The following is a 144,179-nucleotide window of genomic DNA, read 5'->3' on the forward strand; positions in this document are numbered from 1 at the left end:
GAGCCCATTGGGTGCTTGTCACCTGGGCTCGGGTGTCAGAGGGAGTATATAAGGTGGGCACCATCTTAGGACAGGGTCTTTTGGGTCTGCTCTGTGCAGAGAGGAGCTCAGCCAGAGAGGGCTGACAGGGAGCTGTGGCTCCGTCTGGGCCCAGCTCCAGAGCCAGGCCTGAAGCAGAGAGAGAGAAGGAAAAAAGGAGGAAGAGAGACGCAAGGAAAGGCCCAGAGACGAAAGCATAGAGGGAACCCTGAGATCCCACGAGAGAACGGAAACGGGTGAAGGGTTGGCAGAGCAGGGTACCGGATCCCAAACTGGTGGAGGCCAATTATCCTTAGCCAGGAACCGGAGGTCGTGGACAAGTTTTGGCGCGACCCCTCGCCATATCCACCAGGAAGGCATACCACGTATAGGGTCAGGGAAGCCGGGAAAGGTTTCACCACCAGAAGGCCCGAGGGAGCTGGACAAAGGTGGATCCCTGGTGGGGACGGCCAGTAGGAAGGAAGAGAGGGGAGCTCAGGACCACGCTCTGGAACTGCCCGGGAGTTGGCCGAGTCTCGCACCTGGTGGACGCAGCACGGCTCGGGTGGTCCTAACTGTGCACAAGGGACCTGATAAAGAACTGTGAGTAAAGCTGTGAAAACTGCAATTGCAAGTCTCAGTGATTCCTTGTCGCACCGGTACCAGCAGTGCTGGGACATACACACCATCTCTCCCAACATCATTCTCATCCTCTGCCCTGAGGCCATACCCCTCCCGTTGGGGGTTATACCATCCACGCTGCACATCCGTACCACCGGCCTCAGCGGACTGCCCTGCAGCGGCGGCTTCATAGCCGCATTCAACGGGTGGCGTAGTCGGACACTAATACCATCATACCAATAACTGCCACTTAGTTTGACACCCTGGGCACGGACCGGGTCACCGCCACGAGGACTACTACCCCTATCGGATCCGGCTCCGGGTATTCCCCGCGTGCGCAACGCTGCACAACATGGCCCAGGGGGCGCGTCAACTTTGGCGTAGTCGGCAGGATTACGTGCCCGCAACCACCGGGTACTGCGTGCCTGAAGAAAAGTTCACATTTACCGCAAAAAGGAGTCTCCCGCCAATTCCAGAGGGTTCCCGCCATCGGACGCCATCTGGGGTCGTTTCCCGCCGTTTGCCCGCCATCTGCAGTCTTTGCCCACCATCTGCGAAGTTTCCCGCCATCGGGAGACGATTCCCGCCATCTGAGACGATTTCCCGCCCTGGCAGAGCGGACGCCATTATGGGCGTGCCAGAGGGTGGCAAGAGACCACCTCCCATCGTGGGCGCGGTCCCAGAAGGGCGCCAAAAGCGGAGACCGCCCCCACCAGCCGAGATTACCACCATGGAAATGTCCATCAAAGTGGGGGGTCTGCCCCTGAAACTGACTGTCACCAAGTTGCCCCGGGACCACTCCCAAGGGGGGCGGGTAGAGAACAAAACGGAGAAGATGGGTGCAGCCTGGAGGAGTCTGGACAGATCGCACCCGGGGATGGAGGAAGAGACAAGCAGTACCGACCCCGTGGTCCGTGGCCTGCTGCAGGCCGCCACCCCAGAAGGCCTGGTGGAGATCCTGGCACAGCTCCCCCGAGATCGGGAGCGTGCACAGACCGCGCTGGAGGCCTTGGCCCGGAAGATGGCCCGAGTACAGCAGGAAGCACTGGCCGAATGGGGGAGGGAGATGGCCCAGCAGGCTGGAACCCGCCAGCAGAGGACGACACCCGCAACGTGGAGCATGTCTGCCCCTGAGGATGGTGCAGGAGGGACGAAGGCCGGAGACGACGCCGCGGAGGGAGCCGCAGGGATGGAAGCAGGTAATGGGGACGTCACCACCCTGAGCCCAGTAGCCGAAAGCCTGCCCCAGCTCCCCGTCGCAGAGCCCGAAGTCCCACTCACCGCGCCCGTTGCCGCACCGCCACTGCTCCCAACTAGGCCTCAAGCGGCCGGAGCCGCGGTCACGCCCCCTTCCGCGCCATGCCCCTTGACCCTGAGCGCGGCAAAACAGGAGGTGCCCCCGGCCTGGTCGCAAGGCCGAGTACCTCCGGGTGCCGCGGTCTCCACAGCACTCTCCTCCCGGAAGGTGCCATACTTGGGCCCAGATAGGATGCCTCCGGCCTGGACGCAAGGCCGAGCACCCCCGGGCGCCGCTGCCCCTACAGCGCCCTCTACCTCCACCGTGCCACCCCTGGGTGAAGATCTGTTTGCACAGCATACTAGCCCGGATGGGCTGCCCTTCGTTTGGCCACCGGAGTACATCAATCCCCGACTCCGGAGGGAACGGCCCCTGTGTGAGCCTCTAATCCCGGCTCCGGCGCCCGCCAAAATTGTCCCGCTCCCGTTGGAGGAAGCCCAGTTTGCATGGGACCCCACCGGTGAGAACCTAATGGGGTTTACCCAGGAGACCCGGGCGGACGCAGCCCGGCGTGAGGAGTGCTGCCGTCAGCAGCTAGAGGTCTTCGGGAGAGAACGACAAGAGAGGCGGATCCGCGAAGAACAGCTGCAGGTCCGGAGCGCGGAGCAGAAACGCCGAGCCCGACGAAACCCCCGTGCGGCCCACGGTCCCCGCGCCACCGGGACCGTAATAAAGTTCCAGCTGGAGCATGGCTGGGGCTTTATCCGGGATCACCGAACCCCCGGCGACGTCTTTGTCACCCGCAGGGATGTCGAGAGCCACCTGCCGGAGGGACATCGCGGACGTGACCTCTACCCGGGTGATGAGGTCACCTTCACCCGGCATCAGTGTGCCAAAGGACCGTACGCTCTTCATGTACACCGGCTGACTGAGGAGGAGATACAATATGAGGAAAGCCAAGAGGACCCGGACGGGTCTGAAGACTACCCTCAGGAGGAGACAAGGAGAGGATACCGCTACTGAAGGAAGTAGCATAAACAAAGTACTGTATATAGTTACCCGTCAGGGAATGAGAACTGTTGCTGAAGTTGTTGCTGAGTGAAGTGTGGTCCCCGTTGGGACTAGTGTGGAACTGTTTAAAGGAACTGTTTCCTGTGTGCCCCTATCCATTACCAGGCTGAGGACTGTGAGCAGCCATTTCCTTATTTCCCACTGGCCGAGGACTGAGAGCGGCCATATCCTGTAAATAGTTGCGCTTCTTAAAGCGCCCCCTACTGGTTTTATAGAGGAACTGCTTTTCTACTTTAGAACTAGAGACTGTTGCACTTTACCTGGTCACAAGTTGCACGGTGGCCAGAGATCAAGAACGTGTTGATCAAGAATGTTTTATATGAAAAAGTTTTTATGATGCTAAGAGAGTTAATGGTATTTTCTGATAATGTTTTCGTAATGTTTTATACCCGTAAAGTTAAAAGAGAAAAGTACCTCCCATAAAGGGATGAGTTGTAGTTAATGTCTTATATGTGAGTGCACTTTCAAATTTTTGTATGCTTAATTGTTTTGCTCTGTTTCAGCCCGAGGACGTGCTGTGATTTACCAGGGGGGAATGTAGCACCCCGAGGACTCGGCTGCTACAGGGGTATTGCACCTCAGACCAGAGGTGTGGTATTCCACTCCCGGGTAAGGATGGAGTGTGGAACTGGGCTCAGATAGCTGCATGCACCACACTCACCCCATTTCCGGGGGACAGATCAACGGTACTCCCACCAGATAGATGTGCAGGTACGACAGCTTCTGTCCCTGGCTGGAGTGGGGAGGGGGGAGGAACATCCTAGTGGTGTAGGAGCAGATAGGGGAGGGACTCTGGGCATAGGTAGGAGCCCATTGGGTGCTTGTCACCTGGGCTCGGGTGTCAGAGGGAGTATATAAGGTGGGCACCATCTTAGGACAGGGTCTTTTGGGTCTGCTCTGTGCAGAGAGGAGCTCAGCCAGAGAGGGCTGACAGGGAGCTGTGGCTCCGTCTGGGCCCAGCTCCAGAGCCAGGCCTGAAGCAGAGAGAGAGAAGGAAAAAAGGAGGAAGAAGAGAGACGCAAGGAAAGGCCCAGAGACGAAAGCATAGAGGGAACCCTGAGATCCCACGAGAGAACGGAAACGGGTGAAGGGTTGGCAGAGCAGGGTACCGGATCCCAAACTGGTGGAGGCCAATTATCCTTAGCCAGGAACCGGAGGTCGTGGACAAGTTTTGGCGCGACCCCTCGCCATATCCACCAGGAAGGCATACCACGTATAGGGTCAGGGAAGCCGGGAAAGGTTTCACCATCAGAAGGCCCGAGGGAGCTGGACAAAGGTGGATCCCTGGTGGGGACGGCCAGTAGGAAGGAAGAGAGGGGAGCTCAGGACCACGCTCTGGAACTGCCCGGGAGTTGGCCGAGTCTCGCACCTGGTGGACGCAGCACGGCTCGGGTGGTCCTAACTGTGCACAAGGGACCTGATAAAGAACTGTGAGTAAAGCTGTGAAAACTGCAATTGCAAGTCTCAGTGATTCCTTGTCGCACCGGTACCAGCAGTGCTGGGACATACACTCCATCTCTCCCAACATCATTCTCATCCTCTGCCCTGAGGCCATACCCCTCCCGTTGGGGGTTATACCATCCACGCTGCACATCCGTACCACCGGCCTCAGCGGACTGCCCTGCAGCGGCGGCTTCATAGCCGCATTCAACGGGTGGCGTAGTCGGACACTAATACCATCATACCAATAACTGCCACTTAGTTTGACACCCTGGGCACGGACTGGGTCACCGCCACGAGGACTACTACCCCTATCGGATCCGGCTCCGGGTATTCCCCGCGTGCGCAACGCTACACAACATGGCCCAGGGGGCGCGTCAAGAGCCACTGGAAAACCCGGGTTGGAGGGAGGAGGCTGCCCCTCTGCCTCCTGTGACCTCCTCCAAGAAATGAAGGCCCTGCCGGGTTTTACTTAATCTGCCTTAGCCAGGTAGTCTGACCAGGTCATTGCTCACCTTCATTCCTGCATTGCAGCTGCAGCTGTGTGTGTGACTGCAATGCACTCCAATGGATTTTAATAGGTCTCTGTACACATTCTGGGGGATATATAACGTCCCTCGTATACGATCCCGGTCACTGCCTCACACTTTGTACTTTATTTATTTCTTCATCCATACGTGAAAAACACTGATGACACACTAATTATAAAAATGGACACACTGATGACACGCTAATGGTAAAAACAGACACACCAATACACAACACTGATGACACCGGTACCATTTTTTCATGTGCGTGTTTTATCACGTACATGTGAATGAGGCCTGAGAATGTGTGAGTTGCTAGCAGCAGTGGAAGCACCACCACCGGCACCAAAAAATTAGGCAGTAGTACTACCAAATGTTGGCCACATTTGGTCTCCTTTGACTCTAGCATGCGTACTAATGGGGAAGTAGTAGCAATATTTGGCATATCACTGGTCTCAGTCACAGCAGGAGGATGTTTTTCTAACAGTGATACAATCAGTTTGAGTCAGTGTTCTATAAAGAACGATCTTCCTGATCGCAAATGACTAAGAGGGATAATTTTCAGACCATTTTTTAACTTTAGAAAACATGAAAAGTCTGTCAGTGTTCTGTTCAATTACATGCAGAAGTGTTCAAAATAATAGTAGTCCAATATGACTAACCAGATTAGTCATTGTTTTTGGTATAAATTAAATTACCACATGTCAAACAATTTACCAGTTGGTGCAGTAGATTCTAAGAAAACCAACAGACTCAGCATTCATGATCTGCATGTTTTTCAGTCTGTGTATTTGAATAATTAATTGAAAGGGAGTGCGTTCAAAATAATAGCAGTGTGGAGTTCAATTAGTGAGGTCAATCATTCTGTGAAGAAACAGGTGTGAATCAGGAGGCCCTTATTTAAGGGTGAAGCCAGTGTTACGCACACGCCCGGACTGACTGGCGTGAGCATGATTAGTGATCCCACTGGACCATGAACATAGGAGTGCCTGGAGGGGCGTAACTAAGATTCAACTCTGTCCGACCAAGGTCACGCGGCGGCTCAGTCGACTCCATGAACCAGGGAGGAACCGAACAGAGGGACCAGGTGCTACTCCAGGTCAGACCCCGGTCACAGCTGTTGACCCACACCGGGGAATGCAGGAACAGGCAGGTTAGGCTGGCATACAGACAGGAGGGTACTGGCAGGCACGACTGGTATGCAGACAGGTGGGTATTGGCAGGCACAGCTGGTATGCAGACAGGTGGGCACTGGCAGGCACGGCTAGCATGCAGACAGGTGGGCACTGGCAGGCACGGCTGGCATGCAGACAGGCGGGCACTGGCAGGTAGGAACGCAGGCAGGATAGGGACCAGTACAGACCGGGACACAAGAACGGAGCCGCAGGTGTGGTAGACAAGCAGAGCAGAGCAAAACCCGCAGGTGCGGTAGACAAGCAGAGCAGAGCTAAACCCGCAGATGCGGTAGACAAGCAGAGCAGAGCAAAACCCGCAGGTGCGGTAGACAAGCAGAGCAGAGCAAAACCCGTAGATGCGGTAGACAAGCAGAGCAGAGCAAAACCCGCAGTTACGGTAGACAAGCAGAGCAGAGCAAAACCCGCAGGTGCAGTAGACAAGCAGAGCAGAGCAAAACTCGCAGATACGGTAGACAAGCAGAGCAGAGCAAAACCCGCAGATGCGGTAGACAAGTAGAGCAGAGCAAAACCCGCAGATGCGGTAGACAAGCAGAGCAGAGCAAAACCCGCAGGTGCGGTAGACAAGCAGAGCAGAGCAGCACCCACAGATGCGGTAGACAAGCAGAGCAGAGCAAAACTCGCAGATGCGGTAGACAAGCAGAGCAGAGCAAAACCCGCAGATGCGGTAGACAAGCAGAGCAGAGCAAAACCCGCAGATGCGGTAGACAAGCAGAGCAGAGCAAAACCCGCAGATGCGGTAGACAAGCAGAGCAGAGCAAAACCCGCAGATGCGGTAGACAAGCAGAGCAGAGCAAAACCCGCAGGTGCGGTAGACAAGCAGAGCAGAGCAGCACCCACAGATGCGGTAGACAAGCAGAGCAGAGCAAAACTCGCAGATGCGGTAGACAAGCAGAGCAGAGCAAAACCCGCAGATGCGGTAGACAAGCAGAGCAGAGCAAAACCCGCAGATGCGGTAGACAAGCAGAGCAGAGCAAAACCCGCCGGTGCAGTAGACAAGCAGAGCAGAGCAAAGCCCGCAGGTGCGGTAAACAAGCAGAGCAAAGCAAAACCCGCAGGTGCGGTAGACAAGCAGAGCAGAGCAAAACCCGCAGGTGCGGTAAACAAGCAGAGCAGAGCAAAACCCGCAGATGCGGTGAACAAGCAGGGCGGAGCAGAGCGAAACCGCCGGTGCAGTGGATAAGCAGAGCAGAGCGAAACCGCAGGCACGGTGGACAAGCAGAGCAGAGCAAAACCGCAGGTGCGGTGAACAAGCAGAGCAGAGCAAAACCGCAGGTGCGGTGATCAAGCAGAGCAAAACTGCTGGTGCGGTGAACAAGCAGAGCAGAGCGAAACCACAGGTGTGGTGAACAAGCAGAGCAGAGCGAAACCGCAGGTGCGGTGAACAAGCAGAGCAGAGCGAAACCGCAGGTGCGGTGAACAAGCAGAACCAGATACACACAAGGTACTTACAATGAAGTAGAGAGTGTACACAAAACTCACAAACAGAAGTTCAGAGACAACGAGTTGGAGTTAGGTTCAGGTTCAGACACTGCAGGAAAAGGGAAGGCTCGCACATAGAAAGAAACAGATAACGGGCTAGGAAACAGTTCAGACAGGAACTGAACCAGGAATAAGTTACAGGAACGAGCCTGGGAACTCAGCCCCCAGGGTGGTGGAGACAGACTAGAAGTCACAGATACAGGTAACAGGCCTGGGTATACAGCCCCCAGGGGCGGAAACAGACAAGATACAGGACAGAACCTGGCAACTCAGTTGCACAGAACACACTGAAGGAAAGTATTGCTCAGGCACCCCCTACTGGGTGGAGGGGGTTTAAATATCCAGTGACTCACAGCAATAGGCTGGGGAGGCATTAGGAGAGTGCACACAGTAACTATAAGAATCAGGCAGTAGCTGCGCCGCCGCCCTAAACAATCAGGCAAGAGACACAGCAGGTACTGAAGCAAAGTGTGAAGCCTGGATTGATAGGTAAGATGGCGGTGTTGCATGGTGGGAGGTGGTAAGCCATGCCAGCACGCCGCCAGGGATGTTACAGTACCCCCCCTTTACGCCCCCTCTTCTTCAAGCCTGCAAGGATTTTCTGCAGAGAATTTGGAGGCCGATCCTTCTCTTCAAGAAGATTACCTCTTCTGTCCACTAGAGGGAACGAAACTGGTCTCACCATCTTAGTGACTAGGATGCTTCCTCCCATCGAGCCATCCTCAGCAACAGATGAAGTGAGTGAAGTACCAGGAACAAGACACAGGAAAGTCTCTCTCCATTTGTTAATATCGGATAGCACCCCAAAAAATTCACGAGACAACTGGAGATCCTCCACCGGGTTGGAGGGGTACAGAGACTCGGGGGTAAGCACCGCCTTGACGTACACTTTGCCAAGCTTACTGGATGAAGTGGGTGAAGTACCAGGTGCAGGGTGCAGAAAAGTCTCTCTCCATTTGTTATCAGATAGCACCCCAGAGGATTCAGGAGGCAACAGGAGGTCCTCCTCCTGGTTGGAGGGGTGCAGAGACTCGGGGGTAAGCACCGCCTAGACGTACACTTTGCCAAGCTTACTGGATGAAGTGGGCGAAGTACCAGGTACAGGGTGCAGAAAAGTCTCTCTCCATTTGTTATCAGATAGCACCCCGGAGGATTCAGGAGGCAACTGGAGGTCCTCCGTCTGGTTGGAGGGGTGCCACCGCCTTGATGGACTTATTGCCAGATTTGTTTGAGATGGAGGATCCTTGCTTAGGGACCAACTTCAGTCTGGTTTCTGAGATGACACGTCTGCGAGGCGGGGCGGTGCCTAAAGCCAGATCATTGGTACAATCGTCGAGACTGTGTGGGGACAATGCCTCCGCTTCCCTTCCTTCGGAGACTTCAGCGCACAGCGAGTCAGTGACTAGCAGATCTGGTGAAGAAGAAGAAGAAGACACTGCTGACTGTCCTGAAGATATGGGGACTAAACACCCCTTGCACCTCAGCAGTCCCCCAGGAAACACCATGCAGGATCTCCAGACCTGAGTGGGCACTAGATCTCTCGGCTCTGGACGACCTGTGGGTAAACCAACAGCACCTGGAATGTGAACTTCTTCATGTGTAATGCTCCAATCTGGAGCTTAATTTGTACAGACATATTTTGACTGTTTCTGAGTAGGGCTCATCCTTCCGCTGACAATGCCCAAACCAGATTCTGGAGTTGTCGGACGGGAATCAGACACCGACTCTTCAAGGCTTTATGCCCGAAACTTCTGGTTAATGCGAGGCCTTCACTTGCCACGGAGACAGTCACGGTCATCTGTGGAGAGGAAACACTAACGCCAAGGGCAGCCTCTCCTACAGGCCTAATGTCTTGGGATTCTCCAACCTTCGCTGGACAAAGACCGTCAGGGTGTCCCAAAAACTGCAGCGGGACCGCAATCCAATTTTGTGACTGAGTTCCGGCCTCTGCTTTGCCTGACGAACATGGTCATCTTTCTTGGATTCTGTGCGGGTAGCTGCCTCTATAGGCTGGGGAACAGAAGGTCTTTGGGAGGACAGAACCTGACGTGACGGTTTACCTCTATGCCTTGCACGTCTGGACTGCCTCTTGAGGTTGGGAAGAGAAGTATTCTGTGGAGCATTGTCATCCTGTGTGGATTCTGTGTGGGCAGCAGCCTCTTCTGGCTGGGGAACTGATGGGCTACCTACACGCATCACGCATCGGGACTGCTCCAGGATATTGGGCTGGGAACCTTTAGCAGAAGCATCAGGGTTAGGGTCATCGAAGACCATTAGAAAGGCCACCAGGAAGGCCTGCTGGTCAGAGGCGATAGGATCCCATACTTCCCATAGGGGGGTGATCCAATTCAAGGCATCACCTGCTAAGTAGGACATCATGAATGCTACTTTAACCCGATCAGTGGGAAAATAGTGAGCACAGAATTTGAAATGCAGCATACATTGCTCCACAAACGCATGGCTTTGTTTCGGATCCCCATAGTACCGTGGTGGATCCGCAGGAACGAGTGCTGACAGCTCCATTTGGGCTGGTGCGTAAATCGCCTGGACCTCAGCTTGAGAAAAAAATTTTTCCTTGGTGCACGTATTCACCAGACAAGAATTCAAATTTCTCCGAGAGCGAAGGGCCGTGGGGCTCAACAGGGAGCATGGCCTGAGCAAACTGGTACGCACACGCCCGGACTGACTGGCGTGAGCATGATTAGTGATCCCACTGGACCATTAACCGAGGAGTGCCTGGAGGGGCATAACTATGTATCAACTCGGTCTGACCAAGGTCATACAGAGGCTCAGTCGACTCCATGAACCAGGGAGGAACCGAGCAGAGGGACCAGGTGCTACTCCAGGTCAGACCCCGGTCACAGCTGTTGACCCACACCAGGGAATGCAGGAACAGGCAGGTTAGGCTGGCATACAGACAGGTGGGTACTGACAAGCCCGGCTGGTATGCAGACAGGTGGGTATTGGCAGGCACGGCTGGTATGCAGACAGGTGGGCACTGGCAGGCACGGCTAGCATGCAGACAGGTGGGCACTGGCAGGCACTGCTGGCATGCAAACAGGTGGGCACTGGCAGGTAGGAACGCAGGCAGGATAGGGACCAGTACAGACTGGGACACAGGAACGGAGCCGCAGGTGCAGTAGACAAGCAGAGCAGAGCAAAACCCGCAGATGCGGTAGACAAGCAGAGCAGAGCAAAACCCGCAGATGCGGTAGACAAGCAGAGCAGAGCAAAACCCGCAGATGCGGTAGACAAGCAGAGCAGAGCAAAACCCGCAAATGAGGTAGTGTAAAGGACATATTAATATTCATGCTATCCAAGTGTAAAGGACATATTGATACTCATGCTAGAGCAACTCCATTTTGTCTGCTTGCTTTAAAATCTTGTTATTATCACTCCTTGCATAACATACATTCTTTCCTTCTTTTCTCATGCAACTTTATCACACTAACCTTTTCTCACAAGAACATTCTGTCAGACACCCTGCTCCTGTTATCTAACTAGCCTAGGCCAGGAATGACCCTGTAAATTTCCACCATGCACCGAACTAATGATAATATGACCATATGTGTATTTCCGTAATAATTGTACTAACTTTGGTTCAAGCCTGCAGTATGGCTGTAAGTGATTGGACAATAATAAACTCAAAACAATATAAAATGCTAAGCAAAATAAACGGGATCAGAGATTCTTTGAATCCTCCCATACAGAGCATTGCCTCCATTTGGTTTTCTGTGGATTGCGCAATCAACATAATAATTTGACACTCACTTGGTCAACCGTGAAGGGCCATTGCCCTCCCTTAACAGCTGGTGCCGTGACTCGGATCCCTAACCAGGGACGCCCCACCACCTCTGGACTCCCACAAAGAGAGACTTGCCTTCAGCCTCCCCCACTGGAATTGGGACTGATCATCCCCCACAAAAAGCCACGGTAAGTGCACAAGTTCTTTCTAGTGTTATTGACCATTTGGCGTGGTTTCCACGTGGTGTGTGGTTGTTTGCAGTATCTCCGGACATCTTGGTTGGACATAGTCAAAGGTGAGACTATAAGGGGTGTAGTCCCATTAGGGGTCTGATATTATTTACTTTCAAAGCAGTATCACCTCGGATTGACAAGTGAATATTGTGTGAATCTTTCTCAACTTCTGACAAAGATCCTTAGGAGACTAAACAATGTTAGGTTCAGTCGCGGCGGGTGATCGAAGATTGGGTAGGACACGCACACAGATATACATATATCTAGTGTCCGGAGAACTGCGGACGAGAGTTCTCCTCCTTTCATCTGGCCGTTCGAGACTCCCTCGACGGGAGGGGGTGAAATAAAGTCAGTGGAACAGCTGGGAGGTCCGGCCGGACTCGTGCTGTGCACAAATTAAGGATCTTTTGTCAGTTGTAGTGATTAATCAATGTTTCCGTGGAGCAGAAAGAATTAGTCTCCCCTGTAAGAGAGAGAGACAGGAGGTGAGAGAGAGAGAGAGAAGGGAAGAGAGAGAGAGAGAGACAGGAGGGAAGAGAGAGAGACAGGAGGGAAGAGAGAGAGACAGGAGGTGAGAGAGACAGGAGGGAAGAGAGAGAGACAGGAGGGAAGAGAGAGAATCATAGAATCATAGAATGGTAGAGTTGGAAGGGACCTCCTGGGTCATCTGGTCCAACCCCCTGCTCAAAGCAGGATTCACTAAATCATCTCAGACAGATGTCTGTCCAGCCTCTGTTTGAAGACGTCCATTGAAGGGGAACTCACCACCTCTCGTGGCAGCCTGTTCCACTCATTAATCACCCTAACTGTCAAAAAGTTTTTTCTAATATCTAATCTGTGTCTCCTCCCATTTAGTTTCATCCCATTGCTTCTAGTCTTTCCTTGTGCAAATGAGAATAAAGATGATCCTTCTACAATGTGACAGCCCTTGACATATTTGTAGACAGCTATTAAGTCTCCTCTCAGTCTTCTTTTTTGCAAGCTAAACATTCCCAAATCCTGCAACCGTTCCTCATAGGACATGGTTTGCAGACCAGTCCCCATTCTGGTCGCTCTTCTCTGAACTTGCTCCAGTTTGTCTATGTCTTTTTTAAAATGTGGTGCCCAAAACTGTACACAGTATTCCAGATGAGGTCTGACCAAAGAGGAGTAAAGACTGATAATGACTTCACGTGATCTAGACTGTATGCTTCTGTTAATACATCCCAGAATTGTATTTGCCTTTTTTGCTGCTGCATCACACTGTTGACTCATGTTCAGTCTATGATCTATTAGTATACCTAAGTCTTTTTCACATGTACTGTTGCTTAGCTCTATTCCTCCCATTCTGTATATGCTTTTTTCATTTTTATTGCCCAGATGTAGTACTTTGCATTTTTCCCTGTTAAAAACCATTCTGTTGGTTGCTGCCCACTGCTCCAGTTTATTTAGGTCTTTTTGAATCCTCTCTCTCTCTTCTCTAGTATTAGCTATCCCTCCTAGCTTTGTGTCAAGACAAAGAGAGACAGGAGGGAAGAGAGAGACAGGAGGTGAGAGAGACAGGAGGGAAGAGAGAGAGACAAGAGGGAAGAGAGTCAGGAGGGAAGAGAGAGAGAGACAGGAGGGAAGAGAGAGAGAGACAGGATGGAGAGGATGTGATGAATATCATGATCGGTCAAGAAGAGAAAAGATCATTTAAGAATGCACTAAAAGTGTTTAAGGTGTTAAATTTTCCCATGGAGGGGAGACTTCAGCCTGCGTTGTGGGATGAAGGCATCCGGCAGAAAAGGGGTAGATTAGTTGACTGTGGATTGTTGGAAGACGCTGAAAAGTTCAGGAAAGTTGCACATGAGATTTGTGGTGAGGGGTATGTTGAAATAGAGGAGGAGATGAAGCCTGGTTGTTTTAATTATTTTTATGTAAAGAAGGGAGAATTATCTAGCACTGTAACAGCAGTGACTGTTTAGTGCTACAAAATGCAGCTGATGTGAAAAAAAAAAAAAAAAGGCTGCGCTGAGTTTATCGAAAGAAGGGAAAAAGTAAAAAGTATGTGGAGAATCTTAAACGGTTAACTAAAATATGCGAGCTACCAGATAAGCGCAAGTTACAGCAGCTAGAATAGCAAACAGCCTTGGCTTGATACGGAACAGCAGAGAATTTGCAGAAAAAAAAAAAAGAAAAGGGTGGATGGAGGAAGAAAATACAGACAATAAGGGAAAGACGCTATGTTATGTGTATTACAAAGATACTGCTCTCCGATAATGGCAGCGTAATGAATTGTTGGGAATGTTCTAATTGTGGCCAGCAGAATCCATTGTCAGCAGATTATTGTGTCGCTTGTCACGTGCCCCGTCCCGGAGGCCCACCCCTCTCTACTACCCAAGCCACTCCTAGTGCCCCATCCTCATCTGTTATACCTATTTCCGCCCAAAGTTCCAACCATTCCTGCCCCGGCCATGTTGCTACACCCATTGCATCACCTCCGGCCTCTGACCAGATGTCCCTTTGGTGGCGGCCATCTTGGTGCACCCCTCCTGTAGTGTGCTTCCTTCTGGTGGCGGCCATCTTGGCACACCTGGAATACAGGCAGCAATGCACACTACACCCGGAATGTGTATGAGGAAGATCATCATGATCAGTGTGTGACAGAGCATTAGACGCCAATACTTATGAGAGTGGGATTGACTTCTGTCAAGCCCTTAAAATATGGGCTCAGGATAAGTTGGCTGATCAATCCACTACCCTCAACAGCACATATTTATGTCCACTTTGACATTAGGGCTAAAATATGGTGATGTAAACTAATTCTCTAGATGGTCATATATCCTTAAGTTTCTAATAGATGCACATACACGTTGTCTGGTTTACAGTAATTGATTTAGCAAACGTTTTTTTTTTTAGCATTCCACTACACAAAGACTGTCAGTTTCTGTTTGCATTTACATATCAGGGCAGGCAATTGACTTGGAGGGTGATGCCGCAGGGTGCGCAGAATAGCCCTAATCAGTTTGCAAAGAACATGTCTAGCTGTCTGCTGCCGTGGCAGCTGGACAACTCTGAGGTAGTACTTTTACAATACATGGATGATCTTCTTTTGTGTGCCCCCACAGAGCAAATGTCCATCAGGGCCAGTGTTAGCCTCCTCAAGCATCTAGCAAAACTGAATTGTCGAGTCTCAGCCTCGAAACTTCAGTTTTGCCTTGGTCAAGTGGTCTTCTTAGGCCACTGCCTTACTCAGGGTGTCAGACATCTCACAGAAGAAAGGAAGATGGCCATCTACCTGCTACCATTCCCAAAAGATCCCATAGAGCTGCAACGGTTCCTCGGACTATGTACATATTGCAGACAATGGATCCCAGACGCTTCACATCTGATGCCGCCTCTATATGATGCATTAAAAGAAGACACTCTGGCTGATGTAAACATCAAGGACCGCCAAGAACTGTTGCAACAAGCCTTTGAGGAACTAAAGTCAAGGATAATGACAGCCCCTGCCCTTGGAAATCCGGACTATGCTCAACCTTTCCATTTGTATATCTCTGAGACAGGAGGGCATGCAGCAGGAGTACTCACGCAGAGACACTGTACAAACCAGCGCCCAGTCGGTTATTACTCAGCGCATCTGGACCCGGTAGCCAGGGCCTCCCCCAGCTGTCTACGAGCGGTTCACGCCACACAGCAACCTAAACATCTGTCTACACAGAGACACCTGTGGCTGCAGTGTTCGTTGATTTTGCCAGAAAATGTGAAGTTACACCAGTGCACCACCATCAACCCGGCCACCCTGCTACCAGCACCTGAAGGAGAGGGGAAAGAGGCTCCACCGCATGATTGTCTGGAACAAATTACTGCGGAGTCAACTCCACTTGTTCTAGTGGGGGAAGTACCCTTGGATTACCCAGAACTTACGTTATATACGGATGGATCAAGATATGCTGACACCTCTGGCAGGTTTCATACTGGATATGCTGTCACAACTGAAGATACATTGGTAGAGGCTGCAGCCTTACCTCCCAGTATGTCAGCACAGGAAGCAGAGCTCAAAGCCCTGCTTGCTGCTTGTAAACAGGCCAAAGGAAAACGTGTGAATATATTTACTGACTCGAGATACGCCTTCGGGATTGCACATGATTTTGGGGAGATCTGGGCAAGGAGAGGCTTTGTCATGACTGCAGGTTCTCCTGTGAGACAACCGCCAAGAAGTTGGTCTCTGAAGTTGTTTGCCGGTAAGGAGTCCCAGAAGTGGGAATCAAAAGTGATCAAGGACCAGCCTTTTCCTCATGTGTATATCAAGAAATACTTACCATGATCGGATCAACAGTGGCGTTACATACTCCTTACCATCCACAGTCAAGTGGCAAGGTGGAGAGATTGAAAGGCACACTGAAAGGGCAATTAACTAAAATGATGCAGGAGACTATGGCCCAGTGGCCTGAGCTCCTTTCCATTGCACTGTATCACATACGCACCACCCCCATAGGGAAATACAAACTGTCACCCTATGAGATACTATTTGGGTCACAACCAGCCATAGCTAGATTTACCCCACAACAATTATCAGAAGAAACAGATTATGTTGTGCAATATGTGATTCAGCTTGCCAAAGCCTTAACTAACACCCATGCGTTAGTATCATCTTCTATTCCAGATCCAGCTGATGCAGAAGGTTGTCATACCCTCAAGCCTGGAGATTATGTATATGTGAAGAGGCATGTTCGGAAACACGGACTAGAACCATTGTATGACGGACCATACCAAATGCTCCTGACAACCCCAACAGCAGTAAAACATGAATTTTCTGAATATAAGTCTAGTGATCCAACATGTGGCAATCCGGATGTTGGATATTGTAGCCCCCTGGGACAAATGCCTTCATGGTGTATGCTATCAAATAATATAGTTTTTATCGATTTGGTACATAAATTAGTATTACAGCACTCTGTTTTATGGGATCTGCCATCAGCCACATATTGGGTCTGTGGGAATAATGCGTATAAGTCGGAGTAGGGGGGACTTGTATGTTGGCCCGGCTAACTCCAGCCACTTATCTTATTCCCCATAGTAAAGTAGATATGAGAGCCATCCCTCTTCATACCATCTATAAACGTGCCAAAGACAACACCCCACGCCCATCAGGAAAACTTCATTTAGTACAAATGAGTATACCCAATAAGATAGCCAGTACTGTCTTCCTCTACCCTATGGTAACACAAATGTGGGACAAATTAGTGGAAGTCACTGATTACTTAGATGACCAGATTTGGAATATTTTGGAAGTAATTAATACTACTGTTGCAGTGCAGAATCAACTTATTATAGTAGCTAATCAACATACTTTAGTGCTGGACTATTTGACAGCAGCTCAAGGAGGGATGTGTCAGGTTATAGGCCCAGCCTGTTGTCACTATATTGATCCAGACTCTACCATATGGTTAAAGACTAAAATGGAAGACATTAGGAAACTCAGGGAAGAGTATAACAAACATAACGAATTGACCAAAGACAATTAGTGGTCTGATACGCTTTCCTTTTTAAATCCTGCTAATTGGTTTAAAGAGATTGGTGGATGGATTGCTGGAATATTACAAAGAGTGTTGCATATTGCTGCTTGCATCTTGTTAATATATGTCTTACTAAAACTAGTCTTTGATTGTATCCCATTTTGCATGAGGAAAACCTGCCAGTCATCAGAGAGCAAGGAGGACACTGTCAACCAACATCCAGTGCTACTATACACGGACCTCCCAGATGTAACCAGCATTGAGGACCTGAACGACAAGGGAATGATGACCTTTACCCGCATGCCCCAACCAACCTCACGTCTGAATATCTGAGCTTTATGATTATGTCAACAAACAAGGGGGGATGGACATGCCGCGACAGCCTCAATTGGTAACAAGGGCACTAATTGGGTGAGGACCAATGTCCCTCAGGCTCAAAACATGACCCTGGGAAAGCACCTCTATTGTTGATAATAACATAATTTTTAGGGGGGAATGTAAAGGACATATTAATATTCATGCTATCCAAGTGTAAAGGACATATTGATACTCATGCTAGAGCAACTCCATTTTGTCTGCTTGCTTTAAAATCATGCTATTATCACTCCTTGCATAACATACATTCTTTCCTTCTTTTCTCATGCAACTTTATCACACTAACCTTTTCTCACAAGAACATTCTGTCAGACACCCTGCTCCTGTTATCTAACTAGCCTAGGACAGGATTGACCTTGTAAATCTCCACCATGCACCGAACTAACGATAATATGACCATATGTGTATTTCCGTAATAATTGTACTAACATTGGTTCAAGCCTGTAGTATGGCTGTAAGTGATTGGACAATAATAAACTCAAAACAATATAAAATGCTAAGCAAAATAAACGGGATCAGAGATTCTTTGAATCCTCCCATACAGAGCATTGCCTCCGTTTGGTTTCTGTGGATTGCACAATCAACATAATAATTTGACACTCACTTGGTCAACCATTAAGGGGCATTGCCCTCCCTTAACAGCAGACAAGCAGAGCAGAGCAAAACTCGCAGGTGCGGTAGACAAGCAGAGCAGAGCAAAACCCGCAGGTGCGGTAGACAAGCAGAGCAGAGCAAAACCCGCAGGTGCGGTAGACAAGCAGAGCAGAGCAAAATCCGCAGGTGCAGTAGACAAGGAGAGCAGAGCAAAACCCGCAGATGCGGTAGACAAGCAGAGCAGAGCAAAACTAGCAGATGCGGAAGACAAGCAGAGCAGAGCAAAACCCACAGATGCGGTAGACAAGCAGAGCAGAGCAAAACCCGCAGATGCGGTAGACAAGCAGAGCAGAGCAAAACTAGCAGATGCGGAAGACAAGCAGAGCAGAGCAAAACCCACAGATGCGGTAGACAAGCAGAGCAGAGCAAAGCCCGCAGGTGCGGTAAACAAGCAGAGCAGAGAAAAACCCGCAGGTGCGATAGATAAGCAGAGCAGAGCAAAACCCGCAGGTGCGGTAAACAAGCAGAGCAGAGCAAAACCTGCAGGTGCGGTAGACAAGCTGAGCAGAGCGAAACCGCAGGTGCGGTGAACAAGCAGAGCAGAGCGAAACCGCCGGTGCGGTGAACAAGCAGAGCGGAGCGAAACCACAGGGGAGGTGGACAAGTAGAGCAGAGCAAAACCGCAGGTGCAGTTAACGAGCAGAGCAGAGCAAAACCACTTGTGCGGTGAACAATCAGAGCAGAGCAAAACTGCAGGTGCGGTGAACAAGCAGAGCAGAGCGAAACCGCAGGTGCGGTGAACAAGCAGGGCAGAGCAAAACCGCAGGTGCGGTGAACAAGCAGAACCAGATACACACAAGGTACTTACAATTAAGTAGAGAGTGTACACAAAACTCACAAACAGAAGTTCAGAGACAACGAGTTGGAGTTAGGTGCAGGTTCAGACACTGCAGGAAAAGGGAAGGCTCGGACATAGAGAGAAACAGGTAACGGGCTAGGACACAGTTCAGACAGGAACTGGACCAGGAATAAGATACAGGAATGAGCCTGGGAACTCAGCCCCCAGGGTGGCGGAGACAAACTAGAAGTCACAGATACAGGTAACAGGCCTGGGTATACAGCCCCCAGGGGCGGAAACAGACAAGATGCAGGACAGGACCTGGCAACTCAGTTGCACAGAACACACTGAAGGAAAGTATTGCTCAGGCATCCCCTACTGGGTGGAGGGGGTTAAGTATCCAGTGACTCACAGCAATAGGCTGGGGAGGCATTAGGAGTGTGCACACAGTAACTATAAGAATCAGGCAGTAGCCGCGCCGCCGCCCTAAGCAATCAGACAAGAGACACAGCAGGTACTGGAGCAAAGTGTGCAGCCTGGATTGATAGGTAAGATGGCGGTCTTGCATGGTGTGAGGTGGTAAGCCATGCCAGCACGCCGCCAGGGATGTTACAGCCAGCACATGTTGTACATGCAGTTCTCCTTGAAAGCCTGAGAAATATGGGTCATTCGAGACATTGTTCAGAAGAACAGCGTCCTTTGATTAAAAAGTTGATTGGAGAGGACAAAACGTATAAAGAAGTGCAGACAATTATAGGCTGTTCAACTAAAATGATATCCAATGCTTTAAAATGGAAAGCAAAAGCAGAGAGACGTGGAAGAAAACGGAAGACTACCATTCGAATGGATTGAAGAATAGCCAGAATGTCAAAGGCTCAGCCAATGATCAGCTTCTAGATGATCAAAGACAGTCTCAAGTTACCTGTGAGTACTGTGACAGTTAGAAGACGCCTGTGTGAAGCTAATCTCTTAGCAAGAAGTCCTCGCAAAATCCCACTGTTAAAAAAAATGCATGTACAGAAGCGGATACAATTGGCAAAAGAACACTTCAACTGGCCTAAAGAGAAATGGAGAAACATTTTGTGTACTGATGAAAGTAAAATTGTTCTTTTTGGGTCCAAGGGCCACAGACAGTTGGTCAGTCAACCCCCAAACTCTGCATTCAAGCCACAGTACCCTCTGAAGACAATGAAGCATGGAGGTGCAAGCATGATGATATGGGCAGGTTTCTCTTACTATGGGTGCAGGACCTATTTACCGCATACCAGGGATCATGGGCCAGTTTACATACAGTGCCTACAAGTAGTATTCAACCCCCTGCAGATTTAGCTGGTTGACACATGCGGAATTAACTTGGCATTGTGACATTTGTACTGTAGATCAGCCTGGAAGTGGGAAATGCACTGCAGCAAAATTTTTTTTTTTTTCTTTTTTCTTAAAACGTTAAAAGTTAATTCAGAGTGTCATTTATTATTCAACCCCTCAAACCACAAGAATTCTGTTTGGTCCCCCTAAAGTATTAAGAAGTAGTTCAGGCACCAAGAATAATGAGCTTCACATGTGTGGATTAAAGATCTCTTTTGCCAGCCTTTTCTGACTATTTAAGACCCTCCCCAAACTTGTGAACAGCACTCAGACATGGTCAACATGGGAAAGACAAAGGAGCATTCCAAGGCCATCAGAGACAAGATCGTGGAGGGTTACAAGGCTGGCAAGGGGTACAAAACCCTTTCCAAGGAGTTGGGCCTACCTGTCTCCACTGTTGGGAGCATCATCCGTAAGTAGAAGGCTTATGGAACTACTGTTAGCCTTCCACGGCCTGGACAGCCTTTGAAAGTGTCCTCCCGTGCCGAGGCCAGGATTGTCCGAAGAGTCAAGGCTAACCCAAGGACAACAAGGAAGGAGCTCCGCGAAGATCTCATGGCAGTGGGGACATTGGTTTCAGTCAATACCATAAGTAACGTACTCCACCGCAATGGTCTCCGTTCCAGACGAGCCTGTATGGTACCTTTATTTTCTAAGCGTCATGTCAAGGCTCGTCTACAGTTTGCTCATGATCACTTGGAGGACTCTGAGACAGACTGGTTCAAGGTTCTATGGTCTGATGAGACCAAGATCAAGATCTTTGGTGCCAACCACACACGTTACGTTTGGAGACTGGATGGCACTGCATACGACCCCAAGAATACCATCCCTACAGTCAAGCATGGTGGTGGCAGCATCATGCTGTGGGGCTGTTTCTCAGCCAAGGGGCCTGGCCATCTGGTCCGCATCCATGGGAAGATGGATAGCATGGCCTACCTGGAGATTTTGGCCAAGAACCTCCGCTCCTCCATCAAGGATCTTAAGATGGGTCGTAATTTCATCTTCCAACAAGACAACGACCCAAAGCACACAGCCAAGAAAACCAAGGCCTGGTTCAAGAGGGAAAAAGTCAAGGTGTTGGAGTGGCCTAGTCAGTCTCCTGACCTTAACCCAATTAAAAACTTGTGGAAGGAGCTCAAGAATAAAGTCCACATGAGACACCCAAAGAACCTAGATAACTTGGAGAAGATCTGCATGGAGGAGTGGGCCAAGAAAATTCCACAGACCTGTGCCGGCCTGATCAGGTCTTATAAAAGACGATTATTAGCTGTAATTGCAAACAAGGGTTATTACACAAAATATTAAACATAGGGGTTGTATAATAATTGACCCACACTTTTATGTTTAAAATTTAATAAAATTCAACTGAGCAACATAACTTTTTGGTTTGTAAGATTTATGCTTCTGTTCATAAAACCTACTCTCGTTAGCAGTTTGAAGGCTCTAACTTATTTGCATCTTATCAAACCAGCTAAATCTGCAGGGGGTTGAATACTACTTGTAGGCACTGTATATTAAAATACTTGAAGAGGTCATGTTGACTTACACTGAAGAGGATATGCCCTTGAAATGGGTGTTTCAACAAGACAACGACCCTAAACACCAGTAAATGAGCAAAATCTTGGCTCAAGTCCAACAAAATTGAGGTTATGGAGTGGCCAGCCCAATCCCCGAACCTTAATCAGATAGAACACTTGTGGGATGACATTAAAAATGGCGTTTCTGAGGAAAAGCAAACAAATGCCAAAAAATTGTGGGATGTAGTCAAAGCATCCTGAGCTGGAATAACAGTTGACAGGTGCCATAAGTTGATTGACTCTATGCAACATAAATGTTACAGGAATGCTAAATCCTTGAAAAAAAAAGAGTACATAAAACATGAGTTTTTAAAGACAAAAGGTGTAAAAGGTATCATAACTACAAGATTATCTTGTTTTTCCCACTGAGAGCAATCTAAAGACAAACGCAGACACTGCTATTTTTTAGAACAGCCCAATGTTCATTTTTGGTTAATTTCTATAAAGTAGTTAAAAATTATATAAATTTCTCTTCATGTTTGAATTAGAAAACAGTGTGCAATGTTCCAAATGCATGGAAATAAAAACTATTAGGCTATGTGCCCACGATGCAGAAATGCTCAGTGATAAAAGGATAAGTGTCCATTTATGAGATTTTATTGGCTTGCCTAAAATGATGCTATTTTAAAGCATCGACTATGAACTCCGCTTACCTTATTCAGGGCACCGCGAGGCACTGATGCTGCCCTATCACACGCAGCTCAGTGTCTCTTCTGGATGCCAGGCTGAATGGTCGCATTATGCCGCTGTTCAGCAAAGCATCTAGATGTAGGAGAGCTAGACTCGTCGTGTGACAAATGGATTATCTTCTCATCGGACAGGTGAGGAATATAGTGGTTGATTATTTTTTCTTTTTCGCTAATAGATGGGTAAAAAAGGGGGGAAGTGTTTATTTCAAATAAAGGTGTCAGTGTATTTCTTTCTATTAAAGGACTTTATTCAGGTTGTGTATTATTTACAATTTGACTATTGGGTTAGTGATGGGGGCGTCTTAAAGACGCCTCTCCATTACTAATCCCTGGGCTTGATGTCAGCTGCCAATACAAAGCTGACATCAACCCCAATACTATTATCCCACTTGCCAACACACCAGGGCAAGTGGGAAGAGTGGAGACTAAGAGCCAGAATAGGCAGAATTATTATTTATTATTATAGCGCCATTTATTCCATGACGCTTTACATGTAAGAAAGGAGTATACATAGTTCAATAATCTTGAACAAAACGAGTCAGCGACTGGTACAGGAGGAGAGAGGACCCTGCCCGCGAGGGCTCAAAATCTACAAGTATTAATATCATCCCGCAGCTTTCCGCCTAGCCTTTTTTTTTTTTTTTTAGGTCCCCCATTTTAATAACCAGTAAAGGCTGTTACGGATCCGGGTGGTGGAATCTCTGTGCTGTGATACAAGGATGGGACGAGAGGGGCATAACTAAGTGCCTACCCGGACCAACCCTGGCCACACGGCGGCTTAGTCGACTCCGTGAACCAAGAAGGGACCGGGAAGGTGAACCAGGTGCCACTCTGGGACCGACCTTGTGTGAGAGCAGGTGACTCCCACGGGACTGATGGCAGGGGCCGACAGGCACAGCAGATGAGCACGGCTTGTAGACAGGCAGATGAAGCGGGTAGGCAGGCACGGCCGAAAGGCAGGTTGGTGGGCTCGGCAGATAAACAGGCAGGCGGGCATGGCTGATAGACAGGCTGGTGGGCACAGCTGATAGGCTGGCGGGCCCGGCGGATAGACAGACTGGCGGGCATGGCTGATAGACAGGCAGGCGGGCAGGGCAGATAGAAAGATGGGCACGGCTGATAGACAGGCTGGCGGGCACAGCTGATAGACAGGCTGGCGGGCACGGCTGAAAGACAGGCTGGAGGGCGCTGGAACCTGAGGACTGAGGAGAGTGTTAGCGCACCAACAACAATCTTGCACAGGCACCTCCATTTTGGAGGAGGTGCCTTAAATAGGGGAATTCCTCCGGCCATTGGCCGGGGACTCTTTAAGATGGCGCGCGTGGCCCCTTTAAGAGGGAGGGAGCGCACGTGCGTGCGTCTTAAGCACAGTGCCCGGTAGGTTAGCTGCAGTAGACGGAGGTCGAGCAGGACGAACCGGAACCAGACAGGACTTATGACATTCCTGACCCCAACAGAGCACCTCACCCAAGCTCCAATTCAGGAGGGCTCATGTTCCTGTAACCAAGGCAGGCCAAGCAAGAGGGGATGAGAGAGACCGGACAGCACGTAAAAGGAGATCTTCTCCGAATGTAGCATCCCCACCTGAAGAGTTACAGGCTCAGTGACAAACAAGATAGTCTCAGAGAGAAGCTTTCCATCCACAGAGGAAACCTCTAAAGGATCAGCCAGACGTATGGAAGGAATCTGATAATGCTCTACAATGGCCTGTTGAATGAGATTCCCAGCAGCTCTGGAATCCAGATAGGCAGACTCGAAGAAGCGCGTCTTATCACTGGTAACTGAAACGGACAGAGTCAAGGGCAGAGAGCAAGAACTTTTGTCTAGGACGACCTCTCCGAGCGGTCCTAGACACTGGACTTTCCCGGTCTCACCGGACAGGAGCAGATTTGATGTTCTATACTGCCACAGTAGAAGCAACTCCCCTCGGCGCGGTGGATCTCCTGGCGAGAATTGACCACCTTAACTTGGTCTATTTGCATAGACTCAGGAGAAAACACCGGGGAGAATGCTGGTTGCGAGACTGGCCTTTAGAAGGTTGGTGCGAGGCGCAGGGGTCTTCTCTCACGGGTCGTCTCCTTAGAACGTTCCTGAAAACGGATGTCAATCCGGGTAGCTAATGACACCAGGTCATCCAGAGAGGGAGGTATGTCACGACCGGCTAGCTCATCCTTGATCCATCCAGAAAAGCCCTCCCAAAAGGTGGACACCAGAGCCTCATTGTTCCAGGCAAGTTCCGATGCGAGGGTGCGGAAACGTACGGCATACTGTCCCACAGAGAGACTCCCTTTGCAGAGTCGGAGAAGAGAGGAGGCAGTCAAAGATTTTCGTCCAGGCTCATCGAAAACCTTCCAAAAAGCCGCGAGGAAGGCCTGGAGATCGGACACTAGAGGATCACCTCTGTCCCACAGAGGGTTAAACCACGCCAATGCCTCTCCTGTGAGATGAGACATGATGAATGCCACCTTGGCCCTGTTGGGGGTGAACTGGTGTGCCAGGAGCTCAAAGTGCAGCGTGCACTGATTTATGAATCCCAGACATAGGGCAGGGTCACCACCAAAACGTGGAGGCACAGAAAGCCGGGGTCCAAAGCCGGAAGTCACAGCGCCACTGGGTTGAGGTGCCGCCGGAGCGGGTGCTGCTCGGTTAGAGGCGGACACAGTCGGGGTGGACAGTGCGTCCAGGCGGGAGTTGACTGTCCGCAGATAGGACAGGATAGTGTCCTGCTGGGATCTCTGGTGAGAGACCTCTTGGTACAGGTCTGAGAGCGAAAGAGCCTGGGAGCCACTGGATTCCATGGCCTGTGCAAACTGTTACGGATCCGGGTGGTGGAACCTCTGTGCTGTGACACAAGGAGGGACCAGAGGGGCATAACTAAGTGCCAACCTGGACCGACCCTGGCCACACGGCGGCTTAGTCGACTCCGTGAACCAAGGAGGGACCGGGTGAACCAGGTGCCACTCTGGGACCGACCTTGTGTGAGAGCAGGTGACTCCCACGGGACTGATGGCCGAGGCCGACAGGCACAGCAGATGAGCATGGCTGGTAGACAGGCAGATGAAGCGTGTAGACAGGCACGGCTGAAAGGCAGGCTGGTGGGCTCGGCAGATAGACAGGCTGGCGGGCACGGCTGATAGACAGGCTGGCGGGCACAGCTGATGGACAGACTGGGGGGCACGGCTGATAGACAGGCAGGCGGGCACGGCTGATAGACATGCAGGCGGGCACGGCTGATAGACAGGCAGGCGGGCACAGCAGATAGACAGACAGGCGGGCATGGCTGATAAACAGGCTGGCAGGCACGGCTGATAGACCGGCTGGTGGGCACAACTGAAAGACAGGCTGGCGGGAACTGGAATCTGAGGACTGAGGAGAGTGTTAGCACACCAACAACAATCTTGCACAGGCACCTCCATTTTGGAGGAGTTGCCTTATATAGGGGAAGTCCTCCGGCCATTGGTCAGGGACTCTTTAGGATGGCGCGCGCAGCCCCTTTAAGAGGGAGGGAGCACATGCGCGCTCCAGGCACAGTGCCCGGGGAACTGCGCGCTTAGCGCGCACCGCAGGCAGACGCAGGAGGGGAGCCGGAGGACGCCGGAACGGGACTGCGGCGGTGAGGGGATCGGCGTCTCTGCCCGGCAGGAGGCAGAGACGCCGATGCTACAAAGGCTAAGTATACAGCTGTGAGATGATATTAATAGCTTGGGAAGCTTCATGTTTAATACACCCTTCCCAGGCTACAAACATCAGCCCCCAGCTGTCGGCTTTCCCTGAGCTAGTTATTATAATTTCGGGGCACCGCACTCCAGTTTTTTATTTAATTTATTGAATTACTAGCTAAATACATGAACGTTAACACATGCACTGCACTAATTATATATGTCGCTGACATCTTTCTATCTATTCTATGTATAAATCTATTCTATTCTGACGGGTCACCCTGTGAATTTACTGTACTGGGCTGATGAAATGTCAGGTTTTCTAGGAGATAGGTGCATAAAAATCAAATGGCACATGCATGGTCCAAGTGCCGTCCGATTTTTTTTCTCTCCCCCATTGATTGATTGTATTGGCGAGTCTTGTCGGATATACGCGGCCACTTGCAGCATGGTACGATTTTTTTCTTAGTCCGATATGAGCTGAGAAAAAAATCGCAGATGAGCAGAGAATCATTGAATAACACTAGTCGCAGTGCAATATGATTTTTAATCTGATTGTACTCGTCCGTTTTTCTCGCAGATGAGTATGTAAAGGACATATTGATATTCATGCTATGGCAACTCCATTTTGTCTGCTTGCTTCAAAATCATGTTATTATACTCTTTGCATAACATACATTCTTTCCGTCTCTCCTCTTGATTCACATGCAACTTTCCCACACTAACCTTTTCTCTCAAGAACATTCTATGCGACACCCTGCTCCTGTTATCTAGCTAGTCTGAGCCAGGATGTACAGTACAGACCAAAAGTTTGGACACACCTTCTCATTTAAAGATTTTTCTGTATTTGCATGACTATGAAAATTGTACATTCACACTGAAGGCATCAAAACTATGAATTAACACATGTGGAATTATATACTTAACAAAAAAGTGTGAAACAACTGAAAATATGTCTTATATTCTAGGTTCTTCAAAGTAGCCTCCTTTTGCTTTGATGACTGCTTTGCACACTCTTGGCATTCTCTTGATGAGCTTCAAGAGGTAATCACCGGAAATGGTTTTCACTTCACAGGTGTGCCCTGTCAGGTTTAATAAGTGGGATTTCTTGCCTTATAAATGAGGTTGGGACCATCAGTTGTGTTGTGCAGAAGTCTGGTGGATACACAGCTGATAGTCCTACTGAATAGACTGTTAGCTGCTTTTTTCTTGCCATAATACAAATTCTAAGTAAAGAAAAACGAGTGGCCATCATTACTTTAAGAAATGAAGGTCAGTCAGTGCGAAAAATTGGGCAAACTTTGAAAGTGTCCCCAAGTGCAGTTGCAAAAACCATCAAGCGCTACAAAGAAACTGGCTCACATGAGGACCGCCCCAGGAAAGGAAGACCAGGAGTCACCTCTGCTTCTGAGGATAAGTTTATCCGAGTCACCAGCCTCAGAAATCGCAGGTTAACAGCAGCTCAGATTAGAGACCAGGTCAATGCCACACAGAGTTCTAGCAGCAGACACATCTCTACAACAACTGTTAAGAGGAGACTTTGTGCAGCAGGCCTTCATGGTAAAATAGCTGCTAGGAAACCACTGCTAAGGACAGGCAACAAGCAGAAGAGACTTGTTTGGGCTAAAGAACACAAGGAATGGACATTAGACCAGTGGAAATCTGTGCTTTGGTCTGATGAGTCCAAATTTGAGATCTTTGGTTTCAACCACCGTGTCTTTGTGCGACTCAGAAAAGGTGAACGGATGGACTCTACATCCGAAGCATTGAGGAGGAGGTGTGATGGTGTGGGGGTGCTTTGCTGGTGACACTGTTGGGGATTTATTCAAAATTAAAGGCATACTGAACCAGCATGGCTACCACAGAATCTTGCAGAAGCATGCTATTCCATCCAGTTTGCGTTTAGTTGGACCATCATTTATTTTTCAACAGGACAATGACCCCAAACACACCTCCAGGCTGTGTAAGGGCTATTTGACCAAGAAGGAGAGTGATGGGGTGCTACGCCAGATGACCTGGCCTCCACAGTCACCAAACCTGAACCCAGTTGAGATGGTTTGGGGTGAGCTGGACCGCAGAGTGTAGGCAAAAGGGCCAACAAGTGCTAAGCATTTCTGGGAACTCCTTCAAGATTGTTGGAAGACCATTTCCGGTGACTACCTCTTGAAGCTCATCAAGAGAATGCCAAGAGTGTGCAAAGCAGTCATCAAAGCAAAAGGTGGCTACTTTGAAGAACCTAGAATATAAGACATATTTTCAGTTGTTTCACACTTTTTTGCTAAGTATATAATTCCACATGTATTAATTCATAGTTTTGATGCCTTCAGTGTGAATGTACAATTTTCATAGTAATGAAAATACAGAAAAATCTTTAAATGAGAAGGTGTGTCCAAACTTTTGGTCTGTACTGTATAACCTTGTAACTTTCCATCGTACCCCGAACTAACGATAATATGACCAAATGTGTATTTCCGTAATAATTGTACTAACATTGGTTCAAGCCTGTAGTATGGCTGTAGGTGATTGGCTATTGATATACTCAAAACAATATATAATGCAAAGTAGAAATAAATGGGGTTAGAGATTCTCTGAATCCTCCCATACAGAGCTTTGCCTCTGTCTGATTTTCTGTTGGATTGCGCAATCAACCTTGTAACATAATAATTTGACACTCACTTGGTCAACCGTGAAGGGCCATTGCTGCCCTCCCTCAACAAGTATGAGCTGCGTTATTAGACCCATATACACAGGTGGTTGAAAGTTTGTGAACAGTTCAGAACTTTCCTTATTTCTGCAGTGCATTGCATGGCGTATAAGGCTCTTTAAACTGACATGCCAGGCATGTCACTATCCACAAGGAGAAACACTACCCCCTAGGGTGCTTTCTGTGTCCCATTGCGTTCTGTGTCCCCGTTGGGGCATATGTCTGAAAAACAGGGTCCGGATGTATCCACCGACGGGGCCATAGACTGTAATGATGCAGACAGAGCGAATGTGCGCTTTTAAGTGCATCATTTTCGGGAGTGTCCGCCTACTGGAGACAGACATTCGGATACAATCTATTACGTCTCCAGTAGGCAGACACTCCCGAAAATGATGCACCTCAGAGCACATGTTCACTCTGTCTGCATCATTACAGTCTATGGCCCCATCGGCGCATATGTCTAGACCTCGTTTCGCTGTGGATTTCAGACGTATGCACAAACTGTGACACAGAACGCAATGTGAAAGCACCCTTAGATCCCAGTCTTAAGCCTCTCATACACCCAAATCAGATCTCACAACACCCCAAAACACAGTGTCTGAAAATCCTCATAATAATAAAAACACCCTTGTGCTTTCTTACCATACCATTCCCCCATTGTGACTCCTTATAAGGCCATGTTCACACGTTCAGTATTTGGTCATTATTTTACATCAGTATTTGTAAGCCAAAACCAGGAGTGGGTGAAAAATGCAAAAGTGGTGATGTGTTTCTATTATACTTTTCCTCTGATTGTTCCACTCCTGGTTTTGGCTTACACATACTAATGTAAAATACTTACCCATTACTGAACATGTGAATGTGGCATAATAATGACCCTCAGTGCCTCATTATTTTAATAATGGTCCTGAGCATGGGCATACATGGAAATCACAGGGCCCCTTAAGAAAAGTCCTATCATGGCACATAGGCTTAGTCACAGAAGGGCAAACCTCCCAACTTTTTAAGATATGTAGAGGGATATGTACTGTATTGTGGCACTTACAGTGATTTTGCCCACACTAAAGCCCCTTAGTGTTCTTAGCCACTATGAAACCCCTTTCATGGCCTTCATAAAGTATGATGCCCCACACAGTATAATGGCCCCACAGCACCCCATGCAGTAAGATGGTCACAGCAGCCCCAACACAAGATGGTCGCCACTGCCCCCCATACAGTATGGTATTCACCACAGCCCCCTTATACAGTATGATGTGCACGACAGACCACTATACAGTATAATGGTTAACCACAGCCACCCCAAAAGTTATAATGTCCACCACAGCCCCCACACAGTATAATGGTCCCCCCACAGATACTACAAACACTGTAATGATAGTTCCTCCCACAGCCACCCCACACAGTATGATTGTCTCGACACAACAACCCCACACAGTATGATGGATCTTCCACCGACCCCCATACAGTATGATGGTCCCCCACTGCCTGCCATTTCCCATTTAGTACGATGGTCTCCCACCATCTCCCATACAGTATGATGGTCCCTCCACAGTTTTCCATACAGTATAATGATCCCTCTATAGCTATTCCACACACTATAATGATGGTTTCCTGCACAGCCACCCCAAACAATATTCTGGTCCCCCCACAGTCCGACTTACAGTATGATGATCCCCACAGAGCCACCTCACACAGTATGACATCCCCCACAGCTACCGATACTGTATGTTTGTCCCTCCAGAACCTTAATACAGTATTATGGTTCCCACACATATTATGATGACCCCCCACGACCCCAATACAGTATGATGGTCCCCCACAGCCCACAATATAGTATGATGGTCCCTCCACAGCCACAATACAGTATGATGGTCTCCCCCAGATAGCTTGATGGTCCTCTCACAGAACCCCCCACAGTATGATGGTCTACCACATCCACCCCTCACAGTATCATTGTCCCCCACAACCCACCATACAGTATGATGGTCCTCCACAGCCTCCCAGATAGTATGATGAGTCTCCAACACAGTATGATGGTACCCCCACATAGTATTATGGTCCCCCACAGACCCCCCCCCCCCCAAAAAAAAGCAACTTATATCACATTATCCAGGCACCCTGTCCTCCACAGCCTATGTCTCCTCATCTATCCTATCTTGTAGTGTCGCTGTGTGGCGCTGGCCTCCAACAAGCCACAGGATGAAAAGAATCCCATGGCCTCCCGGAGTTAATGACAGAGCATGTAGCCGATGGCTCTGTGCTCTGTCATATTTGTTAAAAGTATTGGCATCCAGGGGATGCTGATACTGTTAACAGTGTTGGATCAAATTGGATAAAACATATTAGGTGGGCTGCGCTGCTGAAATAAACTGTTTCTTAAATAGTGATGATAAGTTTTCTTTTTATTCACGTGTTTCAATGCTATACCAGTGTCTTTCTCAAGTGAAAGAAACAAACCGGTTTATTTCAACAGCACAGCCCACCTAATGGTTTTTACCTCGTGGATCCAATACTTCCTGGAGTATTTATCCACCAGCCACGGGACAGAATTAGTTGTTTTTTCTTTATGCCTACATAGGAGTTGTGCCTCTCACAACCCCACCAGGTAGCTGTAACCTACCACTTACCCACTCTCCCTCTATACGGTATCACCCTATTGTGCACTCTATTTCCCACATCTAGGTTTCCTCACTTTTAACAGTGTAGCAGACAATATGGCCATGGCCAGACCGGCCCACCTAGCATTTGCCAGATTTGCCTGATGGCCAGTCCAGCCATGCATGCAAATCAATAGGTTAGTAAAAGCTCAGGCAGCACACATGACATTCTATTTGCATCCTAGTGCTGTCTTTTTTTCACTGACTGTTTTGTAGAAGCTCAAAAGGTTTATAAGTTGTTTTTTTTCCATATGAGAAAATATGATTGTAAATACTTTTATGCCCAAAAATGACAAAAGTATTCCCGGAGTGATACCTTTATTGGCTAACCAGAAAAAAAAAAATATACGCAAGCTTTCAGAGCACAGAGGCTCCGTCTTCAGGCAATATTACAAATGAATTGATAAGACAAAAGGCACAAGATTTAAGAGATGTTACACCAAGACATTTGTTCATGAGGTGTAAGGGGTGATGCCTCCTAATTAGTGTTGAGCGATACCTTCCGATATCAGGAAATATCGGATCGGATTGGATCGGGCCAATACTCAAAAAGTATCGGATATCGCCGATTCCGATACCGGAAACCAATGCAAGTCAATGGGACACAAATATCGGAATGAAAATAAACCCTTTCTTTCCTTGTAGGTTAATTCTACATGAAGGAAAACAACTAACAATAATGTAGAATGTATTGGGGGAGGTGGTTGCCTAAATCGATGGGAACAGTGCTCACAGTGAAACATGAAAAGCCGGCAATTCATCAACGGCATACACCGGTACCCGACAATTTAGAAAAGAAAGAATAGAGCTTCACACATAGATTAGATAGATAGAAACATGTCAGCCACATATATAAGAAGTACAGTGACAGTGTTGCTTACTGTACTTGTCATTTAGTGTAAAGGATTTATTTAAAAAAATATTAGTGTTTTCGTGCACCGTCTCTTTAAAAAAGCCGGCCGGCAATTCAGCAGCGGTACCCGACAATTTAGAACAGAAAGATAGAGCATCACACATAGATTAGATCGATAGAAACATGTCAGTCACATATATAAGAAGTACAGTGACAGTGTTGCTTACTGTACTTGTCATTTAGTGTTAAAATAAAGGATTTATTTAAAAAAAAATTGACGTGGGGTTCCCCGTAATTTTAGTCTCTAGCGGAGGTTAAGCAGATGGCTGGGGCAGATGTTTGAAGCCTGGGAAGGGGGTAATACCCACGGAGCTTCCCAGGCTACTAATATCAGCCCCCAGCTGAATACCTAGCCTTTACTAGCTATTAAAATGGGGGACCACAAAAAAAAAATGACGTGGGGTCCCCCCTATTTTAATAGCTAGCAAAGGCTAGGCAGACAGCTGGGAGCTGATATTAATAGCCCAGGAAGGGTGCCATGAATATTGGCCCCCTCCCAGGCTAGAGACACCAGCCGTCAGCCGCCCCAGAAATGGCGCATCCATACGATGCGCCAATTCTGGCACTTAGTCTCGCTCTTCCCACTGCCCTGTAGCAGTGGCAGTGGGGTAATAGAGCTGGGGTTGATGTCAGCTTATAATGCCAGCTGACATCAAGCCCAGGTTAGCAATGGAGAGGCGTCTATAAGACACCCCCATTACTAACCCCATAGTCAAAGTAAAAAAAAAACGCAAACACCCAGAATAAAGTCCTTTAATTGAAATAAAGACACAATTCTTTATTGTTCTAAATTAAACCATACTTACCATCACGCCCATTCCAGCTGAAGCCAACGATCTCCTGCAATAAAAGAAAAATAATAAAGCAACATCATCCTTACCTTTCGATGGTTCCCAGGACAGCTCCAGCTCTGCTACATCGAGATGACAGGCTGGACCGCAGAAGAAAGCTGCCATCCAGCCTGTCATCCCGCAGAGACTGAGAAGCACAGGCATGCTTGCGCTCCTCAGTTTCTGGCTGTGACGGCATCCAGATGAGCCGACAATGAACTCAGCTCACCTCATGCACGTCACTGACAGCGTGGGAGAATTCTCCTGCATTCAGCGCTTCAGCGTGAGAATTTTCCCACGCTGTCAGTGACGTGCATGAGGTGAGTTCATGTCCAATGAACTCAGCTCACCTCATGTACGTCACTGACAGCGTGGGAGAATTCTCACGCTGAAGCGCTGAGTGCAGGAGAATTTTCCCACGCTGTCAGTGACGTGCATGAGGTGAGCCGAGTTCATTGGACATGAACTCGGCTCATCTGGATGCCGTCACAGCGAGACACTGAGGAGTGCAAGCATGCCTGCGCTTCTCAGTGTCTGCGGCATGGCAAGCTGGATGGCAGCTTTCTGCTGCGATCCAGCCTGTCATCTCGATGTAGCAGAGCTGAAGCTGTCGTGGGAACCATGGAAAGGTAAGGATGATGTTGCTTTATTATTTTACTTTTATTGCAGGAGATCGTTGGCTTCAGCTGGAATGGGCGTGATGGTAAGTATGGTTTAATTTAGAACAATAAAGAATTGTGTGTTTATTTCAATTAAAGGACTTTTTTCTGGGTGTTGTGTTTTTTTTAAATACTTTACTAGAAATTCATGGCGGTCATGTCTAATATTGGCGTGACCCCATGAATTTCGGGCTTAGGGCCAGCTGATAATGCCAAGCTGGCCCTAACCCCTTCATTACCCAGTGAGCCACCGCACCAGGGCCCTGGATGAGTTGGGTACAGCGCCAGAAGATGGCGCTTCTATGAACGCGCCATTTTCTGGGGTGGCTGCGGCCTGCAATTTGCAGCGGGGGGGGGGGCCCAGAAAGCTTGGGCCTCCCTGCGCTGCGGATTCCAGCCCCCAGCTGCCTAGTTGTACCTGGCTGGATACAAAAATAGGGCGAAGCCCCACGTATTTTTTTTTTTTTTAATTATTTCATGAACTTCATGAAATAATTAAGAAAAAAAGGGCTTCCCTATATTGTTGTGTCCGGCCAGGTACAAATAGGCAGCTGGTGGTTGGGGGCAGCCCGTTCCTGCCTGCTGTACCTGACTGGACACAAATATAGTGCGAAGCCCCACGTCAATTTTTTTTTAATTATTTCATGAATTTCCTGAAATAATTTTAAAAAAATTGACGTGGGGCTTCGCACTATATTTGTGTCCAGCCAGGTACAGCAGGCAGGAACGGGCTGCCCCCAACCCCCAGCTGCCTATTTGTACTTGGCCGGACACAACAATATAGGGAAGCCCTTTTTTTCTTAACACGGCACGGCAGAGCGCAGGCATTATGGGAACTTCCGATTCCGGTATTCGATATTGTAAAAGTATCGGAACTCAGTATCGGAATGCTCAACACTACTCCTAATGATAAGTCAAAGAGATCAAATTTGGGGTTTTTGGTTGCAAATGGCAAGTCTTTGGGAATGTTTAATTATCTATAGACCATCTGATGGAGGTGTGAATTGAATCCATATAGTGAGTCATAAATCTGCCATTTGCAACTAAAAACACTAAATTTGATCTCTTTGATTCATCATTAGGAGGCATCATCCCTTACACCTCATGAACAAATGTCTTGCTGTAATATCTCTTAAATCTTGTGCCTTGTGTCTTATGAATTCATTTGTAATGTTGCCTGAAGAAGGAGCCTGTGTGCTCTGAAAGCTTGCATATATATATATATTTTTTTTTGGTTAGCCAATAAAGGTATCACTCCGAGAATACTTTTGTTATTTTTGGGCATAAAAGTATTAACAGAGATTTTTCTGGCTAACACGGCACCACAATATAACTTTGTATTGTACATCGAGAAAATATGGTGAAACAGATTGTAAAAACTGACACACTGATAAAAATCTGATTCACAATATTTATGAAAATTGGTCTGTTTTTCAAGTACCCAAAAAAAAATTACTTGTGAAACTGGCCATAATCATATGGTGTATAGAGAAGTATATACAAGGTAAAATTCTGGTTTTGTAGTAGGCGTTAGGGTATAGTAATGGGAACATTAGTATGTATAAGTGGGACCCTAGAGCCTTTCACTACGACCCTGGAGCAATTATTCCTAGTATGGCTGCAGTGATTCTGGAAATTGATTTCAACATTTAGAAAACGAATGAAATAGCAAAGCAGAACATACAAAAATAAATGAAAATTTACTTATTTTATTCCTTACACGTCTTCCACATGCAATAAATCCTACTGCCCTGGGTGCACAAATGAGTTAAACTGCTGGCACATGTTATGCCTCGGTAGACAGCTGATGTTAGAAGTGTTTGTCTTCACAGGCCATCTGTTGGCTACAAGATGAGTGTCACTCAGTGCTTCTGAAATTAGACTTTCCTATACACTTGGTGAGAGTTTCCAGTGTACCCCCAGTGTACACAGTAGGGAGAATGGCTTGTGAGAAGCTTTGTTGGTATTTCACCCTTGTCAGACAAACTCAAAAGTTTGCATGTTTGAATTACATCATGTGCTTCCACTAGGTGGCGACCTCGCTTAGAAAGTCTTCAATCTGAAAAAGAGGTCAAATAGTCATACAGTACATATAGAGCTTGGACTGTACAAGAGTAACTGTATAATGACTGGATATTTGCACTGTGCACAATTAATAAGCAAATTGTATTTTGATGATTAAGTTAATTGATGATCAATTTAAATGAATTTCATTCATTTCAATTTCAACTACAGTGCTGTCAGTCAATCCTGAATATTTAAAAAAGTAACAGTAAAGTTTTCTCGTTCTTCAGAGAATATCTATGTGCGCATAATTATTGGGCAACTATTAGTGTGCAGAACTATTATGTAACTGAATGAAAAATGTAAATTTTCCTATCTCAGTTGTTTATTTTCATCTGGTAAAGTGAGACTAATAACCAAACCATGCAAAATATAGAAAAATGCAATAATGACATTACAAAAAAAAATCATAAATCTTCCAACCATGGAGTCCGTCAGTTTCTTAATCTGTTGACAATCAACTTTTTGGGCAGGACCAACCACAGCCTCACAATGTCAGAGAGGTGACTGTTTTCACTTACTGTAAGGCTACGGTCCCACGATGAACTTTTGGTGCATTTTTGACATATTTTTGCATCAAAGATGCAGCATCTCCCAGTTCCAGCAAAGTGGATGGGATTTATAGAAATCTCAGGTCCACTGTGTTTAAAATCCGCAACAGGACAATTTCTCTTGTGGGTGAGTTTTCTGTGCAGATTTTCCCAATAGACTTGCATTAGATGTGGCAAATTAGCAGGTAAAAATCGCACATGCATTTTTAGTGTGCTTCCATGGTGGAAACGCATCAAAACTCATGCTTTCTGCACTTAAGCATATCAATAATGTTTTTTCAAAGCCAAATAACAGAAAGTATCAAGAACAAAGCAACTTTTTTTAAAGCATGACACACCAAAAAGAGACAAAAAATGCAGTCAAAAATGTGATGAAAACGCATATAAAAAGTGCACACAAAAACACAATGAAAAATCGCAAGTAGCCTAATTTAAATAATAGGTGCAGAAATGGTGCAGATGTTCTGCAGCGTCAAAAACTCACCAAAAGCTCATTGTGGGAACATAGCCTTTGTCTCCCGTTTATTAAGGGCCTACAAGTTCTCAATAGGGTTTAGGTCAGATGAGGAAGGGGCCATGTCATTGTTCTTTTCTCTTTATAGAGGTGGTCCGGTACCTAAAATGTCTTTTCTAAATGTCTATGTTTACATATTAATCACTTTTGTAATTAGCTTTATTATAAAATACCCTACATTTCTCCCTATCTAGCTAATCTCTAAATGTGTTCCACAGATAGAAGCAGTGGCAGTAGAGAGTAGAGTGCCGGTGCTGCACTTGCTTCACCCACAGCTTCTATCACCATGGATCCAGCACAACTTTAGAGTCCGGCGATGCAAGAAACTGTACAAACCGCAGTGCCATCCCCTGATGACGTCCATTTCCAGGAGGGAAGATAGATGCTGCGGGGAAGTGAGTGCAGCCTCAGCCTTCTGTGATGTCCCACTTAAGACTCCTCTCAAACAAAACGTCACAGGAAGTGAACTTAAAATTACATATTTAGGTATTAGCAGAATAGGGAGAAGTGTAGTGTGTTTTTATAATAAAGCTGATTATAAAAGTGGTTAGGGAGTAAAGATAGATATTTAGAAACGGCACTTTAGGTACCAGACCAACCATTTAAGGCCTTTACTGGCTCGCCAAGCAGTGAAGTACTTTGATGCATGCAATGGAGCATTGTCCTGAATAAAAAATCATGGTTTTCTTTAAAGTTACAGACTTTTTTATGTACCACTGTTTTAAGAAAGTGTCTTCTAAAAACTGTCAGTAGGTTTGAGAATTCATTTTGAGGCCATCTTCAACCCAAAATGGTCCAACTAGCTCATCTTTAATAATACCAGCCCATAGCAGTACCCCACCTTCACTTTACTGGAGTCTAAGTCAAAGTGGAGGTCTTTGCTTGTTATCGGTCCAGACGCGGACCCATCCATCTGGTCCATCAAGAGTCACCCATATCTCATTAGTCCATAAAATCTTTGAAAAATCTGTCTTCAGATATTTTTGTTCCAGTCTTGTTGTTTGAACATCTGTGTCTTGTTTAGTGGTGGTCGGGTTTCAGCTTGGCCATGTCTCTGAGCACTGAACACCTTGTACTTCTGGGCTATCCAGGGAGGTTGCAGTTTTGGAATTTGACAGCATTTGGGAATAATGGGTTCCTCGTAGCTTCGTAGTTAATGTGCATCTTTTTTCTCACCACAATTTTTGCAAACCTATTGACTAGTTGCAACAAAATGTTTGATGGTTCTGTGATCACACCCCAATATCTTAGCAACGTTTCTATCCCTCTTGTGACAATATTTGACTTTTCAGAGTTAGTTAAATCTCTTTTTTGGCCCATTTTGCCTGAGGAAAACTAGTTGTCTAATAAATCTGCACACCTTAATAAAGGGTGTTGATATACTTAGGCCGCACCCTCCCTTATTACACAAATATACGACACCTAATCCGCTTCATCCAATAAGCATTCAAGTTTATACAGTGTAGGGTTTCACTTTCTCTGGTAGCTGCTTGGAACACGAAGCCACAGGGTTCTTTTATTTCACACTTGGAATCAGTGATTGTACAGTACCAATGCAAAACCATAAACATAAAATCCCGAGCCTTGTCCAGGCACTGACTTAACAATATAAACCCTGGCTAGTAAGACATCTGAGTTAGTCTCAGTTCGGTCACACAAAACAGCTATCGCCCTCAGCACCCAGTGATACTTGCAGTTTAGTGCACATGACCTGTACAGACTCCTAGAGATTCTGGCTTGTCTCTCTCAAGCTCCAACATAGCCCACTCTACTCAGTTTCCTCAAGCTGACTGACCAGTGAACACAAAGCCTGGTTCTAGTCATAGCTATGAATGTGAAACTAATAAGAACCTGTAGTGCTATTGTAGCACCCTGAGGATTCGGCTGCTACAGGGGTATTACACCTCAAGCCAGAGGTGTGGTATTCCACTCCCGGGTAAGGATGGAGTGTGGAACTGAGCTTAGTAGGCTGCATGCACTACATACATCCCATTTCCGGGGGACAGAACTACGGTACTCCCACCAAGTAAATGTGCAGGTACGACAGCGTCTGTCCCTGGCTGGAGTGGGAGGGGGGTGGAACATCCCAGTAGTGTAGGGGCAGATAGGGGGAGTACTCTGGGTAAAGCTAGGAGCTCATTGGGTGCTAGTCACCTGGGCTCACACATAGAGGGAGTATATATGGTGGGCACCATCTTAGGACAGGGTCTTTTTAGCAGAGGAGCTCAGCCAGGAGGGCTGACAGGGAGCTGTGGCTCCGGCTGGGCCCAGCTCCAGGGCCAAGCCTGCATTGAAGAGAGAGAGGAGGAAGAAAGGCCCAGAGAAGCAGAGTCAGAAGGAACACTAAGAACCCAGAAACAGACCAGAAAGGGTGAAGGGTTGGCGGACACGGGTACCGGAACCCGAACTGGTGGAGGCCACTTATCCTCAGCCAGGAACCGGAGGTCGTGGTCAATATTTGCCACGACCCTCACCAAATCCACCAGAAAGGCACACCAAGCATAGGGTCAGGGAACCCAGAGGAGGTTTGACCACTAAGAGACCCGAGGAAGCCGGCCAAAGGTGGATCCCTGGTGGGAATGGCCAGGGACAGAGAGGGAGAAGGGAGCTCAGGACCACGCTCCAGAACTGCCTGGGGGTTAGCCGAGTCCAGGACCTGGTGGACGCAGCACGGCTCGGGTGGTCACTCAAGGCCAGAGTGACTGAGAGAACAACCGTGAGTAAAAACCCTGAAACTGCACCTCAAGTCTCTGACTCTCCTTTCTACAACATAACTACACCCATCATCCACACCTGCTGCCCTGAGGCCATACCCCTCCCGTTGGGGGTTATACCATCACTACTGCACATATACCACCGGCCTCAGCGGACTGCTCTGCAGCGGCGGCTTCAAAGCCGCACTCAACGGGTGGCGTAGTCGATCAAATTAACATCTACTGCCATAGACTGCCACTTAGTTTGACACCCTGGGCAAGGACCGGGTCACCGCCACAAGGACTACTACCCCCATCGAGATCCGGCTCCGGGTATCCCTTGAACATGGCCCAGGGGGTGCGTCACTATGATTTAACCCTATCCTACCTGACTTTGCTAGAAAAACCTCGAAATTGGAAAATATTCATAAAAATGACTATATGATCAAAATACTCATCTAATTATTGTGAACACAAGGTATCTGTTATGGTAATGAGATAAGTTGCTGCCATTATTGAAAATAATAATAATAAACACTTTAATAGTAAAACACAGTATTTATTGGACCATATTTTCTGAAACACAGTAGATACAGTATATCGTACAGGTTTGCAAAAAAAATCTGTATAAAAAGTTTAAAGGGGTTGTCACATATTGTTAAATTGGTAAAATTGTAAAGCGTTTCTAAGAATAAGAAACTTTCCAATTCATGTCTTATTAAAAAATCATCCCTATTCTCAGAAACAAAGGGATCATTAAATTTATAGCTTGGTGACTACATTACTGGCTACCTCTGCAGTGTTTCAGTGGTAGCTGGTTTCCTAGCTGGTCAAGGACCACGCGGTTTCAAGCTCATGAGTTAGAGCTTGAAAGCGCAGCTCTGAAGCTAGCTGGATCGCTGGATGTGGCCAGCTTCTCTCCTCCCTGCACTCCTCTGATGCAGCAGATACCCACCTACCTTAGCTTGCTGCATGGGAGAGCTCTCAATTTAGAACAGGTGCGATCATTCCACTGGTCTGAATTGTCAATCTTCATGAGTGCACTGACCCCCTGTGTGAGGGGGTGGTTGAGCTGTCATACCCCCAACCCTGAAGATATCAATGAGTTTAATGTAAATGTGTGAAATATGGTTTCTTGTGGTAAAAAGTGTTACTGTGGGGTGTAGTACTAAACAACTGCCACAAGATGTCACTGTCTTCCTCTTTGCTTTTATACAGAACTGGTTCACTATGCCCAGCAACAGAAAGCAGGGACAGTGTCAGGTTTAATTGTAAGGCTGGCCCATAGTGGGAAGGAGGGTTGAGAATTTCTAGGTAGTAAGATTTTCAGGAAGTTGGTGTTGTAGGAGAAGAGAAGAGAGGAGAGTGTGCAGAGATCTGGATAGGAAGAGAAGTAGTGTCCAGTTTGAACACTCAAGGCAGCAAAAATCATGAAGGAACTTTAGAGGCGACTAAGATAAAGTTCAGCAGGTAAGTGGGTGAAACTCATTAGTGGGAGAATTAAAGAAAGAAATGAGTCCAGTGTTGGCCAGACATGGGAGATCCTGTAGAGAAGGATCTTGCCCAGCTGAGGACGATGTAGAGGGAATCAGCTCTAAGAAAGGCTCTTGTTAACGAATCACAGACTGATGTTTGGGTGCAGGGCTCACAGCGTAACATATTGACCCGTGTGTCCCTGCACCAGGAAGATGGAGGTTTATGTGATTTGCTCTGCTGGTTTACCTTCGAAATGTAAAGTGTTGTCACCCGAAAAGAAAAAGTACACACCTCTGTATGAGACAGAAGAAGTTGTAAAGTGCACTGCCTGCTGCCTTGTGTCCTTAAGCATGTTGTCAAGTAAAGAGTGCCTTGTTTTTAAGAATGTGCTTGATGTCCTTGTCTTGAAGTCTAAGGGACCTGGTGAGGAGTGGAAAGGGACCGGCCTGGAGGTGAAGGTACCAATAACAACACTGTCAGCATACATACACACACCGAAAACTCTAATTTTTTCTGTAACATGCTGGGGTGTCGGACTCATGACACTCGCCCATGGTTACCACATCGGGTACCCTTACTCATACAAGAAGGAAGCAGAAGTAGCAAAGAAGAAGAGGGGTGCATTCTGAGCACAGATGATCACAACCCTTTGATGGAATAATGCTTATTATTATATATATTGCATCAACTATTATTTACTACTGTTTAATAGTGCATGAGTTTCTATCTCGAGAAGTAGTGTTATATTGCCAATAATACATTGTTAAAAAAAACAGGAAGTTCCTGTTCACTCAGTGTGTAAGTTCCTGTTCACTCAGTGTGTGTCTGTGTAGCTGGAGCACACTTTCACTTTGCAAGCTGATAGACAAGATGCTAAGATCCTAAGCTATAAGAAATACTAGTTGTAAGCTGTGTTATCTTGGTTTCTGAATAAATATATATTCACTGTTGAACGGCAGGACAGCACAGAGAATAATCTGCTGCCAACACCCTTTAAGATAAATTGTATGATTCTGTATGACTTTCTTGTTTTAATGTAGGGCCGCAGGTGAGGCACTCATCTTCTCCTGTGATGCCCCGGTGTGCTACATGAAAGAGTGGGCCTCAGCTGGGTTTGTGTTGGTGCTGCGAGGGACTTGCATTCATGCAGGCTACCTGTAGCTGGTGGTGTGGGCTGGCTAGGACCACCACAGGTTCCACTGTTCAATAAAGAAGACTGTTGTTCAAGCATAGAGTCTTTACTAGATGTTAACTTGGTAAGGGTTATGTACAAGGGGTAGCTCGTATAAAGTCTTATGGACGTTTCCTTCACAATGAAAAGCATTTTCACATGTATAGTTTCCTTCCACTGTAGTCCACTTCAGGGCCAGTGAAGCACACTGGTTCACCCTACTTCGTCACAGCCTAGCTTGTGGCCACAGTCGTGATCAGCTGGTCTGACTACCTGCTCACTGGTTCCACGTCCTTTTTCTTCCACCACTGGTACCATGGATCTACCATGCATGGATCTACCATGCAGGAGCACCCACTAGTCCCACAAACACAGTGCTATTTAGGTCCGTTACATTGGCTGTTTAGCAAGCTCAAGCTTTCATGCCACATCATCCTATCCAAGGACCCCTTTAAGGTGGAAGGAAACTTTGTCTCTTCAACCAGTTCCAGGTTGCGTTGCTTCCTTGTCTCCTAGTCTCCTCTACTGTGGTTCATCCAATGGCAGCAATGCTCATAGACACCTTCTACTTTTACTTGAACTTGTCTCAATCCGCCTAACTACAAGAAGCAGTCACTTGCCCTAACACTTAATAACACTTAACCCCTGCCACTATGGGCTAATCCCAAACATTAACTCTATCCTTACCCTAACATCACTAATCTAACTACAGTCACTATCCTATCCTGCCTATCTTATGTCCTAAGTCCTAACCTATGTCTTACCATATATTATCCAATACAGTACACTTCCAACATTACTTATCTTACGTTATCACATCCTACATTATACATTATTGAAGAACGTATTCATTCCACGCATCATGCGTTACAAAGAGAGGAAGTATGTGTTCCACCACTAGTGACAATGAGATTCATTGTATCTATAATGGTGTCCCGATCATAGTAGGTTCGTAAGAATAGTAGGAGACATTAGCCGGATTGTAAAGAGCCCAGGGAGAAAAATCTTGTAGACCAATATGGGGAAAACAGAATTATGTTTGGGTCTGAAAGAAGAAAAAGAGAAAACATCATATATTAATATATTCAATAAATGAGTAAAACTACTCTATACAGGGACTGGAAAATCAATCTAACCTAATAAGACTGATACATATAGCAGTGATATAATTGCAATTAGAGTAATAAAATAAAAGAATCATATGAAAGCAAGTAAATCGTAGTCTCTATTCAAGCCCTTTAGAGCTTCATGGATCCAGAAGGCTTCACTATGCTTGAGGTAACGTATGCGATCCCCACCACGCCTGAGAGGGGGGACATGTTCGATTATTTCGAATTTCAATTGCATGACCGCTTGATCTGCTGTGACAAAGTGATATGGTAAAGATAATAAGGTATTTTTACACCTAATGGTCCATTTGTGTTTAGATATCCTATCTTTGATAGGCTGAGTAGTTTCTCCTATATTTAAGAGTCCACAGGGGCATTTAATAAGTTACACTACATAGGACATATCACAAGTAGAAAAATTCTTAATAGGATATTTCTTACCTGTATAGGGGTAATGAATCTGATTACCTTTTAGTACATTACTGCACTGATGACTCTGTAAGCATGGAAAACTGCCAGTTTTCGGGGCCTGTAGGAACCTTTGTTTACTTGAAATACATGTAATCCCAAAATCAGCATGTACGAAACTATCCTGTAGGTTGGGGGCACGTTTAAAACATGGGAGAAAGGGTTGTTGAAATTCTTTAACTTGTGGATACGCTCCAATGTTTACAAATTGACCTGTTTAGAATATAGGCAAAGGGATGATAGGTGTGGACAAACGGAATTCAATTGGTAACAGGAGGGTATACTGATGGACCAGATTTAGAAACCTTCTGTAATAAATTTGGAGGATAATCCCATTCAGTAAATTTAAGGTGCATCTCCTCTAATCTTTGTGTACACAAATCTTGATTCCTAACAATCCCCTTCACACGTTGGAATTGTTATTTAGGAATAGATTCAATCATGGCTGAAGGGTGAAGAATTGTGAAATTCAATAGACCATTACGGTCTGTGGGTTTCGTATATAGGTCGGTTGATAACCATCCTTGGGTATCTTTCAAGACCATAGTGTCCAGGAAGTTGAGTTGATGATTGTCATAGGACATAATAAATTGTAACTCTGGCAAGGCAGAGTTCAGAACACCAAAGAACTCATTGAGAGATTCTGGTGACCCCCCATATGCAGAAAACATCATCGATATAATGTTTCCATTAAATGGAATACATACGAAAAAGAGTATTGGAATAGACAACTTGATCCTTGAACGATGCCATGTAACAGTTTGCATATGGGGGGGCCACATTAGAACCCATGGCCATCCCTCTGACTTGTAGAAAAAAAGACTCCTGAAAAAGAAAGTAGTTCTTGGTAAGTATCACTTTCTATAATTCTTTACAAAATTCAATCACTTTGGAATTGATTTGCAACCGGAGTAATAAATAATATAATGCTTGATTGACCTTGGTGTGGGGAATAAATGTATACAAGTTGTTTGCATCGAATGTTATTAAAAGCGACTCAGGGGAACCTGTTTCAAGTCCATAATATTTTGGAGGAATGCTCCTGTATCCAGGAGAAAAGAAGACATGTTCTTAATAAGAGGAGTAAGCAATTTTTCCACAAAAATAGATAAAGGTAAAACAATGATTCAGTAGAAGCTACAATGGGACAATCCAGGGGGTGTTCAAGGGACTTATGAATTTTGGGTAAAATATAGAACAGGGGTGTGATGGGATATGTTTTAGTTAGAAAATCACTCATTTTTAAATCAATAACTCCACTGTTCATATATCTGTCAAGAATGGTAGTGACAAGAAGACTAAATTGGTTAGTGGACTCATTGGAAAGTTTTGCAAAGACTGTTTCGTTATTAAGGTGTCTCTGTACCTCTGATAGTCAGTCTTGTCCATTACTACAATGGCCCCGTCTTTGTCGGCTGGCTTGATAATTAGATTTTTATCATCCCAAAGGGATCTGAGGGCTTGTCAATCCAAAGGGGATAAGTTAGATTTATAGTGGAGTTTAACCCTATCTATGTTAGAACAGAGATTTTGAAAAGCTAAGGCATCACAACCCTGAGGAGGTCAATAGGTGCTTTTGGATCGCAATCCTAGACTAGAAGCAGTGATAAGTGGCCCCTTTGTAGTGGTAGAGTTAGAGGGCACATGAGCTCCTTCATCAGAAAAATGGGCTTTAAATAAAGATAAAACCTTTGCAATTCCATGTCTAAGGTAAACGTCTTGTACTTATACATATGAAAAAATGATGGACCTTTTTGTAGCACAGACAATTCTGCAATACCCAAGGACCAAAAGAAAATATTTACGACTACTGCAATGATGGTATACCTGTGAACAAGTCACTCAAATTGAGTCCATGTTTCCTCCTGTGTTGTCCCCCTCGCTGGGAATGGTATTTTTGCTGGCCTAAAAAATGGGAAGAATTGACAAAGGGGTCTCCCCTGTTGATATCGGAACCTGAGGTGGATGGTTCAGAAGATCTATTAGTTGACCTTTTATGTACAGTACAGACCAAAAGTTTGGACACACCTTCTCATTTAAAGATTTTTCTATATTTTCATGACTATGAAAATTGTACATTCACACTGAAGGCATCAAAACTATGAATTAACACATGTGGAATTATATACTTGTGAAACAACTGAAAATATGTCTTATATTCTAGGTTCTTCAAAGTGGCCACCTTTTGCGTTGATGACTGCTTTGCACACTCTTGGCATTCTCTTGATGAGCTTCAAGAGGTAGTCACCGGAAATGGTCTTCCAACAATCTTGAAGGAGTTCCCAGAGATGCTTAGCACTTGTTGGCCCTTTTGCCTTCACTCTGCGGTCCAGCTCACCCCAAACCATCTCGATTGGGTTCAGGTCTGATGACTGTGGAGGCCAGGTCATCTGGCATAGCACCCCATCACTCTCCTTCTTGGTCAAATAGCTTTTACACAGCCTGGAGGTGTGTTTGGGGTCATTGTCCTGTTGAAAAATAAATGATGGTCCAACTAAACGCAAACCGGATGGAATAGCATGCCGCTGCAAGATGCTGTGGTAGCCATGCTGGTTCAGTATGCCTTCAATTTTGAATAAATCCCCAACAGTGTCACCAGCAAAGCACCCCCACACCATCACACCTCCTCCTCAATGCTCCACGGTGGGAACCAGGCATGTAGAGTCCATCCATTCACCTTTTCTGCGTCGCACAAAGACACAGTGGTTGGAACCAAGGATCTCAAATTTGGACTCATCAGACCAAAGCACAGATTTCCACTGGTATAATGTCCATTCCTTGTGTTCTTTAGCCCAAACAAGTCTCTTCTGCTTGTTGCCTGTACTTAGCAGTGGTTTCCTAGCAGCTATTTTACCATGAAGGCCTGCTGCACAAAGTCTCCTCTTAACAGTTGTTGTAGAGATGTGTCTGCTGCTAGAACTCTGTGTGGCATTGACCTGGTCTCTAATCTGAGCTGCTGTTAACCTGCGATTTCTGAGGCTGGTGACTCAGATAAACTTATCCTCAGAAGCAGAGGTGACTCTTGGTCTTCCTTTCCTGGGCAGTCCTCATGTGAGCCAGTTTCTTCGTAGTGCTTGATGGTTTTTGCAACTGCACTTGGGGACACTTTCAAAGTTTGCCCAATTTTTCGGACTGACTGACCTTCATTTCTTAAAGTAATGATGGCTACTCGTTTTTCTTTACTTAGTTGCTTTTTTCTTGCCATAATACAAATTCTAACAGTCTATTCAGTAGGACTATCAGCTGTCTATCCACCTGACTTCTGCACAACACAACTGATGGTCCCAACCCCATTTATAAGGCAAGAAATCCCACTTATTAAACCTGACAGGGCACACCTGTGAAGTGAAAACCATTTCCGGTGACTACCTCTTGAAGCTCATCAAGAGAATGCCAAGAGTGTGCAAAGCAGTCATCAAAGCAAAAGGTGGCTACTTTGAAGAACCAAGAATATAAGACATATTTTCAGTTGTTTCACACTTTTTTGTTAAGTATATAATTCCACATGTGTTAATTCATAGTTTTCATGCCTTCAGTGTGAATGTACAATTTTCAAAGTCATGAAAATACAGAACAATCTTTAAATGAGAAGGTGTGTCCAAACTTTTGGTCTGTACTGTATACTATTTCTATGTATATTTCCTGATGTGTGTATTGTAACCCTTCCCTTAAAAATAAATAAATATAATTTGAAGAAGAAGATCTGTTGAATCTGGAATCTGGAATAATTTCTTCTGGGTATATATCTATCTTGCCATTTGTATACTTTCTCCTGATCGGAGTCCTCAATATAAATTAGGAATTTAATCCTTTTTCTATTCTCCATATCTTCACGATGTTGATCGATGGAAGTTTTAATTTTGTTCTTCAAAGCGCTAAATCTAGGAGTGCCATGATTTTCTCTATACTTGTATCAATCAGAAAAGTCACCAGAGAGGCTGTCTGTTCCGATGTACGCAGGACTTTAGTTTGTTGAACACAAATTACTAACATGGTCACTGGACCAGGGTCCTGTACATCTATTTGCTCAACTCTACCATATACCCACTTAGTATAAGGGATAAAAACATCTCTTGCTCTAGAGTAATGCAGATGTCTATGTAGTAGAGAGACAGCCTACTGATTTCAATGGGAACTGTTTAATGCTTCATCTCTACTGTGGCACTGCTAGTGAGAACTTTAACACTTACTGATAGATTCCTCTACAGATTACAACTGATTAACAGGGTTCTTCCAGTGGTGTAATCTATAATCAACTTATCAGGTTATTGTCAGACGACTCTGCTAACAAAAATATTGCTTAAACCCCACTTTGTGACCTGTCCAGAAATTGACTTAAAGGGGTTGTCCAGTCTTAGGCCATGTGCCCACAAAGCGTTTTTGCGGCATTTTTACGGCCGCGAAAACGCTTGTAAAACCGTCTGCCATGCAAAGCAATGTGAATTTGGACGTGCTGTGCACATGATGCGCTAATTAGCAAGCCGAATTAGCATTGCGCTGCAAAACGCAGCATGACCATTTCTACCGCGATTACGCTGCAAATTCGCGGCCATTGAGGAACATTGAAACGCAGCTAACCTGCAGGTATATGTGGATTTGCTGCATTTCAATTAAATTTAATGGCCGCGAATTTTCAGCATAATCGCGGTGCGTGTGGTACCCAGGATGAAGAGGAGACTACAACTCCTTTTCATCCCGGCTACCACGCGGTGAAAAAAAGAAAAAAAAAGATAAAAATAAAAAAAACCTGTATACTCACCTCTCTGGTCTGCGCCCGGCGGCGTCCTCTCTCCTCGACATTCCGCGGTGTACTGGCAGGACCTGCGGTGACGTCATTTAGTCAGCTGTTGGTCACGTGGCGGCTGACATCAGCGGTCAGGTGATGGTCACGTGACCATCAGCTGGCTAAATGACGTCACCGCAGGTCCTGCAAGTACACCGCGGGACGCCGAGGAGAGTGGACGCCGCCGGGAGCAGACCGGAGAGGTGAGTATACAGGTTTTTTTTATTTTTAACTTTTTAATACTTTTTTTTTTTTACTATAGATGCAGCATTTAAAGCATCTAAGTTGGTCACACAATATAAATCCATGCCGGTTGCATGGATTTATATTGTGTGACCAACTTGTCAAGCACTTTTCCAAGTGATGCTCAAAATCGCTTGGAAAAGTGCTTGAAAAAACGCATGCGAAAACGCATGTAAAAATGCTGAAAAAACGCTTCTCTCTGGCAGAAAAACGCATGTAAATCTGCATGCATTTTTTTCTGCCAGAGAGAGTCAAAAACGCTCTGCATCAAATCCGCTATGTGGGCACATAGCCTTAAACTACAAGACTGCAGACTTGTGAATCCTTGCATCAAGCACACTGGACAATGTAATTAGCATATATGCAGTCATGTGCCGATTGGATGAGCGCGGTCTCGCTCAATGCAAGTGTATTGTGCGAGACCAGATACAGTCTAGTCGGAATGTTGCCGGAAGTCTGCAAATCAAATACTTGCAGCCACATGACCACCCGCTCCTGGCCTTCGCGAATCCTCATAGCACGCAGTTTGTAAGTAATTCCTTGGTATGACATTATTGACATTTTAATCTCAAGATCTCAGTTTGAGATTAAAAAAATATATAATTTACTGTTTTATATATCTTTAATATCTTTGATCTCTGAATACTTTGCAAACTTTTTTTATGAAAAAAAAAAACTTTACACACATTTGAAGACTTTGATCTAATTAAACAATTATACAGGATAGTTCCTATATAAAATAACTTCAAGATATAACAGATAAACCTACAAACACACATCACACTGGCAAATTTGTAAAAGAGAAACAAATTTTAGACACTGATTAAACGCCACAAGAATGTATGTTTGTAACAATTCATTTAAAGGGAGTCCTTACACAACCTATACTATGTGGATACATGACTTTCTTGGCACTGATAGACTTCTATGTGCAGGAAGAGTGAACTTTTAACGATTACGCAATTTAGCTTGTAAGGATCTAGTGGGCATTCCCAAACTAGGCATGAACTCTGGCAGTTGTCAATAAACGATCCTTAATTTACAGGTGCATCTCACTAAATTAGAATATCATCAAAAAGTTAATTTATTTTAGTTCTTCAATACAAAAAGTGAAACTCATATTATATAGAGTAATTACAGAGTGATCTATTTCAAGTGTTTGTTTCTGTTAATGTTGATGATTATGGCTTACAGCCAGTAAAAACACAAAAGTCATTATCTCAGTAAATTAGAATACTTTATAACAACAGCTTCAAAAATGTTTTTAAAATCCGAAATGTTGACCTACTGAAATGTATGTTTAGTAAATGCACTCAATACTTGGTCGGAGCTCCTTTTCCATCAATTACTGCATCAATGCGGCGTGGCATGGAGACGATCAGCCTGTGGCACTGCTGAGCTGTTATGGAAGCCCAGGTTGCTTTCATAGTAGCCTTCAGCTCGTCTGCATTATTGGGTCTGGTGTCTCTCATCTTCCTCTTGACAATACCCCATAGATTCTCTATGGGGTTGAGGTCAGGCGAGTTTGCTGGCCAATCAAGCACAGTGATACTGTTGTTTTTAAACCAGGTATTGGTACTTTTGGCAGTGTGGACAGGGGCCAAGTCCTGCTGGAGAATGAAATTTCCATCTCCAAAAAGCTTGTCGGCAGAGGGAAGCATGAAGTGCTCTAAAATTTCCTGGTAGACGACTGGGCTGACTTTGGTCTTGATAAAACACAGTGGACCTACACCAGCAGATGACATGGCTCCCCAAACCATCCCTGATTGTGGAAACTTCACTCTAGACCTCAAGCAGCTTGGATTGTGTGCCTCTCCACCCTTCCTCCAGACTCTGGGACCTTGATTTCCAAATGAAAATTGGAAAACTGGGACCTTGAGGAGTGTGTCAATGACTGCCTTCTGGACATCTGTCAAATCAGCAGTCTTCCCCATGATTGTGGAGCCTACTGAAACAGACTGAGGGACCTTTTTAAACACTTAGGAAGCCTTTACAGGTGTTTTTTGTTAATTCTTTTAATTTACTGAAATAGCGACTTTTGTGTTTTCATTGGCTATAAGCCATAATTATCAACATTAACAGAAATAAACACTTGACATAGAACACTCTGTTTGTAATGACTATATATAATATATGAGTTTCACTTTTTGTATTGAAGAACTGAAATAAATTAACTTTTTGATGATATTCTAATTTAGTGAGATGCACCTGTATTTCCCATGTGATCTAAGCTAATGGCTTTAGTGTATGTTTGGAACACGTAAATCCCAATGCTTTCCGGAGACATCACATGCACACTACATCCGCAAGGTTGTTGCCACAAGCAGATAAAGTCACTGTGCATGCATCCCCCTGGATTCCACAGCACAGACAAAGGATTTCAGTGCCTCTAATGTGCAGCCATCAGTCAAATTGGAGAGATTGGGGAGTTAGTGATGACAACCAGAGCACTTTCTTGGTCTGGAATTGCCTATGGGTAATTTATGTAATCATTTGCTCTACACATTGAACTCTATGAGCACCAAGAAAAGTGCATCCACACTTTTCTCTTGCCACAGTTTTTAGTGTAAATGGAAGAAATCTGCTGGAAGACCCTCTTTAAAACCATATTTCAGGGTCCATGTGGATTTGTATATCTTCAGTTGCAACTTGATGCCAGGCTCTATATCAATCTTTTATGCCCTTCCTTATAATCATAGGGGTCACCAGCGAATGGGTATAAAGGTGGTTGATTGTAAGCTCCTCCCAAAAATATCCAAAGGGTCCCGATAATCATAACTGGTGTCACGATAAAAAGACACAATCGATCAACTGTCCGAGCAACACGATACCAGTTGTCTTTTTCCTGCAAGTAAGAGGATGGTGAAAAAGTCAGGGATGCAAAAAGGCAAATGGGTATGTGAATCATGCAACAGAAAAATTACTAATTAGAAAATTGGACTTAAAGGGAATAATACTTTGTCCCCAGTTCATCATCAGTGTCACTTTCTTTTTTTGTCTTGTGGTATTAGTTGCTGTTTTTGGCATCAAATTTATCAAAATGACGTACGCAATTCATGAATTTAGCACTAAGTCAAAAATTGGCTTTTTTTCTGTCTTGAACTGCTTTTGGGAATTCTGGCGCAAAATTGCAGGTGTACTCCAAAAAACACCAAGGGGAACTGGAGTGAAATTGTACCAAATTGTGCCGTTTGATGAATCAGGCTAAAACATCTAGAATTGCTCAAGATCGCTCACCAAGCATAAAAACAAAAAAACAGGTGAGCTTATATAAAATTGAATTCAACGAAGGCGCAAATAGAATAAATGAATTAGGTGATACAGAAACAAGGCACAAAACACACATAACTAGACAATAAACAGGCAGAAAGGCAATGACTTTAGAGTTTTCTCATTTGGCTCATATTTCTAACATATATGCTACATGGTACATGAAGTCACTGGATTACTGCACTGACAAATGATCAAAGTATATGAAGAGTAAATTACACTGTGAAATCCAGAAATCTTTCTAATTGAAGATGAATGATACATAAAATCCACAGATACCTCATTGTAATCATTCTTATCTCGCATGTGTTTGACAATAAAGTTAGCTCCGTCAATGGCTGGTTTCATTTCTCCATATAGCTGGTCATGGGAACTGTCTCCATTCAGCGGATTCACCCCTGCAAATGATGGCCAAAAGAAGCAAAATATATCAATAAAGAGAGGCCATTTTTATAGGAGGGTTTTAGAAAACAGTGAAGGCGCCTAAGGCTAGAGGACCCATGCTCTCCACATACATGGATGCCTGATAGAATATTATGAACCAACAACATTACAATGTGTGCAAACATACATTTAATGGTTACCTTAAATGGCCCGAGTCTAAGTTGCTCCACTGACGGCCCTGTACTCAATACAGTGGAGTGCTTCCTGTGTCAGCACATGTTCAGTGCTGTGTGTTAAAGGGGTACTCTGGGGAGATTTCATTTTTTTTTACTTTTCTTGCACTCATACACTATAAAGATGAGATGCTCAGTGCAGTTCTATTATCTTTATAACACTTGTAATTCAGTGTGACAGGAGCTGCTCCTCACTGCTCCCCCTTCCCATCTGGAACATTACATCACACACCAGTGTGCAGTCAGTTTGAGAAAGGCTATGTTCACACACATTGTGTTTTGCTGCGTATTTTGCAGCAGATTTTCATGCAAATTTTAGCTGCGTCTGGCAGTACCAGCAAAGTCTATGAGAAACCAGAATTCTCTATTCACACATGTTGCTTTTAGTTTGCTGCGTATTTTCTGTCTTGCTTGCGTATTAGGAAAATAGAGCATGTCACTTCTTTCAGCGTTTGTGCAGCAGAAAACGTGCCTGCATTTTTGCTGTCTATTTGCTGTGTTTTTTCACCCATAGGAAGTAATGGGTGGTCAAAAATACGCAACAAATACGCAGCAAATACGCGCGTTTTTTACGCTGCTGTTTTCCTGCCAGAGAAAAATTAGCAGCAGATTTGCAGCAGAAAAAACACGTGTGTGAAAATAGCCTAACAGCCAGTTTCCTGATAATAGCAGGGGGCATGGCCTGTGGCAGACTGTTCCTAGCTGTCCTCTTCTGATATCTGTCTCCATTCAGTCTAATAATAGGGGGTGTGGTGGGAGCGTGGCCTGTGGCAGACTGTTCCTAGCTGTCCTCTTCTGATATCTGTCTCCATTCAGTCTAATAATAGGGGGTGTGGTGGGAGCGTGGCCTGTGGCAGACTGTTCCTAGCTGCCATCCTCTGATATCTGTCTCCATTCAGTCTGATAATAGGGGGTGTGGTGGGAGCGTGGCCTGTGGCAGACTGTTCCTAGCTGCCCTCCTCTGATATCTGTCTCCATTCAGTCTAATAATAGGGGGTGTGGTGGGAGCGTGGCCTGTGGCAGACTGTTCCTAGCTGCCCTCCTCTGATATCTGTCTCCATTCAGTCTAATAATAGGGGGTGTGGTGGGAGCGTGGCCTGTGGCAGACTGTTCCTAGCTGCCCTCCTCTGATATCTGTCTCCATTCAGTCTGATAATAGGGGGTGTGGTGGGAGCGTGGCCTGTGGCAGACTGTTCCTAGCTGCCCTCCTCTGATATCTGTCTCCATTCAGTCTGATAATAGGGGGTGTGGTGGGAGCGTGGACAGTGGCAGTCTGTTACTAGCTGCCCGCCTTATGGTTTCTGTCTCTATCTAGTCTAAGAACAGGGGGCGTGCTCCCTTCTAGTAGCAATTATGTCAACAAGAAGATAAATAGATAGATAGATATTTTATAGATAGATATTTTATAAGTCCACGTATGTTTGGTGCACAGTATAAGGAACTGTGCAATGGGAGCTGGGGGTTTTATACCACGTCTGACAGATGCCGCAGCAGACAGCTGGTTGTTTTCCTCAGGCTGAGGAGACACCTGACAATCCAGAGTGATAAAGTTGCAGAGGTCAGACTCAGAACACTACCAAGTTGATATGGGGGAGGGGAGATTGACCATGGCAGTACTGAATAAACCAATGCAGTGCTCTGCCTCTGCTCCCTGTATGACGTATAGCAGTATACATTATGCACTGTCATGGCTTGTACAGCAGAGGATCACAGCGTGTATTTACATCTTCTTGTTGACATGACTGCTACTAGACGGTAGCATGCCCCCTTTTCTTGGTGTAAATAGAGACAGATATCATGGGGCAGGCAGCTAGGAACAGCCTGCTGTAGGCCACACCCCCTCTTCTCAGACTGGCTGCTACTCACAGGGGGGAGCTGCACACTGGTGTGTGATGTAATGTCCCAGACGGGAGGGGTGACCAGTGAGGAGCAGATCCTGTCGCAAGGAATTACAAGGGTTATAAAGATAATTAATGTGCACAGGGCATCATATAGTGTACACATTTTTTTTTATCTCCCCGGAGTAACCCTTTAAGGATGCTGGCTGAGTGACTGATTTAAATAATGTGCCAGCTCCCTTCTCTTCTATTCATCAGGAGCATGCCCAGGCGTTGTAGGGAGGTCATACAGGCACGTGGAGGCCACACACAATACTGAGCCTCATTTTGACTTGTTTTAAGGACATTACATCAAAGTTGTTTTTCCACTTTAATTTTGGGGGTGACTCCAAATCCAGGCCTCCATTGGTTAATAAATTTGATTTCCATTGATGATTTTTGTGTGATTCTGTTGTCAGCACATTCAACTTTGTACAGAACAAAGTTTTCAATGAGAATATTTCATTCATTCAGATCTAGGATGTGTTATTTGAGTGTTCCCTTTATTTTTTTGAGCAGTGTATATACAGTGCCTACAAGTAGTATTCAACCCCCTGCAGATTTAGCTGGTTGACACATGCGGAATTAACTTGGCATTGTGACATTTGTACTGTAGATCAGCCTGGAAGTGGGAAATGCACTGCAGCAAATTTTGTTTTTGTTTTTTTTAAAAACGTTAAAAGTTAATTCAGAGAGTCATTTATTATTCAACCCCTCAAACCACAAGAATTCTGTTTGGTCCCCCAAAAGTATTAAGAAGTAGTTCAGGCACCAAGAATAATGAGCTTCACATGTGTGGATTAAAGATCTCTTTTGCCAGCCTTTTCTGACTATTTAAGACCCTCCCCAAACTTGTGAACAGCACTCAGACATGGTCAACATGGGAAAGACAAAGGAGCATTCCAAGGCCATCAGAGACAAGATCGTGGAGGGTCACAAGGCTGGCAAGGGGTACAAAACCCTTTCCAAGGAGTTGGGCCTACCTGTCTCCACTGTTGGGAGCATCATCCGTAAGTGGAAGGCTTATGGAACTACTGTTAGCCTTCCACGGCCAGGACAGCCTTTGAAAGTGTCCTCCCGTGCCGAGGCCAGGCTTGTCCGAAGAGTCAAGGCTAACCCAAGGACAACAAGGAAGGAGCTCTGGGAAGATCTCATGGCAGTGGGGACATTGGTTTCAGTCAATACCATAAGTAACGTACTCCACCGCAATGGTCTCCGTTCCAGACGAGCCAGTAAGGTACCTTTACTTTCAAAGCGTCATGTCAAGGCTCGTCTACAGTTTGCTCATGATCACTTGGAGGACTCTGAGACAGACTGGTTCAAGGTTCTATGGTCTGATGAGACCAAGATCGAGATGTTTGGTGCCAACCACACACGTGACGTTTGGAGACTGGATGGCACTGCATACGACCCCAAGAATACCATCCCTACAGTCAAGCATGGTGGTGGCAGTATCATGCTGTGGGGCTGTTTCTCTGCCAAGGGGCCTGGCCATCTGGTCCGCAGCCATGGGAAGATGGATAGCACGGCCTACCTGGAGATTTTGGCCAAGAACCTCCGCTCCTCCATCAAGGATCTTAAGATGGGTCGTAATTTCATCTTCCAACAAGACAACGACCCAAAGCACACAGCCAAGAAAACCAAGGCATGGTTCAAGAGTGAAAAAGTCAAGGTGTTGGAGTGGCCTAGTCAGTCTCCTGACCTTAACCCAATTGAAAACTTGTGGAAGGAGCTCAAGAATAAAGTCCACATGAGACACCCAAAGAACCTAGATAACTTGGAGAAGATCTGCATGGAGGAGTGGGCCAAGATAACTCCACAGACCTGTGTCGGCCTGATCAGATCTTATAAAAGACGATTATTAGCTGTAATTGCAAACAAGGGTTATTCCACAAAATATTAAACATAGGGGTTGTATAATAATTGACCCACACTTTTATGTTTAAAATTTAATAAAATTCAACTGAGCAACATAACTTTTTGGTTTGTAAGATTTATGCTTCTGTTCATAAAACCTACTCTCGTTTGCAGTTTGAAGGCTCTAACTTATTTGCATCTTATCAAACCAGCTAAATCTGCAGGGGGTTGAATACTACTTGTAGGCACTGTATACACAGTGGGTGAAATATATATATATATATATATATATATATATATATATACATACAGTACAGACCAAAAGTTTGGACACACCTTCTCATTTAAAGATTTTTCTGCATTTTCATGACTATGAAAATTGTACATTCACACTGAAGGCATCAAAACTATGAATTAACACATGTGGAATTATATACTTAACAAAAAAGTGTGAAACAACTGAAAATATGTCTTATATTCTAGGTTCTTCACAGTAGCCACCTTTTACTTTGATGACTGCTTTGCACACTCTTGGCATTCTCTTGATGAGCTTCAAGAGGTAGTCACCGGAAATGGTCTTCCAACAATCTTGAAGGAGTTGCCAGAGATGCTTAGCACTTGTTGGCCCTTTTGCCTTCACTCTGCGGTCCAGCTCACCCCAAACCATCTCGATTGGGTTCAGGTCTGGTGACTGTGGAGGCCAGGTCATCTGGCGTAGCACCCCATCACTCTCCGTCTTGGTCAAATAGACGTTACACAGCCTGGAGGTGTGTTTGGGGTCATTGTCCTGTTGAAAAATAAATGATGGTCCAACTAAACGCAAACCGGATGCAATAGCATGCAGCTGCAAGATGCTGTGGTAGCCATGCTGGTTCAGTATGCCTTCAATTTTGAATAAATCCCCAACAGTGTCACCAGCAAAGCACCCCCACACCATCATGCCTCCTCCTCCATGCTCACGGTGGGAACCAGGCATGTAGAGTCCATCCGTTCACCTTTTCTGCGTCGCACAAAGACACGGTGGTTGGAACCAAAGATCTCAAATTTGGACTCATCAGACCAAAGCACAGATTTCCACTGGTCTAATGTCCATTCCTTGTGTTCTTTAGCCCAAACAAGTCTCTTCTGCTTGTTGCCTGTCCTTAGCAGTGGTTTCCTAGCAGCTATTTTACCATGAAGGCCTGCTGCACAAAGTCTCCTCTTAACAGTTGTTGAAGAGATGTGTCTGCTGCTAGAACTCTGTGTGGCATTGACCTGGTCTCTAATCTGAGCTGCTGTTAACCTGCGATTTCTGAGGCTGGTGACTCGGATAAACTTATCCTCAGAAGCAGAGGTGACTCTTGGTCTTCCATTCCTGGGGCGGTCCTCATGTGAGCCAGTTTCTTTGTAGCGCTTGATGGTTTTTGCAACTGCACTTGGGGACACTTTCAAAGTTTTCCCAATTTTTCGGACTGACTGACCTTCATTTCTTAAAGTAAAGATGGCCACTCGTTTTTCTTAGCTGCTTTTTTCTTGCCTTAATACAAATTCTAACAGACTATTCAGTAGGACTATCAGCTGTGTATCCACCAGACTTCTGCACAACACAACTGATGTTCCCAACCCCATTTATAAGGCAAGAAATCCCACTTGTTAAACCTGACAGGGCACACCTGTGAAGTGAAAACCATTTCCGGTGACTACCTCTTGAAGCTCATCAAGAGAATGCCAAGAGTGTGCAAAGCAGTCATCAAAGCAAAAGGTGGCTACTTTGAAGAACCTAGAATATAAGACATATTTTCAGTTGTTTCACACTTTTTTGTTAAGTATATAATTCCACATGTGTTAATTCATAGTTTTGATGCCTTCAGTGAGAATGTCCATTTTTCATAGTCATGAAAATACAGAAAAATCTTTAAATGAGAAGGTGTGTCCAAACATTTGGTCTGTACTGTATATATATTATTTTTTACACATTTTACTTTACTTTATTTACTTATATTTTGGGTTTTATGGGTAATAAATATAGGGAGATGAACACAACTCTTACTGGCAGGTGTAGCTCGACTGGTCAGACCATGCCGCTCTGCATGCTTCTCAAACATAAGTTCACTTCTAGACTTCACACTGAAATACTCTTCTGCTTTCGCAATGTATCCCACAGAACTGCTGCGTCTCTGAAGAACCCCATTCCATGGCTCAGGGTCGGGTTCTGCTGGTTGGGACATATGCAATAAGCGGGGCAGTTTGTTCAGAAAGATCTGAAAAAATAAAAAGAAATCAGTGTAGTGTAAATATATTATCATGTATAACTTAACCAATGCTTTAATATTACGCTAAATTATTTACCTGATAGAAGTATAATGACATATTTATGGAAAATGAGTAGAAAGAGAGTTTAAGTAAAATGTGCGCAAGTAAAGTTGCAATCAAAATGATCAAAACCTCATTACAAATTAGGTTTATCGGCAAAATTTTGAAAGGTTCTGTGGTTTTCAATAAAGAAATCAACAACAAGTTAAATAACTCAACACAGCTAGTATAATAAATGGTTTCTCCAAATCCAGCACAAAATGTCACTTTTAATGATTACTGCAGTATCAGAATTATTCAGTACCTTCATGACAAACGTCTTTAATATTTAGTAGGTCAACTTTGGCTGTTATAACCTGCTACAAATAGTGATGTATCACAAGACATTAGCTTCTGGCAGTGTTCCAGAGACATATTAGCCCATTCCATATGGGCAATGGCCTCCAGTTCACTAATACTCTTGGGTTTGAGTGCTGCAACCATCTTCTTGAAATCCCACCAAAGATCTTCTATGGGGTTACAACCAGGTAACTGATTGTAATCCCATACCAGACTGCAGAATCTTCCAGGACTTCTAAAACCAAGTCTTGGTGAATTGTGAGGTATGTTTGGGATCATTATCTTTCTGGAAAACCCGAACACTACCAAACTTCAATTTCCTCATACAAGTCATGATGGGTTTTTTTAATATTTCATGATACTTGATTGAAACCATCTTCCCATGCCCACACTGCAGGTTAGACAAAGCGAAGCAGCCTCAGAGCATCACTGTGCTACCACCATGCTTCACTGATGGCAGGGTGTTCTTTTTAGAGTATACTTCATTCCTCCAAACATACTGCTGATACACAGTCCCAAAAAGTACCCAGCTATTTTCCATTGCTCTACAGAAGAGAACCTCAAAATGTCTGTGGCTTATTTATATAGTTTTGGGCATGTTGGAGAGGTGTAAGTTTTGGCATTTTGGCAAAGAGACCTTTAATGCATAGCATGCACCTTACTGTGTAAACTGAGACTACAGTGCCTGCTGACATCACATCTTTCCGTGGGGCTTTTATAGTCACTCGAGGGCTACTGACAATTTGCCTCTCCAGGAATCATGGAATCTGGTGGCAAACCATGATAGCTTCCTCTTTCTGCCATGTGGTATTGTAGCTGTTATGATCTGCAACAAGTACTAAAGAAAGGGGAAAGCTGACCCTACAGTAAGACTAAGCTGAATCCCTACGATGTAGCGGGCTGACTGTTCCTAGCGAGCAGTCCCGCCTTAGTCCTCGGCTAGTCTGAACGAAGACATATAGCATAAGGGGAGGGGTCCCTAAAAGAACTAAGGACTGGGACAAAAAATGGGACACCTCCTAAACAGAGAAGTTGTTGCAGAACACAAAAAGACAGAGAAAGGCACCGAAGCACCTGGCTAGAGAAACAGTCAAACACTGAAGTCCAGCACAGCCAAAAGGGTGGAGCTGGAATATAAAGGCAGATGGTCACGTGACCGCAAAACACAAGATGGAAAAAACAAACAGGAGGGTTATAACAGTACCCCCTCTTTTATGAGGATCCTCTGGATCCTCCAGGCCCAGGCCTATCTGGAAACCTCTTGTGGAAATCTTTAACAAGCCTAGGAGCAGAGACATCATCCGTCCTTACCCAGGAGTTGTCTTCGGGACCGAATCCCTTCCAGGAGACAAGATACTGTAATCTCCCTCTATGACATTTAGAATTCAAGATACGAGAAATTTCATATTTGCCGTCTTCCACCACAGGAGGAACTGTGACAGTGGCGTCCCTATCTGATACATTAGCCTTTTTCAACAAGGAAACATGAAACACAGGATTAATCTTCCAAGAAGTAGGGACATCCAACCTAACAGCAGATGGGTTAACAACCTGAAGCACTTTAAATGGACCCACAAACTTAGGACCCAGTTTTTTAGAGGGAATCCTCAAACGCAGGTTCTTTGAGGACAACCAAACCATGTCACCCACAGTAAACAAAACCTCCTTACGTTTCCTGTCAAAATACTTCTTGGACTTCTTGTTAGCCTCTTGAAGGTTGCAACGTACATTAGTCCAAACTCTCTCCAAATCACCGAAAAAATTCTCCTCCTCCGGCACTGCCAACCCCAATTTGGAGAACGAACCAAAAGATGGATGTCTCCCAGTACAACAAAAAAAAGGAGAACACCCCGCAGTGGAGGATGTATGATTGTTAAGAGCAAATTCAGTGAGAGGCGGAAACTCAGACCACACCTCTTGATTGTCCGCCACAAAACAACGCAAAAACTGTTCAACACCCTGGTTCTTTCTTTCAGTCTGTCCATTAGACTCAGGATGATAACCAGACGAAAATGACAAATGGACTCCCAACCTGTCACAAAAAGCACGCCAAAAGCGAGCTACAAACTGAGGTCCTCTATCAGAAACAATATCCGTGGGAACGCCATGGAGCTTGACAATCTCCTTAACAAACACCTTAGCGAGTGTCTTGGCGCATTGCAACTTAATGAATGGAACCAAATGACACATCTTACTAAAACGATCCATGACCACCCAGATGACAGTAAAACCCTCGGACACAGGAAGATCAGTAATAAAATCCATTGTGAGATGCGTCCAAGGCGCACTAGGAACCTCCAGAGGGCAAAGCAACCCCGCAGCAGGAGTATGTGAAGCCTTTGACCTAGCACACACAGTACATTGACGCACCCACTTGATGACTTCCTTCTGCCATCCAGGCCACCAAAAACTGCGATTGATAAGTCTCTTAGTCTCCGAAATTCCTGGATGACCTGCCAACCGACTTTCCACAAACAAATCTCTCCTAAAGGCTCTAGGCACGAACAACCTCCCATGGGGAGTGTTAGATGGAGCATCATCTTGAGCTTTCTGAATCCCATTGCTCAAAACGGAGTCCAATGCCGCCACCACAACTCCTTTCTGTAAAATGCTCTCCTCCTCCTCGGCACCAACCGTAGGAGAGAAGCTGCGAGATAAAGCATCGGCTTTAACATTCTTAGTACCATGGATATACAGTCATGGCCAAAAGTTTTGAGAATGACACGAAAATTATATTTTCACATGATCTGCTGGCCTCTGGTTTTTATTAGTGTTTGTCTGATGTTTATATCACATACAGAAATATAATTGCAATCATATTATGAGTACCAATAGGTTATATTGACAGTTAGAATGAGTTAATGCAGCAAGTCAATATTTGCAGTGTTGCCCCTTCTTCTTCAAGACCTCTGTAATTCTCCCTGGCATGCTCTCAATCAACTTTTGGACCAAATCCTGACTGATAGCAGTCCATTCTTGCATAATCAATGCTTGCATTTTGCCAGAATTTGTTGGTTTTTGTTTGTCCACCCATCTCTTGATGATTGACCACAAGTTCTCAATGGGATTAAGATCTGGGGAGTTTCCAGGCCATGGACCCAAAATCTCTATGTTTTGTTCCATGAGCCATTTAGTTATCTCCTTTGCTTTATGGCTAGGTGCTCCATCATGCTGCAAAAGGCATTTTTGGGCGCCAAACTGCTATTGGACGGTTGGGAGAAGTTGCTCTTGGAGGACATTCTGGTACCATTCTTTATTCATGGCTGTGTTTTTAGGCAAGACTGTGAGTGAGCCGATTCCCTTGGCTGAGAAGCAACCCCACACATGAATGGTTTCAGGATGCTTTACAGTTGGCATGAGACAAGACTGGTGGTAGCGCTCACCTCTTCTTCTCCGAATAAGCTGTTTTCCAGATGTTCCAAACAATCGAAAAGGGGATTCATCAGAGAAAATGACTTTGCCCCAGTCCTCAGCAGTCCAATCCCTGTACCTTTTGCAGAATATCAGTCGGTCCCTGATGTTTTTTCTGGAGAGAAGTGGCTTCTTTGCTGTCCTCCTTGAAACCAGCCCTGGCTCAAAGAGTCTCCGCCTCACAGTGCGTGCAGAAGCACTCACACCAGCCTGCTGCCATTCCTGAGCAAGCTCGGCACTGCTGGTAGTCCGATCCCGCAGCTGAAACAGTTTTAAGATACGGTCCTGGCGCTTGCTGGTCTTTCTTGGGAGCCCTGGAGCCTTTTTGACAACAATGAAAGCTCTCTCCTTGAAGTTCTTGATGATGCGATAGATTGTTGACTGAGGTGCAATCTTTGTAGCTGCGATATTCTTCCCTGTTAGGCCATTTTTGTGCAGTGCAATGATGGCTGCACGTGTTTCTTTAGAGATAACCATGGTTAACTGAAGAGAAACAATGATACCAAGAACCAGCCTCCTTTTAAAGTGTCCAGTGATGTCATTCTTACTTAATCATGACTGATTGATCGCCAGCCCTGTCCTCATCAACACCCACACCTGTGTTAATGGATCAATCACTAAAACGATGTTAGCTGCTCCTTTTAAGGCAGGACTGCAATGATGTTGAAATGTGTTTTGGGGGTTAAAGTTCATTTTCTGGGCAAATATTGACTTTGCAAGTACAGTAATTGCTGTTAAGCTGATCACTCTTTGACATTCAGGAGTATATGCAAATTGCCATTACAAAAAATGAAGCAGTAAACTTTGGAAAAATTACTATTTGTCTCATTCTCAATACTTTTGGCCATGACTGTAGGTAACAGAAAAATGAAACCGAGAAAAAAAAAGTGCCCACCTAGCTTGACGGGCATTCAAGCGCTTGGCAGCATCCAGATAGATCAAATTCTTATGATCTGTGAAAACCTGAATAGGAAATCTAGCGCCTTCCAAAAAATGACGCCAATGTTCAAACGTGAGTTTAATAGCAGGCAACTCCCGATTTCCAACATCATAATTCAGTTTGGTTTCCGAATTTTTTTTCAAAAAGAAAGCACAAGGATGCACTCCATCCTTGTTCTCCTGAGACAAACTGCTCCGACCCCCACCGATGAAGCATCGACCTCGACCAAAAAAGGCTTGGTCTCATCAGGCTGCATAAGGATGGGGGCAGAACTGAACCTCTCCTTGAGATACACAAAAGCATCAATGGCCTCAGTAGTCCACTGGACCGTATTCGCACCTTTCCCGGTGAGATCGGTCAGAGGCTTAACAATTATAGAAAAATTCTTAATAAATTTCCTGTAATAATTGGCAAAACCCAAAAATCTCTGTATAGATTTCAAACCAATAGGCCTAGGCCATTCCTGCACAGCCTGAACCTTCACCGGGTCCATCTCAAAGCCCTCGCTGGAGACAATGTAGCCCAAAAAACTAATTTTCTGCACAGCGAACTCACATTTCTCCAGCTTAGCAAAGAGTGAATTATCACTCAATAACTGCAAAACTTCACATACACTCTGCCAATGGGACTCTAAATCTGGTGAATAAATCAAAATGTCATCCAAATACACAACCACATTCTTATCAATCAAAGGATCAAAGGTCTCAGGATGTCATTAATAAGGTTCTGAAAAAATGCAGGTGCATTGGTAAGACCAAAAGGCATCACCAGATTCTCAAAATGACCTACCGGAGTGTTAAAAGCAGTTTTCCATTCATCACCCTCCTTCACTCGTAACAAATTGTATGCCCCCCGGAGATGAATTTTAGAGAACCACTTGGCCCCCACCAACTGGTTAACCCCTTCGCAACCTTGGGATTTTTCGTTTTTGCATTTTCGTTTTTTGCTCCCCTTGTTCCCAGAGCCATAGCGTTTTTATTTTTTGGACAATATGGCCATGTGAGGGCTTATTTTTGTGAGACGAGTTGTACTTTTCAACGCCGTCACTAGTTATACCATATCGTGTACGAGAAAACGGGAAAAAAATTCCAAGTGTGGTGAAATTGCAAAAAAAGTGCAATACCACAGTAGTTTTTTATTTTTTTTTTTTACCACGTTCACTGAATGCTAAAACTGACCTGCCATTCTTATTCTCCAGGTCATTACAAGTTCGTAGACACCAAACATGTATAGGTTATTTTTTATTTAAGTGGTTAAAAAAAAATCCAAAATTTGGTTAAAAAAAAAATAAAAAATAGCGCCATTTTCTAAGACCCGTGGCGTCTCCATTTTTCTGGATCTGGGGCTGGGTGAGGGCTTATTTTTTGCGTGCCAGGCTGACGTTTTTATTGATCCCATTTTGGGGTAGATCTGATGTTTTGATCGCCTGTTATTGCATTTTATTGCAATTTTGTGGCGACCAAAAAATGTAATTCTGGCGTTTAGAATTTTTTTCTCGTTATGCCGTTTACCGATCGGTTTAATTCTTTTTTTATATTGATAGATCGGGCGATTCTGAACGCGGCGATACCAAATATGTCTATGTAGGGTTTTTTTTTTATTATTTTATTTTTAATGGGGCGAAAGGGGGGTGATTTAAACTTTTATATTTTTAAATTTTTTTTTATATTTTTAAAAACTTTTTTTTTCCACTTTTTGCATGCTTCTATAGTCTCCATAGGAGACTAGAAGCAGCAACAGTCCGATCGCCTCTACTACATACTGGGGATCAGCAGATCCCCTGCATGTAGCAGAAATGGTCCTGTGCTATGAGCGCCGACCACTAGGTGGCGCTCATAGCGACCAGCTCATGACAACTGCAGGCGTCTGATGCAGACCCTGGGTTGTCATGCCCGCCAATCGGCGACCCGCGATCACGTGACGGGGTCGCCGATGGGCCGGGCTTAGGTCGCGCTTCCAGGAAGCGCGCGTTAAATGCCGCTGTCGGAGATTGACAGCGGCATTTAACATGTTAACAGCCGCGGGTGGATCGCGATTCCACCCGCGGCTGTTGCGGCCACATGTCAGCTCTAATAATCAGCTGACATGTGCTCGGTTCAGTGCGCGCTCAGCGCCGGAGCCCTCACTGAACAGGGGGAGGTGCCCTGTGACGTACTAAGACGTCACAGGGTGCAAAGTGGTTTTTAAACAAGTCAGGAATTAACGGCAATGGGTAGGAATTGCGTACGGTAATCTTATTAATTTCCCGAAAATCCAGACATGGACGTAACCCCCATTCTTTTTTTTAACAAAGAAAAATCCAACTGCCACAGGCGACTTAGAAGGTCTAATGTGACCAGCAGCCAGGTTAGTCTGTATGTACTCCTCCAAGGCCTTTCTTTCAGGAATAGTCAGATTAAACAAGCGACTCTTGGGAAGAATAGCTCCAGGAACAAACTCAATGGCGCAATCATAATCCCTATGAGAAGGTAAAACTTGCCACTCCTCCTCTGAAAAAACCCTCCAAAAATCTTGAATAGGTACAGGTAACTCCCCTTTTTCCACAGCCGCAATGCGACCATTACAACATTTATCATAGCACTTCGGACTCCAAGACTTAGTCACATTAGTAGACCAGTCCAGCAAAGGATTGTGCAGTTTTAACCAAGGCAAACCTAAAACGACCGGAGAGGGTAAATTATCTAATACAACCAAGTCCAAAATTTCTTGGCGAACCCCATTGATAGTGAGGGGAAATGCAGCAACCTTGTGAGTAATACATTTCAAGGGAGTGTTATCAATAGCAATCACAGAAATAGGTGATGACAAAGGTTTGAATTTCAATTTAAGGTGTTCCAAAAACCCTTTATCAATCACATTAAGTGTTGAACCACAATCCACAAATACCTGAAATTCAATCAAATTTTCCTGCAAAGTAGTACTCCCAGAAAGAAATACTCCTGCAGAGCATAAACAAGCTATACGGGTGTAACTGACCTTTTTTTTCTTTACTTAAACGAAGCTCACAATACTTAATCAAATGGTCAGCTTTAACACAATGAAGACACAATCCCTCGGCGAACCTCCGGTCTCTTTCCAGAGAGCGGAGTGACATCGCCCCAACCTCCATCGGTTCTCCGCCATCAGAGCAGATTTTCTGGGAACTAGGACATGACATTACAGGAGTCTTTACTTCATTCACCCTGGACCTCAGTCTCCTGTCCACACGAACAGCTAATTGCATGGCATCCTGCAGAGTCTTAGGTACGGGGAACGCAATTGGCAGATCCTTAACCCTTTCACTCAGAACAGCAAGAAATAAACATTTCAGCGCAGGATCATTCCATTTGACTTCTGAAGCCCATCTGCTGAAGTGTGTGCAATAATTTTCAACATCACCTGACCCCAGATTCAAACGCCTGAGTTCTGCCTCAGCAGATGAGATTCTATCAGGATCGTCATATAATAACCCCATAGCAGAAAAAAATTCTTCTACAGACCTTAAACACGGATCATTAGGTTGGAGAGAAAAGGCCCACCCCTATGGTTCATTGCGCAAAAGTGACATAATAAAACCAATGCGCTGTGATTCATTCCCAGAGGACCTTGGTCTCAAACGAAAATATAACAAACAAGCATTTTTAAAGAGAAAAAAAACTTGCCGTTTACCATAAAAAACATGAGGCAGTCCTACCTTGGATTCCACAAAATGCGCTCCAGAACAGCTACTCATGTGTTGCTGTAGCTCGGCCACCTCCAGAGATAATCCCTGCAAGCGTTGAGCCAAATCCTGGACGGAAACCATACTGATCCCCGAATTTCTTTCCTTTTAGTTTTTTGGGCTGGACTTAGTGTTATGATCTGCAACAAGTACTAAGGAAAGATAGGGGAAAGCTGTCCCTACAGTAAGACTAAGCTGAATCCCTACGATGTAGCCGGCTGACTGTTCCTAGCGAACAGACCCGCCTTAGTCCTCGGCTAGTCTGAACAAAGACCTATAGCATAAGGGGAGGGGTCCCTAAAAGAACTAAGCACTGGGACCAAAAATGGGACACCTCCTAAACAGAGAAGTTGTTGCAGAACACAAAAAGACAAACTGACAAAAGGGTACTAGAGGTCCCAGAAGGATCAAGCGAACTGACAGAGAAAGGCACCGAAGCACCTGGCTAGAGAAACAGTCAAACACTGAAGTCCAGCACAGCCAAAAGGGCGGAGCTGGAATATAAAGGCAGATGGTCACGTGACCGCAAAACACAAGATGGAAAAAACAAACAGGGGGGTTCTAACAGTAGCCTATAGTGATGAGTGAACGTGCTCGGATAAGGGGTTATCCGAGCATGCTCGGGTGCTAGCAGAGCATCTTTGGCATGCTTGAAAAATAGGTTTGGGTCATCGCAGCTGGATGTCTCGAACAGTCGCAACAAATGCATGGATTGCCTGTTTATTGATCAATCCATGCACGTGTTGTGGCTGTCAAACACCCGCGAGACATGCAGCTGCGGCAACTCAAACCTATTTTTCGAACACGCCGAAGATACTCGGTTAGCATCCAAGCATGCTTGGTAAACCCCCCCTGTTCGCTCATCACTAGTAGCCGGTATTCCTCTAACTTTGAACTTGTGAACTATAATTCCAACTGTACCTCATTCAATGCCACTGCTATCTTTTTGTATCATTTACCTTGTTTGTGCAAGGTAGTAATCTCTACCCTTAACTGTTTATACCACTCTCCTGACAATTCAAAAATATTAGTGAACTGGAGGTCATCGATAATGAGAAATGGGCTAAGATTCCAGAAGCTGGTGTCTGGCTATGCATCAGATTTGTAGAAGGTCATAATAGCCAAAGGTTGGTCTAAGGGTTGAATAACTCTGAGACTGCAGTAGAAATTAATGGTGGCATTTTGTGTTGAATCTTAATCAACCACTTGTTATATTAATTGTGTTGTGGTATTTAAATTGTTCTTATTTCATTGGTTTATTGCACATAACAAAACGTTTGTAAATTTTGCTAAAAAATGAATTTGCAATGATGTTGATTAATTTTGCTTGAACAAAAACCCTAGTATATATGTAATATTAATTATAATAATCAAATAATTATAGATACTAAAAAGACTACTACATAAGAATAATTAAAAACTGTCAGAGGAGAGGGTTCATGTACGTAATTTATAGTTCATACACTTATAACACAATACATACACAGTTGTAACGGTTAGAAGAAGTAACGGTTTGGTAGTATATAATAACACTACCAGATGGTAGAGTCTATTGTATTTTAAATAAAAAATAATGAATTTGTGAGAAATCATTCCTGTACTTTTTGTACTTTTTTGGTAAGGACTTTGCATGTTTCAGGTCACATTCTGTATGTGAACGACTTTTTAAAGGTCCCCACATCTATGCTAAATATATTTAGAGGCTCCTTTCACCTTTTTGGTTTATACCAGGCTGATATGTATTGGCAAACCTTTTCTTTGTTGTGCAGTATACAGGGTGAGTCATTTATATGGATACACCTAAATTAAATGGGAATAGTTGGTGATATCAATATCCTGTTTGTGGCACATTAGTATATGGGAGGGGGAAAACTTTTCCAGATAGGTCGTCACCATGGCAGCCATTTTGAAGTCGGACATTTTGGATCCAACTTCATTTTTTTCAATGGGAAGAGGGTCATGTGACACATCAAGCTTATTGAGAATTTCATAAGAAAAACAATGGTGTGCTTGGTTTTACCGTAACTTTATTCTTTCATGAGTTTTTTACAAGTTTATGACCACTTATAAAATGTGTTCAAAGTGCTGCCCATTGTGTTGGATTGTCAATGGAACCTTCTTCTCCCACTCTTGACACACTGATAGCAACACTGCAGAAGAAATGCTAGCACAGGCTTCCAGTATCCGTTGTTTCAGATGCTTCACATCTCGTATCTTCACAGCATAGCACACCATTGTTTTTCTTATGAAATTCTCAATAAGTTTGATGTGTCACATGACCCTCTTCCCATTGAAAAAAATAAAGTTGGATCCAAAATGGTCGACTTCAAAATGGCCACCATGGTCACCACCCATCTGGAAAAGTTTCCCCCCTCCCATATACTAATGTGCCACAAACAGGAAGTTGATATCACCAACCATTCCCATTTAATTTAGGTGTATCCATATAAATGGCCCACCCTGTAGAATAGTACGATAGACTACTCTACTTTACTAGAGAGATACAGTAAAGTATTATACACTGCTCAAAAAAATAAAGGGAACACTTAAACAACAGAATATAACTCCAAGTAAATCAAACTTCTGTGAAATCAAACTGTCCACTTAGGAAGCAACACTGATTGACAATCAATTTCACATGCTGTTGTCCAAATGGAACAGACAATAGAAGGAAATTATTGGTAATTATCAAGGCACCCTCAATAAAGGAGTGGTTCTGCAGGTGGGGACCACAGACCACATATCAGTACCAATGCTTTCTGGCTGATGTTTTGGTCACTTTTGAACGTTGGTTGTGCTTTCACACTCGTGGTAGCATGAGACGGACTCTACAACCCACAGAAGTTGCTCAGGTAGTGCAGCTCATCCAGGATGGCACATCAATGCGAGCTGCAGCAAGAAAGTTTGCTGTGTCTGTCAGCATAGTGTCCAGAGGCTGGAGGCGCTACCAGGAGACAGGCCAGTACACCAGGAGACGTGAAGGGGGCCGTAGGAGGGCAACAACCCAGCAGCAGGACCGCTACCTCCGCCTTTGTGCAAGGAGGAACAGGAGGAGCACTGCCAAAGCCCTGCAAAATGACCTCCAGCAGGCCACAAATGTGCATGTGTCTGCACAAATGGTTAGAAACTGACTCCATGAGGGTGGTATGAGGGCACGATGTCCACAGATGGGGGTTATGCTCACAGCCCAACACCATGCAGGACGCTTGGCATTTGCCACAGAACCCCAGGATTGGCAAAGCCGCCACTGGCACCCTGTGCTCTTCACAGATGAAAGCAGGTTCACACTGAGCACATGTGACAGACATGACAGAGTCTGGAGACACCGTGGAGAGCGATCTGCTGCCTGCAACATCCTTCAGCATGACCGGTTTGGCAGTGGGTCAGTAATGGTGTGGGGTGGCATTTCTTTGGAGGCCCGCACAGCCCTCCATGTGCTCGCCAGAGGTCCCATAAGGGTTGCCGTGAAGTGGCGGGATGGCTTTCACATTATTTTGATCAAAATTATGTTAACTAAATACCTTTTATTATTTATCATTATTTTTGCACTGTGCGATTTATACATTTACTTTCAGTTATTTGGGTATTTTTCTTGTCTTTGGTTTTTATCTGTGCTCGCCAGAGGTAGCCTGACTGCCATTAGGTACCGAGAGGAGATCCTCAGACCCCTTGTGAGACCATATGCTGGTGCCGTTGGCCCTGGGTTCCTCCTAATGCAGGACAATGCCAGACCTCATGTGGCTGGAGTGTGTCAGCTGTTCCTGCAAGATGAAAGCATTGAAGCTATGGACTGGCCTGCCCGTTCCCCAGATCTGAATCCGATTGAGCACATCTGGGACATCATTTCTCACTCCATCCACCAACCACAGACTGTCCAGGAGTTGGCGGATGCTTTAGTCCAGGTCTGGGAGGAGATCCCACAGGAGACCATCCGCAACCTCATCAGGAGAATGCCCAGGCGTTGCAGGGAGGTCATACCGGCACTCGGAGGCCACACACAATATTGAGCCTCATTTTGACTTGTTTTAAGGATATTACATCAAAGTTGGATCAGCCTGTAGTGTGTTTTTCCACTTTAATTTTGGGGGTGACTCCAAATCCAGGCCTCCATTGTTTAATAAATTTGATTGCCATTGATGATTTTTGTGTGATTTTGTTGTCAGCACATTCAACTTTGTACAGAGCAAAGTATTCAATGAGAATATTTCATTCATTCAGATCTAGGATGTGTTATTTGAGTGTTCCCTTTATTTTTTTGAGCAGTGTATATTGCATTACATACTTTCTCTTATCATATGGCAAAAAAAGGGGAAGAGATTCTAGCGGAAAGGAATGAGGTAAAATCTGTGTTTATTGAAAAAATTAAAAGGACGATGACACTACATGTCCAGCAGAACACTAACGAACCATCGTGTTTAAGGCCTTGTTAAGCTGAAACGCGTTGGTTGGTTAGTGTTCTGCTGGACATGTAGCGCCATCGTTCTTTTAATTTTTTCAATAAACACGGATTTTACCTCATTCGTTTCCGCTAGAATCTCTTCCCCTTTTTTTGCCATGTGATGCCAAGTCCGGTCCTAGACTACTCCGTGCAGAATCACCAGCTGTATCCAGTCTTCACATCTTCGGTGAGCTAACTCTCCCCCTCCCTTTTCCCTTAGCATTATTTCTCTTATCATAGGACCCTAGGGACAATGTAGCCACGGTGCCCTTTTATAGATGCATATGTTGTAGATTTCCATTGAAAAAGACTTAGATCAGTGACCCATCACCTACAATCTACAATAGTTATGACTTATTCACATTTCAGAGTTTTTTCTCGTATGCAAATAAACAGTTTGAGTTTCATTAGTCTTTTTGATCAGAATGTCATCAGAGTTTGGTCAGTCTGTCAGTTTTTACTATCAGACTTTCATCAGTTTTTCTCGGAAGAAAAAAAAATTGGTGGAGGTTTCTCAGGCGTCTTTTATGAAACAATCTGTGAAAAATGGACAGTTCACGGATGTCATCCAAGTGCTGTTCGTTTTTTTTTTCACGGATCCATAGACTTACATTGACGAGTTTGATCTGACACTTGGATCAACATCGTTAATCGCTTTTGTGCGGACCACTTGGCCGGAAGAAAAAATCGGACATGTGAACTATCTTTTAAACTATCATAGGTACAAGTGCTATTCGTGAAAAACATGGATAGCACTCATACGAGAAAAACGGACTTCTGAATGAGCCCTAAAATTGAGTTACTGTATTAAACTAAACATTATAGTTCATTGTTTGTTGGTCATGGAGGTACAACAATCCACCTTCCCTGTACTTACCTTCTTCATGCGATCCGTCATTATATGTGTGCTTGGTGTTCTAAAGTGCATATTCAATACAACAGTACAGCTCACAACCACAATAGTCACCAGCACCATGATGAACATCAGGTACCTGAAGAACAGAGAGAAAAATATCTCTATAGTAGTTGTTATCTACATCATAAGCCCTCAAATTATTCTAGTTATAATTATTATTTATAAAGCGCCATTGATTCCATGGTGCTGTACATAAGGAAGGATTACATCCCAAATTCAGATATCACTTACAGTAAACAAACTAACAATGATAGAGAAGGAAGAGGACCCTGCCCTTGCTTGCTTACATTCTACAGGTTATGATGTAAAATATGCCCTTAATTGATGTGAAGCAAAGTTTGACCAGCAGAATAAGACCTCCGTGATGCAGATTTGGGGAGAAACTGTCTCTCATTGAGCGGACCAGCTATGTAATTGTACCATGGAAAAAGTATCCAAATTAGCTTTTTCATGGGAGGAAAGTAAAGTATTTTTTTTTTATTTCCATTGGGGCACTGACAATATGATGGCAAATTCAGCTGGTCTTTTACGACGATTCAGTCCCTACAAAACCTTGCTGTGTACTGACAGAGTACCTTGTCAGTGGATGGGTTGGTTAATATCACTGGTCATTGTTGAAATACTTGTTATAAGTATTGGCCAACGTTTCATCATTGTTATTTTTCCTGTTTTCTGGAGTAATGTGCTCATTTTTAGCAGCTTTAGTATTTGTGTCTTATTCTCTATAAAATTGTGAGACATTTTAAAGTTGTCTTTCTTTTTCAAGTTGTTTTTTTTATTTCCCTCAACAACTTTGCTCATCCAGATGTGTTTAGATTCATGAAATGCAGTGTTTTCAAATATAGCAATTTTTTGGGGCGCATCGTACTCCAGTCCAGTCTGCATCTTTCCCAGCACATGATGGCTGACTTAATCAGCCATCATGTGCCTCTAACAGCCACGGATGGAGCAGAGTTCTGCCCGCGGATGTTAGCCTATTAAATCTGTTAATCTCTTAAAGCCACATTTAACATGCCACTGCTTAAATAAAGAAATAATTATGCATGTTTGGGATCAGCCTACTTGTACTGACCTGGAGAATCACAATGCCAGGTCATTTTACCATATAGTGAACATGGTAAATAAAAACTCCAAAAAACAATTGTGATTGCACTTTTTTTTGCAATTTCAACACACTTGGAATTTTTTTTCCTGCTCTCCAGTGCATCACATGATAAAATGAATGGTGTCATTAAAAAGTACAATGTGTCCAGCAAAACAAAAGTCCTTATGTGGCTATGTCGATGGAAAAATAAAAAATTTATGGCTCTTGGAAGAAGGGGAGGAAAAACTGAAAATGAAAAAATAGAAAATGGCTGGAGCGTGAAGGGATTAAAGGCTTATGTGACTTTATGAGCTTAAAAAGTCACAAAAATGAAAGCATTTCTGATTTTGCACCAAATTTATGAACCACGCATTTTGATGAACTTGCACAAAAATTGTGGCATAATCTTAAAAAAAAGAGCAAATGATAAATCAGGCCCATTGACTTGTAGCCTAGCTACCTCTGGTGGCACTGTGAATCTGAAATTCTGCTGCTCTGAATTCTACATTGATTTTATATTTTGTTTTATTACAATAAGGTTTTGAAGATTGTATGCACTGTGCTGTACATTTTCAGGATTTTACCCTCAAAAGTGCAGAACTAATAATTTGTAAAGCAACAGAAGCTTTCAATCGCAATTACAACATAACTGACTATGTTTAGTGATAAACAACAAGCTATGTTCTGACCGAATTGGGCAAATCGCTCCATCATTTTACATGGATGGACTTTCTGCTATTATAAGTGCCTCCTTCTTGTAGATTCTGAGTTACGGAAACTTGTACTGAATTCACAACACATACTTAAAGGGGTTTTCCCATGAACAAAAGTACATTTTAATCAATAGATCTTGAAATAATAACAATTTCCACCATTGGTTGTGTTTAAATAAAATGTTCCTGTGCTGAGATAATCTTATAAATGTGCCCCTGCTGTGTACTGTGTAATGGCTGTGTCTGATCGTACAGGAACACGGTCTGATCATACAACTGGGCAGGGGGGGAGAAAAATATCTATTCAGACATTACAGCTGAGGATTGTAAATGATTCTTTCTTTGAAGTAGAACATTATTTAAAAACAGGCAGTGAAATGTTTTACCTCACAAAAAGATTCAGCTGTGATCCCCTGCTGTAATGTCTGTATACTCCTTTGCTCCCCCCCCCCTGCCCAGGAGATGTGGTATGATCAGATCATGTCCCTGCATGGACAGACACAGCCATTACACAGTACACAGCAGGGGCACATTTATAAGATTATCTCAGCACAGGAACATTTTATTTAAACACAACCAATTGTGGAACTGATTATTATGCCAAGATCTATTCATTAAAATCAACTTTTGTTCATGGAGAAAACCCCTTTAACCCCTTCGCAACCTTGGGTTTTGTCGTTTTTGCTTTTTCGTTTTTTGCTCCCCTTGTTCCCAGAGCCATAGCGTCTTTATTTTTTGGACAATATGGCCGTGTGAGGGCTTATTTTTTGCGGGACAAGTTGTACTTTTCAAGGCCATTACTAGTTTTACCATAGCATGTACGGGAAAACGGGAAAAAAATTCCAAGTGCGGTAAAATTTCAAAAAAGTGCAATACCACAGTTGTTTTTTATTTATTTTTTTTACCACGTTCACTGAAAGCTAAAACTGACCTGCCATTCTTATTCTCCAGGTCATTCCGAGTTCGTAGACACCAAACATGTATAGGTTATTTTATATTTAAGTGGTGAAAAAAAATTCCAAAATTTGGTAAAAAAAAACAAAAAAAAAATTGCGCCATTTTCCGAGACCTGTAGCGTCTCCATTTTTCGTGATCCGGGGCTGGGTGAGGGCTTATTTTTTGCGCGCCGGGCTGATGTTTTTATTGATAACATTTTGGGGTAGATCCGATGTTTTGATCGCCCGTTATTGCATTTTATTGCAATTTTGCGGCGACCAAAAAACGTAATTCTGGCGTTTAGAATTTTTTTCTCGTTACGCCGTTTACCGATCGGATTAATTCTTTTTTTATATTGATAGATGGGGCGATTCTGAACGCGGCGATACCAAATATGTGTATGTTTTTTTTGGGTTTTTTTAGATTTTATTTTGAATGGGGCGAAAGGGGGGTGATTTAAACTTTTATATTTTTTTTATTTTTTTTATATTTTTAAAAACATTTTTTTTTCACTTACTGCATGCTTCAATAGTCTCCATAGGAGACTAGAAGCAGCAGTTGTCTGATCGTCTCTGCTACATACAGGGGATCAGCAGATCCCCTGCATATAGCAGAAATGGTCCTGTGCTATGAGCGCCGACCACTAGGTGGCGCTCATAGCGACGAGATCATGACAACCACAGGCGTCTGCTGCAGACCCTGGGTTGTCATGCCCACCCATCGGTGACCCGCGATCATGTGACGGGGTCGCCGATGGGCGGGGCTTATGACGCGCAACCCGGAAGCGCGCATTAAATGCCGCTGTCGGAGATTGACAGCGGCATTTAACATGTTAACAGCTGCGGGTGGATCGCGATTCCACCCGCGGCTGTTGCGGGCACATGTCAGCTGTAAGAATCAGCTGACATGTGCTCGGTTCAGTGAGGGCTCAGCGCAGCAGCCCTCACTAAACCGGGGGTATGCAAATGTGCGTACTAATACGGCAAGGATTGGAAAGGGGTTAACAATGCAATCATAGATGAGAAATGACATTACTTAAAGAGATTTTCCAGGAATATGTTTCTTTAGCTTATCGGCTTCACTCAGCCAATCATTGAGCTCAGCAGCATGTGCTGTCTACAGCGGCAGAGCCTTAGAGCTCAGTGATTGGCTGCAGGGGTAACATGAGCTGTAGATGTGATGTCACTGCTGCAGCCCATAAATAAATATGGGAGCAGCAGCAGAGAGTCATCGCTGGAGCAATGGAGAGAGAGTAACATCTGATTTTATTATTGTAACTTAACAAAAGCCAAAAGACTGAAGGAAATAATTCCCAAAAAACCTCTTTAATGAACCAAAAACTCAGTCCTGTGACAAAAAGTTGTAAACTGCAATGTGACTGCATGAAGAAGAGTCAGAAAGTCACAAGGCTGTATTGGGTACATCAGACAGAAACAGTCAGTTCACTTTTTTTTTTTGCAGCAATATTTACCCTGTGTGTAACTTAATACTAGTACTTAGGGCAACTTACTTGCTGATGAGAGGAATGGCAAAGGAAGTCTCTGGAAGGCGCTGTGAGATCAGGAGCAAGAAGACAGACTGGGCAAGCAGCACAGAAATGGCCAAGGTCATCTTTTCCCCACCTGCCGGAAATATGATGTTACATACAGACTGCTCTAAGGTTCTTAGCACATACCTAAGAACATGATGTAATTCATTCCTGCCAAGATGTTCATTCACTCCTGCCAAAACGCTTAAAGAAGCATTCCCCCCAAAAAATTATTGCCTAATCCCTTAGTAATATCTATGTAATATGTCTGTGTGGTGTTTAAGTGTTTACTTACCAATCGCCATCTTCTCTGGTTCCTACTCAACCACATGACTGCAGTTCAGCCCAGCAAACTGACAGAACATCTCATAAGAGGACAGGAAGTAATTTTCTCCATGTAAGTCTATGAGAGCCTTGATGTGAGTGTAATAGGCTAAGCTGAATTGTGTTTTAGAAAAGGATCAGAATGGCACTGGGAACCGGAGAAGACGACTGGTAAGTATTTAAATAAATGTACAGAACACTACAGAGATATTCGGAAGAGATTAGGAAATCATTTATTTTCTGGGAGTACTTCTTTGTACTTACTTCTAGTCTACCGTCTACTTTCCTGACAAAGCCCAACCGCTGTTTGCCACTTTTTTCCTGTTATTTCTGCTTTTTATAACTTAAAGGGCACTTACTGTCAGCTGGCAGGTAGAATACAAGGTTGGCCATCAAAGCAATCAGCACGCAAGGAGTCAAGATGTTTATAATGTAGAAGAGAGGTTTCCTTTTAATAATCAGGTAAAATGTGATGTCCTGGTACTTGGTACTTTCTGGAGAAACACTTCTATCAATGTTCTTTTTGGCTGGAATGTGGACAATCTCCCATTCTCCATTATCTGTTAAAGAGAATCACATTATCAAACCCTGTGCTAGATATTCTAGGACGATTTACCTGGTGTATTGAGACACATGTAAGGGCTTGTTCACGTGCTGTGTTTTTCCTGTGTTTTTTTTTCGGCAAATTTTTCAAGGTGATCTTTGAAAATAACTGTATTAAGAGAATTTCTTTCATTCCTGTAAAAAAAAAAAGTGATATATACAGTGGGAAAAAAAAAGTATTTAGTCAGCCACCAATTGTGCAAGTTCTCCCACTTAAAAACATGAGAGAGACCTGTAATTGACATCATAGGTAGACCTCAACTATGAGAGACACAATGAGAAAACAAATCCTGAAAATCACATTGTCTGATTTGGAAAGAATTTTTTTTCAAATTTTGGTGGAAAATAAGTATTTGGTCAATTACAAACAAACAAGATTTTTGGCTCTCACAGACCTGTAACTTCTTCTTTAAAACGCTCCTCTGTCCTCCACTCAACCTGTAGTACTGACACCTGTTTGAACTTGTTATCAGTATAAAAGACACCTGTCCGCAACCTCAAACAGTCACACTCCAAACTCCACTATGGTGAAGACCAAAGAGCTGTCGAAGGACACCAGAAACAAAATTGTAGCCCAACACCAGGCTGGGAATACTGAATCTGCAATAGGCAAGCAGCTTGGTGTGAAGAAATCAACTGTGGGAGAAATAATTAGAAAATGGAAGACATACAAGACTGATAATCTCCCTCAATCTGGGGCTCCACACAAGATCTCACCCCGTGGGGTCAAAATGATCTCAAGAACGGTGCGCAAAAATCCCAGAACCACACGGGGGGACCTAGTGAATGATCTGCAGAGAGCTGGGACCAACGTTACACAGGCTACCATAAGTAACACACTACGCCACCAGGGACTCAGATCCTGCAGTGCCAGACGTGTCCCCATGCATAAGCCATTACATGTCCGGGTCCATTTGAAGTTTGCTAGAGAGCATTTGGATGGTCCAGAAGATTATTGGGAGAATGTCATATGGTCAGATGAAACTAAAGTAGAACTGTTTGGTAGAAACATAACTCGTCGTGTTTGGAGGAGAAAGAATGCTGAGTTGCATCCAAAGAACACCATACCTACTGTGAAGCATGGGGTGGCAACAACATGCTTTGGGCTGTTTTTCTGCCAAGGGACCAGTACAACTCATCCGTGTACATGAAAGAATGAATGGGGCGATGTATCGTGAGATTTTGAGTGCAAACCTCCTTCCATCAGCAAGGGCATTGAAGATGAAACATGGCTGGGTCTTTCAGCATGACAATGATCCCAAGCACACTGCCAGGGCTACAAAGAAGTGGCTTTGTAAGAAGCATTTCAAGGTCCTGGAGTGTCCTAGCCAGTCTCAAGAACTAAACCCTATAGAAAACCTTTGGAGGGAGGTGAAAGTCCGTGTTGCCCAGCGACAGCCCCAAAACATCACTGTTCTAGAGGAGATCTGCATGGAGGAATGGGCCAACATACCAGCAATAGTGTGTGCCAACCTTGTGAAGACTTACAGAAAACGTTTGACCTGTGTCATTGCCAACAAAGGATATATAACAAAGTATTGAGATGAACTTTTATAATTGACCAAATACTTATTTTCCACCAAAATTTGAAAAAAAAATCTTTCCAAATCAGACAATGTGAGTTTCAGGATTTGTTTTCTCATTTTGTCTCATAGTTGAGGTCTACCTATAATGTAATTTACAGGCCTCTCTCATCTTTTTAAGTGGGAGAACTTGCACAATTGGTGGCTGACTAAATATTTTTTTTCCCCACTGTAAGTGGCTTCCAAACACCTGCTTTTCTCCATTCTGTTTGCCTGCCTTGAGCTGTATTGATATCAGAAAGTACACATTGGAGTACAGATGATGGCAGTGAAAGGTTCAGCTCCTGTGTTTCGCCAACTGTCGGGATAACCCAACTATAGGAGATTGTTCTTAAAGGCGAAAATGCTCAGCAGAGGACACAGGTGCTAACCCTTTCACCGCCATCATCTGTACTTGTCGGAAAATTTTTACTGGAGGTACAGAATTGCTGAATTAAAGTTGATTTATTGCTTGCTGCAAGTTGAATAGACCTTACAATTGTAAAACTTTGTCTGGCTATAACTGAGTAACACAAGGGTTATATAGCCATATTAAGTGGGAGTTCTCTCCTCCTCTATCAAAATGTCAACAGTTTTACCTCTCTCTTATTAGGGGCTACCTTCTGCTCAAAAAATGTATTATTACTGGTTATACGCCAGAATTAGAAAGAGTATGATACTATTCTGTCAGAGTTGAATAAAACTAAGACGGAACTGTGTTCCCGTTTAGCAGGAGTGCAATGGCAAGTCTGTCTTAAAAAACTTGAAAGCAAACTGATACCTCTGCAGTCTGAAATTAAACAGCGCAAAAAGGACAAGCTTGTACGGGACAAAGCAGATTTTGAGACTGGGCAGATATTTAACTGGATGAAAAATTCCCAGGTACAATCCCAAAAAACACGTCCACGTAAAAATCAAAGCCAGAAAAATAGAAATAAAAAAAGCATACCACGTAATTACTGGACATCTGATACTGACTCTAGTGCCTCGGATGATGCTTTCCAGCAGGAACTTGAGGCAGGATTAACAACTACAAGGAGGCCACCTTTGGGAAACGAACAAGGAGGGGGGGAAGAAAACATAGGTCGAGGAGGAACAAAACGAAAACAGGTGTCCTGGCGGAGATAACTGAAGGAACAGATCAATCTTTAAATATTATTAATTTAACACAGCATATGCTTGATAAAGATATGGTATCTCTGTTGAAAAAAGGTCTCAAGTATTGTATACCCGATAAATTTGATATTGTGGACTTTAAGGTGGACTTATTTAAGGCTACACGTAAAATGCATCTATTTAAATCCTTTTTGAAGAATAAATCAGTAGTGCACCAAGAATTAGAGGGATAGATCCCCTGTTCGACGGGTGCTGGAGGTTTCATGACGGATGAGACAACCAGACACCTGTTGGGCAGTGATGTATCCCTACTGTTGAGTTTGAATGATGATGACACAATTGGGGCGCACTCCACACAGACTAGTAGGGAGGCTTTTCAGGGGGGTGTTACATCAACCTTTATGCCCCCCATAACTCCTGGTAATAACATCGATTTATTTCAGGAAGCTGTGATCAGGGATGTAGAGGCTTTAATATATCCTGAATTACCCAAGAATTTAGAAAAAGGAGAGTGGGAGGCCTTAAAAGAGATTCAGAAATGGGAGGACACTGTAATACGAGAGGCAGACAAGGGGGGGAATATTGTGCTTATGACTAAGGAATATTACATACACGAAGCACACCGCCAGCTGTCAGATACAAGTACGTATAAACCCCTCAAATTCAATCCCTTAACAAAATTTCAATTGAGATTGAAATCTCTATTGGAGAAGTATGTTGCAAAAGGAATTCTTACGGATAAAAAAAGCGAACAAATTGTATCCGGATTTTCCACAGACCGCTATTTGGTATTTTATACCGAAGGTCCACAAATCCACAACGCAGCCGCCGGGTCGCCCCATCATTGCGGGCATTGGCTCGCTTACTTAACCGTTGTCCAGATATATTGACTGGCTTCTCCAGCCTCTGCTAAGGGAGATTCCATCGTATATTAAGGACACGGGAGATTTTTTAAAGTCCTTAAAGGATTTTGAATGGCAGGAGGATTTTGCCTTGGCCTCAATAGATGTGTAGACCCTCTACACGAGGATCCCACATCATCAAAATATTGGGGCTGTTCGCAACATCCTCTCCCATACAAGCAGGAGTGAAAATTTTATATCGTTTGTGTGGGAATCTATAGGATTTATTTTGAGTCACAACTCATTCAAATTTATGGACCAGTGGTACGTTCAGTGCACTGGGACAGCGATGGGGACCCCGGCGGCTTGCGTTCTGGCTAATTTGTTCCTGGCTTCCTTTGAAGAAAAATTAATCTTCTCCAGTAGTAACTGTTTCTCCCAATTCCTTAAATTCTATGTCCGATTTGTGGACGACATTTTCATTGTCTGGTCAGGCAATAGGAGTGATTTTGACTCCTTTGTCAAGTATTTGAATGATGACAATGACATGAACATGTCGTTCACCTCAGTGTTTGGAAACACGGAATTGATTTTGGATGTAAAACTTAAAATTGTGGATGGCAATCTATCCACAGAATCTTTTTCAAAACCCACATCCTGTAATGCACTGCTTCACTATCAGAGTGTGCATCCTTTACACACGAAGCAATCTTTACCCTACAGTCAATTTTTACGCTTGAGAAAAATTAATAACAATACTGCCTCCTTTGTAAAAGAAGCACGAAATCTGAAAATGAAGTTCAAACAAAGAGGATATCCAGATGATATCATAGATAATGCCTATCAAAGGGTATGCCAATTTCCTCTGACCTCGTTATTAAATCCCCCCAAAAATGAGGACAATACAGATAAGTTTAAGAGATTCATTTTCAATTTCAAGTTTGGTCCTATGGATAAAAAAATTAGATCAGCAATTCGGAAAAACTGGCATCTTGTCTCTGTGTAATGCAGGTGCCGGGATGCAACGCACAGAGACACAAGGCGAGAACAGTAAGAGTTGAATATAAACAGTTTATATATGTATATAACAGGTACGCTGAACAAGGGATTGTAACAAGGGTAATAAACAGTAATTTTAAGTATTAGCAAAATGCGAAGTCTCTCAAGGTAATGTGGTGTCCCAGATCATGGGAGACACCACGTGAGTTCCTTAACTGTGCATATGGCCCTAGCGGGGGTCACCGGTTATTCCCGCTAGGCCGTGAGTCTTTTCCGGATAAATTCAATTAGATCACGTTGAACTTCTTTAGCCCCAACCGTTCCCCTCCCAACCTGAGTACCTAAACCCAATTGTCCCCGGTACCGTGGGTGAACAGTAGAAGTGACGGCCCTGTTCACGTAAGCAGCTCCTCTGCTCTCGCTGGCGTGACTCTCCTGGGGCAGCCGTCTCTCAACTCCTCTCTGCTTGGCTGTTGGAGGCAATCTCTCGAGCCTTGTGTAGGGGGGTCCAGACCTCGTTTGTCGGCGGGCGACGTCGGGTTCCGCGAACTCACTCAGTACCGCAAGCAGGTTCCAAGTCTCCTCAGCAGGCACAGCACTCGGGTCACATCTGTGAGGGATCCAGAGCTCTATTACCGGTGCCCGGCTGTGGCACCTCACAGGCCTCTGGCTTAGGCCTGTCACGCGGGGCTTCTCAGCACGCAGGGAACACGTCTGCTCCTTTCTGCTGCTTGGCGCCAAAGACCCCTCAGGTTTGGCGCGCTGGCCTCTTATCTCCCGGAACTCCTTCCTGGAAGTCACCTGATCGGGTCCAGCGTCTAAATCTGCTCTCCCTTCAATTTCACTTGCATATCTTGGTTCCGCTTGACTGTGTCTGGCCAGCAGATGGCAGCCTCTCTCCATCGTTGAAACATCATGTAGGAGTTCCCTTACAAGTTCTCTCGCCTTTGCTACATTCCTCCCTCCTTTTTGCTCGCCAGTCCTCGGGCGAGTGGACTTTCCAGGCAGTGCAAGTTCAGACAGGAGTTGGGCACAATCCTGCGTTTTCTGTTGGATTTGAGACTAGATAAACTCTTCTTGAGCATACCAGTTAGGAGGAATGCCGGCATTAGCCCACTCAGTTCTGCGGGGCTCCTCTTGCGGAGGTGACTCCGGGAGATCCGATGAATCAACTACTGGGGATTGCAAGTCATTTCTCGACTCATTCTGGGTTCCACTCAGGGTTGGCATCAATGGTTCTGATGGGCCCAACTGCATTGTGGCCCATCCTTCTTCATCCCCCAAGGTTCCTGCATGTGGCACTTCAGCCAATACGTTGTAAGGCCCAACTTCGTTACAGACTTCTGCTTCAGAGGAGCAAGGTCGCAGCATATTGTGGTGCAGCACCCTGGGTGTCGCGGCGTCATCCCCTTCGGGCCTAACCTCGTAGACGGGATTGTCTGGGTGAATCTTCTTCACCACTCGATATGGTATCGCCTCCCAACGATGGTCCAGTTTCCTCCCAAATCATTTGGCCCTTACCAGTACTTGGTCTCCTGGCTGAAGTGATCCGCCTGCGGTCGGGGGCCGATCTGCATGCTCCACTTCCTGAAACTTCTGAGCAACCATTCTTCTCACTGTATGGAGCCGACGCTGGTGTTCTCGAATCCAGGTACTTGGGCTACTGCCGGGGCCGGAGTCTTCTGAGTCTAGCTCCAGTTCAGTAATTTCTCGCCCACTTCTTCCAAACAGCAACATGTAAGGGGTGTAGCCGGTAGTCGCATGAACTCGATTATTATACACCCACACCAGCTCGGACACAAATTCGGGCCACATCATCTTTTTGTCCGCTTCCAGCGTTCGCAACATTTGCAACAGGGTTCGGTTGAAGCGCTCGCATGCGCCATTCCCTTGAGGGTGGTAGGGCGTTGTTCGGGATCGGTCGATCCCATAGATGCGGTATAGCTCATCCATCACTCATCCTTGGAAGCAGGCCCCCTGGTCAGAATGTATTCGCTTTGGGCACCCATAAATCCAGATGAAATCCTGACAGATGGCCTTAGCTGTGGCTTCTGCTGTCTGGTCTTTAGTAGGCGTCACTACTGCGAACTTGGTAAACTGATCAGTCATGACTAAACAGTGTCCATAACCATTGTATGAAGTTCCTATCATCAGGTAGTCAATCATCAAGACTTCCAAGGGGGCAGAAGTTCGGATGGTCTGAATAGGAGTTCTTTGTTCCGGGGGCTTGTTCAACTCACACTGACGACATGTTCGGCAGACCCCCTCGACTTCTTGCCGCAGTTGAGGCCAATACACCAGCCGTTGCAACCACCGAAAGGTCTTTTCTACACCGAAGTGAGCACCTCTTCTATGAGCTTCTTTGGCTAACTGAGTGACTAGCGCTCCTGGAACTACCACCTGCCAGGTAACATCAAACTCTCGAGGCAGCTGGATTCTTCGGCATAGCAAGCCGTCCTTCAGGAAGAGCCTCTCCCACTGGCCTAGGATTTGTAGGGTAGTTGGAAGTGAAGCGGCTCTGGCTTCCTGGTCGGGTCTTTGCCTAAGGGCGACCCATTCTCTCAGCTTTGCTAACTCTGGGTTAGATTGCTGCAGATGTATCCATTCGTCTCTTGAATGGCCCAGAATTTGAGTGGGCCTCGGCTCCTCTCTGGTCTCCTGGGCGTCGACCTCAGCAGCGGCGAACTGGCTGAAATCCGGGATCTCGTCGCCTTCGAGCTCCTCATCTCTGTCCCTCTTCGGCTCCACCTGAGTGACCCGGGACAGGGCATCTGCATGAGTGTTCAGGGCCTTGGACCGATAGGCAATTTTATACTGGTATTTGGACATCCTTGCGACCCACCGCTGTTCTAACGCGCCCAGTTTGGCGTTCTCCAAGTGGGCCAAAGGGTTGTTATCTGTCCACACTTGCACTTCTGACCCTGACAAGTACTCAGCAAATTTCTCGGTCATGGCTCACACCAGTGCCAGTAGCTCCAGCTTAAACGAACTGTAGTTGTCCGGATTCTTCTCCGTATCTCGGAGTGACCTGCTGGCATACGCGATCACTCGCTCTTTTCCTCCTTGTACTTGAGCCAGCACTGCTCCCAGTCCATGCAAGCTTCCATCAGTGTACAACATAAAAGGCTGCGAAAAGTCAGCGTAGGCCAGAATTGGGGCATCCGTTAGCGCCATTTTCAATGCTCGGAATGCCTCTTCTTGTCGTGGGCCCCACTGAATGGGCTGCCGCTTGGCTCCCCCAGCCATTCCTCTCAGCAATTCATTGAGCGGGATCGCAATCTTAGCGAAGTCTTTAATGAATCTGCAGTAGTATCCAGCAAGCCCCAGGAACGCCCTCAGTTCCCTTAGATAGGCGGGCGTGGGCCACTTCTGCACGGCAGCTACTTTCTCCGCAGTGGGGTGCACTCCTGCACTGGACACAGTGTGCCCCAGATATTCAATTTCTTGTTTGAAGAGACGACACTTACGAGGCTTAATTTTCAGGCCGTGCCTTTGAAGCCGTTCTAACACTTGTTCCAATCGGCGGAGATGATCTTCAAACGTAGCGGAATAGATAATTATATCGTCCAGATATATTAAAGTAACTTCAAAGTTGAGGTCCCCCAAGCATCTCTCCATCAGCCGTTGGAAGGTTCCTGGCGCATTTGTTAGCCCGAACGGCATCCGATTGAACTCAAACAGGCCCATAGGGAGAACGAAAGCTGTCTTCGGACGATCCTTCTCAGCTACTGGGACCTGCCAATAGCCACTGGCCAGGTCGAGGGAAGAGAAGAATTTGGCGCTCCCTAGTGCAGATAGAGACTCTTCAACTCGGGGGAGTGGATAGGAGTCCCGTACTGTACAGGCATTCAGCTTTCGATAGTCTACGCAGAATCTCAGGGTACCATCTTTCTTCCGGACCAGCACGATCGGAGCCGCCCAAGGACTCTGACTTTCACGGATCACACCGTTCCGCAACATGTGGGCCAACAGCTCTTTTACCTCCTGGTACATTTGAGGCGAGATCTGCCGATATCTCTCTCTGATGGGAGCAGTATTTCCGGTGGGTATTTCGTGCTGAATGTCCCAAGTGCACGCAAAGTCATCTTCATGCTGTGCAAACACTCCCTGATATCGCTGTAGAAGTTGTTCGATCTGCCTTACTTGTCCAGCAGAAAACTCAGTCAGATTAGCCTCCATTTCCTCCAAGAGGTGGCGCCCAGCCAACGGTTCTCTTCCATTCTCTTGGCTATTGAGGGACACCTCCAGGGTCCATGGCTTTCCTTCCACAGGTGCCAGCCCTATAGCGTCAGCTCTAGTAAGGGCTTCTGGCATTATACACACTCGCGCCACCTCTTGTCGGGGCAACAACTGTAAACTTGTGCCACTTAAATTGATGCAACGCACGGGTACTCGACCGTGCCGCACGGTGGCCAGGGTCTGAGCAACCAGGAGTCCAGAGGGCGCTTCCTCTCCCTCCATTGGTTCAATTTGAATGTCCACGCCCTCTAAGGACACATGTGCCAGCACCGGTAGAGTGAGTACAGTCTGTCCCACTGGCAGTGTCATTGTGGCTTCGGGTGGTATCGATACCTTACCAAGGTACTGAGAGGTAGCGGGCAATTTTTGAATCTGACTGACCTGCACGAGATGCTGGAATACTCTCTTGTTAGCTGGGTCTCGAGTGGCATGGGTCCAGTTGTTTTTGTTACAGCCCTCAGCCAGGAACTGTCCGACCTCTTTCAGCACATTCATGCACAGGGTTACAATGGGCCCATCGCCTCTGGGCCCTGTGGTCAGTACGATCCCTTTCCGACCGAGGTCCTTTCCACATGCCCGAACGGACATCCATACTACTCCCGCTACTGGGATAGGTAGTTGATTGGCCGCCACCAATTTGACAGTGGGTTCCCGGCAGGAACGAGCGACTTCAGGAAAGTGACTTTGGAAATACGTCTCAGGCATAGTGGTCACTTGAGGCCCGGTGTCCATTAAACAGCGGATCCGCTGCCCATTGAATTCAGCCCAGATAATGGGCCTCTCGGAGTCAATGTCTTCAGAGCTCCCTCTTCCACTCTCTGAAGCTCGAGACCCAACGGTATGCTCCACAACCGTGGGGCATTTTAGTTTAACGGCTGTCCCCTCCTCCTCCTTTCTCGGTTGGGACAGTCTTTGGAGATATGCCCCCTACCTCCGCAGGTCCAGCACTCTGGTCCTCGTTCTACCGATAGGTAGGGTACATGCCGTGCTGGGGCCGGGTAGGAACGTCTTTCTCGCTCTGGTCTCCGTCCGCGTTGGGCAGTACGGTCCGTCGGCAAGGTGTCCGTAGGGGTCTTTCTAATAGCATTCAACTCTCCCCGAATGTCTCGAATTTCTAAACGTATTTCCCGTACCCAATCAGGCTCTTTGTTGGTGAATCCATGGGCAATTGCCTCATGACTTCTAACTGTGGCTTTGAGAACAGGAACTTCTCTCTCCAGGACTCTAGCTTCAGCCCCTACCTCCAGGAATCCCAGATCAGGGCTCAATCGCAGCCGCTCCTTCAGGATCTGCCTCAGGGAAGGGTCTTTCAAGCCAGCAATCAGTTGGTCACGCAACACCTCATCCAATAGTCCCAGTCCTCGGTTCCCATCTCGAGCTTTCTTAGTGATATGGGCCGTCACTTCCTGTAATGCATTAACATACTGATTTACTGTCTCATTTTCCCCTTGGACCCGCTGAAACAACCGTAAGCGCAAGTGTCCCAAATCTGTAGTGTCACCATGCATGTCCTCTAGAATTTTTATCACTTTGTCCACGGTGTCACGGTCCCCAGGTGGGCGGTACATCACAGTTTGCCGGGCCTCTCCATCAAGGGTTAGGAGGGCCAGCTCCGCCTTGGCTAGGGGATCGAGGGGATACATACATAGCATACTTCTCAGTCTTTCTACCCAGTCCCACAGTGACATGCCATCCCCCGTAAACTTGGGTAGATGGCTGAGCATAGCCCCCAAAGGTATATGGCTCCGGCCGGACCCAGTCACAGGCTGCTCCGCCATCTCTGCGTCTGAATGTTGCATCCTGCCGACTACGCCAAATGTAATGCAGGTGCCGGGATGCAACGCACAGAGACACAAGGCGAGAACAGTAAGAGTTGAATATAAACAGTTTATATATATATATAACAGGTACGCTGAACAAGGGATTGCAACAAGGGTAATAAACAGTAATTTGAAGTATTAGCAAAATGCGAAGTCTCTCAAGGTAATGTGGTGCCCCAGATCATGGGAGACACCACGTGAGGTCCTTAACTGTGCATATGGCCCTAGCGGGGGTCACCGGTTATTCCCGCTAGGCCATGAATCTTTTCCGGATAAATTCAATTAGATCACATTGAGCTTCTTTAGCCCCAACCGTTCCCCTCCCAACCTGAGCACCTAAACCCAATTGACCCCAGTACCGTGGGTGAACAGTAGAAGTGACGGCCCTGTTCACGTATGCAGCGCCTCTGCTCTCGCTGGCGTGACTCTCCTGGGGCAACCGTCTCTCAACTCCTCTCTGCTTGGCTGTTGGAGGCAATCTCTCGAGCCTTGTGTAGGGGGGTCCAGACCTCGTTTGTCGGCGGGCGACGTCGGGTTCCGCGAACTCACTCAGTACCGCAAGCAGGTTCCGAGTCTCCTCAGCAGGCACAGCACTCGGGTCACATCTGTGAGGGATCCAGAGCTCTTCTACTGGTGCCTGGCTGTGCACCTCACAGGCCTCTGGCTTAGGCCTGTCACGCGGGGCTTCTCAGCACGCAGGGAACACGTCTGCTCCTTTCTGCTGCTTGGCGCCAAAGACCCCTCAGGTTTTGCGCGCTGGCCTCTTATCTCCCGGAACTCCTTCCTGGAAGTCACCTGATCGGGTCCAGCGTCTAAATCTGCTCTCCCTTCAACTTCCCTTGCATATCTTGGTCCCGCTTGACTGTGTCTGGCCAGCAGATGGCAGCCTCTCTCCATCTTTGAAACATCATGTAGGAGTTCCCTTACAAGTTCTCTCACCTTTGCTACAACTGCAGACAGGGATTTACAGGTGGGAGTGGGAAATCCATTGATTACTTACCGCCGGGGACTAAATTTGAAAGACAAGCTTGTAAAGAATCGCATAGAGGGTAATTCGGCGAGGAATTGGTTAAATAAATCAGTAATCACGGGCAATCATAAATGTGGTACGTGTTTTGCAGTATTCATGAGAAAGCCCGGCAAATAGAACTTGGAGGGGTACACCATGTGATGAGGGATCTGATTACATGTAGAACCAAATTCACGGTTTATGCAATTTTTTGCCCATGTAGAAGGTTCTACATAGGCAAAACAATTAGACCCCTGTTCACACGTTTCAGAGAGCATTTCAATTCAATCCTTTCAGGGAAGGGCTCTAAAAGGTTAATAGAGCATATTCGCACTGAGCACAGGGCTAATCCTGAAGTCATGCGCTTCATAGGATTAGAAAAAGTGGAATTGCCACGCAAGGGAGGAAACCACAATAGGATCCTCTTACAGAGGGAGGCAAAATGGATTCTCCGAACTAATGCCCAGGGACCTCTCGGCTTAAACGACAAGCTAGACATGGCAGTATTTTTATGATGGTTCCATGAATATTTTGTATAAATTTTATTTTTTTATTTTTTTAAAACAATAGTTTTTAATTTTGTATTTGTTGTTGTAACATTTTGTATGGCTGTTTGGTCTAGGGGGTGGGGTCAGGAGTATTTTAACCCCTGCACACCCCCATGACCATAGGCCTGGACTCGTAGAAGCGTGATAGACACGCGAAACAGCCGTCGTCCGCAAAAGGCGCCGCTTCCCTGCATTTTTAATGGAAATGGAATAAAAGAAGATTTTATTACATCGGTGTGCCACCTTGCTTTTTTCATGTATGAATTGCTACCTTTTGTTACCTCAGTCATTTTATCTCAGATAGCACATCAAAGCAAGTTAACTCTTAAAGTCATACTTAGCATAAAATTATTCTTACAGTGCTCCAAATGAATATGTTCTGATATCAATACAGCTAAAGGTAGGGAAATAGACTGGGAGAATATCAGGGATTTTGGAAGCCATTTACATCCATTTTTTTACAGGAATAAAGACTATTTCCATAGCACTGTCACTTGATGGAGATAAAGAAGGATCTATCTGGTGTAAGGCCGTGTTGAATATCAATATACATCACATACATATTTTGAAGAACTAAGTGACAAAGTACCTGTGAAAGCCTCTCGATCAATGACTATCCATTCCACTGGGTAGTTTCTCTCAGTTTCAGCATCTATTTCCTCTTTTAGCCGTAGGTTTATCTCCTTAGCATTATAAGTCAAGGAACTGCAACCATATTCACACATCATTATGTTTTTAAAAGTCATTGTATATGAGCAGAATAGTGAAAATATGAGAGCAAAGCCAGACGACAGCAGTTTCGCGAGAGTATGGTATTTCCTACAAGCTTAGCACTCTTACTGCTACAAACATGTCATTCTAATTTGATCATTAGACGGTTAAGCAATAGATGGTCTTTACTAAAATCACCATAGCGCTTGTGACAGGTTTTCTTTGAATCAGCATCAAGAGAATACATAGAAGAGAGGGACCACATGGCAAATATCAAAATGGGCCCCATTATTGCCCAAGGCTTTGCCACACAAGGCCGAGGAGCCCAGTATAAAGGAGCTAAAGGCAGAGATATCACTATAATATGTATAACCTTGATTATTCAGCATTGGTTCAGGTATTTTGGGTGATATTCCCAACAGAAACAGTACAAGAATTAGACATCTGACAGCACCATCATATAGCTAACTACTATAGTTACCTAAATTTAAGAGAACAGTTCTGCCAGTCAAATGGGAAGAAGTTGACATTTATGGAGCAAGGAGTCTGAAATATGGCAGGAGGTAGCCAGTATATGTATCCAACTTCTGATATAAGCACATTGCAATAATAGGCCACCTCAAAGTTTCCATTATTGCTAAAAACAAGGGAATATAAAAATGAGATGTGATATTGAATATAACAGCACAGAAATTATGTATTGACAAGTGTTGAATTTATATAAGCTTTGACTTATGGACTGCTCATGTCTAGTAAGCAAAGTTTCCTTCACCCCTTAGTTTACCACCAGTGGCGGACACTGACCAAAGAGAGCCCCACGCAAGAACAACATATGGGCCCTTTGTAGTCCAATAGCTCATCATAATGGAGAATTCTACCTGTTTTAAAGGTGGAAATGAGCCTCCATACCTCTTAAGACCCTGTGTGGCTGCACCAAGGATATGTCCACCCTTGTTTACCTTTACCTTACCATAAGTACCAACTTAGGAAACTCATTGCTTTGTGTTGTTTTGTTGATGACCATTCTTACTTGTTTTCTAAGATTAGTTTTGGCTGCCAGACCATGTCCGGAGTAACTCGGAGGATGTCAATGCCATAGAACTCTGTCTTATTCCAGGACAATCGCTTGTCATACCATCCCTGTAAAGAGAACAGACAAATCATGATATTAGAACATTACGTCTACATAAGTCACTGTTCGGTATTACTCTGGCTCATATTGCTGTTTAGATTTAGCCATTCTAGAATACCACACAATGTATAGAAAATGGCCTTTGATTCCATCCAAGATAATATTTCATCCATCCGGTACAAAATAGGCTGCTGACTGGTGTACTGATGTACATCAGGAAAAGTACATCTGGTACTGTAGTGAGGTGTCTATAAACCCACTTTCACCCACTTACCACCAATGCATTTAACTCATACTAATCAGTGCACACCATGTGATACTCAACAGCATAGTGCAAATGAATTTCATAGGCAAAAATGGGTCTTTTGTCCCTTTTTCTGAAGAACCCATTAAAAAAGTCAAATATTTGGTAGGGGTCTGAATTGGTAAAGAGTACAGTATATTCTTTCTTCCCTACCATAGTGGCCCACAGAATCAAATATGGGTTATGGGATCACTGGATATGAGATGAGGAAGATAGTCCTTGGGAGAAAAACCTGACCTTTTTTTGTGCGAGGCCCAAATATTTCATACAAGAGATCTGTACTATAAACTTACTGTCTAATGCTGGGAATCCCGAAGACACCTTTAAATGATGGCCTTTTTTACTATGGACATTTTTGAGAGTTATAAATTTATATGATCTTATTAGGGGTGTTTTGATTGGAAGGTGGGGGAAATTAGTAAAATGTTTCTGAAATGTGGGAATCCGTAAAAAGTTATCAGAAAATAAAAAAGTATGAAATACTTATCTTAATAACTAACTTACGTGCTCGACCCAGACATTTGTAGTAAGCGTTTCATCAACTTCTTTCTTTAAAAAAAATATACATATAGCTTGTTATTATAGAAATGTAGAAAGTTTTGAATATAAAATAAAAATTAAAGATATTGTTCCCTATTTTTCAATGGCCCTGCACTGAACAACTATTAACAGGGCTCTTTTTATGACTTTAGCCAGAGGCAGAACTTGACGTTCAAGTGGAATAATGGAAGATTTACAACCAGACACCTTAAATATGCTATATTTGTAATATTCAGGTCTTGCAGTAAAGAGTTCATTGGGCCCCTCAGGCACAGGGGTCTGGGTGTAACTGCTATTATTGAAGCTATAATTAAACCTTTTATTGAAACTGCTGGTTTACAGGGGTTGTCCAGTACTTAGACATTGAAAACTTACACTTATGAAAGGTCATCAATATCAGATCAGTGGTAGTGATGAGCAAACGTGCTCGCCCCTGCTCGGTACTCGCCCGAGCATCACTGTGCGCCGAGTATTTCCGGTTTGCTCGGGTGGGACCTCGGGTCCCCTCCCTGCATGTTTGGCGCTCTTTAGAGAGCTAATGAACATGCAGGGATTGCCAGCCAGTCACTGTAATGCCGTAGCCATGTTGGTTGTGGGCATTACAGTGATTGGCTGCCCGCACAGCTTCATCAGGTGTATATAAAACCGGGCGCCGCCATGGTTGTCACAGTCTACCCTGGAATCAGGCAGAGTAGGGAGAGCTGCTGCGTCAGGGAAAGATTTGCTTCTTCATAATTAGTATAGGTATTCCACAACATATACAACCCCTGGCAAAAATGATGGAATCACCAGGCTCGGAGGATGTTCATTCAGTTGTTTAATGTTGTTGAAAAAAAGCAGATCACAGACATGGCACAAAATTTAAGTCATTTCAAATGGCAACTTTATGGCTTTAAGAAACACTAAAAGAAATCAAGATAAAAAATGTGGTACTCAGTAAGGGTAATTTTTTTCTGACCAAGCAGAGGGAAAAAATGATGGAATCACTCAATTCTGAGGAAAAAATTATGGAATCATGAAAAACAAACACACAAAAAAACACTCCAATACATCACTAGTATTTTGTTGCACCACCTCTGGCTTTAATAACAGCTTGCAGTCTCTGAGGCATGGACTTAATTATTGACAAACAGTACTCTTCATCAATCTGGCTCCAACTTTCTCTGATTGCTGTTGCCAGATTCGCGATTCATCACTGAATATGACTTTCATCCAGTCATCCACAGTCCACGATTGCTTTTCCTTACCCCATTGTAACCTTGTTTTTTTCTGTTTAGGTGTTAATGATGGCTTTTGTTTAGCTTTTCTGTATGAAAATCCCATTTCCTTTAGGCGGCTTCTTACAGTTCGGTCACAGACATTGACTCCAGTTTCCTCCCATTCGTTCCTCATTTGTTTTGTTGTGCATTTCCTGTTTTGGAGGCATAATGCTTTAAGTTTCCGGTCATGACGCTTTGATGTCTTCCTTGGTCTACCAGTATGTTTGCCTTTAACAACCTTCCCATGTTGTTTGTATTTGGTCCAAATTTTAGGCACAGCTGACTGTGAACAACCAACATCTTTTGCAACATTGTGTGATGATTTTTTTCACTTATAGAGGAAACAAGGATGGAGCACTAGATCAAAAGTAATTAATATATCAAAAAAGTTTATTATATCAAAATAATTTAAAATATGTTATAGTATAAATATAGTCATTTACATAGATGCAGGACATAAACTTAGTACAGAAGGTTTTGAGAGACCTATGAGCTGGACTATTAGATTGTTTTTTTCCCTTTACTCCCCTCTTCCCCTTTTAAGTCCAAGGTAAGGGATCATACATAATGTAGGGGAGGTATAGAGGGCTTCCCTGTGATTTATATAAAAAGTATATTATGGTCAAAGGAGACCCTATAGGTATAGTTAGGGAGATATCATTGGAAAGGTATGCTACCTGTAGACATTTGAGTGTAGTCCTTAGATTGCTCACTTGTTACCTCGACGCGCGTTTCACCGCTGCTTGCAGTTTCGTCAGGAAACCTCCTGACGAAAGCTAACAGTCCTTCTGAGGACAAATCCAGCCGTATATATTCAGTGGTGATAGCAGGAGTTAGGAAGGGAGGCAGTGTATGTGGCAGACTGCAGTGCATGATACAACACAAGAGGGTCCATAGAACGTCCTGTTAGTATAGGTATTCCACAACATATATATATATATATATATATATATCCCCATCTGAAGTAACAGTCCTTCTGAGGACTAATCCAGCTGCATATATTCAGTGGTGATAGCAGGAATTAGGCAGGCAGGCAGTGTATGTGGCAGACTGCAGTGCATATAGTGCAAGAGGGTCCATTGAACGTTCCTGCTGCTGCTGTTCTTACAGATATTTGTAGACATAGCCCCAAATATCAGGGGCCAGGGAAAAAAAAATTCTGATCTTAATCCTGGTTATTTGCTTAAAAACCAATCCAGAGTACACTATTTTTCTGCTCCATTTGTTTGTTCTCACTGCAGAATACAGCCAGATCTGTTCCATATTTCAGCGATAAAAATCCAGAAATTTAAACTAAACGTGGAAAATATTGGCCTCCTTTTCCATTCTGTTGCAGTGTGTCAGTCAAGCTATTCACACTAGGTGTCTGTGAATAATAGTATTAGTAAACTACAGGCCTGCTATTTAAAACCGTGGTTCTCTGTCAGACATAACCAGGGGTGTTATTCGGCCGGTTCTTCCCGGTTCTATGGAACTGCTTGTTAGAAGAGCAGCCGGTTCCCCCGAACTGGGGAGATCCAGAGCCACAATCAGGATTGGGGGATGAGGAGGCCATGTATACCAGGATTGGGGGATGAGGAGGCCATACATATCAGGATTAGGGGATGAGGAGCCCATACAGACCCGGATTGGTGGATAAGGGGGCCATGCATTCCAGGATTGGGGATGAGGGGGCCATGCATACCAGGATTGGGGGATGAAGAGGCCATGCATACCAGGATTGGGGGATGAGGAGGCCATGCATACCAGGATTGGGGGATAAGGGGGCCATGCATACCAGGATTGGGGGATGAGGGGACCCACATATACCAGGATTGGGGGATGAGGAGGCCATGCATACCAGGATTGGGGATGAGGGGGCCCACATATACCAGGATTGGGGGATGAGGAGGCCATGCATACCAGGATTGGGGGATGAGGATGCCATGCATACCAGGATTGGGGGATGAGGAGGCTATGCATACCAGGATTGGGGGATGAGGAGGCCATGCATACCAGGATTGGGGCATGAGGAGGCCATACATACCAGGATTGGGGGATGAGGAGGCCATGCATACCAGGATTGGGGGATGAGGAGGCCATACATACCAGGATTGGGGGATGAGGAGGTCATACATACTAGGATTGGGGGATGAGGAGGCCATACATACCAGGATTAAGGGGATGAGGGGGGCCATACATACCAGGATTGGGGGATGAGGAGGCCATGCATACCAGGATTGGGGCATGAGGAGGCCATACATACCAGGATTGGGGGATGAGGAGGCCATGCATACCAGTATTGGGGGATGAAAAGGCCATACATACCAGGATTGGGGGATGAGGAGGCCAAACATATCAGGATTGGGGGATGAGGAGGCCATGCATACCAGGATTGAGGGATGAGGAGGCCTACACATACCAGGATTGGGGGATGAGGAGGCCATGCATACCAGGATTGGGGGATGAGGAGGCCATGCATACCAGGATTGGGGCATGAGGAGGCCATGCATACCAGGATTGGGGCATGAGGAGGCCATACATATCAGGAATGGGGGATGAGGAGGCCATGCATACCAGGATTGGGGGATGAGGAGGCCATACATACCAGGATTGGGGCATGAGGAGGCCATACATACCAGGATTGGGGGATGAGGAGTCCATGCATACCAGGATTGGAGGATGAGGAGGCCATACATACCAGGATTGGGGGATGAGGAGGCCATGCATACCAGGATTGGGGGATGAGGAGGCCATGCATACCAGGATTGGGGCATGAGGAGGCCATACATACCAGGATTGGGGGATGAGGAGGCCATACATACCAGGATTAAGGGGATGAGGGGGGCCATACATACCAGGATTGGGGGATGAGGAGGCCATACATACCAGGAGGGGGTATGAGGGGGGCCATACATACCAGGATTGGGGGGATGAGGGGGCAGTGCATAACAGGATTGGGGGTATGAGGGGGGCCATACATTCCAGGATTGGCGGGATGAGGGGGCCATGCATAACAGGATTGGGGGAATGAGGGGGGCATGCATACCAGGATTGGGGGATGAGGAGATAATGCATACCAGGATTGGGAGATGAGGAGACCATGCATACCAGCATTGGGGATGAGGGGAGCCATGCATACCAGGATTGGGGGAAGAGGGGTGCCATACGTACCAGGCAATGGGGATGCGGGGTGCCATTCATACCAGGATGGGGAAATTTACCAGTAGCTGCTGAATTTTCCACCCTAGGCTTATACTTAAGTCAATATGTTTTCCCAGTTTTGGTAAAGTTAGTTACCTCGGCTTAATGTTGACTGTGCCCCTACTTGTATATGTTTGAGGAAAAGGTGTGTGTAAATGGGTATAAGTGGGCTTAAAAGGGGTGTGGCTTTTTAAAAAAAAATGGTGTGGTTTTCCTACACACAAACACAGAAAATTTTGTTAAAAATTTGAATCCTACCCCTGGACATAACACCTATAAGAGTGTTCCAAAATCAGACATTTCTTCCATTTTCATACCGTTGCAGTGTGTCGGTCAAGCTATTCATTCTAGGTGTCTGTGAAGGAGAGTATTAGCAAATTACAGGCCTGCTATTTAAAACCGTGGTTCTCTGTCAGACATAACACCTATAAGAGTGCTCCAAAATTAGACATTTCTTCCATTTTCATTTCGTTGCAGTGTGTCAGTCAAGCTATTCATACTAGGTGTCTGTGAAGGATAGTATTAGCAAAGTACAGGCTTGCTAATTAAAATTGTGGTTCTCTGTCAGACGTATCACATATAACTGCGTTCCAAAATCAGCCATTTCTTGTGAATGTGGAAAATATTGTCTTCCATTAAAAATGGGCAAGGTGGGTGGCAAGGGACGGGGAAGTGGACGTGATGGTGGTCGTGCATACAGAGGCCAAGGCTGAGTACATAGCCGTGGGCAAGCTGAAATTGTGCCAAAACAAACACCCACATCTTGTTGCTCGACCTTCCTGTCCCAATTAATAAGGGATAGAAGACACCACTATTGAACACAGAGCAGTGTAAAAAGGTTATTGGTTGGATAGAAGATAATGCTTTCAGTCATTTAGCCACCACTACCATCACCCTGTCTTCCACATGGTCAAGTCTCAGTAGCCATGAGTCTGGACCGCATATTCCTCACCCTGATCCTCCTTCCTCCCACCATGCCGAATGCCCAGAGACAACTGATCCCACACTTGGACCCTCAGAAGAGCTGTTCACTTTTCCATTTGTAGACTCGGGCCTCTCGCCTGGCCAGCTTCAAGAGAGTCAAGAGGAGAGCGCGTGTAGTGATGCCCAAATATTGGAACAGACACGGTCACACGAAGACGACGGTGGGAAAGTGCAATTGCTGCCGCAAAAGGTGGATAATGATGATGATGAGACACAATTGCCAGAAAGTCAGGAGGAGGACCAGGGTGCGGAAGTGGAAGACAAGGTGGTGGATGATATCGTAACTGACCTAACCTGGCTAGGGGACACACAGAGTGAGGACAGCAGCACACAGGGGGAGGGAGTTGTAGCACCACAACAGGCCAGAAGAAGCAGTGTGGTGGCCACAGGCACAAGCCGGTAAAGCGTTCCTCGTAACGCCAACACGACAGAAGTTGCCAGTACAAATGTTAAGTCTTCCTGAGTCTGGTTATTTTTTAAAGACTCGGCAGATAACCCCAAAAAGGCCATTTGCACCACCTGCCAGGCCAGCATCAGCAGGGGTAGCAAAACTAGCAGCCTGACCACCACCAGCATGATCAGGCACATGGCAGCAAAGCACCCGACTAAGTGGACCGAACCCCAGGTTCCAGCAACAGTGTCTGCGGTTAACACCACTGCTTGTTCCGCTGTTGTGCGTGCACGCCAATCCCCTGTCCATGGCGCATGCCAAGATGCCTCCCGCCTTGCACCTGTCATTGCACACTCTCAACTAGCATCATCAGCAAGCACGTCCACGTCCTTGTCCCAACTCAGCGTTCAGTTGTCCCTACCCCAGTCCTTAGAACACAAGCGCAAATACGCAGCAAACGCTCCACAGGCCTCACTACTAAATTCACACATTTCACGAATGCTTGTGCTCGAAATGTTGCCTTTTAGGCTCGTGGAGTCGGAAGCTTTCCGCAACCTGATGGCGGCAGCCGTCCCTCGGTACTCGGTCCCCAGCCACCACTATTTCTCCCAGTGTGCCATCCCGCATTACACGAGCACATGTCCCACAACATTAGATGTGCCCTCAACAATTCAGTTACTGGGAAAGTCCACCTAACCACGGATAAGTGGTAAGTGCTTGTGGGCAGGGATGGTACATCTCGCTGGCGGCACACTGGGTTAATATAGTGGAAGCCTGGACCCAGTCGGACCTTGGGACGGAACACGTCCTCCTGATGCTGAGGAGAGCGGGCCCTGGGTCAATCAGGGTTGCCCCCACATTCTACAGCTCCTGAACTTCCTCCTCCTCCGCTTCAGCCTCCATCTCCGAAATGACCACATCAGTCGCAAGCTGGAAGCACTGCAGCACTGCCTCAGCCAAGCGGCAACAGGCTATGATGAAGCTAATATGCTTAGGTGACAAACAGCACAATGCTGAAGAGTTGTAGACAGCTCTGAAACAGCAGGCAGATCTGTGGCTGACACTGCTGAACCTACAGCCAGGCATAGTCGTGTGTGACAATGGCCGAAACCTGGTGGCGGCTCTGAGGCGAGGCAAGCTCACACACGTACCATGCCTAGCCCATGTGCTTAACCTTGTGGTTCAGCGGTTTCTCAAAACCTACCCGGATCTGTTGGATCTGCTTGTCAATGTACACCACCTGTGTGCCCATTTTAGAAAGTCAGCTACAGCTTCTGCCGCCCTTACCGTGCTTCAGAAGCATTTGCAGCTTTCAGCTCACTGACTGATCTGCGATGTCCCTGACGCGCCCCTGGGCCTGTGTCGCGCTGCGTTGCGCACGCGGGAGCTTACCCGGAGCCGGATCTGTTGAGGGTTGTAGTCTCGTGGCGGTGACCCGGTCCGTGCCCAGGGAGTCAAACTGAGCGGCGATGTATCAGCGGTAGATGTTGGACGACTACGCCACCCGTTGAGTACAGCTAAGGAGCTGCTGCTGCAGGGCAGACCGCTGAGGCCGGTGGTAGGATTGTGCAGCGTGATAGTATAACCCCCAACGGGAGGGGTATGGCCTCAGGGCAGCCGACGTGGATGATGGGGGTAGCAGGAACCACTCGGAGACGGTACGGTGTAGTTCAGGGTCTTTACTGGTGACAAAGATAGACCCTCCCGGAGTACTGGCTAGCGATTGGGGCCTGGTCAGTCCTTGAGCAGATGGGATCTCCCTTGGCCAGGCGGAGTTGTAGGCCTCCCAAACTAACTGTACTCTTCTGGCTACCTTGCTAGAGGCGGGTATAAGTAGCCCACGTCCCTGAGTGTACCGTGTGGTGCTCACCCGTATGGCCGGTGACTCGGGGCCTTCTAGTAGCTTCCGCTCCACGACGGCGGTGCTGGTCCCATGCGTGTGACCGTGCCTTCGGGTTTCTTGGCCAGAGGACCTGGAATCCCCTGCCTGACGGATTCTGCTGCTGGGTAGGAGTTAGTCCCCACAGCCTCGGACTCCGGGTCCGGTAAGAAATCTTCTCAGTCAGGGCGAGCTCTGCAGCTGCCAGCCCCTGACTCCTTGTAACACTGCTCCCACAGAGCTCCTGATGTTCTGTTCCTATATTTGCTTCTTTTCTCTGTCTCTACTTCTTCTCTACTCACTAACCCTGCCTCAGCCCTAGGTTTATATAGGGGAAGTTCTTCCCCTCCCAGGACTGGGCAGGAGGTGTGGCATGCATAGGATTCCTGACCAAGAGACCTCCCACCTGCTCTCAGACATAACATTGCTGTTACTGTGGAAACCAGATCCCTGGGGTGCCACATCCCCATGTGTTGGAACTCTACATTGCAGATGTTGGGAAGGATTTGTGAGCAGAAGAGGGCAGGTGTTGACTACCAGCATCAACAAGGCCATCGGTAGTCAGGTCAGACTCCACACATAAGACCTCAGGAGTGGACATGGATGTCAGACATATGTACCATCCTCCAAAACTTTGAGGACTCCACCAAGAGTGGCCATAATTAGCATCACCATCCCACTTCTCTGTCTTCTGAAACGCTCTCTGCTCACAATTAAAGAGGATGCATTGCAGGCGGAGCACGATGAGATGGAGCAAGGAACCATACAGAGTGATTCCACACAGCCCAGACAACGTGGATTGGGTGACAATGAGGAAGAGGAGGAGGAGGAGGAAGAACAGGAGCTAGTTTCCTGCGCTATAGACGGTACTACCTGTACAACTGTCATACCGTCTGTTCTGCGTGGATGGCCTGAGGACAGGAAGGAGGAGGAAAAGGAGGAGGATGAGGAGGAGAGCATGATCAGTCGTGCTCTTGGTGAGGACACGGAAGTCTTGCCTCTTTGCAGTCTGCCACAAATGGCTGAGTTGTGTTACGCTGCCTTTCCTGTAACCCTGGCGTTGTCCAAATTTTGGGTGACAGTCATTATTGGTTGGTGACACTTCTAGACCCATGCTACAAGGAGAACTTTCTGTCTCTTATTCCCTTGCAGGACAGGTCTAATAAAATGGTGCAGTATGAGAAGGCCCGTGTTGCAGAATTATTCAAAAATATCCCATCTGAAAACGCTGGCGGCAGAGGTCACAGTTCGTTGGACAACCAAGGAGTACAGGCGAGAGAGACACAAATGCAATTGAGCAGAGGCAGAGGAGCACTGTCAAAGTTCTGGGACAGTTTTCTTAGACCCCCCCCATCGCACAAGCCCTGATGCGCGGGGTACTCTCCCAAGGAGGGAAAAGTTGCGGAAGATGCTGAGGGAGTACCTTGCCGACCATACCAACGTTCTCCATGATTCCTCTGTGCCTTATAATTATTGGGTCTCCAAGCTGGACACATGGCATGAACTGACTCTCTATGCCTTGGAGGTCCCGGCCTGCCCTGCCGCTAGCATTTTGTCAGAGCAAGTTTTTAGTGGCGCCAGTGAAATTATAACCGATAGGCGCATCCGCCTGTCAACTGAAAATGCTGACAGGCTGACTCTTATAAAAATGAACAAGGGCTGGATTGGGCCAGACTTCTCAACACCACCGAAAGATAGCAGCGTAACATAAACTCAAATACAGTGTCTTTTTTTTTGGGAGGTCTAACTCCCATGCACCTCTATCTTCAAACGCAGACATGGGTATACACTTCCTGATTTTGTCTATTTGCTCTTGTCCTCCTCCTTCTCCGCATCCTCATCCTCCACCACCATATCACCACCATATGTACCATATCAATATATCTACGTCTCTTGCAAGGGACATTGGAGTTACTCCAAATTTTTGGCAGCCGTTGCTTAACTGTATACGCAAACAGAATGGGAGACCCACTTCCTATTAATGGGAACATTGTTTTCAGGAGGCCCTCTGACCTCTATGTCTCTTGCAAGGGGCATTGGAGTTCCTCCACAAATTTGGCAGCCGTTTCTTCACTGCATAGGCAAACAGTATGGGAGACACACTTCCTAATAATGGGAACATTTTTTGCAGGAGGCCCTCTGACCTCTACATCTCTTGCAAGGGGCATTGGAGTTCCTCCAAATTTTTGGCAGCCGTTGCTTCACTGCATAGGCAAACAATATGGGAGACCCACTTCCTAATAATGGGAGCATTTCTTGCAATAGGCCCTCCGACCTCTACGTCTCTTGCAAGGGGCATTGGAGTTCCTCCAGATTTTTCGCAGCCATTGCTTCATTGCATAGGCAAACAGTATGGGAGACACACTTCCTAATAATGGGAGCATTTTTTGAAGGAGGCCCTCCGACCTCTACGTCTCTTACAAGGGGAATTGGAGTTCCTTCAAATTTTTGGCAGCCATTGCAGTCACTGCATACGCAATAACAGTGTAGGAGACCCACTCGTTAATAATGGCAACAACAAAGCATAGCCGACTGTTGGCCCTTTAAGAATAGTAAGGGCCGCTAAATGGCCCTATAAAAATAGTCTTTGTGACTTTCAGAGTCCCTCCATCATAACTGAAACAGAGTGTGTCTGATGATGTGGCACACACCACATGGCTAGATAAGGTAGTAAAATGTTAAAATGACATTTCCTGGTGAATGCACTTGTCCTGGTTGAAAGCAATGCAAAAGTGCAAAAACGCATCAAAAACGCTACCTGTGAACATATCCTAAGGTATGGAGGAGCATTTTTGTTTTTGGTTATTTATTTTGCCTTATATACAAGTCATTACACTGGAAAGGAAGTCCCAGGAAAATCCATTTTGTTTTTGTTTTTGTATGTTTTATTGTGAGTCCGTAAAAGTGGCGTAATACCTCTGACAACATTGTTGACAGCAGTGACCTGGGAGTCAGAAATGCTTCCAGGGGTCTTCTCCATGCTGTTCCCATGTCATTTGAGCACTGTTCCCATCAATTTGAGCAATTTTTAGGCCCTCTGCAGACTGACGGGGGAGCCGTCGGAAAAATGCTCGTGTTTCCATAGACTTATATTGGGGTCGTTACTCGGACCGAGCACTCGAGCAATCCAATTTGCTCGACTCGAACAATAAGTACTCGAGCATTTTAGTGCTCGCTCATCACTAATCAGTGGTGTTTGAAAACCTGCCACTCCTACTGATCATCTGTTTGCAGGTCCTGCGCTGCCTGAAAATAAACAGCATGCTGCAGCTCTGTGGAAGCTGACACAAAAACAAAATTAGTAGGGAAATTTGTGGATCTCATATGTAATGAGGGGTACACCACTCAATTGACTCAATAAAATCAGAAGAACACAAAGTGTTTAACATACCCAAGGTAAATATAGAAGAAGACCATGTGTTAATATGCAAATTACAGAATGTTTAATAATTGATAATATAAAGAACAACACAGGATCCAGACCATAATACATACAGAGTTACATAGGACAGACAAGGCAAATAGGGGAGATACGACACAGATGGTGCGATTTTAAGCCATCACAATCCATGGGTTAAACTATAATGGTGACACACTTCACAATATTTAGTTGTTTTGGAAAAGAACAGGATGTCACAAGTCTCACATGGTAAAATGATGTAACATTAATGATACTGGACAACCCACATTATTGTAGACTTCCAATTCTAACCAAAAACAATAGTAATATTTGCAGGGATGTGGGCTGTACCAGTAAGCCAAAAGAGACAATTTCCAAAAATGTTCCAAATAACAAGTAATATTCAGTATTGCAATCGTACCCAGTAGATTGTGTGGTGGTACCAGCCATGTCAGGGAGGAGCCCCGACATGTGTTTCCGTACTTACTCAGGGGGCTGTGGAAACTGAGCTGCAGCATCCGAGGCCAGCTATTACACAAAGTGAGGAGCTGTGGTATCCAAACTACATACACTGTTTACTTACAGCACCATGGGAAACTGAAGGATAACTCATCAGTATGTCCTGGAGAACATATTTAAAAGGAATCATTCCGAGGATTTAGAGTCGCCAAACTAATTACATCACTGGGCAAGGTAGTAATCGACAAATACCTAGCAGCTAATAGATTTTCCATTGGTGAAAAAATCAGCTTTGAATGTTTATGCACATGAGACTGTAGGTGCTTTTGTGGTGTCACGTAGTGACTAGGGATGTTGGACGCCTATGAAAGCATTCAGCGACTATTAGAAGTAACACAAGCACAGGAGACAGAAAGTGTTGTGCTCCAGAAGCTTCCAGCAACTAGAGGGGTTAACACAGTCACAGGAGAAGAGGAGTGTTTTAGCAGAGCCCCAGGGGGATTGTGGGGAAGTTGTTTACTGTCTGTCTGGAGCCGAAGAGAAAGGTGGTGTGTGTGTTCTGTATTTCACAGAAGCGCCCCTGCAAGTGAAAAGGATTCAAGTCAGGAGTGAAGCTAAGCACAGGTCAGGTAGAGTTCCTGAACTAGCAGTGCAGAGTATTGTCAGGCAGAAATATAAGGACTGGAAGAAATGGTGTCACAGGGATCATCTCCCTAAGCAAACCCTCCCTCCTCCTCCATCTCACTGTGCCTTGGCATTAGAACTGTACTGTTTGTCACTGGAGCCTGTTGCTCATAAGAGTCATTCTCCCCTGCTCCTCTACTGGGCGGTCGCATGGATTACAGCGGGGGACACTTAGGACAGGTGAGTATATGGATTTTTTTATTTTATTCTTATTTTTACACCAGGAGCAGACTACAACTCTCATCATTAACCCCTGTTGTTGCTGATCACAGCACCGGCAGGGAACTATGATGAGCGCAGCGTTCAGCACACGGCGCTTGGGAACAGCTCTAACTGTACCGCTGATTCCCAAGCGCTGGTACGTGTCACATGGATGGCATCCGTGTGTGGTACGTGTTTACACGGACCCATTAACTTGAATGGTTCCGTGTGAGCTGTGCTGCTGGCCAAAAATTAACATGTCTACGTGTGGATCACACGGACACACGGTCCGTTGAAACACACTGACATGTGCGCAGACCCATTGATTTGAATGGGTCTTCGTGTGTCAGTGTCTCCAGTATGTGTGGAAACTGTTACCACACATACCAAAAATACTGACGTGTGAAAGAGCCCTAAGTCACAAAAAAGTTGAATCTGGTAAAGAATGATGACCATCTTGTCTGTCTAGGTGTCAGACGTTTTCCAGATTTCAAATACAAAAGAATTTTATGATCGGTGATTACCATGACCGGATGAATAGCCCCGTCCAAAAAATGACGCCACTCGTCAAAAGGCCATTTTATTGCCAATAGTTCCCTATTACCAATGTCATAGTGTCACGCTGAGTATGGGGAGAACCCAGCGTATAACGACAAGAAAAGGGAAAGGTGCCCTACAAGTAGGGAAAGGGGGAGTGGAGACCCCTAAACAGCCCAAACGACAAACCCTTACTCCCATATAGACCCTATGTAGGTTCTGCACTAGTGATGAGTGAGCATGCTCGTTACTCGAGATTTACGAGCATGCTTGGGTGTTTTCCGAGTATCTTCAGCGGTTATGTTTGAGTCACCCCGTGCGCATGATTTGCGACTGTTTGACAGCTTTAATAAATGTGAGGAATGCCTGTTTCTTTCTGTTGCTCGCCGAAAGGGTTAACAGAACATACTCGCTCATCACTATTCTGCACCTTTCGCCGAGCAGGAAACCTAGCCCTAGCTGACCCTAAAGCTAGGCCCTAAGTAGGGAGGGGGAGGGGTGAGCACTAGTAAGCTGCACTGGAAACTAAAGTACACACAAGGGAAACAAATAAGGGAATACACTTAGCTTTAAGATGACACCAGAGAGAACACGGCAACAATCCACAAAAGGAACTCCAAGGAAATTCTAGCCGACTACTAAAATTCCAGGCCTGAATAGAGGAAGAACACTCTATCACCAGGAAACTCAGTGTATTTAAAGATACAGCAAGGGTGTGGTAATTAGCAGCAGAAGGAGAGGATCATCGCTGAGTCCTAAAGGTATAATCCCCAAGCAAGGTGAGGATCACCGCTGGGTCCTAGAGAGAGAGGGATCATGAAAGTATCAGGAAGATGCTTGCAAGGCCAAACGTAGCGACCTTCTACAGCCGGACCCCGTAAGACTGTCTGTCAAACCTGACACACCCGTGACACATAGATTCTCTTGGCTAACGATAGTTTCTTGGAAAGGTAGGCACATGGATGCCATTTACTTGGAGATGAACCCTGCGACAATACAGCCCCAACCCCCACCTCTGACGCATCAACCTCTACAATGAATGGCTGAGTGACGTCAGGCTGTATAAAAATCGGCACAGACGCAAAACATTTCTTTAAAGTAGCAAATGCCTCACTGGCCGGAATGGACCAATTGAAAAAGTCCGTCCCTTTCCTGGTCATATCCGTCAGTGGTTTGGCTACTACCGAAAAGTTCTTGATGAACTTACAAGAGTAATTAGCAAACCCTAAAAACTTTTGTAAAGCTATTAAGTCATCTTCAGAAGGATCCTTATCCAGTACCGCCTGGACTTTCGCCAGATCCATGTGAAAGCCATTGAACGAAAATAAATAACCGAGAAAAGGGATCTCCTGAACCGAAAATATACATTTCTCTGGTTTAACATGGAATTTATTGTCCCTGAGTGACAAAGTGCTGAAAGATGCCGCGAGCATTAGTCAACCCAAATGGCATAACAAGGCTTTCTTAGTGTCCCTCATCACCCTCCTTGATATAGATGAGATTATATGCCTGCCTGAGGTCCAATTTAGAAAACCATTTTGCCCAGATGATTTGATTAAATAGGTCTGGAATGAGAGGGAGAGGATAGGGATCCCGAACTCTGATTCGATTTAGTTAATAGAAATCTAGGCAGGGGCGTAACCCCCCCATCTTTTTTCTTCACAAAGAAAAATCCTGCACCAACAGGAGATGAGGCAGGTCTGATGACCTTTAGCCAGACTTTCTGAGATATAGTGCTTCATGTCCTGCCTTTCCGGACCTGAAACATTAAAAAACCTTCTCTTAAGCAATTTGGCCCAACAATTAAATTAATGGGCAATCATAAGGATGATTAGGAGGAAGTTCTTGACACACATGTTCCGAGAACACATTCTCAAAGTCTGACAGGTATTCTGGCAGAGACCGGGTATCAACCCTGGCTAAATGGGTGCCCAAGCAGTGTGTTTGATAGTACTTGCTCCACCTTACTACCTCCCAAGTCTGCCAGTCTACCACGGGATTGTGCAACGTAAGCCAAGGTAGTCCCAAAACCACAGGAGGGGGCAAGCCCTCTAGCACATAACAGTTGATTACGAGTGCATGGCCCTTACCTGCAGATGTAATAACCTGAGTAAAATATCCCTGGCTCAAGGGTGCAAAATCTATAGCGATTATAGGTATAGGTCTAGACAATTTATGTGGATTGAGACCCTAATCATGGACGAACCAGGCATCAATCAGATTAAACCCCACCCCACTGTCCAAAAAGGCTGAAATAACCACCTTACTTTCACCAAAATGGAAAATTGTTGATGATTATGGCCAATGAAAACACAAAATTCATTATTTCAGTAAATTAGAATACTTTATAGCAACAGCTTGAAAAATGCTTTTAAAATCCGAAATGTTGGCCTACTGAAATGTATTTTCAGTAAATGCACTCAATACTTGGTCGGGGCTCCTTTTGCATCAATTACTGAATCAATGTGGCGTGGCATGGAGACGATCAGCCTGTGGCACTGCGGAGGTGTTATGGAATAAACATAGAACCAACGCTATGGGTGTATTTAAATCTCATGGTCCCATACGGGAAAAAGGGGGTTGCTATACCTCCCTACATTTATCAACCTATAAATCTGAATAGTCAACCCCAAATACAAATAGTAAACTCAGAGTAAAGTTAAAAAATATAAATTTTGGTACATTAAAAATGGAAATAGAACAGTAAAATAGTCAATTGGTATAAGGGAAGATATGTGAAAAATCACAGAAGGGCACAGTCCATAGATATGCCACCTAGATCATGAAGATAGCCGGATGACAGCAACCAGTGTTCTAGTATTTCCTATACATATGTTCTTCCTAGACAACTAGAGAGACAGAGGTACCCCGTAGGACATGTGTACACTGAGGGGGCATATGGTACATATAAAAGTGATAGTAGAAGACCACAATACTCTCAAAACGTTGTTTGATAAGGCTTACCCATGGCACCAAGTATATGTCCGACTGCGATCGTCACCCCAACGCGCGTTTCGCGTGATGGTCTTCCTCGGGGGGCGGTGAAGCCCAGGTTGCTTTGATAGCAGCCTTCAGCTCATCTGCATTGTTGGGTCTGGTGTCTCTCATCTTCTTCTTAGCAATACCCTATATATTCTCTATGGGGTGAATTTCAGGCGAGTATGCTGGTCAATGAAGCACAGTGATACTGTTGTTTTTAAACCTGGTATTGGTACTTTTGGCAGTGTGCACAGGTGCCAAGTCCTGCTGGAGAATGAAATTTGCATCTCCAAAAAGCTTGTCGGCAGAGGGAAGCATGAAGTGCTCTAAAATTTCCTGGTAGATGGCTGTACTGACTTTGGTCTTGATAAAACACAGTGGACCTATACCAGCAGATGACATGGCTCCCCAAACCATCATTGATTGTGGAAATTTCACACTGGACCTCAAGCAGCTTGGGTTGCGTGCCTCTCCACTCTTCCTCCAAAACTCTGAGACCTTAATTTCCAAATGAAATGCAAAATTTACTTTCATCTGAAAACAACACCTTGGACCACTGTCCAGGGCTTTTTCTCTTTGGCCCAGGTAAGACGCTTCTGGCGTTGTCTATTGGCCATGAGTGGCTTTACACAAGGAATGCGACACTTGTAACCCATGTCCTGGATACGTCTGTGTGTGGTGGCTCTTTAAGCAATGACTCCAGCAGCAGTCCACTCCTTGTGAATCTCCCCCAAATTATTGAATGGCCTTTTCTTAACAATCCTTTCAAGGCTGCGGTTATCCCGGTTGCTTGTGCACCTTTTTCTACCACACTTTTTCCTTCCACTCAACTTTCCATTAATATGCTTGGATACAGCATTCTATGAACAGCCATCTTGTTTAGCAATGACCTTTTGTGGCTTACCCTCCTTGTGGAGTGTGTCAGTGACTGCCTTCTGGACATCTGTCAAGTCAGCAGTCTTCCCCATGATTGTGGAGCCTACTGAAACAGACTAAGGGACCTTTTTAAACGCTTCGGAAGCCTCTGCAGGTGTTTTTTGGTAATTATTCTAATTTACTGAAATAATGACGTTTGTGTTTTCATTGGCTGTAAGCCATAATCATCAACATTAACAGAAATAAACACTTGAAATAGATCACATAGTTTGTACTGACTCTATATAATATATGAGTTTCACTTTTTGTATTGAAGAACTGAAATAAATTAACTTTTTGGTGATATTCTAATTTTGTGAGAAGCACCTGTATGTTCCCTTTAGTTATTCCTAAATGGACATGATTGTAGCACTTTTAAAAGGTGAATCCATTACAGAGCTGGAAAAAAAAATCTGTGCAACTGTGGTTTATCTGTTCACAGTCATTAAGGGTTGTCAAATCCTCATGGTTTTCAAGATCTCTGCCTCCTATCATTCAATAAAAATCTGTCCTTGTCATGTGATGAGATATATTTAAAAATTGTATAGAAGCATAATATTAATTTGCTGAAACCAGAATATTCCTCTCTACACTGTGTGCATAATTATTAGGCAATTTGTATTTTTGATGAGTCATTTTATTATTGAACACCTACATTGTTATCGGTCAATCCAAGAGGTTAACACACCTGAAATCTGAATATTTAAGAAAGTAAAAGTGAGGATTTGTCTTTCTTAAGAGAATATCTATGTGTGCTTAATTACCGGGAACCTATAATAATTCTGCACACTTTGACAGAGGGTGATAATCTCCTCAGGCCACATCTTCCCTCATTACACAAATACATGACACCTGAACTGCTTCATCCAATAAGCATTCAAGTTTACATAGCTTGGAGTTGGAAAATATGGATAAAAATAATATGGTCAAAATACTCAGTTGTCTAATATATGTGCACACAGTGTATATTGGGTTATGGAGGTTCTGTAGTTATTATAAAATCAGTGACTAAACCAAGGATTGTTGGTCACAAATGGTGCTACCATGACACCACATTCAGACTTACAAGGGAGATAAGATTGGAGAGAGTCAACGCAATGTATATATCAACTGTCTCATCAGGACTGTTCACTGGCCGGAGATCATTCCTGTAGCCTTTCTCCTGAAACAGGTGTCTGAGCAAATGTCCTTCTTCACTTTCTGATGTAGTATTCACTGTAGATAGATCAATGGCAGATGTTACACTTTATTCTCTAACATCAGAATAACATAAACACACACAGACACACACACACAACACACACATGCACACACACACATACGTGAGTACACACACAGGCACACATACACCACATACAAATATGTATACACACACAGACACACATACAGCACACACGTGCGCCCACATATACATGTGCGTACACACACGGTGTCACGGGTTTACTGTGACAGAGAGGAGCCAGAAGACCGCTCTGTCTGATTTCTCATACTCCTGCATGTAGCATCGGCGTCCCTGCCTCCTGCTAGGCAGGGACGCCGTTCCCCTCACCTCTCCGCTCCGTGCCCGGCATCTTCCTCCCGCTCTGCTGGCAGCGCGAGCTACTTCCCGGCCTCTGTGCTTAGGGCGCGCGCGCGCTCCCTCTCCCTTAAAGGGGCCGCGTGCGCCGTCCTAAGGAGTCCCCGGCCAATGGCCGGAGGACCTCACCATATATAAGGCACCTCCTCCAAAATGGAGGTGCCCGAGCAATGTTGTTGCAAAGCCTTTCAACTCTGCTTCAGCCCTCAGGTCCCGTTACCAGTTACCTGCCAGTCACCTGCCAGATTCCTGCTTGATACCTGCCTGATACCTGCCTGATATCTGCTTACCTGCTTGCTATCCTGTGGTCCGACAGTCTGCCTACCAGCACCTGCCAGTCTATCTATGGATCAGTCCGCCTGCGGACCAGGAAGTACCTGCCAGATACCTGCCTGATACCTGCCTGCCTGTCCAGAGACTCTTACTCGCTCACCTGCTACCTGCCTGCTAGCCTACCTGGAGGCTTAGCCGTCACTTGCTGTGACCACCTGCCTGTCCAGAGACTCTTACTCGCTCACCTGGGAGCGCTTACCTGCTACCTACCTGCTAGCCTACCTGGAGGCTTAGCCGTCACTTTCTGTGACCACCAAACTGTCTAGAGACTCTTGCCCGCTCACCTGGGAGCGCTCACCTGCTACCTGCCTGCTAGCCTATCTGAAGGCCCTGCCGTCACTTGCCGTGACCACCTGCCTGTCCAGAGACTCTTACCTGCTCACCTGGGAGCGCTCACCTGCTACCTGCCTGCTAGCCTATCTAGAGACTCTTCCCTGCTGTCACTTGCCGTGACCACCTGCCCGTCTAGAGACTCTTTCCCTGCTGTCACTTGCCGTGACTACCTGCCCGTCTAGAGACTCTTACCCTGCTGTCACTTGCCGTGACCATCCGCCTGTCAAGAGACTGTCCCCGTCACTTGCCGTGATTTCCTGCCCCTTCTACCCAGAGACTGTCCCTGTCACTTGCCGTGACTACCTGCCCGTCTTCCCTGGGAGCCACCCGCTTCCTTACAAGGACTGCCCCTTTGTATAGTTGCTCAGAGGTTCCACCTCCCGGACCCGTTACACTGCACTGTTTAGAAGCACTTCACCTTCATATTAAACAGCACAGGTTTCTTCTGGCAGTGCAAGGGTTAATATGTTCAGTTGAGAACTCCTGGGAGCTTTCCTGCTTTGATGCTCTCAGCTGTTCAGTGTTGGCCACTCCCCTATCCTATATATACTTGCCTCTGGCAAGCAGGCATTGCCAGAGTTAGCTTCATGTTGCATGGTTCAGGAGCTGGAGCAGTTATGTTGTTTGAGGAGGCGTTTGGTGTACTTATCTAAAGACTGGTGCCTGGTTTTGGTTGTTTACTAATCCTCTCCTTCTTCTGGTTTGGTTTTTTCCTTCCTTCACTCCCCAGTATTTCACTCTGTTTGTGAGTTCATATTTTGTGAGTGTTTTTTTCCTTTATCCCTGTACATATTCCCTTGTTAGTCTGGTTGGTGTATTTCCATACACTACTACTTCTCTCTTCCTTGGGTGGGTGTAGGGAACAGAATAAGGGTGGAGCCCAGCAAGGTGTGTGGCCCCATCATCTTTACCATTAGAAGTAATTCGGGGAGCAGGGATTACTAGGGCCCCATAGTGTTAGGGAGAGAGAAGGAGCCCATAGCCTGGGATATCCAACAACAGAGTCGTGACACACAGGTGTAGCACCCTGTAGCATCCCGGGTAAGGATGGAGTGTGGAACTGGGCTCAGATAGCTGCATGCACCACACTCACCCCATTTCCGGGGACAGATCAACGGTACTCCCACCAGATAGATGTGCAGGTACGACAGCGTCTGTCCCTGGCTGGAGTGGGGAGGGGGGAGGAACATCCCAGTGGTGTAGGAGCAGAGAGGGGAGGGACTCTGGGCATAGGTAGGAGCCCATTGGTTGCTTGTCACCTGGGCTCGGGTGTCAGAGGGAGTATATAAGGTGGGCACCATCTTAGGACAGGGTCTTTTGGGTCTGTTCTGTGCAGAGAGGAGCTCAGCCAGAGAGGGCTGACAGGGAGCTGTGGCTCAGTCTGGGCCCAGCTCCAGAGTCAGGCCTGGAGTGGAGGCCTGAAGCTGAGAGAGGGAGAGAGAGAGAAGTCAGAGGAAGAAGGAACAGAAACACCAGGAAAGGCCCCGAGACGCAAGAGAGAGGGAACCCTGAGATCCCACGAAATAACGGGTGAAGGGTTGGCAGAACAGGGTGCCGGATTCCAAACTGGTGGAGGCCAATTATCCTTAGCCAGGAACCGGAGGTCGTGGACAAGTTTTGGCGCGACCCCTCGCCATATCTACCAGGAAGGCATACCATATAGGGTCAGGGAAACCGGGAAAGGTTTCACCACCAGAAGGCCCGAGGGAGCTGGACAAAGGTGTATCCCTGGTGGGGACGGCCAGTAGAAAGGAAGAGAGGGGAGCTCAGGACCACGCTCTGGAACTGCCTGGGAGTTGGCCGAGTCCCGCACCTGGTGGACGCAGCACGGCTCGGGTGGTCCTAGCTGTATACAAGGGACCTGATAAAGAACTGTGAGTAAAGCTGTGAAAACTGCAATTGCACGTCTCTGAGCTTCCTTGTCACACCACCACTACCACTATCAGCTTTTCCTGCTTCATCAGCTGCCCTGAGGCTATACCCCTCCCGTTGGGGGTTATACCATCCACGCTGCACATCCGTACCACCGGCCTCAGCGGACTGCCCTGCAGCGGCGGCTTCATAGCCGCATCCAACGGGTGGCGTAGTCGGACACTAATACCATCATATCAATAACGCCACTTAGTTTGACACCCTGGGCACGGACCGGGTCACCGCCACGAGGACTACTACCCCTATCGGATCCGGCTCCGGGTATCCCCCGCGTGCACAACGCTACACAACATGGCCCAGGGGGCGCGTCACAGGCACATATAAATTACATTAATGAGGGCACACACACATACCCCACAAACACATGCTCCTACACACATATCGCACACATACCACAAACGCCACACATCACACACACAGGGGTGTATAGACACACCACACCACACACATACACACTGCATTTGTGGTATATCTATGTATTATACTCACAACCAAGTCTACATGAACGTTTACCAGAAGAAGTAGGCCATCTATCTATCTATCTATCTATCTATCTATCTATCTATCTATCTATCTATCTATCTATCTATCTATCTCTCTATCTATCTATCTATCTATCTATCTATCAATCTATCTATCTCTGTATCTATCTCTCTATCTATCTATCTATCTATCTATCTATCTATCTATCTATCTATCTAATCTTTGCATTAGATTGCCTCACTGTTTTCTCCAAGGTCTGAAGAAGTTGTGCATTACCCACTGGGGTGACTAATATCTAGTCATAGTACAAGGTTGTACTAAGAGACAGGCAGTAGCTCTTTTAGAAAACGTCTAGCATTTATATTTAACACATTCATTTCCAGATTATCCAGCATTATTGTATTTCTAATGAGTAAAGCATGACTGACCCACACATACGAGTGATAAAAGAATTAGGTGTTTAACATAAATGCCTATTCATGGTAATGGTGAATCTTCATTCTAGCTGCGTAACATAAAACACACAAAAAATGTATGAAACCAAAGTGGTAATTTTACTTCACAAAATGTGGCTGTTAATAGTGGATATTATTGTAACATTTATGAAAATACAGTGATGGCACCAATGCAAAGTAATTTGTATAGGAAATATCACTAAATACGCAGGCTGAATAAAAAGCATTAGACGCTTACCTGGAAAGTAGTGGGTTAAACTCACTAAGAATATAACCCATAACCATGCCATAATTCCTAATTCCACTGCTATTCTTTTGGTAGTTTCTCGCTTTTGCTGCCCTTCCTCCACATAACGGACTATGGAAAGGAAATGTGACCCAGCGATGTAGACAGACAGGGGCAGGTGCAAGACACTAGAAAATAAGTGACATACCAGTAATACACGGGAAAAAGAATGAGAGAGACCGGACCGCAAGCTGGACATAAGGGCGAATCACTCCAGATCGTAGACTATACGCTACTCTTTACTTATACTCTCTATAAAAACTGGAAAAAAATAAAAACTTTATCCTAGTCACATTTGCACATAAATATTTCCAGAGAGAGGAAATTAGACTAATATATAAAAAAATGTACAAAATGTTTTTAAGTGGTTTAAAAAATGTAAAAAAAAATCCTATTTTTCCAAATAAAAAGTCTTTTAATCTAATAAACAGCAAACACGCCCCCCAAAAATATCTGGTATCTGGCATTTGTAACAACCAGTAAAATAAAACTATATATTTATCCTACATTATGAATGCTGAAAAAAAATATAAAAAAAAGTACGTCAGTATTGATACTTTTTTTTCCATCTAGTCTAGGATAAAATGAAATAAAAAATTAGCAAAGCATCATATGTATCCCACAATACCAATAAAAACTACATCTCATTCCAAAAAAACCCCTCACCCTCAACCCTCAGGCAGAGAAATGAGTTTTGGCTTGTAGAATATAATGCACAATCTAGCAAAAAAATAAGGTTATCGAATATGATACTGAATTGAAATATATGGTAGCAAAATATCATTTAAAATGTAACTTTTATTTATTTTATATTTTATTACAAAAACTAAAGTGCATATGCTCACATATATAATAGAAAAAAACAAAAATGAGCTATTCACTCTATTTCTCAACTCTCCGCATACAGGATGGTCCGTGTAGGAAACTTCAATGGTACCTTAAATTGTACGGCTTATATTTAGCCTAAAGATAAATGTCCATCAGACTATATGTACATTTTAAATTGTACTTTGCTGTCATCTACTGGTCAATGGATTCCTATGAAAGTTTGGTGATTCATTTCCTCACAAGCTCCATTGCTCCCATTTTGGAAAAAACATTTAAAAAATTGCACATATTTGGTAACGCAGCTTCACTAACGATCCATGCTGTAAAAGCATTTCATTATTTATGTTGTATGGGGAATGCTAAAAAAAAATGTAAAAAGTCGCGTTCAGCTCAAATAAAACATAGTCATTACGCAAAAACAAGCCCTCTGTAAAAAAAAAAATTAAAAAGTTATAGCTTATAGTTATGACTCTATTTGTTGTAAAAAGAGATTTTTTGAATCATAAATGGTAAGATAGAAAAAAATATAGAAAATGGAGTATCTCCATAATCACATTGAATTGCACAAGTGTTATGAGCCCAAACATGGTACCAGTAAAAAACACACTTTATCCTGCAAAATACAAGCACTAAAGTGTAAAACAATGACGGCCAACAAAATCGTTTTATTTTATTTTTTCTTTGTAAGTGTATTTCTGTGAAAAAGGATTGGTAAATCATAACAGTAAACTATATAAATTTGGTAACATCATAATTGTAATGATTGTATAGACACGAAGAATAAAGAAAATGTGTCAATTATCTTGAACGTCGGTAAATGGTGTTTAAAATAATATATATACCGTATATATTAAAGAATTAATTTTTTTTTTTGCTTATTCCACCTCCCAAGAAGTGTATTTAAGGCTATGTGCCCACGATGCAGAAATGCTGCATATTTTTTCTGCATCTCCCTGCGGATTTTACATACGTTTTTCCTGCCAGGTAGAAGCGTTCTTCACATGCATTTCCGCGGGTTGACAAGCGCTTTCCAAGGGATTTTAGAATCATTTGGAAAGTGCTTGACAACTTGTTCACACTATATAAATCCATGTAACCGGCATGTGACCAAGTAATAGTTAAAGAAAAGAATAAGACCGGTAAAAAATAAAGATTACACTTACCTTCTGATGGCCCCTGGTCTTATCTCCGCTGCATCCGGTCTCTTGTACGTCTCGCTGTAGTGTGAAAGGACCTTTCATGTGACAGGTTACGCGACAGCTGACGTCAGCGGTCGCGTAACCTGTCACATGACTAAATGACGTCATGGAAGGTCCTTTTAGACCATCGTGAGCTGCCCAACACACCGGACGCATCATAGAGGAGACCGGGGGCCATCAGAAGGTAAGTATACCACATGTGGATTTTCATTTTTTCATTGGGGGCAATGGGGCACGTATTAACAAGCGTTTTTTAAGCGTTTTCGCTGCGGGAATTCGAAAACTCATAGTGGGCACGCAGCCTAAAAATCATCAAAAAGGTGTGAACACCACATAATAATAGTACATCTTACCATGAAAAAATAAGTTCTCATACAGTTCTGTTGACTGAAAACTGTTAAGCTTCACTCACACGAGCGTAAAACACCGCCGAGTGCTATCTGATGTTATTTTATAGGGCAGTGCAGATCAATAATGATTTTCTCATGCCAATTCGGCATGAGAAAACAATCGATTGGCAGCGAGACTCGGCTCCCATGCACCCATACAAGTCTATGGGTGCGTATGAAACATCAGACTGCACTCGGATGTCATCCGAGTGCAGTCCGATATACGCTGAGACAGGGAATGGAGGAGATGGAGAAACTACTTTCTCCGTCCCCTCCGCAGCTGTGCTGTGATTCTCTCATGTGAGAGGATTGGAGCACAGAGCACTGACACTCGGCTCATGGTCGCAGAAGAGCAGGAGCCGAGGGTCATTAGCTTATCATATCAGATGCTCTCGCATCAAATGCTATACGCTAGTGTGATTCCAGCCTTAAACTTTTGGCTCTCAGAATATGGAGACACAACAACAAATGTTTTATTTTTTTTTTTCAGATTATTTAATGTACAAAAAGAATAAAAGATGAATAAAACTATAAACATCTGGTATTGCGCTATAGCTGGCCGCTCACAGGCATCAAGCGACCCCTGGCTGATGTCACGTCAAGTGAGGTGTGACATCAGTGACGGGGTCCCCACAGTGGATGATGGCCTGTGGGCGGAGTTACCCCACACGTCACACCCAGCATCCACCACACGCTTTCCCAATGATTGCAGGAGAGGGAAAGTACGCGGTGGATGCTGGGTGTGACGCGTGGGGTAACCTGCCCACAGCCCATCACTCTCTGTGGAGCGCAGCACTGAGTCACGCCCAGCTGCAGCCGGGGGTCACATGATGCCTGTGAGCAGCCACCTATAGCGCCGCTCACAGGCAATACATGCAACTAAAGGTAATTACTAGTGTTGAGCGAGTATGTTCTGTCCGAGTATGCTCAGGCAAGCACTGAGTATTTACAGCTGCTCGGTGATATGTTTGAATCGCTCCCGTGTGCATGATTTGCAACTGACAGCTTTAATACATGTGAGGAATGTGTAAGAAATAGACATTCCTCACATGTAATAAAACTGTCAAACAGTCGCAAATCAGGCACATGGGAGCGATTCAACCATATCACCGAGCAGCTGTAACTACTCAGTGCTTGCCTGAGCATACTCGGCGAAAGGGTTAATAGAACATACTCGCTCAACACTAGTAATTACAAAAACACTTATGGGAACTTGCTAAATACATTGGGGCAATTGAAAAAAGTACTGGACAACTTCTTTAAGCCCTCATACGGTTACATCAAAGGAGAGGTAAAAATGTTACAGCACTTGGTCCTGAAGACCCAAAATAGGTCAGTCCTGAAGGAGTTAAGGCCACATCAGACCAGGTACTTAAAGAGGACTTGTCACCAGGTCATAAGTCGCCAGATTTTATTCTCATTTTATTCCCGTTTTCCAGATATGGGCCTTTTTATTTTGTGATCATTTTATAGTCTTTACTAAGGGGACATTGCTCCCAGGGTAATAATGCAGAGCAGGCTAAAGACAAGGCTCTAGAGAATCTTGTGAGCCTCACACCCTAGGTAAAGACCATAAAAATTAGCACTAAATAAAAAGGCCCATATCTCTGGATCTATATGGGGGATTTGAAAAAGAAAAAAAACACCATACTCAGGAGAGAAGCGGGAATAAAATAAGAACAAAAACTGGCCACTTTTGACCTGGTAACAGGTCCTCTTTAAGGGGCTTATTTGCATTCTTTGATACACGTTTAACATGGCAGATAAACTCTATAGGAACAATTTGCTTTGTCTCTTTACTCATAGTCAATTACACTTCCCCTTTTTCTTATTACAGATTTCCTCTCTATATTTTATCTCATACTATCTACAATTATGCCAAACATTGGGATGATTACGGTGATTAACAACAACCGAGTCCCCAGGAGAGCTGTGCTGGAAATACACAGATACAAAGAAATGGGCAGAACGGTACTTTATAACACCTGCATCCTTACATAGAATATATACAAGCCCTCTGATTAGAGATAACTGCCCAGAAGTATACCACTGCCTGAGCTGGAGAATGACACAGTTTGACTGTTACTCAGCTTATTTTCATGTTTCCTGCGTCAGTGCCAATCCAGCTTTGAGTCAGGCTACTCAGTCAAGAAAATTGGGTTGTTATCTAGACATATATATGTAGCACCCTGAGGACTCGGCTGCTACAGGGGTATTGCACCTCACCCAGAGGTGTGGTATTCCACTCCCGGGTAAGGATGGAGTGTGGGACTGAGCTCAGATAGCTGCATGCACTACACTCATCCCATTTCCGGGGGACAGAACTACGGTACTCCCACCAGTTAGATGTGCAGGTACGACAGCGTCTGTCCCTGGCTGGAGTGGGAGGGGGGGGGGAACATCCCAGTAGTGTAGGGGCAGATAGGGGAGGGGCTCTGGGCATAGAGGTAGGAGCCCATTGGGTGCTAGTCACCTGGGCTCACACATAGAGGGAGTATATATGGTGGGCACCATCTAGAGATAGAGTCAGTCTGTCAGGAGAGTTCTGAGGAGGAGTTCAGCCAGGAAGGCTGACAGGGAGCTGTGGCTCCGGCTGGGCCCAGCTCCAGGGCCAGGCCTGAAGCAGAGAGGAAGAGGAAGAAAGGCCCAGAGGCATAAGACCAAGAGGGAACCCTGAGATCCCACGAGTGAGCTAAAAAGGGTGAAGGGTTGGCAGAAGAGGGCACCGGATCCCAAACTGACGGAGGCAAAACATCCTTAATCAGGAACCGGAGGTCGTGGTCAAGTTTTGCCACGACCCTCACCACATTCACCAGGAAGGTACACCACGAGTAGGGTCAGGAAAGCCTTAAAAGGTTTTACCATATAGAGGCCCAAGGGAACCGGACAAAGGTGGATCCCTGGTGGGGATGGCCGGAGAGAGAGAGAGAGAAGGGAGCTCAGGACCACGTTCCGGAATTGCCTGGGGGTTGGCCGAGTCCCGCACCTGGTGGACGCAGCACGGCTCGGGTGGTCACTCCCGGCCAAAGTGACTGAAGCAACACCAGTGAGTAAAAACCCTGAAACTGCATCCCACGTCTCTGTGCCTCCTTACCGCACCATCACAACCCCCATCATCTCCACCTGCTGCCCTGAGGCCATACCCCTCCCGTTGGGGGTTATACCATCCCCGCTGCACCATCCTTCCACCGGCCTCAGCGGTCTGCTCTGCAGCGGCAGCTCCAAAGCTGCATTCAACGGGTGGCGTAGTCATCCAACATCTACTGCTAATAGACTCGCCACTTAGTTTGACTCCCTGGGCACGGACCGGGTCACCGCCACGAGACTACTACCCCCATCTGATCCGGCTCCGGGTAAGCCCCCGTGCGCGCGATGCCGCACGACACAGAAGGCCCAGGGGCGCGTCAACTTTGGCGTAGTCGGCAGGATCACGTGCCCGCCACCACCGGGTACTGCGTGCCTGAAGAAAAGTTCACAGTTACCGTAAGAAGAGGTCTCCCGCCAATTCCAGAGGGTCCCCGCCATCGGACGCCATCTCGGATCGTTTCCCGCCGTTTGCCCGCCATCTGCAGCCTTTTCCCGCCATCCACGGAGTTTCCCGCCATTAGGAGATGATTCCCGCCATCTGAGATGATTTCCCGCCCTGGCAGAGCGGACGCCATTATGGGCGTGCCAGAGGGTGGCAAGAGGCCATCTCCCATCGTGGGCCTGGTCCCAGAGGAGCGCCAAAAGCAAAGACCGCCCCCACCAGCAGAGACTGCAATGATAGAGATGTCCATCAGAGTGGGGGGTCTGCCCCTGGAACTGACAATCACCAAGTTGCCCCAGGACCGCCCTCAGTATGGGCGGATCAAGAACAAAAGAGAGAGGATGGGTGCAGCCTGGAGGAGTCTGGAGAGATCGCACCCGGAGATGGAGGGAGAGTCAGGCAGCACCGACCCTGTGGTCAGGAGCCTGTTGCAGGCCGCCACCCCCGAAGGCCTGGTGGAGATCCTGGCACAGCTCCCCCGAGATCGGGAGCATGCACAGACTGCACTGGAGGGCTTGGCTCGGAAGATGGCCCGAGTGCAGCAAGAAGTGCTGGCCGAGTGGAGCAAAGAAATAGCCCTGCAAGCTGGAACCCGCCAGCAAAGGCCGCCACCCGCAACGAGGAGCACGCCTGCCCCTGAAGATGGTGCAGGAGGGACGAAGGCCGGAGACGACGCCGTGGAAGGAGCTGAAGAGATGGAAGCAGGTAAAGGGGACGTCACCACCCCAAGCCTAGTAGCCGTAAGCCTGCCCCAGCTCCCCGTCGCAGAGCCCGAAATTCCCCTTACCGAGCCCGTTGCTGCACCGTCACCGCTCCAAACTAGGCCTCAAGCGGCAGGAGCCACGGCCGCGCCCTCTGTGACGTCACGCGCCTCAATCCAGAGCGTGGCCAAGCAGGAAACGCCACCGGCCTGGTCGCAGGGCCGAGTACCCCCGGGCGCCGCAGTTCCAACAGCGCCCTCTACCTCCACTAAGCCATCGGCCTGGTCGCAAGATCGAGTACCCCCGGGCGCCGCAGTCTCCACAGCGCCCTTCACCTTCAGGGTGCCGCCAGCCTGGTCGCAAGGCCTGGTGAATCCGGGCGCCGTTGCCACCACCGCGCCCTCGACCTCCAGAGTGCTACCCTTGGGTGAAGACTTGTTCGCCCAGCATACTTGCCCGGATGGGCAACCCTTTGTGTGGCCTCAGGAGTACACCACTCCCCGACTCCAGAAGGAATGGCCTCTGTGTGAGCCCCTGATCCCGGCTCCGGCGCCCGCCAAGATCACCCCACTCCCGTTGGAGGAGGCGCAGTTCGAATGGGACCCCACCGGCGAAAACCTCATCGGCTTCACCCAAGAGACCCGGGCGGCCGCAGCCCAGCGTGCGGAGTGCTGCTGGCAACAACTGGAGGTCTTCGACAGGGAGCGGCGAGAGAGGCGGGTCCGCGAGGAGCGGCTGCAAGTTCAGAGTGCGGAGCAGAAACGTCGGACCCGGCGAAACCCCCGTGCAGCCCACGGTCCCCGCGCCACCGGGACCATAATCAAGTTCCAACTGGAGCACGGTTGGGGCTTTATCCGGGATCACAGAACCCCCGGCGACGTCTTTGTCACCCACAGAGATGTCGAGAGTCATCTGCCGGAGGGACACAGAGGACGTGACCTTTACCCGGGTGACGAGGTCATCTTCACCCGGCATCAGTGTGCTAAGGGACCATATGCTCTTCATGTGCACCGACTGACCGAGGAAGAGCTGCGGTATGAGGAGGATCAAGAGGACCCGGACGGGTTTGAAGATTACCCTCAGAAAGGAGCAGGAGGACGCCGTTACTGAAGTACGGTAAAGCGGAACTGTAAATAGTTACCCGTAAGGGTACAAGAACTGCTGCTAATTAAAATATGGTCCCCGTTGGGACTAGTGAATTGTTCCCGTGTGTCCCTATCCCTAACCAGGCTGAGGACTGTGAGCAGCCATCCCTTTATCCCCACTGGCCGAGGACTGAGAGCGGCCACCCTGTAAATAGTTGCGCTTCTTAAGGCGCCCCCTACCGGTTTTATAAGGAACTGTTTTTGCGACTGTTGCACTTTTACCTGGTCATAAATTGCACCGTGGCCAGAAGATCAAGAGTGTGTTTTATAAGAGAATGTTTTATATGCAAGAGTCTGATATTGAAAGTTAATGTGTTTTATATGTAAGTGCACTTTAAAATTTTTGTATGTTTTATATTGTTTTACTCTTTTACAGCCCGGGGACGTGCTGTGGTTTACCAGGGGGGAATGTAGCACCCTGAGGACTCGGCTGCTACAGGGGTATTGCACCTCAAACCAGAGGTGTGGTATTCCACTCCCGGGTAAGGATGGAATGTGGGACTGAGCTCAGATAGCTGCATGCACTACACTCATCCCATTTCCGGGGGACAGAACTACGGTACTCCCACCAGTTAGATGTGCAGGTACGACAGCGTCTGTCCCTGGCTGGAGTGGGAGGGGGGGAGGAACATCCCAGTAGTGTAGGGGCAGATAGGGGAGGGGCTCTGGGCATAGAGGTAGGAGCCCATTGGGTGCTAGTCACCTGGGCTCACACATAGAGGGAGTATATATGGTGGGCACCATCTAGAGATATAGTCAGTCTGTCAGGAGAGTTCTGAGGAGGAGTTCAGCCAGGAGGGCTGACAGGGAGCTGTGGCTCCGGCTGGGCCCAGCTCCAGGGCCAGGCCTGAAGCAGAGAGGAAGAGGAAGAAAGGCCCAGAGGCATAAGACCAAGAGGGAACCCTGAGATCCCACGAGTGAGCTAAAAAGGGTGAAGGGTTGGCAGAAGAGGGCACCGGATCCCAAACTGACGGAGGCAAAACATCCTTAATCAGGAACCGGAGGTCGTGGTCAAGTTTTGCCACGACCCTCACCACATTCACCAGGAAGGTACACCACGAGTAGGGTCAGGAAAGCCTTAAAAGGTTTTACCATATAGAGGCCCAAGGGAACCGGACAAAGGTGGATCCCTGGTGGGGATGGCCGGAGAGAGAGAGAGAGAAGGGAGCTCAGGACCACGTTCTGGAATTGCCTGGGGGTTGGCCGAGTCCCGCACCTGGTGGACGCAGCACGGCTCGGGTGGTCACTCCCGGCCGAAGTGACTGAAGCAACACCAGTGAGTAAAAACCCTGAAACTGCATCCCACGTCTCTGTGCCTCCTTACCGCACCATCACAACCCCCATCATCTCCACCTGCTGCCCTGAGGCCATACCCCTCCCGTTGGGGGTTATACCATCCCCGCTGCACCATCCTTCCACCGGCCTCAGCGGTCTGCTCTGCAGCGGCAGCTCCAAAGCTGCATTCAACGGGTGGCGTAGTCATCCAACATCTACTGCTAATAGACTCGCCACTTAGTTTGACTCCCTGGGCACGGACCGGGTCACCGCCACGAGACTACTACCCCCATCTGATCCGGCTCCGGGTAAGCCCCCGTGCGCGCGATGCCGCACGACACAGAAGGCCCAGGGGCGCGTCATATACACTGCTCAAGAAAATAAAGGGAACACTTAAACAACACAATGTAACACCAAGTCAATCACACTTCTGTGAAATCTACCTGTCCAGTTATGAAGCAACACTGATTGTGAATCAATTTCTCCTGTTGTTGTGCAAATGGAACAGACAACTGGTAGAAATGATAGGCAATTAGCAAGATACCCCCTATAAAGGAGCGGTTCTGCAGGTGGTGACCACAGACCATTTCTCTGTTCTCATCCTTTTTGGCTGTTGTTTTGGTCATTTTTTCATTTTACCATTGCTCTCACCCCTAGAGGTACAGTAGCGTGAGGCGGTGTCTACAGTACAACCCACAGAAATTGCTCAGGTAGTGCAGTTCATCCAGGATGCGAGCTGTGGCAAGAAGGGTAGCTGTGTCTGTCAGCACAGTGTCCAGAGCATGGAGCAGATACCAGGAGACGTGGAGGGGGCCATAGGAGGGCAACAACCCAGCAGCAGAACCGCTACCTCTGCCTTTGTGCAAGGAGGAACAGGAGGAGCACTGCCAAAGCCCTGCAAAATGGCCTCCAGCAGGCCACAAATGTGCATGTGTCTGCACAAACGGTTAGAAACCGACTCCATGAGGGTGGTATGAGGGCCCGACGTCCACAGATGGGGGTTGTGCTTACAGCCCAACACCATGCAGGACGCTTGGCATTTGCTACAGAACACCAGGATTGGCAAAGTCTCCACTGGCGCCCTGTGCTCTTCACAGATGAAAGCAGGTTCACACTGAGCACATGTGACAGACGTGACAGAGTCTGGAGACGCCGTGAAAGGCGATCTGCTGCCTGCAACAACCTTCAGCATGACCAGTTTGGCAGTGGGTCAGTAATGGTGTGGGTTGGCATTTCTTTGGAGGGCCACACAGCCCTCCATGTGCTCGCCAGAGGTAGCCTGACTGCCATTAGGTACCAAGATGAGATCCTCAGACCCCTTGTGAGACCATATGCTGGTGCGGTTGGCCCTGGGTTCCTCCTAATGCAGGACAATGCCAGACCTCATGTGGCGGGAGTGTGTCAGCATTTCCTGCAAGATGAAGGCATTGAAGCTATGGACTGGCCCGCCCGTTCCCCAGACCTGAATCCGATTGAGCACATCTGGGACATCATGTCTCGCTCCTTCCACCGTCACGTTGCACCAAAGACTGTCCAGGAGTTGGCGGATGCTTTAGTCCAGGTCTGGGAGGAGATCCCACAGGAGACCATCCGCATCCTCATCAGGAGCATGCCCAGGCATTGTAGGGAGGTCATACAGGCACGTGGAGGCCACACTCAATATTGAGCCTCATTTTGACTTGTTTTAAGGACATTACATCAAAGTTGGATCAGCCTGTAGTGTGTTTTTCCACTTTAATTTTGGGGGTGACTCCAAATTCAGGCCTCCATTGGTTAATAAATTTGATTTCCATTCATGATTTTTGTGTGATTTTGTTGTCAGCACATTCAACTTTGCACAGAACAAAGTATTCAATGAGAATATTTCATTCATTCAGATCTAGGATGTGTTATTTGAGTGTTTCCTTTATTTTTTTGAGCAGTGTATATATACAATACAGTGGGGAAAATAAGTATTGGATACACTGCTGATTTTGTAAGTTTTCCCATCTACAAAAAATGGAGAGGTCTGTAATTTTTATCGCAGGTCAGGTACACTTCACCTGTGAGAGACAGAATGTAAAAAAAAAATCCAGGAAATCACATTGCATGATTTTTACATAATTAATTTGCATTTTATTGCATGAAATAAGTATTTGATACAATAGAAAAACAGAACATAATATTTGGTACAGAAACCTTTTTTTTGCAATTACAGAGGTCAAACGTTTCCTGTAGTTGTTGACCAAGTTTGCGCACACTGCAGCAGGGATTTTGGCCCACTCCTCCATACAGATCTTTTCCAGATCTTTCAGGTTTCAGGGCTGTCGCTGAGCAAAATTGCGTTTAAGTTCCCTCCAAAGATTTTCTATTGGGTCCAGGTCTGGAGACTGGCTAGGCCACTCCAGGACCTTGAAATGGTTCTTACAGAGGCACTCCTTAGTTGCCCTGGATGTGTGTTTTAGGTCATTGTCATTCTGGAAGACCCAGCCACGACCCATCTTCAATGCTCTTACTGAGGGAAGGAGGTTGTTGGCCAAAATCTTACGATACATGACCCCATCCATCCTCCCTTCAATACAGTGCAGTCATCCTGTCCCCTTTGCAGAAAAGCACCCCCAAAGTATGATGTTTCCCTCACCGTGCTTCACGGTTTGGACGGTGTTCTTGGGGTTGTACTCTTCTTCCTCAAAACACGGCAGGTGGAATTGATAGCAAAAAGTTCTACTTTGGTCTCATCTGATCACATGACCTTCTCCCATGCCTCCTCTGGATCATCCAGATGGTCATTGGCGAACTTCAAACGGGTCTGGACATGTGCTAGTGACGCGCCCCCTGGGCCATATTCTTTAGGGGGAATACCCGGAGCCGGATCAGATGGGAGTTGTAGTCGCCGAGTGGCTGTGACCCGGTCCGTGCCCAGGGTGTCAAACTCAGTTGTATGTGGCAGTCCTACAGATGTTATTAAGTTCTTAATGTCGACTACGCCACCCGTTGTATTGCGGTCACTAGGGCCGCTGCTGCAGCAGGGTCCGCTGAGGCTGATGGTGTTGGTGCAGCTTTAGATGGTATAACCCCCAACGGGTGGGGTATAGCCTCAGGGGGTCAGGTGCAGAGGATGGGGGTTGTGGTGGTGCAGCATAGATGTTAAGTGAAGACAGAGTCGGGTTGTGCAGTTTAGGGTATTTACTCACTGCTGATGTTCCGGTCACTCCAGCTTCAAGTGACCACCCGAGCCGTGCTGCGTCCACCAGGTCCTGGATTCAGCCAACCCCCAAGCAAGTCCGGAGCGTGACCCTGAGCTCTCCTTCTGTCCTTTCCTCTGGCCGTCCCCACTAGTGATCCACCTAGGTCCAGCTCCCTCGGGCCTTCTGTTGGGAGACCCTTGGCCTTGGGTTCCCTGACCCTCCACGTGGTCTGCCTTCGGGGTGGATGTGGTGGGTGGCCGTGGCAGACGCTGCCCACAGCCTCCGGTCTCTGGCTAGGGTGTGCTTTTGCCCCCACCAGTTTGGGATCCGGTACCCTATTGCCGACTCTTCACCCGGGGATTGAATTTGGGTTCTCAGAGTCCTTTCTTTTCACCCCCTCTGGGTCTCTCTTTCTTCTCCTCTCTCACTCTGGCTCAGGCCGCTCTGCTCCTCTGCTCTCCTTACTGACTCTGACAGACTGACCCTGATCTTTGATGGTGCCCACCTTATATACTCCCTCTATGTGTGAGCTCAGGTGACCAGCACCCAATGAGCTCCTATCTTTACCCAGGCTGCTCCCCCTATCTGCCCCTACACTACTTGGGATGTTCCACCCCCCTCCCACTCCAGCCAGGAACAGACTCGGTCGTACCTGCACATTTCTAAGTGGGAGTACCGTTGGTCTGTTCCCCGGAAATGGGATGTGTGTAGTGCATGCAGCCTACCGAGCTCAGTTCCACACTCCATCCTTACCTGGGAGTGGAATATCACACCTCTGGGTTGAGGTGCAATACCCCTGTAGCAGCCGAATCCTCAGGGTGCTACACTAGCGTGAGAGGGGGACCTTGTGTGCGCTGCAGGATTTTAATCCATGACAGCGTAGTGTGTTACTAATGGTAATGTTTGAGCTGTGGTCCCAGTTCTCTTCAGGTCAGTGACCAGGTCCTCCCATGTAGTTCTGGACTGATTCCTGATCTTTCTCAGAATCATCCTTCCCCCATGAGGTGAGATTTTGCATGGAGCCCCAGACCAAGGAAGGTTGACAGTCATCTTGTTTTTTTTCCATTTAATAATAATTGTGTCAACAGTTGTTGCCTTCTCACCAATCTGCTTGCCTATTGTCCTGTATCCCATCCCAGCCTTGTGCAGGTCTACAATTTTGTCCCTGGTGTCCTTAGACAGCTCTTCGGTCTTGGCCATGGTGGAGAGGCTGGAATGTGATTGATTGTGTGGACAGGTGTCTTTTATACAGGTAACAAGTTGAAACAGGTGCAATTAATACAGGTAATGAGTGCAGAGTAGGAGGGCTTCTTAAAGAAAAACTAACAGGTCTGTGAGAGCCAGAATTCTTGCTGATTGGTAGGTGATCAAACACTTATGTCATGCAATAAAATGGAATGTAATTGTTTAAAAATTATACACGTGATTTTCTGGATTTTTTTAAGTTTCTGTCTCTCACAGTTGAAGTGTACCGACGATACAAAATTACAGACCTCTCCATTTTTTTAGGAGAGAAAACTTGCAAAATCGGCAGTGTATCAAATACTTAACTTCCCCACACAGTGAGCTTAGTCCTGGTACAATATCCATGCATTAAGCTTGGTACTCGTACCATATATATGCAGAAAGCCTGGTTCTGGTACCATATCTATGCAGTAAGCTTGGTTCTGGTACCATATCTTTGTAGTAAGCTTGGTACTGTTACCATATGTATGTGGTAAGCTTTGCGATGTTTCCGTATCTACATAGTAAGCTTGGTTTGGTTACAATATTTTTGCAGTAAAATTGGTACTGGAACAAAATCTATAGAGTAAGCTTGGTTCTGATGCTATACCTTATGTAGTAAGATTTTTTTCAGATACCATATCTCAGCAGTAAGCTTGGGTCTGGTACCACATCTATATATTTTTATATTACATTATCTCAAATGTGCAAGTGGGATACACCTTCAGCATCCTGCGCTTGTGTATAGGGTGTCTGTTATAATTAGCCTGACATTGGCCGGCAGCCTACCTAATGACATAGATCGCGTGGCAGTTCATGAATATGTGTTAGGGATGTGAGCCATGTAATATAAAGAAGGATAAATATCCATGATAAGGTCCATTAATATTGGCAATACTGTATGGACTGTGATGAGGATATAAACTGAGTTACGTCAGGACAGGGACTGTTTCAACTATAGGGACATCTAGGCCGGGGCACATTTAAATATGCTGTAAAAGTGACGTAATATCTTTGAGATCCTTATACAGCATTTGGTTATTTTAAAAAGTAGCAGTGTAAATATTTAGCCATATATATTCAAATAGATAATTATAAAGGAGTGAATATTATCCTATTTCAACATAAGAATAATTGGTTCTAATACAGCAGACATCGCCTAATATTTAAAGAATGTCCGAGTGATGATATAGCCCTGCACTCTGTATAATGAATATAATAATGCTCTCAAGGGCCTTTTTACAGTACACTATTGATTAAGGACACACGGATGATGTTTTTAGGGGTTTTGTACAATAGTTTCGAAATAATAACAATACTAATTTTGCTTATGATCATCTCCTGATGAGTTGCCTCAATTTGTCATGATGAAACACATAGAGACTGTATATTGATATTTGGGGATTATTATGGTCTGGAAATAGGTTTAGTCATAATAGTAGGATATAAAGAGACTGAGGGTTTTTATGCATGTGTGTTTTCTGTGTTTATTAGTCATTTCCTGAATCCTGAGTTTACGATTTTCTATCAGGATTTGTGATTCTTGAGTGCACTTTATGTAGTATGTTTTTATGTATGTGATTGGTCATTTAAAATATTAATAAAGGTATATTTAGTCGTAATCCCTTTTTCAATGAGCGATCCAAGTCCTTCTGGTAATATTCCGTGAATCCCCTCACCCCTGTTACCGTATCTATGCAGTAAGATTGGTTTTGGTACCATATCTATGTATGAAGATTAGTTCTGATACCATATCGATGCAGTAAGTTTGGGTCTGGTACCATATCTTTACGGTAAGTATATTTCTGGTACCATATCTATACAGTAAGCTTGGTACTGTATCTTTTCAGTATGTTTGATTCTGATACCGTAACTTTTCAGTAAGCTTAATGCTGGGACTGTATCAATGTAGTAAACCTTTTCCAATAGCTCAATCAGGTATCAGATATTGCATATGTATGAGTGATCCCATTATGAAAGCAACATCATTTGCAGTCTTGAAGCTTTTATGCAGCAGCCAAAGTCAAAAAGTTCAAGGACAGAGCACTATTCATGTTCCCCTGAATGTGTATGATCAGATCTGCTGATCATGCATAGTCAGATGCATGGGAGGGGGGGGTATACTACTGCCAAGTATATTTGACAGTGCTTACTTGAAGGGAAACAAAAAAGGGAAGATCCATGGTCTACAGCTCTGATTCTGTAAGAAAACAGCCAAGTTTTTCTAATCCTCTACAAACCCATTAAGGTTCGTTTACACAATATTTATTTTTTTATTTAATTTACTTATATAGCGCCAATAATTTCACATCGCTTTACAGACATTATGGGCACTGTCCCCATTGGATCTCACAATCTACATTCCCTATCAGTATGTCTTTGGAGTGTGGGAGGAAACCGGAGAACCTGAAGGAAACCCACGAAAAACACAGGGAGAACATACAAACAATAGGATAATCGACCTTTGTAGTTATTGTTGATTGCAATAAATTTTGTTGCCATGAAAATCATCAATATCTACACTGTTATCGTTAAATATAAATGCCATTCCTAGAGTGGTGCTCTCTTGTTTGGCTGGAAGGACACTTCATGACGACGAAAAAGAGATTCTTCCTTGTCAAAGGATCACTGCATGGGAATGACAGCCGTAATCTTCACTACAGAAATTCTTACTATAGATTCCTGCTTTAAAAATCTTCACTAAGGCTATGTGCCCATGATGCAGAAATGAACCAGAAAATTTCTGCAGCATTTCTGCATCTTCCTGGAAGAAAAAACGCATGCAGATTGTGCATGCGTTTTTTCCTGCAGAATACATGCGGAATACATGCGGATTCACATGTGTTTCCGCATGCAGATTGACAAGCGCTTTCCAGGCGATTAGCATCACTTGGAAAGTGCTTGACAACTAGGTCACACTATATAAATCCCTGCAAACAGCATGGATTTATATAGTGTGACCGTAAAACAATGCTTAAAATAAAGCTATACTCGCCCCCGATGTCACGGCGTGTGCTGCAGCGCTCATTCATGTCTGGTTACTGGCTGCCGGCATATCGCGAGACACAGCGGTGAAGGGCCTGCGGTCACATGACTGTGACGTCACCGAAGGTCCTTCAGTGCTGCCGGCATGCAGAGAGAAGCCGTTGGACAGGTGAATATAAACTTTATTTTTTATTTTATTCTTTTTTTTACAGGTACAATGGTACCCAGATCTGGATGAGAGTCTCCTCTCCTCCAGAACTGGGTACCATCCGCACATAGAGACGCATAAAATCCGATGGTACAAATGTACAGTCGCGCATTCTATGCGTCTCAATGCAAGTCAATGGCGGCGCTTCCGCAAAATTAATGAACATGCTGCGGATTTATGAGCGCTGCAGAAACGCTGCGGAAAAATCCGCAGCATGTGCATTGACATTACGGAATGCCATTGGGGACCATGGGGTGCGGATTACCATGCGTTTTTTATGCGTTTCCGCTGCGGAAATTCCGCAGCATAAACGCATGAAAAACGCATCGTGTGCACGCAGCCTTTATCTGGCTAGAACCTACAGAGGCATCACAGGAAATCCTAAAAGTGGGTTGTTTACCCAGTTGTTGCAAATTCATCATACTAGGGCTACAATAGATCTACAAGCCAAAAATAGGGCAACTCATACAAGTAAAACAATAATGCTGTCATTTGTTTATTTCACTTTATCTTTAAGGAGACTTAATAGCATCAGTGCTACCTACCAGTCTAGAAGACAGCAGACATTTTAAAATGCTCCAGCCCCTAAAATGTCTTCTTCCAGTCTACCACTTCTAGACACCCAATGCGGGACGACACCTACTTTCTTTTCTCCCTGACCTTCAAACTCTCTGAGTGCTATGGTCAGACAGTGTTTGTGATGCAAAAATAGCTGAAAAAGTAATCGGCACTCTGTTTCTATCAGTGCACGAAGAAAAGGCTATGGCCCCAACAAACTAGTCAAAAAATCCCAACATTCACATGTTGATGTTCAAACAATTGTTATAGTTTATTTATCCATATCCATGTACATCATGGACGATGTATCATGTTTGCAATAGGACACAATAGTTAAAGGCTCCGGATGGGCCGAAACACGTCCTGATATTCACAATATAACACGTCAGTATTTGTAAGCCAAAATCTGGAGTGGAACAATCAGAGGAAACGTACAATAGAAACACGTCACCACTTCTGTATTTATCACCCACTCCTGGTTTTAGCTTACAAATACTGAGCTAAAATACTGACCAAATACTGAACGTGTGCACGTGGTCATATCCACAGGTTTGTCTGGTACCTGTAGTCTGACTGTTTTTTAGCCTTGCATACTCCTGACTTTGCTTCTGCTTAAAACAAAAAATAAATAGCACTTAAAAATTAAGTCACACAGAAGAAAATAATAATTGTTTTCTATGAAACCTACTCACCACGTTCCTACATTGTCTACTACTCTCAGCCCTTGCAGTAAAACAGGGCAGGTAGGGTGCATACAACGCACCGCAGATCAGTCATGGACTTGGCCAATCAGGATGTTTATATGACCATGAGATCAGACTGCCAGTCCAGCCTATCAGAGAGCTGGGCGCTTTGTATAATTCTTTTGTGTTATGACTATAGTGCCAGTTATTAGTGATAAAGTCCCAAACCTGAACTAATTATTACAGCGTTTGACCCATTCCAGCCTGTAACCACAATTTCAGATAACAACTTCTACATTGCCTCCCAGTCTTCTCCACCATTATTCTCCCAGTTTAAACTCTGTTTTGCTCTTCATAGCATGCAAGTCTTGACCCTGATTTCTGAAGTTGTTCAGGTTCCACACTCACTTCTAGCTAAAACTCATCACGTTTGGACTGCCCTCCTGGTGACTGCCCCATTAATTTTTATATCTCACTCGCTTCACAATTCTTCTGCAACTAGTTGATGACCATTTAGGGACAAAAGGCCCAATTCCCTGTTGCGAACTTCAGATTCCTGTAAAGGGGTTTATTTATTTTACTCACTTATATAGCACCATTAATTCCACAGCGCTTTACAGATATTATCGGCACTGTCCCCATAGGGACTCACAATCTACATTCTCCGTCAGTACGCTTTTGGAGTGTGGGAGGAAACCGGAGAAAACCCACGCAAACTCCTTGCAGATGTTGTCCTTGGTGGGATTTGAACCCAGGACTCAAGCGCTACAAGGCTGCAGTGCTAACCACTGAGCCACCCACCGTGCCACCCGAGGGTTTTGTAATTTTTTAGATTTTGCACCCCAATCTAGCCTTTGCCAAAGAGTGCAAAAACTGAACGATCACCAAAATATTGTAGTACTGCTATCAAAATACTATTGAACTAGAGGTCTGCAAGAAACAGAATTACTAAATGTACATCCATACTCTCATTGGAGCAAATCAGTGGGTGCATAATACTCCTCATGACTTACAGAATATCAGTACCATAAAATCTCTTAGTTTCGTCATTCAGTTCTTCCCACACATTGCTTGTTGTTTGATTTAAAGATCACCTCCATAGCTAACACAAAGAGCAACATTATACTTTCCACAGTAATAAGGGATAGTAAAATGAGAAATTTGGGGCAGAGGAAGGGATTTTATTTTAAACCAGAGCTTTACTTTCCTATTTTCTTAACAAGGATCGCATAAACTCGCACCAATACTCTGGAATTTTTGCATTGAATAGCGCCATGCTTTGTTTGGTATCTGAGTATGAGGCCTTCAGAGACCCATTTTTAGGCTAAATTCACACATACAGTACATTGTACACGTCCGTGTGCTGTTTTTTTTCTTGTACAGCTCACTAACCATAGAGTTTTATTGATCAATGCACACATCTGTTTTGAAAACTGATCTGTTTTTCCCGTCCATGAGACTAAGAACATGTCATATTCTTATCCGTTTTGTGGATCACAGTATGCCATTAAGACCCCCTTCACATGCCCAGGCCACATCTCTTCTGCTGTGACATAAATTAAATTAACAATTTTCTTTTCTGGTCATGTTTTCAGGCAGCAGCTCTATCTATGAGCCACAGACCACAATGATCAACATAGGAGAATTTGGTAATCTTGAACAGTAATCTTATACCAGTCAGTGAACCCAGAAGCAGATTATACAGGTACATAGAGATACATTGTATATAACAGTGCATTTCTTTGTCCCTATATTCTAGAAGTGAAGAAAAGTCAGATTTTTTTGTTCCTATAAAACTGCTAAAAATAATAATTAATTTAAAAAATTACATTTTCTCTTTGGTTTGTAAGTCTCCGTTGGACTTGAGCCTCTATAATTGCACACAACAGCTAATGCCATGAGCCATAGGCTCCAGTGATTTCATTGGGAGAATTTTGCATACTTGATTTGTATTGCAGCGACCTAACCCACAGGCAGATGATTCTGATACATAGAGATGCATTGTATGTAACAGTATATTTCTATGTCCCCATATTCTAGAGGGAGAATAAAAGAGATTTTTTCCTTCCCATAAAATTACTAAAAAATATTGAAAAACACAATAATTTCATTTTTAATGCGCTTTTGAAAAAATAATAAACATCACAAATCAGTAAATGACAGAGATATTTGTGTTCCTGTAATCGTAATGACCCGCACACAGCGATCAGATTATTTACGGGAATCGGTAAATGGGTAAGAAAATGACATCATTGATATTTTTTCTCTATTAAACCCATAAAAAGTAATAAAAATGTAATGCTCAGGCCGTGTTCACACAAAATAGTGTTTTTTCTACTGTGTTTTTTTCTGCATGGTTTCTGCAGTTGTCCGCACCACACGACGCAATAACAATCTTCTCTGATTGCTTGTTTGCTGTGTTTCTTTTATGCGTGTTCCCCCATATTTGATGCATTTTGGTGCAGATGTGATGTCGCGTTTTTAATACTACATAAAAGCTTTGATTCTGCACTTAAAAATGCAACATTGTTTTTTTTCCCCTGCGTTTTTTTTTCCAGGCTCCACATAAAAGACTATCGGAAAAAAAGCACCAAAACTGCAGAGTTCATCAGCGTTTTTAGACTCACCGAGGGTGGAGTTTTCATGAAATCACAGCCACTTTGTTTGGACATTTAGACCGTATTCACATGTAGTATAAATGTCGCATACTTTCTGCTGCTTTTTTTGCACAGAAATTCTGCTGTGTTTAACTGTCCAAATGCAGTGGATGAGATTACATGAAAACTGCGCCCGCTGTGCGCCTAAAGACGCTGCTGAACTGTGCGGTTTTGTTGCTTTTTTTCTCTAGAGGTTTCTATGTGGAACCTAAAAAATACATTTTAAAAAAAATTCCATTTACTTTTTTAAGTGCAGAATCAAAACTTTTCTGTACTATAAAAAAACACTTACAAAAGCGGCTTCACATCTGCACCAAAAACGTGTCAAATAAGGGGAAAAGGCATAAAAAAATGCAGCAAAACTACAATCAGAGAAGATTACTATTGTGTAGTTTGGAGAGGAAATCTGCAAAAAACACAGTATTTACACTATGTGTGAACACGGCTGTACAGACACAAAAAAGCCAAATGTCATATAGTAAAACTACTTAAAGCTGAAAAAAATCTAGCTGCTACAACTGTGAATGAAGGAACAAAAAATAAATCCATAGGTCCCAACTAGAGATGAGCAGGACACACAGATGACGTTACGCATAGGCGGATTATAATGAGGGCAATCTGGGCTAACGCCCGGGACCCCGGGGCTTCGGGGGGGCCATGGCCAGATTGCCCTCATTATAATATGTGCGGCGCCGCGGCACATACCGGCAGTCAGAGGCGGGGGGGCCCCCCGGACCGCTCCCCCACCCAGCAGATGCGCACGCCCACTGCTTCGGCCAGGCCAGCACTGCACTTGTTAACTTCCCTGTGTGCTGGCCCGGCTGCGACACAGCTAGGAGACACGGCCCTGTGCGCGGCCGTGTCTGCTAGTGTGACGTCACGCAGTGCGCGCTCCACTGCTGCACCGGAGAGGAGCTGAAGGACTGGAGCCGAGCCGGGAAATGGTGAGTGTGTGTGTGTGCAGGCAGATATCATTGTGTGATGTCTGTTTATATGTATTTTTGTGTTTCAAATGTGTTTATGCGTGTATGTACAGTACAGACCAAAAGTTTGGACACACCTTCTCATTTAAAGATTTCTCTGTATTTTCATGACTTTGAAAATTGTACATTCACACTGAAGGCATCAAAACTATGAATTAACACACGTGGAATTATATACTTAACAAAAATGAGTGAAACAACCGAAAATATGTCTTATATTCTAGGTTCTTCAAAGTAGCCACCTTTTGCTTTGATGACTGCTTTGCACACTCTTGGCATTCTCTTGATGAGCTTCAAGGGGTAGTCACCGGAAATGGTCTTCCAACAATCTTGAAGGAGTTCCCAGAGATGCTTAGCACTTGTTGGCCCTTTTGCCTTCACTCTGCGGTCCAGCTCACCCCAAACCAGCTCGATTGGGTTCAGGTCTGGTGACTGTGGAGGCCAGGTCATCTGGCGTAGCACCCCATCACTCTCCTTCTTGGTCAAATAGCCCTTACACAGCCTGGAGGTGTGTTTGGGGTCATTGTCCTGTTGAAAAATAAATGATGCTCCAACTAAACGCAAACCGGATGGAATAGCATGCTGCTGCAAGATGCTGTGGTAGCCATGCTGGTTCAGTATGCATTCAATTTTGAATAAATCCCCAACAGTGTCACCAGCAAAGCACCCCCACACCATCACACCTCCTCCTCTATGCATCACGGTGGGAACCCGGCATGTAGAGTCCATACGTTCACCTTTTCTGCGTCGCACAAAGACACGGTGGTTGGAACCAAAGATCTCAAATTTGGACTTATCAGACCAAAGCACAGATTTCCACTGGTCTAATGTCCATTCCTTGTGTTCTTTAGCCCAAGCAAGTCTCTTCTGCTTGTTGCCTGTCCTTAGCAGTGGTTTCCTAGCAGCTATTTTACCATGAAGGCCTGCTGCACAAAGTCTCCTCTTAACAGTTGTTGAAGAGATGTGTCTGCTGCTAGAACTCTGTGTGGCATTGACCTGGTCTCTAATCTGAGCTGCTGTTAACCTGCGATTTCTGAGGCTGGTGACTCGGATAAACTCATCCTCAGAAGCAGAGGTGACTCTTGGTCTTCCTTTCCTGGGGTGGTCCTCATGTGAGCCAGTTTCTTTGTAGCGCTTGATGGTTTTTGCAACTGCACTTGGTGACAGATTCAAAGTTTGCCCAATTTTTCCTAGTGACTGACCTTCATTTCTTAAAGTAATGATGGCCACTCGTTTTTCTTTACTTAGATGCTTTTTTCTTGCCATAATACAAATTCTAACAGTCTATTCAGTAGGACTATCAGCTGTGTATCCACCAGACTTCTGCACAACACAACTGATGGTCCCAACCCCATTTATAAGGCAAGAAATCCCACTTACTAAACCTGACAGGGCACACCTGTGAAGTGAAAACCATTTCCGGTGACTACCTCTTGAAGCTCATCAAGAGAATGCCAAGAGTGTGCAAAGTAGTCATCAAAGCAAAAGGTGGCTACTTTGAAGAACCTAGAATATAACATATTTTCAGTTGTTTCACACTGTTTTGTTAAGTATATAATTCCACATGTTTTAATTCATACAATGTATGTACAATTTTCAAAGTCATGAGAATACAGAAAAATCTTTAAATGAGAAGGTGTGTCCAAACTTTTGGTCTGTACTGTATATGTTTGTGTGTGTGCGTGACTGCGTGCGACCTCCTGCTGTCTCTGGGGGGAGCGTTGTGCGGCCTCCCGCTGTATCTGGGGGGTGCCGTGCGGCCTCCCGCTGTGTATAGATGGCACCGTCGTGCGGCCTCCTGCTGTCTATAGATGGCTACGTGTGGCCTCCCACTGTGTATAGATGGCTACGTGCGACCCCCCACTGTGTATAGATGGCTACGTGCGGCCTCCCGCTGTCTATAGATGGCTACGTGCGGCCTCCCACTGTCTATAGATGGCTACGTGCGGCCTCCCGCTGTCTATAGATGGCTACGTGTGGTCTCCTTCTGTGTATAAATGGCTACGTGCGGCCTCCCGCTGTGTATAGATGGCTATGTGCGGCCTCCCGCTGTGTATAGATGGCTACGTGCGGCCTCCCGCTGTGTATAGATGGCTACGTGTGGCCTCCCGCTGTGTATAGATGGCTACATGCGGCCTCCCGCTGTTTATAGATGGCACCGTGCGGCCTCCCGCTGTGTATAGATGGCACCGTGCGGCCTCCCGCTGTGTATAGATGGATACGTGCGGCCTCCCGCTTTGTATAGATGGCTACGTGTGCTCAATATTAAGTCATACAATTAATGTAAGGTTATGTGCCCACGATGCAGAAATGCTCCGGATTTTTCCTGAACGTTTCTGCATCTCCCTGGCAGAAAAAACGCATGCGGATTGTACATGTGTTTTTCCTGCCTGGGACATGCCGATGTGAAGCATTCTTCACATGCATTTCCGCATGCAGGTTGACAAGCGCTTTCCAAGCGATTTTAGCATCACTTGGAAAGTGCTTGACAACTTGGTTACACTATACAAATCCATGCAACCGGCATGGATTTATATAGTGTGACCGAAAGAATGGTAAAAAATAAATGTGGATTGGAACGCATGGAATCCGCATCACTGCATCTGTACATGTGGAATACATGCGTTTCAATGTGCGGATGGTACCCGGGTTTGGAGAAGAGGAGACTCTCCTCCGGATCCGGGTACCATAGTACCTGTAAAAAAATGAATAAAACAAAAAATAAATATTAAACTTATCTTCTGTTGGCCCCCGACGTCTTTATCCGATGCGTCCTGGCTTGCCGTCAGCTCACGGTAGACTAAAGGACCTGCTGACGACAGCGGTCGCGTGACCCGTCACATGACTAAATGACGTCACCACAGGTCCTTTAGTCTACCGCGAACTGCCGGCAAGCCAGGACGCATCGGATAAAGACACCGGGGGCCATCAGAAGGTAAGTATAATATTTATTTTTTGGTTTCCGCAAAATAATTGGTAGTGCTGCGGATTTTTCCGCAATGATAATCCACAGCGGAAATTTCCGCAGCATGTGCACAGCACATGCGGATTATCATTGGGGAACATGGCAGACCTTCTACCAAGCGTTTTTTAAGCGTTTCTGCAGCAGAATTGCCGCTGCGGAAATGCTTAAAAAACGCATAGTGGGCACACAGCCTAAAAAAAAATATTATAATTAACCCCTTAACCCCCGAGGGTGGTTTGCACGTTAATGACCAGGCCAATTTTTACAATTCTGACCACTGTCATTTTATGAGGTAATTACTCTGGAACGCTTCAACGGATCCCCCTGATTCTGAGATTGTTTTTTCGTGACATATTGTACTTCATGATTGTGGTAAAATTTCTTCGATATCACTTGCGTTTATTTGTGAAAAAAATGAAAATTTGGCGAAAATTTAGAAAATTTTGCAATTTTCAAACTTTGAATTTTTATGCCCTTAAATCAGAGAGATATGTCACACAAAATAGTTAATAAATAACATTTCCCACATGTCTACTTTACTAGTGTTGAGCCACCCCCGTAGTGTTCGAGTTCGGTTCGGTTAGTCGAACACCCGTGTGTTCGCCGAACTGTTCGTCGAACTGTTCATCGAACACCTTCGAACACCGTTAAAACCAATGGCAGGCAAACAAAAACACATAGAAACACATAGAAAACACCTTCAAAGGTGTCCAAAAGCTGACAAACTGCTCAGAAGACACAACTAACACATGGAAAAGTGACAAGTACATATAGTCATGCGAAAAGAAAAGAGGTGGAGGAGTAAAAGGAGGGGGAGACACAGATATAGGCATGTCATGCCCTTCTAAAATCCAAAAAGTGAGAAGCCGACACGGCCAGTACGTTCCTGCCTGTGCCACCTCTGTGTCGCCGGGTTTGTGCCAGAGCCGCGGTGGACCCTGACGGCCAGCCCCCCTATCCCAATACTGGTGCCTGTCCGCCGGTGGGTCGAGGCCCCCCACGGTGGGGGGGGGGGGAGTAACATCTGCAGAAGAAAGACCATCTTCCAGCCAAACTAAGATGTTGACTTCTTTTCGTGGACAATGTGATACGATCCCATTCTTACGGACACGCCCATCGCTACAAATTCTAGATGAGGCACAAAAACAGCAGGTGCTTCAACGGATGTCAAGTGCTCCTTCAAGTGGGCTCTCCATCACCTCAATTTCAACATCACAAATACTCCAGTCCTCAGAGGTGTCACCCCAATCGCACTTGCTTCCTCACAGCTCCCAAGTCTCCAGCTGCCTGTCTGAGTATGGGGTAACACAGATGGCTGAGTCTGCCCAGCTGTTTACTCATACTATAGCCTGGGAAACGGAGGTCTGCTCCAGAGCTTCTGTTAATCCAGATGAGGAAATGATCTGATCCGATGCCCAGAATCTTTATAAGTTGGATCCAGGACCAGATGAAGAAGGTTCTGAGCATAATGTAGACCCTTGTTCCCAAACTGTAACTCCTGTTGGTGGAGACAATGATGAAGACGATGATGAGACTCAAATACCTGATTGGAGCGACAACTTGACTTTTCGGTCAGGGCAGGAAGAGGTTGGCTCTGAGGGCGACGGGTGTGATAACACACAGGGTGATGATGACGAGGTTGGAGATCCCACTTACTGTCAACCCACAGTCAGACAGTCGATGAGGTCAGCAGAGGAGGTGGAGGAGGATGTGACTAGCCCTGGGGATGGGGATGACTCGGTACCCGGGCATTTGCCTGGCCTTGGGGATGTCGCGGTGGTCGGCTCCCTGGCCCGTACCCTGGGGTCTCTCTTTAAAAGGGTGGATAATTGTTAATTTTATAAGAGTTCATGACGCCACCTGTGGTATCTGGTGACAAGCACCAGCGCTGCAGCAGTCCACTGAGGCCGGTGATAAGGCAGCTCGATGGTATAGCTACCCACAGGTGGAGCTAGGTCTCAGGGCAGCGTATGCAGGGGGAATGCAGGACAGGCGAGACCCAGCTGGGTCAGAGCAAGAACGGGAACGGACACGGTAGTCACTTCAGTACCTTTTACTGGTGGAAAGTGAAGGGTGAAGGGTGCATATCAGGATCTTCCCCAATGAGCGGGTGTAGGGCCTCCTGTTTCTTGCCTCTGCGTAGTAAGTTTCTGACCTGCCTGGAGCTAGGCCTAACTTTGTCTCTGTCCTGCGCTGGCTGACCTTGTGGTAGGGCCTTCTCTTGGAGTTCACGCTCCCAGTATGCCGGGCCTAAGCGTCTCCTGGCTCTGTTACATATCAGCACCTTAGCGATCCTGGGACTTGTAGTTCTCCAGGGATTCCGGTTATGCCTTACTGGGTCATAGAGATACCGGTAAGCTCGGATCCTGTGTCCGGTAAATGCTTCGGGGTGAGCTGGTTAAGCTCCTCTGCCCCTTATGTACTAACTCGCCACTCGCCTTCGGCCTACTCGGGCCCTCACTAGGCTATACACACTAACGGCAGCTTGCCGCGCTTCACTGATCTTACGGCACCGGCACACCTTAAGCTCTATCTGGGCTCCCTGAATCTAGCAAGCAGGAGCCTCGTGCTCCACTGCTGAACTATTAACTGCGTTCTCTAGACTAGACTGAGCTCCACTGCAGACTGACCTCTCTTAGGCTTCTCTACTGCAGGAACTCTTCAGAGGAACTGAACTGCCTAGCTCCACCTTCCCTATTTATATCCCTAACGGGCTCCCTCTGCTGGTCTGAGGTGGAAGGTGGAGATGTGTGAATGTTTATGGGGGCCTCTTGTGGAGGATTCCATCAATGCACTCTTGTAGGATCTGTGATACCAAGCGCAGCAGGGCATCACAGATGCTATTGACGACGAGGTTAGGTTGCGCCTTCCTGAACAGAGACGGAGTACTGGAAGCACGTCAACAACTGCATCCTCAACCACAACTCTGCCTCTGACCACAAGTCGTAGTGGCTCTTCAGGTCACATGGGCTCTAAGCCTTGCATTTATTCAGATCGATAAGGATGACCCAACTCGTGTTATCTGTAATATTTGTCAGCAAAAGCTAAGTAAAGGCCAAAAAATACATAGTTTGAGTACTTCATGCATGTACCGTCACATGGATATGAAGCATAAGTTGCAGTGGGAAGCTCACTGTGCTACAATGCGGCCTAGCCGGCTGGGCCAACCACCGTCTGCCCCATCATGTGCATCTGCAGCCTCTTCATCCTCTGTGACTGGGGGGACAGCAGTCACACATGTTTTTGGACGCAGACCTGCCACCTCTTTACCCGCAGCAGCCAGTGTGATTGGCAGGTCGTCAGTTCATTGGGAAGTGGAAACACCTGCTAGTGTTGAGCGCTCTCCGACATCGAGAGCACCACCTTTGGATCAAGGCAACCTAACATGTCCGCCTGCATCTTCCTCACAGACCGGCAGTTGCCGGGGACACCCTACTCAACACCGTCTAAGCACAACAGCCAGCCCTCGGTCCCTCAGATGTGGAAAAGTAAAAGACCATTTCCTCCTAGCCATGAGAAAGCTAAGAGGTTGAATTTCACCATCTGCAAGCTGTTGGCTACAGAAATGCTGCCTTTCCACCTGGAGGACACAGAGGATTTTCAAGACCTTATGTCCGTCACAGTGCCCCACTACCAGATGCCCAGTCGGCACTACTTCTCAAAGAAAGGTGTGCCTGCGCTCCACTAGCATGTCGCACACAACATCACCGCTTCTTTGAGAAACTCTGTGTGTGACAGGGTGCACTTCACCACAGACACTTGGACGAGAAGGCATGGACAGGGGCATTACATGTCGCTGACTGGGCACTGGGTAACTATGGTGACAGCAGGACAAGGGGCTGCTGTCCAAGTCTTACCGTCCCCACGAGTTGTGTGTTAATCCTCTTTATCTCGAACTTCCTCCACTGCTTCTGCCTCCTCAACCTCCTCTCGGTCCTCCACCTGCACCCAAAGCCTGTCTGGTAATGCCACCTGCTTTCTAACTGCGCAGAAGGAATCCTGCACACCTCCTTACTATGCTGGCAGCAGGGCTCAACGCATCAGTGTTTACTTTGAAATGTCTGGGAAATGTGAGTCACACAGCTGAGGAGTTTTGGTCAGCTCTGGAGACCCAGTTTCATGAAAGGTTGGCTCACGTGTTGAACCTGGTTGTCCAGCAATTTTTAGCCCACTATCCCGGACTAGATGGCCTTCTGCAGAGTGCACGGTCGCTGTGTGCTCACTTCCGCCGTTCGCATCCCGCAGTTCAACGACTTACATCTCTACAGAAGTCGTTGGGCCTGCCAGTTCACCGGCTGAAATGCGATGTGCCGACACGGTGGAATTCAACTCTGCACATGTTGCAGCGACTGTGGCAGCACCGACAAGCCCTGGTGCAATACGTTCTGACGTATAGCCTGGGCCAACGAGATCCAGAGGTGGGGCAAATCACGCTGGAGGAGTGGTCTCAGATCAGGGACCTATGCACCCTTCTGCACAGTCTTGAAATGGCGACGAAGATGTTTAGTGCTGACGATGCCATTATCAGCATGACTATTACGGTGATTTACATGCTGGAGCACATGTTAAACAGAATTCGGAGTCAGGTGGTGGGACAAGAGGAGGTGGAGGAAGTAGAGGAGGAGTCGTATGCGGAAGGGATAACATCTCCTAGGTCCAGACGGTTGGCAGCACCAAGGCGGCAGGCATGGGAGGGTGGGGGAGAGGGATTAACCAGGGCGCATGGTAGCAGCCAAACTGTTGAGGAAGGTGCAGGAGCCGAGGAAGA

At 45.7% G+C, this 144,179-nt stretch overlaps 1 protein-coding gene across 4 annotated transcripts; it reads right to left on the reverse strand.

Annotated features, from left to right (window-relative positions):
• Window positions 1–51,064: 51,064 nt before the first annotated feature.
• On the reverse strand, window positions 51,065–115,037 carry CHRND (cholinergic receptor nicotinic delta subunit). 4 transcript variants are annotated; one of them, XM_073675246.1, is made up of 12 exons: window positions 114,868–115,037; window positions 110,584–110,732; window positions 92,611–92,655; window positions 91,701–91,810; window positions 91,152–91,307; window positions 90,549–90,664; window positions 77,581–77,781; window positions 76,880–76,991; window positions 72,598–72,712; window positions 58,630–58,840; window positions 52,529–52,647; window positions 51,067–51,824 (listed from the first exon to the last, which is right to left on the reverse strand). In XM_073675246.1, the coding sequence occupies exons 1-12, from the start codon at window positions 114,917–114,919 to the stop codon at window positions 51,642–51,644; spliced, it is 1,569 nt and encodes a 522-aa protein (XP_073531347.1). In that variant the 5' UTR covers window positions 114,920–115,037; the 3' UTR covers window positions 51,067–51,641. The 4 variants fall into 4 exon arrangements, with proteins under 4 accessions (XP_073531350.1, XP_073531348.1, XP_073531347.1 ...); XM_073675247.1 differs by lacking the exon at window positions 92,611–92,655 and having other exon boundaries at window positions 51,066–51,824; XM_073675248.1 differs by lacking the exon at window positions 91,152–91,307.
• Window positions 115,038–144,179: the final 29,142 nt, after the last annotated feature.

The sequence above is a fragment of the Phyllobates terribilis genome, unplaced genomic scaffold (genome assembly GCF_046119375.1).
Source record: "Phyllobates terribilis strain yellow unplaced genomic scaffold, ASM4611937v1 Scaffold_3__8_contigs__length_932513732, whole genome shotgun sequence".
Classification (NCBI taxonomy): domain Eukaryota; kingdom Metazoa; phylum Chordata; class Amphibia; order Anura; family Dendrobatidae; genus Phyllobates; species Phyllobates terribilis.

Bases quoted from the DNA above. Each gene is read 5' to 3' on its own strand.
- CHRND (XM_073675246.1), bottom strand. From the start codon at position 114,919: ATGGCATGGTTATGGGTTATATTCTTAGTGAGTTTAACCCACTACTTT. The intron at 91,811-92,610 runs GTAAGTTAGTTA...TTCTCTTTACAG, and splicing joins CAAATGTCTGGGTCGAGCAC to GGATGGTATGACAAGCGATT. The intron at 91,308-91,700 runs GTAAGAATGGTC...CCTTGTTTTTAG, and splicing joins AAACTAATCTTAGAAAACAA to CAATAATGGAAACTTTGAGG.